Consider the following 108,551-nt stretch of genomic DNA (forward strand, 5'->3'; position numbering starts at 1 on the left):
TATTTATAGCCTTTCAAGAAGTCTCATTTTAGCTGGGACAAACCCAACTCTAAAACTAAAATATCTTCGGCATCTACAAAATTGCTCACTTGTATGTACATATATATATATATATATATATATATTTTTTTTGGAATCTATTTCAAAGTTTATGATGCAAAATATGGATATGATGTGACAAGTTCTGTGAGTGATATTTCATATTTAATAATTTAAAATTTAAATTTATCAGATAGGAATGTAATTATTGAAACCAAAAAAAAAAAAAAATTATGGATGGATTTAGAAATCATTAGTACTTGTTATGTCATTTTAATTACAAGATTTATAGTTTCTTGGAAATCAAATATATATATATATATAGTTAATAGATAACAAATTGATAAAATCTAGAAAATTAATAATTAATAAGCGATAGTTTTGCGGTGTTGAAGCTAAAAAAAACCTAGTTAGTCTCTATCTAAATTCTCAAATTCTCGGAAATTACATAATTAAAAGTCAAATTATGTGGCCTGTGTTTAGATTACCCACATTTTTTTTTCCCTGTGTGGTCGAAAAGATTACCCACATTAATTTGGTAGGCCACAAATAAAAAGAAAAAAAATGTTAAAAAATATATGAAAAGGTAATGGGATATATACCATCATTTGGGACACACCCACAAATTATTCTGTGCGCAGATTGAGAGAGATAGATAGTTGTCTATGGGAAATTAATTAGTGCATTTTTTTTATATTTTGGTAGATCGGGGGGAAGAGAGTAGTGACTGGGAGGTAATAGAAGAGAGAGGCCCTGTAATCTAAGGACTTTTTGATGTGACCAGACAGCTATTAATCCTCACAATTCCGACACCCAAAATCACCTTTATACAGAAGATATTGACACATATGAGAATAAGATAGAGATATATAGATCTGCCAATAATCTGCATGTCTCTGCCAGTAGCCATATATACATGCATGGCAGCTAGCTGGGTTGGGTTTTGCTGCAAATCAACGTGTGGCCCCAAGTTACTCCTCTAATTTCACTATATACCCCCGACATGTGTGTTTTCATCCCTTTCCCATTAGAGTTTAATTTCCTCGTTACCATTTTAATTTTCTTTTCCTTTTTCTTTTTCCCCCCTTCACTGCGATTTTTTTTTTTTAAAAAAAAAAAAAGCAAAACAAAAACACTTCCTGAATTTACTAGACCAACAGTACTTTTTCAAGTTTTCCTTATTTAAGTCTTGCTCAAAATACGAGGAAGAAGTTTCTTCTCGCTCGATTATGATTTTATAAGATTTTAATGCTCCTATTTTATATTTTCTAAAGTTTTTTTTTTCACTTTTTTTTTTTTTTTTTTTGACTAGTCTGGTCCGGCTTCCATCTAATTTTGTTAAATATGAGCTTTATTTGGTGAAAGAACTGTTACGGGGGGCAGGTCAGTATAATTTTCCTGCCAACTGCTTCAGTTTGCTTCCTCTTCCGTATTTAATATTTCAAAAAAATAATTTAAAAAAAAAGGTAGTATATACGATCCAATGATGGCATTATTAAGTGAAGACAGCGTTTTTTTGATTGATAGGAGTTAGATTATCCCTCAACAAATGAAAAACGTTTTCATGTGATCAGTCCACGAAGTGGTATCACAAATCACTAATAATTGAATGCAAAAACAATATTTATGTAAAATTCACATAAGCAATTTTCATTAAATGTACTTTGTAAACACTGATTGAATGGGACATAAGATGATTTAGTATATTTACATGCGCCTTCTCATACAAAGAGTTGCAATTTTTGAACTTATGAAACAAGTATATTATTAGATGGTTTCACTTTCCATCTATATGGGAAGATTTTTACTACTTGTCATGGTGATGAGCATCGATAAGATTAATATTGAGATGACAAATATAATTAGATTTATATATTTAATCATGTATTGATCATGCTAGTTATAAATTAGAATATTTTCAAAAGATATTGTTTAAAATATGAAGTATATTATTCACAATAAGAAGTATAGTTTCTTTTAAAATAAAGTGAAATTTTATAAGATTTTTCAATAATACTTTTTTTATAAACATTTATTTGTTTATTTATATTTCCCTTTGATTTTATTTAAATTATTTTAAAAATTAAAATAATATAATATATAAATAAAAAGTAGATTTGGTTTTCTAGATTAAAAAAAGTCAAATTCATTCTTTATATTAAAAAATATATTTATATAAAATCCATTAAACCTATTTTGTAAAGGTTATTTTTTTAAAATTAAAAATACAAGATAAATACATAGTTTTTTGAAATGCTTTAATATGAGAAAGTTAACATTTTTAAAACAATCAATTAAATTTCCATGTCGCATATGGTTCTACTCAACTCTACCACCTAATATATGACATTCTTCATATAGATAAGTGAATTTATTTCACATAACAATTATTATGAAAAAAAAAAAAAAGAATATACCTGATTAGCCCACATATAAATAACTAAATGGAAAAAGAAAAAGGTTATCAGTTGACCATATACATGCTATATAAAGACGTTTTTCTTTATGGAGACATTATCTGAGAAAATTCGAATATAAATAGTAAAAGAGTGATTGATATTTAGTTTTCCTTATTTTTCCTTATAGAAATACTTTTCTAACGCAACGGATGTAGTAAAAGGCACTTGTAAGTAATTTTTTCACCTTTTCAGAAAAAAAATAAAAAAAGGGTAATTTTTTCACCAATTTTCACTTCCTTTCATACCCTCTTATTTCATCGTGTTATTTAATCCTATTAACCATCTAAAATTTCACTCCTTGGATCGAGCTTCTGACTAGATAGCGGAATTAATAAAGAGTTTAGGAGTCATAAATTTAAGAAAATTTGTGGTTGAAAATAAGCACAAAAATAAAAATTAAAAAAGAAAGAAAAAAACAAGATAAGTACTCATTAGCCTAGATCGAAAGCAATATTGGGAGCATAAAATATATAATAGAAACTTGTCGGCGATTGAGGACGGTAGGTTTTAGTGTACTGTTCGGGAAAAGCAAGCGGTGATCAGATATATGCAAGTCCATGGGTCATGGCCGGCATCACTAATTAGTGACGGTAAAATGGTATGACCACGATGGCTTTGACAGTGATCGAAAGAATACGGAAGGTAAATGATCAAATTATTGGATGGTAGTAATCTGGCCGGCAGTTTTTTGAAAAGAAAATGGGTGTAGCAAATCCGATCCAATCGATCCACTACGGATATTGCAGACCCAGAATGCGGCGATGATCAACGACGACGATGAAAACGATTAATTGATTAGATTGTGCGTCTCCAGTAATAGGTATGTGCTGGGGCAACAGGAAAGGGATTTCCAGATGTTTTTGTTTTATTTTGTTTTATGTTTTTTAAGGGATTCCAGATGTTTTATGGTGTTTTAAGTACTTTGCTTTTTCCACACTTATTTCCTTTTTTTTCCTCCTTCCTTTTTTTTTTTTTTTTTTTTTTGTTTTTTAACGCACATAATTAATTTGTATGAGATATAACTTACTTTATTAGATTTGGAGTGGTAATTAATACGGGAAAATATTAAATTATTTTGCTTATATATTTATAAAATCCAGAGGGAAATAAGTAAAAACATATGCAGAAATTGGCTTGTCATAATCTAATAAGTTTAAGATATGCCTATTTTATCATTGATGAGAATATAATTAATAATTATCAGCTAATTTCCAAAAAATCTTATCAGCCAGAGTTGTTAACATTTTTTTTACTTTACCGAATTTGTTAATTTAAAAATAAATAAATAAATAAAATAGTCATCAAAGAAAACCAAAATAGTAGAGGCACAACCCAAGGACCTTCTCCACCCACTCAGGTGATCAAACTTGTACGATTTAGGAATAAGTTTATATTAAAAAAGAAGAAGAAAAAAAATGTAATACTGTTATAACATCTTTAGATATATTATATATTGCATTTCAACGACCAAAATCATTCATTTTTGGTTTTGAATCTTCAACTAGATTTTCCACCTCTACCTTAGATATAATCGTTAAAACGTATTGTATTCATAAGGACAGTAATTTAAATATTCTTTTCAAGGTTAACTTAATTTACCTTAACTATTTCTATTTAGGGTTCCAAAAGACCTATATTTATTTAGACTAATATTTTTATGCATATGATCTCCTTTATTTGTTTTAACAATGAAATGTTGATATGCCATGTAAGATAAATAACAAATTATGCATCGTTAATATTCCAAATATATTTTAAAAAATGTATTAAGATATATATATATATATATCTTAAAAAAATATATATTAAATACTTTTTTTGACATCAGATATTAAATACTTCATATATATACTTTCATGCCCGCTCACACCTGCCGACATCTAGCTCGATAATCCACAAATTACAACCTTTTTATTTCAGACTTTGAAAGAACTATCTATACATTAATAGTTTGGTAATATATACATGAAATGGGTATAATTATTAATATAACTCGAAAAATAATGGAATCTAAAGAATCAATTTAATAAATTTCGAGTCAAGAAAAATGTATACCCAGTACATATTTATGAAACTAAAGCATCTGGTCTATATGTTCTATCAATTATATGTATTAAACCATTTACTTTCAAAGGAGATAACAACATAAAGATAACAATTACCCTAAAATATTAATTTTGTTTTTTTGGATAGTGATGGTAAATTTGAAACTCCATATCTCTAATTTATAAAAATAAAAAAATAAAAAAATAAAAAACAATGACCCAAAATCTGATGGTTAAATACCATATGTGATTGTTGTCTAAGTAATTCTAAAGGGTGCGAAAAAAAAGTATTAAATTAATCCAATTAAACTTATGTTTTTTGTTTATATTATATGTATGGCTTATTAGTTATTTTTTTTTTAATTTTTTATTTGTTTGTTACGATTAGGATTGAATTAGTCAAGAAATAATAATATTTGTTTCACATGTTATATTCAAAACTTATTATAAAGAAATATTTTTTTGATTATTATGTAATGAGTTAAGTATGATTTACATTTATTGAAAAAAAAAATGTACCAGCGTATGCTATTAATTTTTGAAAAATTATGTTTGTTATCATCTTATATGGTTGCAGGTTTTACATGTATATATATATATATATATAAATAAAAACAATTTATATGATAATGGATCCTATATATATATATTAAAATTATATAAATATTGAATCCATTGACATATAAATAGTATCAATCACCACTTATGGCATATAATGAAACTCTTAATTTTTAAGATATCAATCTCATTAATTAGCATAAACGATGCATTGTTGGTGATGCATCGTTGTATCACCAGCTGCTTGGCACAAAACATATTCTACTTTTATGAAATATTAATGGATATATTATACTGTATATCAGCTGCTTGGCACAAAACATATTCTACTTTTATGAAATATTAATGTATATATTATACTGTATATTTTTAAAATTTTTTTTAATTATAATCAGATATCTTTATAATATTATAAAAATATAAACACAAAAATATTCTATTATAATAAAAAAAAAATTTCAAACATATACATTATAATATAAATATTAATTTACGCGTTGTACTTTTGCTCAAGCATTCGAAGTTTTCAAACTCCAACCGTCGACTCTCAAATACTTAAAGTCAAAATCGACTTATGCCGTACACGTGTACAATGTCAATGAAACCCCCGACACGTTCCAGATTGAATTAGCGCCAAATTCCACTGGCGTCAATTTCCCCGAAAAAATAAAAAACCTTAGCCCCTGGGGATCCAACGGCGGCTAATCACTCCCCACCATTCCACGCGATCACAGCCGTTGGTCCAAGTATTTTAATCTCATACGTCGGATCGTCTAATCCCTTTAATCCAACCCTCCAAAAATTGCAAAAATTCAATTTTTTGAAATAAACCTCCAGCATCAGCAGGACTCCGAAGTCCGTAGGCAACAAAGAGAAAATGCCTAAGCTCTCCGTACGAAATTGATAATGATTTTCCATAACTCCATAGCAATCTCCGTTTCAGTTTCCGGCTAAATCGACAGCACTAACTTGTTCTCAGTTGTAAATCTCCGCCGTCAGATTACAGCCTGGCCGGTTTTTTTTTTTTTTTTCGGTGTGGAGCTTCCGGTGACAAGCTCAGAACCGGCGTCGTTTCTTCTTAATTAGCAGTGCATGTTGTTTAATTATGTACCAAATGCTCGAGCATTTGATCCGGAGCTTTAATGCGAAAACTAAATTTTGAGCTTCTTTGTGTATACGAATACTTGAATTTTCCATCAGTTTTTATTTTTTTATTTTTTTATTTTTTTTTGGGATTAGTCCGTTTTTAAGGATTAGGAAATTCATGGAGCAGAGCGAAACGGCTTCGGATTTCGCACCGAAAAAGTTGGCGAGGCAATTGGATTTCACGACCGCGTGCCGAGCGTCGTCCGCGAATGTCGTGTTGCCGGAGCAGTCGGAGACTCGGCCACAACAATCACAGTCCCTTCCAAGGCCACCACAGCCCAACAACCAAGCACAGTCGTCGCCAGGTCAATTGCAATCGCGTTCACAGTCACAGTCGCAGAAGGCGCAGTATCAGAAACAATCGCAGCCAGTGTTGCAAACTCGCCCAAATCCCTTGCCGACGGCGCATCAACATCGAATTCCTCACCCGGTGCACAAACTTCCGGTAGAGACGGTGCAAGCTGTGTAAGTTTGCTCTGCTGTCTGTTTACCGGGAAAAATGATATTTGCTTAATTTTCCATTCTTGTTATTGAACTTTGCTAGTTTATATGCCGCCGTACTTTTTGACTAGGCGAAAATATCAGAGTGTTTAAAATGGTTAAAGCTGCTACCATTAAGTCCATATGTACGGGTAAAACATTCGTGAATAAGTTGTTTATATCATTTTTTAGCAAAAAAATGAAAAGTTGTTTATATCATAATATTCCAAAAAATCTTATTCTAAAAAAATGATTGCAATGTTTGGACAAGGTTGCTAAATTCTAGTTAGCCTATTTTTGACTAGATTTTATTTTGAAAACCTTTGTTGCTATATAAATGGGTCTTGCTTCGTCATGGATCTGTTTTATGCTATTTCAAAATTTCGTAATTTATATTCATTTTTTAATCTTTGCATTGTTTGTTTTTCCTGCAGCAAGCAAGAGTTTCCTAGGTCACACCCCTCCATTGAAGTAAAAGAATGCACCCCAAAGAAACAAAAGCAATGTAAATGTAGAAATTCTCGATGCCTGAAGCTGTAAGTGCATGGACTCTATTGTAAGCAAAATAATTATTTATGAATTTGATTTTGATATTTGGGAATTTGGAACTCCTTCTACGCGCTAAGAGCTTTTCTTGGTATGAGTTGGATACCTCTTCTCTGTAGCAACGGTACAATGAGCGTGTCTTTACTCATTATCCATAAAGGCGGTGTCAAATTTCAATTGGGTATACTGTTGATTCTATGTAACTTTTATTACCTATAAACTTAAAATTCTTTTCAGTGCTTTCGCATAACTAGATTTCATATCCTAAGTAACTTGGAATGACACAGCTCAGCTTAGAAAAAAATATATAGTGATATGCCAACTTTCCTTTTTGGAAAATGTCATATCACATGTATTAAGAGTGATGGCTTAGATCAATGCTCTGTCTCTACCTGCCACCTTAATTCCTACACTTTCTCTTCTTTACAACAGAGCTTTATGTGGTTGAGTATCGAATTATTCTTAAACATGCTATCATCCCTTTGAATTCCACATATGGTTGCATTTCAATTTTCTCTTATGGTTAAGTTAGCCTCCTCTGGTCCTTTAATATGAATTGATCCTTGTATATGTTATAATAGGTGGGATTTCCCTACATTTCTTTTACACTAACAGACTAAAGAGTTTAATTTGTTAGGTATTGTGAGTGCTTTACAGCTGGAATTTACTGTGATGGCTGCAACTGCATAAATTGCCAAAATAATGTGGAAAATGAGAATGTTAGGAATGAGGCAATCGGAGCAGTCTTAGAGCGTAATCCAAATGCATTCAAACCAAAGATTGCCAGCAGTCCACAAGAATCTCGAGATGGTAGGGTATGTACTCTGTCTTCTTCAATTTTTTTTTTCCCCCCCTAAATGTATAGCACAATAATTAGTCTTGTTTTGGCTTTAAGCAACTGAATGCTGAATACTGTATGCATTGATATTTGTTGGAAAGATCTAATATGTTGCAATCTATGGTACTTTTGCCATAGAAACTTGCCAACACCATTGTGTATTACTGCTTATTTTGGAATTTCATAAGTTTCATACTGTATCCTTTCATGCTGTCGCATTTATGTAAATTTACTTTGCATGCTGTCCAAAGTGTTTTAGCTATTCAAGAAAACAAAGTATCAATGGAAGAAGATAACAAGGAATGGTTAATAGAATTACATTATAACTATTATTCAAGTTATTTACATTTTTGTGTCAATCATATTACTTTTCCTAGTTGAACTTGGCTTGCATTTTTATTATTTTAAGAAAAAATCCAGGAAGATGCAGGTGAACTTCAATCTGCAGGAAAGCACAACAAAGGATGTCAGTGTAAGAAATCAGGGTGTCTCAAGAAATATTGTGAATGCTTTCAAGCAAATATTCTTTGCTCTGAAAACTGTAAATGTGAGAACTGCAAGAACTTTGAAGGAAGTGAAGAAAGAAGATCTCTATTTCATGATGACCATAATGCCATGGCCAACATTCAACATGCAGCTAATGCAGCCATTAATGGGGCCATTGGATCCTCAGGTTATGGGAACCTTACAGTATCCAGAAAGAGAAAAACCCACAGACTCTCTTCAAGCATAGGAACTAAAGATCAGTCCATTCACATGAATGCACAAGGTCAAGAGGTACTTCTTCTTTAAGAACTAAGACTGGTAAGGTTCAATATTGAAGAGTGAAATTTGTGTGAGGCCTTGGGAATGTTGCTAGTAACACTTGAATAGAAATGAGGCTTTTTCCCATGATGCCATCTTCAATCTTTGGCAAAATGAATTTTGTTACCATAACTTGTCAAATTAACAATATTTCATGTGATACTTTTGTAAGGCCATGATAATGGAGTGATGCTTATGTTAGTGATCTCTAATGCAAAAGAATAATTTCTTAAGTATCTCAATCTCTTCGATTGTAATTGTTGTAAGCTTAAGTTTCTTTTTCCATTTCCTTTGATGTTTTTATTTCAGCTATCTTGTTAGTAAACAAACTTTGTATAATGTTTCTTTCCAACTTTAAACAGGAAAGTCATTTAAGTGCTTTCATGCCCCCTTCTCAGATATCTCTTCCTGTTTGTCACCCTGCTAATACAGAAGCATTGCGATCTTCAAGGCTCACATACAGGTGTTTGCATTTGCTTCACCTAGTTTGATGCAATTTTGATTCTGCTTTTTTCCTTCATTACTGACTGGTATGCTTTCCACCATTCATGACTAAAGATCTTCATTGGCGGATGTCCTCCAACCACAGAACGTGAAGGATTTCTGCTCCGTTTTGGTTGTGGTTTCAGAAAGAGCTGCAAAGAGATGTTCAGGTTATAAACAGATATTGCTTTTAAATTCTGGTTTGGTGGACTTTCATTTAAGTTCTAATTTTTGTTTTCTTTTTTAGTTAATTACTTGACTGAAATATTCATTATGTCTCATGACCTGATTTTTTTTTTTTAATCTAAGTAAAGGTGCATAAATTAGTTTTCATTAAAAGAAGAAGGCACCGATACAAAGACACCAACCTCATTTTTTTTCTGAATAATTTATCTTCTTTACAGAACATAGTTTCAATTTCAAAGCTTTACTAAATGTGTTTTTCCAACTTAAAATGTATGAAATAAGAGCAAACCTTGTTGTGACTATGAATTTGTTATGCTCATGTAAAAATACATTTTAGTATTAAAAGCTTTGATTTGATATTAACATGAAAAATACATCTGGATCCTCATTTCTGGTAAATATACTTCAAGATGGACCATTCTAAAGGGGGATTTTCATCCTTGTTTTTCATGATTTCACAAATAGTAATTTGGTATTATATGACTAGGTAAAGCATTAGTAAACAAGAAACAATTATCTGTCAAGTTCTATTTGATTATCTCACTTAAAAACTGTAATTTTCTTGGAAGAAGAAATGCACTCTAGGATTTACGCAAAAAAAAAGAAAAAAAAAAAAGAAAAAAAGAAAAAAAAGGAAAAGAAATGCACTTTGGAATGCTTTTGTAAGATCCTTCCTAATACCCAATTCTATTATGTATGTGCTGCCAATCCCAAAACTTTGACTGCCTAGGAGTCTATGAATGCAAAAATATTTATCTGTTAAATTCAACCACTTCCTTAAAGGCTTAAAAGCTCAAATGCTTTTGTCTTCTTTGGTTAGTTCCTTTTTATTTTGCAATGAATGATCTCTTTCTCAGTGTGCTAGCGTGATTTGTTTGTTAGACATTTTCCTTTTTCCTTCTCATTTCCCCATACTCCCAAAAAAATTTAATCTTCTTTTGAACTTTGTAATTTAATGTTCATGCAGAAAGAAGGCGAAATGAGAGAAGCAATAAAACTTCTTCATTCACTCAAGAGCCAGAACACGGTCAAAAAGAGCTCGATGTTCATAATTCTGTCCAAGATGGCTATTTGGAAGGGAAGCAAGCAGATACAGACGGAAGTAGTGATTCCAGATCAGATGGAGATGATGTACAAAATAATCGACCGATTTCCCCAGGAACACTAGCATTGATGTGTGATGAAAAAGACATGATGTTTGGGGAAGCTGTTTCTCCCAATGGAGTGATACCGTCGGGTCAAAACACATTGAAGTCATCAAACGGGCTTGGTTGGACAGATGTATATGCAGAGCAGGAAAAATGTATCCTGACAGAGTTCCGTGATTTACTTCGCGGTCTGATCATATGTGGGAGCACAAAAGTAGAAGGTAAGTTTCTTGAGCATACACGTAGCAAAAAAAAAAATAATAATAAAAAAAGAAGAAGAAAAAAGTTTCTTTAGCATTTTGATTCTAAGCTTCCAGATTTCACATCTTTGCTACAAAAGAACCTTCATCCAAAGGTTTGACTGACATATTTTGGAGAATCTAATGCTCCCACTCCCTGTTCAAAATGTTATTATATTGGGATGCTTTGATGCCTTTGTTTCTTAAACCAGTAATATGATGTTTAGATGCCTTTTTGAAGTGGATTCTTCTTTTGATGAGTAGGGGTTTTGAATTCCTAGCATCAACACCAGATTCTTTTTCCTTTTTTGGTCTGATGTTCAACATCAGATTTGATCATGGAAATTGTACAAGTCCCTGAATTATATGTTTCTTTCTTCCTTAATTTATTTTCCAAAGAAATTTTTTTATAAAGCTGAAGTTCAAAAATTTCAGATGTTAAAATTTTAGGGCTTAGGGTTCAAAAGTTTAAAATGACTTGAAACGGAGCAGAAAGTATGGAATTTTTTTGTCCCGTTGAAACTTTTGGAGTGAAGTGAAGGAAACTAATGAAATGAAACTTCAAGTCATGTGAGCTTTGTTGAATTTCATGTTTAGACGATCTTTGTATTGATATAACCAAACATAGTTCTTTCACCAAACAGAAACTGCGTATCCACCGGCCAAAAGTGAAACAGGAAGCAAAGAACCACTTTAGCTGGCGCCGCAAGGGTATATAACAAGGAGGCTTATGGCAATGGCATTTTGACATCTCTTCTTTCATCCACTGCTGAAAGTTTTAACTCAGCCCTAGCAGTCCCTTCGCCCAGTGAAAATGGGACTCCAGGTGATAAAAGCCAAGAACTGAGAGTTGGAACACGGGATAAAACATAAACGTTTTTCAGTTGCTCTCGGCAAGCCAAAAGATGTAGGTATAATTTCATACTCTTCTTGTTCCATTTAGATGTTGACCTTAGGCCTTTAGATCTTAGACATGTGGTTGATGGAATAACTAATTGTAGCTCGATTCTTTTTCTTATCTTATCAGAAAATAATTATGCATATTTGCTTTTTGAGCTGGTGCATAAAATTTTCAAATAATTTAAAGTTTGCTCTCTAGTGGTGGTTGTTATTTTGTAATTATGCGCTCAAAATGACCATCAGCTCGATTATTTTAATAAGATGCATTGGTTCCCAACTTTATGTTGGGCTTTTCAGCTTTCTGCTTTTCAGAGGTGGAGTTTAGTTTTACCTAAATCTCTTTTTGATTTTAATATGTATAATCGTTGTCCACAAAATTTGGATAATTGACCTACTTTGTAAATTATAGGTTTCTTGAACGAAACTAAGACGGTTCTAACAATAGGATTTCCTTTCACTGAGAAAAAGAAAAGAAAACACGATCAAAAAAATTTTGTAATACCAAAAATAAGTGCAAGAAAGTTTATGTGAATTTTTGAGTATTATATAACTCTCTTCCGTTCTTAACATTTAGAAGAACAATTTTATCATCTCAAAATCATATTTTTTAATCTAATTTAAATTATTTGGAATATTAATGTAATCGCACTGAATTACCATTAAAGTGTGTTTTGGCTTCATGTCATTCTTGGAGAGAAAAAAGTTAAGCTTGGAAGTGTGTGTTAATTTTATTTTATTTTATTTTTAAAATTAAATATGGATCCATGTGCAAATTAATTTTCAAAGTGTGGGAGCGTTGGAAAGCAAATAATTCTTTAATAATAAATTTTATAATTTTAAGAAAGTGAGATTGTATTGTTGTTTATAACAACTATATCCTATTTTTGAAATATATGAAAATTTATATTACATTTGAATCATGTATTCTTTAAAGGCTCTATAAATTACAATTTATGTGGTGTAGAAGTTTAAAATGCTTTCAGTTTATATGGTATTAATATTTATTTGATAGACATTTAATTTTAAAATTTTATTTTTAATAGTTTTATTTAAATTTAATTAATTAATGTTGTGTATGTTTAATTTTTATTAAAAATAATAATACTTAATATTTATCTATTTATTTTTATCTTTTTTAAAAATTTATATCCCTGATAAATATTATTTTGTTGAATTACAATATCTAATAAACTATTTAAAATAGACATTGTCTATTTATTTTTTTTACCATATAACTAATATTTAGATATAACCCTTAGAGAGAATAACCTTATTTTTTTTTAATGAATGTCTATATTGTTGATGTATCAAACTAAATTTAAAGTATCTTTAATAATAAATGTAGATTGTTGCTTAGATAACAAAAAATTTAATATCATTTAAATTTATGTGAATAAATGTATTATCAATTTTAAAATTATTTTTCAACGTTAATATGAACAAGTCTATTTAAAGCTATTAATTAGTTACATATATCTTATTGATTTAAAAAAAATTAACTTTTTAAGTAAAATTTTATTTTTTAAAAAATTCCACAATATCTAATTGCCTCCAAAATCAGTAGATGGTCATCCTCCATTTTTTTTTTTTTCCCTTACCACATTAGTTGAGCAAGAAATTTAAATAGACCAATAAAGAAATTTTTTTTTTTTTCTAAATAGCAGTTTATTTTTTGTTGTGACAACGAAAATCTAACAATAAATAGGATTGTGGAGATTTCTCAACATGAAATGAACCAAACGGTATGGTATTTCTTATTCTTTTTCAAGTTGGTTATCGTGTGTTGTTGATCTTATCTATTACAGGTGTTTCTTGACCTAAATTGATCATTAAAACGATAATTTTATAATGAACTAATTAAAATGTGATAATTTTCTATATAAAAAGAGTAATAAATTTACTGAAACGTGAGTTACGTGAAACATAGATAACAAGCTAATTGTTGACCAAAATAGTATCAAAACAAATGTAGGCTCAAATAATAATAAATAATTCAATTTCCTCGTCCAAAAATAATATAATTTAATTTGATATCTTTCTTAATATACGTCAACTCACAGAAAACTTCCCATTAATGCCGGCAGTAAACTTGACCATTTTCCTATCCTATCACATCTTGAACAAAATTCCACTACCATCAAATTCTCTTATTCTCATACCAGGCATAACTTTTTAAATATACAAAAAAAACTTTGTGTTAATCTTGTATTTTTCTTCTAGAATTAGTTGAACCTGACTCAGCTTACCATGCGACTTGGACAACATCCCATATTAAAAAATAATAATAATAATAATAAAATAATAAAAAAATTCCTGCATTCTAAATTTCTAATGGTTTATCTCTATTTACTTAAAGCTTACAAACTGTAGTCCCCAAAAAGAAAATTTTGAATTAGTCAATCGGCCTAATAAATTTAATTAAAAATTTTAAAAAATTCATAATACGAAAGCTTCTAATATAACAACCAAATGGCACCCAGGAAACAGCCATGGAGATAATGTAGTACAAATACTAAATGCCATGGAGCAATCGAGCCTTCTTTGCATCTTCTTAACCTGCTTTTCACTTCCCACTGTTATCTGAACGCTGTTTCGTTCCGCTTTCCTTTGTTGGTGTTTTTGATCCAAACAAAGTTTTTTTTTTTTTGTTTTTTTAAACCTCCACTTCAAAATTTACACAACCACTGAGCGGTCAGACTCAAATATACAATGTCCAAAAACTGGCCAATTACAATTTCTTTTTTAGGTAAAGACCAATCTAAAAATAAATTTTCGTTTTGTGGAGATTTCTGAACATTTCAAATTTGACGAAAGAAGAATACTGTAGAAAAAAATATTTGAATGTAGTAAGTTTTCTGGATGGTTGAGAAAAAATATAAATAAACAAAACCAATATAGAATAAATTCACCGTCTTAGCAAATTCTACACTAACAGCATATTTTTAATGGTGAAGGTGGATTATTTTTTATGTGATAAAAATTAATATTATTTAAATTTAAATGATATAAATATATAATTAATTTTAATATATTTTTTAATGATAATGTAGGCAAAAAATTAATTAATTATATATTTATTTTTTACAATATCTAACAAAACATTTAAAACTAGATAATATATAGACTACATTAGTTTGACATTCATTCTAAACATTATCATTTGGAAAACAATTTCCTTTAACCACCTTCCATATAATCAATAAAATTATTTATCAAATTATACATGTTAAAATAGTATTGGTTAATATATTCATAAAATTTAAATATAAAAAAATAAAAATTTAAATAAATAAATAAATTAATAAAATACTAACACATCATTTTGTTATATTATTTAATAATAAATTTGATAAATATTTTAATAAGCCTAATATTATTGTACGTAGTATATTTAGTTTTAAAATTCATATTTGCCTATATAATTTTTGCTTTTTATTTTTTAAACGCTTCTAAAAAAAAAAAATCAGTTTACATTTTCTAAATACGATAGAAAAACTTTTAAAAAGTGATTTTTGAATTTCAAATACTGTTCTCAATTCGTAAAAAATTATACCAAACAAGCCTGAATAGTTGTTATGAAAGCACTGCTTTGGACACCCTAAAAAGCTTTTAATCAAAGCCCTTTTTTTCTTTTTTTCTTTTTTCTTTTTTTTGAAAGAAAAAGGCAGAAACTCTCGGCCGAATGTAAACAAAAGTCAAAAGTTATTTCAAACAGGAGCATCTCAGGATTCAATATATATTTGGCGGCTTGTATATATGCAGTTTTCTCAGCATGGTAATAATAATAATAAACAAATAAACAAAGATTTTGTCCATGTTATCGACTATGATTAATACCATGCCATCCCGAAAGGAGCCAAATGATTTGGTTTTTTTGGGGTGCAAAATATCCGTGCTCTTTTCTTTTCGAATAGGGAAAGAAAAAAAGAAAAAAAAAAACTAAAGGATATTTTTTTTTTAACTATATCCGATAAACAATGAAGCTGGCTAATGTCTTCTGGCTTCCACGCTTTTCTCTCTCAGTAGTAGTAATCATGATGAGCATCGCATTCGTTTCTCTATTCTCGCACGTGCAATCCTGTTTTCCCTACACGTGTGCATGCGAATCTCCTCCTATACGAGCCTCCCCGCCAATTTCTTTTTCCTATAAAACCGGGCCCGGAATCTTAGGCAAGTCCATAACTGACACACGGATGGCCGATATGGAGAACAAATTTGTTGTCGATGTCGAGAAACTTCGCGCTGAGTTCCTTCAAGTTTTGCGCAGCCGGCGATCTGTAGAAGGTAAAAATCTAAAAGGCTGAAAAAAATTGTATAATTTTCTGGTTGAGTTTTTAGTGTTTGGTTACCGAGAAAGTGTAGGAAAAAAAATGCCGATTGCTACCGAAGTTTTGAGTTTTTTTTTTTTTTTTTTCGCTTTCAAATTTCGGTAGCAAATGGTTGAATCGTATTCAAATGGCTAATTATTTCCAGACTTGGAAGTATAATAGTACTCGTTTTTTCAATATTACGAACTTTTTTCAGCTCCGCTTCGCGTGGAATCTGCAAAACCTGTTACAGACCCTTTGTATCAGGATGCTACCCCACCAACGTTCAGCGAGGTTGGTCAAAATTTTGTTTACAATAGTATGCATGCACTTTTGTTATACTTTTCTTCCTTCATTTTTTTTATTTTTTTTATTTTTTTTATTTTTGGGGTATGCTTATTTCTTGTTAGTCCTTGAGCATACCATGGTGATTTTGGTTTTTGGTACTTTTACTAGGCAATGGAATCTTGTCCAAAGGCAAATATTTCCAATCTCAAGGACTTGCTACAAGAAGAAAATCTTTACTTAATAACCGAGGTATTTCTTCATTCTTTAACGGATTTTTGTCGTTGGTATTGGTCCAAAATTCCTTAAAGGTTTTCCTGATAGTTGCTGTTTCTGGGTCAATATGGTTCATTTTCTTGTTAAACTTCTGTTGGGATAGTCGAATATATTATTACAAAGCATAAATATATTAAAAAGCTTGTTGAACTGTTTTTTTTAAGTTTCAACAAAGTGAATTCAGAGTTGAAATCTCCATGAATGTTTTGTACTGCTGATACTATTTGGATGTATAAATAATTGAATGCTTTTTTCTTGAGTAGTGCAAATATTAAATTTACTCTGCATTGACCAATAATAGGCAGGAGAGCAAGGACGCTTGCCTCTGTTGATTATAAGCCTCAAGGAAAAAAGTAACCAAACCAGGCCTGCTGTTGTTTTTCTGCACAGTACACACAAGAACAAAGAGTGGTTAAGACCCTTGCTAGAGGTTGGTGCTCTATGGTTCTTTTTTTTTTTTTTTTTTTTTTTTTTTTTTCTCTCTCTCTGTAACATTAACAAAATGTGGGATTTATTGATTTATTTTTATTTTTATTTTTATTTTTTGGCTTCTCTTTTTAGGCATTTGCTTCAAGGGGATATATATCCATTGCCATTGATTCCCGCTACCATGGTGAACGTGCCAGGAATAAGACCACCTACAGAGATGTGTGTATTTTATACTCATTGCAATTTTTGGCATATTGGCCTTATGGCTTTTAAATAAACCACCAAACAAATGCCTATTTTTAAGGATAGTGATACTTTCACTAGAACAAAATGCCTTAAACTTTCACATCTGTTTAGCTTCGTAAATTCAATTGATAGTTCTAGTTCTCCTTGAGCAGTAAAATTCTACTTTCTTAATCTGGTTACTTTCTTCTATTGCAGGCTCTTATATCCTCATGGAAGAATGGTGATACAATGCCATTCCTATTTGATACGGTAAGTCCAGCACTACTTTTGTCCATCGGATAATAATACTGAACTGTTAACATCCTATTAGGATTATTAAAGAGTAGAGCTGTAGCTAATGAAATCACAGTAGTTTTGTTTTCTGATAAGTTCTGGTCCACAAAAGGCATAAAGTTCGGATCTCTGCAGGCCTGGGACCTGATTAAACTGGCTGATTATCTGACAACTGAAAGGAAGGATATAGACCATTCTAGGATAGGAATCACTGGGGAATCACTTGGAGGTTTGTTGATGAGATTTTTATGCATTGCAAAATATATATCACTCTTTTTGCGAAATATGGAAATCATCTAGGTTTTTCTTCTCTCTGTCACAATGCAGGTATGCATGCATGGTTTGCTGCAGCTGCTGACACACGATATGCAGTAGTAGCCCCTATAATTGGTGTTCAGGTATTGTCTGATTAATATATTGTAATCTTATCTAGCTTATTAAAGCTGGCTCAATCAATATGCTTTATGATTACAGGGTTTCAGATGGGCCATAGAGAATGATAAGTGGCAGGGTCGAGTTGACAGTATTAAGCCTGTTTTTGAGCGTAAGAGAAATTGAAACTCAAACTATTAATGGAAAAAAGCGGTTGATTTTGTGTAACTCTAGCATAATTTCCTCCATAGTGCCTTTTGCTTTGTTGAGTCTTCATATAGTTCAATTAAATGATAAGCTTCTTGAACTGGTGCATTTTGTTGATGTGGTGGTATTTGCTTCTCCAATGCCACACATTCTTGGTTGCAGAAGCAAGAATTGATTTAGGGAAGAAAGAAATTGACAGAGAAGTGGTGGAGAAGGTCAGCTACATTTTTCCTCTGTAGATATGATTTTACATCTAGACCGTGCTATAAAATCGATGGGATATACAGTTTTCTATACTTTTAGCACTTGATGCAACTTAACATCATGTGTGGATACCTGGTAATTCGTGTTGGTGGGTCGTGTTCGTGTCAACCCGTTTAATAATCGTGTCAAAAATGCCTAACCCGAACACGATCCATTTATTAATCGTGTCAGGTACCTAAAACACTAACCCGACCTGTTTATAAATAGGTCAACACGACACGACCCGTTTAACACGATTATTTTAACGGGTCGTGTTGACCTATTAACCTGTTAACCTGAAATTGACCTATTAACCCGAAAACTAATCTATTAACCCGTTAATCCGAAAATTAACCTATTAACCCGAAATTTTTTTTTATTTTTTTTTATTTTTATGTTTTTGTTTTATTAAAGATGTATTTTATGTTTTTAAAAAATTAGTAATAGAAAATTATTTTTATAAAATTTTTAATTTGTAATATTTTTTAGTTATTAAATATTATATTAGTGATAAAATATTAATTTAAAATTAAATTTAAATGGGTTGTAATAGGTGTATAATCATGTCGGGTTGAAACTGACACATTTAATAAATGGATCGTAACGGGTCAATTTCGAGTTAAACAGGTTAACCCGAAAATGACACGATTAATAATCGTGTTAAACAGATTGACCCGATTATGATCCGAATCCATTTATAATAAACTCAAACCCATTTATTCCGTGTCGTTTTCGAGTCGTGTCGCCGTGTCATGATCCAAATTGCCAGGTCTATAATGTGGTTGCTAGCTAGATAATCTTCTTTAAAAGCCTTCTGAAGTTAGCTAACCCCCTTTATTTTTACTTACCTGAACAGGTCTGGGATAGGATTGCTCCTGGCCTAGCCTCAAAGTTTGACTCTCCTTACACAATACCAGCTATTGCACCACGGCCCTTGCTGATTTTAAATGGTAAAAATCATTTTATATATATATATATATATTTTTTTTTGGGGGGTGCACTTGATCCAACAATGTTGGCAGCATCAGGAAGATCAAATTTTGTTCAATGGTGCACCAGTAGCTAACTCTAAATTCTACCACATGGCAAACCCCCCTCCCATATAATGTAAATGGATAAGCTGGTCTTTTAGACTCGGAATGTTTATGTAGGTCCAGCAAATTGGCAAAGTTCTAAATTAAACAAGTGACACACTGCAATTGTTACTCTCATCTATTTTCCTTCAATTGCATCATTCTGGAGGTTGGTTTTGGTTTGTTAATCATTTCCATAGATTGAAGCCTTAAATGGGATTTAAAAATTACAGGTGCAGAAGATCCTCGGTGTCCACTTGATGGGTTAAAGGAACCGCATTCAAGAACATGCAAAGCTTATGAAGCTGCAAAATCTTTAGACAATTTTAAGGTATGGACCTGAATCATTTTCCTATAAATTGCAGTTATAAACTTCTATGCCTTCGTTAGTTGCCTGTAATGCCCGTGACTTTTGAGAGCTTGATTTGATCCATTCAAACATCTTACCACTCGTTGACAAAAAGAAATAATAATAATAGTAATAAAAATTACCAGTATAATATTATAATTATTTAAAGAGGAAAGCACAATAATGTTTTCTTTTAGAGCGACCGAATAGTTGGAATTTAACCAGTCCATTTTAACTGCCATTATAAGACATTTCATATATTATTATAATTTTTTTTTTTTTTTTTTTTTTTTGGGTCCTTTACTTTTCTGGTTGAAAATTCATCCACCTAGCTATTCTAATCTTCATTTCTTTACCGTCCAGTTAAATGCGCAACCTGGAATCGGTCATCAGATGACCTCAGAAATGGTAAAAGAAGCTAGCGACTGGTTTGACAAGTTCCTCAAGTGATGCTGCTCTAGTTCAAATATGTTTGTTTATTGCATCTAATATTACTAGTTTGCATTGTTTCGTATTGAGACTTGACGCTAGTTGTGGTTTTGTGCATTCAATAAGTCCAATGTTAGGACTATTGATTGCTCAATAGGACTAAGTGAAAAGTATTATGCTAATAGGCAATATTTTGTGTAATAAATTCAGGCCATGGATTTAATACAGAAAGATAATTGTGTTCACAAATTCTCGAAGAGTCAATAACTTTAATTAAACATCCCACAGACATCAAACAACGTGAACAAATGGCAAGGTGTTTTCCTGCCTTCGATCACAATATTATGTGCAAAAATTTTAAAATGAAAGACTACAAATTAATATTATCAGGGAGGAATGGTTTTCTGATTATTACAACCATGACACTATGATACAATTAGACCCAGGCCAATCGTCAAGAACATCATGCTTTCCGATATAAAAGGCAATCAATTGCAAATCACCATTCAGCCTTTCTTAGGCATGGCTGCAAGCCTAGTATACATCCTTGCCATCGAATGGAACCCTCTAATATCACCAGATCGCAAAAGATTGCCTGCGTTACCAAACAAAAAAAATCCATCAGTACTGAAAAATATTCTACTATATCGGCATGTTAACCATAAGGGTTTTGAAAGATTTAGACTTGGACATCTTCAAATACCCTAATAGTTCCTAAAACCCCAGCCCTCAAGATTGAAAATGTTTAAATATTCTTTTTGAATATATTTCCAGTATATACTTAAAGTTGTTACCTTCTCTTTATTCAGTAAATTTTTTATACAATATGAAAAGTTCAATGCTTCTAGATTGTCTAACCGATGTATATGTATGTCAGTTTGAAATCTTAGTTCCAAAATATGCTCTCATTTTGTCAAAGCTTGCATTTATTGCACAGCGCAAAGTTCAAAGGAAGTCTTCATTGTTGTTTTAATATAAAAGACACCCTACCTCCCGATACCCAACAAAAATTAATAATACTATAATAAATCAAGAAAAACTGTCTCAAGAAACTTCCATCCTTTTTATTGAAAAGCATCCAAAGTCAATGCTTAAAATACACATGTACACCAACTAACCTGAATCACAGTTGAGCGGACTATCAGGCTCTGGGTGAGCCATTAAAGCAATTATAGCCCTACAAACAGATTGAAGTGTCCAGGCAGGGCTCCAGGCATTCTTCAAAATATCAAGGCAAATCTCTCCTGTCTACACGGATTAAGAATAAGAATAATCAATTAAAGAAAAAGTCTCAATAAAACCATATCCAAGACATTAAGTATAAAGTTCTATCCAGCAGGCTTTCAATAGGGTATTCCCCAAAAATTTCAAGAATGATACACTTAATTTTAATGAAATGTGACATTTCCCCTCCCTCCCACTCTCTGAGCTTTCAATCAATTTATAATTTTGGTTTTGACCAACCTTCCAACCACAAGCAAAAATAATTGTTTAAAAAAAAAAGTGAGCTTCACATGGATTTGTCACATGACAACTTTGATTGGTTAAAAAGAACTGGCCCTTATAACAAATCGTCAGTAGAGAACTGCATATCAATCCCCCAAAAATTACACTTCCCACTCATCAGTCCATCTCCTTACATTTTCAGGTCCAAACTTCAAAATTTCGCTGCTGATAACATTAGCTCAAGATCACAACTTCAAAGAACCTTGCTTGGCCATTCAAGAACATTTTCTTGTAGAGATTTTTTTTTGTTTTTTTGTTTTTTTTTTTTTTTTTTTAAATAATCTTTTCCAACTATTCTGCCTGCTAAGAACAATAATTGATATTTTTTTGGAGATATATAGTGTGGTTGAAAGTAGTTGACAGAGGAAGAGCTAACAGATTGTTGCATACTGATATCAGAATAGCAAATACCATTTCATTATGTTACCTTCTCCTTTTCAAAAAGTTCATATTACTACCGAAAAAGAACCAAACAAAACATAGTAGACAATATACAAAATGCTTATACCTTGAAATGCACATTTGGATGGAAAATTTTGGTTAAAAACCTCACTTGCGGAGGCTGCAGAGGATACTGCTCCGGAACAGCAAAAGCAAGCTGGAATACACCACCCTCATAGGGAGTCTCTGATGGTCCCTAAATTTGAAATAACAGCGAACAAATTTTAAAATGACATAAAACAACATTTCAATAAACAGATTTTCTTTTCTGACTAAGATTACCTTAATAAGAGCAGTCCATTTAAATATGTTAGTATCATCACAAGCAAGTTGAATATCTGGATCAGCTACTTTCTCTCGCTGCACCTCTTTGTATTCTTTGAATAGCCTTGCTCTTGATGCCTAAAAAATAATAATGATAATAATTTCTTTCATAGCTATTCATTTGAAAGAATTCAGAAAATACACCGCAAACTAGCCTAGACCTATAAGCAAAACACCACTTCTCCACAGAAAAAGAGAAGCATCCCCAAAATATTGATTTGATCAATTATAGCTAACCTGCATTTGTGGCTTTACTGCTTGTTGACCTTTTAAACCTTAATGCCCAAAAATGAATGCAACCCAGAAACTGCAATATATGCAAATAATTTGTCAGCTATTCTCCATAAGCACAAAACAGAGAGATGTTAATCAAATAAACGGATTCATACATCAAATTCCCGTTTTAATCATACAGATTCGGCTGAAAACCAGTTGACATGTTGGAATTTCTCATTCAAAAGCAACCAAAAAGAGAAGAAAAAGGACCCAATTTTATTTATTTTTTATTTTTGTTCTTCTACTCTTTTAGGTAACAACCAGAGGGGAAAAAAACTAGCAAACTAATAGACTATAAAAAATTTTAAAAAATAATAATAATAACAACATTGATAACAGCAACAAAAACAAAGAGTTTAATCACTATAGGACTGGAAATTGCCCAAATTGAATTAATAATATAACGCAGGAAACTGAAATCAAAGATGGTATCCTTTTGGAGAGGAAAGAGAAGATAGAAAGATTCCATTTTTACCAGAAACCAAACAGCACGTAAACGACTACCACAAACAGATCAAGAACCAATAAATAATAAAAATTTAATATTTAAATAATTATGGAGAAAAAAAAGGGTATCAAACTCACCTGCTCAATTAAAACGCGGTTCTCGCCGAGCAAGGCAAACAAAAGAAAGACTCGGAGAGATATAGAGAGAGAGAGAGAGAGAGAGAGAGATGCGACTCTGCAAACACAAGGAAAAGCTAGATGACTAGAGTTTGAATCGTCTGTTCAACGGCCCACGGTGAAACTTTTTGGTCTGCCACCATCAACGGTTAAAAACCGCTAGATGACGAAGGGGATGAGCACAACGAGCACGGATCACACGATAAAGAATTAATATTAATATATATATATATATATATATATTTATATTTTTTTAAAGAAAAAAGAATTAAGATTTAAGAACAGTAATAACAAATGGCAAAACGTCGGGCGGCCTGGCTGGGCCCATTACTTGTTGAGCATTGCTTTAGGCCCAAACTTCCAAATTAAAATTTTGAAATAGGCAAAGGATTCATTAAATGACATATTATAATGATTTTCTTTAGAGAAATTGAGGTTGTGTTACCAAATAAAATTATATATGGTTCTTTTATAAATTTTTATTTTTATTTTTATTAAAAATATTTATTAATTAAATATATTTGTGCTTAGAAGTATAAGATTAAACATTTTGAATATATTCAAAAATATATAATTGAATATATTAAATATATTTAGAAATATGTAATCAAATATTTGTAGATATTAATATCTCAAATATATTTAGAAGTATACGATTAAACATTCCAAATGTATCCAGAAATATGCTATTGGATATTTTCAGAGATAAATATCTCAAATATGTTCAAAAATATACCACTTAACATCTTAAATGTATTTGCAAATATACGATCGAATATCTTTAAAATGTTTATAATTTTGAGACAGAACATTCAATGAATACATCTTTTCATTGCTCAAACATGTTCTAACCGAAAAAAAAAAAAAAAAATTTTGTGGAATTTCCATCCGAAAAAAAAAATTTGTGGAAGTTCGATCACTATCAATTATATCTAAAAGCATTGTGAAGAGTTTTCGTAGAATAGTGTTAAATTTATGAATGGTTTGGGGACAAAACAAAAAGAAGTGTTTTAGGACTTAATTAAGACTCTATGAATATTTTATGCATTAAAAATATTATATAAAATTATTTTATATATTTTTATATATTTAAATGGTAATAGCAAAAAACAATACTATAAAATTTTTTTAGAATTGTGAAAAGAATTTTTATTTTCTTTATTTGATATTTTTTGAAGCTTGCTTCAAACTAAAACTAAAATCTTATACGAAAGAGTAAATTTATTATCAATTAAATTGCCATATTGCCAAATGTACCTATAAAATCCTAATGATGACAGAAAATTAGGTTATAAACACAGAGAAATTGGTGCAATTGTCATTAGGAATTATTGACAAACCCATTTGTAGATGACATAAAGATTATTAATTGATTTTATTTTAAATAAAAATTCTAATTTTTAAAATTATAAAACCATACCGACATGCAAAAAGATGAATAGAAGTCGCATCATATTGGCTTTGACATTCATTTCTCAAAAAGTAATTTCAAATGCTACACATCACGGACTACTGAGAACAATCCCTCATACAATAATTAAAAAATAATCTTGAACAAAATAAAAATGTGAGAGAAATAAAACAATAAAAAGAAAGAAAAACACTCTAAAATTTTTAAAAACCACTAGCAAGCATGTATCATAATCGCAAAGGTATCCTTGAATTCCAATATCGAATTTCAATCCAAATGATATAACAAAACTGGAACCATTATTATTATATAACAGACATGCCTCATTCCCGTTATGGAATTTCTCAAGTTGGCAAACAGAGCTTACGAATAAAATATTATGAGATCCGAGAAGAAAAAAAATCTAAAAAATAAAACCCCTCAAATATTCCAAAGTATCAAATATCGAGAAGACAAAGTGTCAAAACAAATTGACCAAAAAAAATAATAATAATGAAATCCCAAATTCTTAAATTCAATCTAATTCACAAGAAGGTCTTCCCTTTTTCAGGTTTTTCTCTACAAGGAATGTACACCAATGCCAGACAAGCAAACACAAATACGAACCGAAGAAGAAAATATATATATTGAAAAATAGCCAAGGATGAAAAAATTAAAAAGTTGGCCACCATAAAAAATAAAAAAGGAAAAAAAAGAAAATGCAGAAACCGATCACATTTTCACATGCTATCAGCTCTGCCAGCCGTGGTTTTATTAGACTTAAACTTGGCCATGTTAACAAGGTCTCCAAAGAGTTTATCCTCTGGCTTGGAAGGCTTACCACTGGGTGGGACGTAAGACGAAGTGGAAACCTGGTAATTGTTTCCCAAAGAACTATCATCTCTTATAGATAGACCATACATTCGCGGGTCCAGGTAATGATTCCCTTGTTGCTGACCATAGCCATAACCCGCCATCTGATTGCCATACATTGGTTGAGAGTACATTGTTCCCATATGCCCCGCCTGCATGGGCTGTGGAAGCATACCCATGTATGGCCCTCCCTGGATCGCATGAGGGTGCAAACCCAGCTGATTATTTGGACCAACCTGGCTATTAATAGTTGACAAATGATTGCTTGTAATCGGCTGGATATACATCCCTACCACTTGCTCGTTACCCATCGGATGAGCTCCCTGGGGATGCAGACCACCTGGAGCCTGTGTGACAATCATCTGAGGGTATTGAGCACTTGTTACAGGGCTACTATCCTCCGTTGACTGAGCTTCCCAGGGTGGCGGAGGTAATGACCCACTGCTTTGAGCACCTGTCCAACCACGTAAAGACATCACAGCTTTGTAAATACACAGCCACAGCATTTTAAGAGCACAAAATCACATGCACGTAGTTCTATATAACTCCTTAAGTCACAAACAGTCTTGACATGTAGCCAGCATTAATTAGGCAAAAAAACATAGGATAAATTGATCTATCATGCTGTGACTTCATTTGCTTAATTGGAAAAAAAATGTGACTGCAAAGTTCATTGCTAGACATCATTATATTTTACAAATAAACACCCAGAATAAATAAAACGCACCATATACTGGGGAAGGTGGCTGCTGCTGCTGTGTAATCTGACCATTCCAGGCAGGAGCATTCCCCTGTGTGTATAGTGACTGCTCGTACTGAGGTGCGCCCACGTTTGGGACACCTCCATTTGGATAATATCCACCTTGTGGAGATTGAAAATTCTGCTGCTGTTGGGTATGGGGTGTCAAAGGACCGTTTTGTCCAGGAACATTACCAGACTGGGTGTTTACAGAATTTGTGTCAGAAAACATGTCAAAAAGAACAAGAGCAGTCTGATCAGACACAGAACTGGTTGGCTGTTGCCCTCCCACAGGAACAAGAGCCAGTGAATTATCTGCCTTTGGTGAACTAAAATCATCTCCGCTAAGAAGGTCCATTTTAGGATTAATATTTGCTGGAGGAGCCTGACCATTTGCTGCTGGAGCAGGAAGTAATAACTGATTCAGCGAACTACCCCCTGCACTGGCACTGGTACTGGTACTGGTACTGGCACTGGCACTTGCGGTGGATCTGCAAAAGATTCCTGACAGTTACAGCTCACTGATACCAACTTCCCAAATAAATTATACAAAAATACATTTGACATATCTATGTGTGTGTGATGCGCTCATGCTGAGTGAGTTTTTGACTGAATTTGTGAATGGAAGTTTAAAAATCTGACTTGGTTGAGAATAGGTAATTTAATTAGTAGACCTAACGTCATCAAAAAGTTGAAACTTCAATAAAATCAGGGTCATACATGTCTTATAAAACCAGAAATTTAAACTCAACCACACACTTATAATAAGGGCAATAGAGGGCAAATCATTGTTCCCCTATTTTCCAGACTCAGTGAAGAAAGAGGAAGCAGAGATGCTGGTTTAGAGTTAGCAAGTTGCCAAAAGATAATGGGCACACCTTGAGATTCCTTTGCAACTTCCTAGGTGATGAAAATAGGACCAAAGGTTCCAATAAATTCTACTACAGTTTTGACTACAACATCAAACCCCATTGAAAAAGTTGACAAATGTGGGCAAGAAGAAAAGGTTTTGAGGGGCATACTACCAAGAAGGAACATATTATTGATTCTACTTCAGCTTCTCTGACCCCAGTTGGTAAATACCCCAACAGAAACAATAAGACAACAAAATGAGAACAATAAATTTCCGTTACAACCATCAAACCTAGAAAGAAACATTTAAAACATTCATTATTTTGGCTTAGTCAGGCACAACATGTTAATGCATTTAACCCCTGGAGCTGCAGTAAAGCAAATCTTTTCAAGGAATTATTACCTCATACCAGGCTGTTTGCTGCTATCTCCAGTGTCAACTAGAGGGGCATCAACATCTACAAGTGCTCCAGAAGGTTCAGGCTTTGGGTTTTCTTTTTGAACAGGAGTTCCTGAAGCAATAGCTTCATGCTTGGCTAGTAAACGTTGCAAATCATCATTCAGCGCTAATCCTTGACACAAAAGTGATTCATCCCTGACAGAAATAAACAATCAACATGTGATTAACTGAGTTGAACACAAAACTTTATATTTAGATATCTGTCAACTTATTTTTTTCTTACCAGAAACCTATCTTAATTAAAAAACAAATAGAGAACAAATTACAGTAGTATATCAGGAATTTAACTCTCAAAATACCAAATTGTTGTCTGAATTGGTTGTGGAGACATTTCATCATCAAAATGGATTCACTATTACAAAATATAATAAGAAAGCTCAACAGAAGGTATAAACAGATTCAAAGTCAAGTCTGAATCAGGTTCGATATTGAAATCAACATACTCAATTAACACTCGGATAACACAGTTAGCAAAGCAAGATGCTTTTATGATCATCCAAACCAGAAAAAAAGCCCATACAAGCTGGCTGAGAAATGGCCATCTATGATTTTAAAGCAGTAACCTACATCATACCATCAATTTTACCTAGTACATGTATCACTCACAGCAGAAATCTTATATCTTTTCCCTTCTTTTTTTTTTTAAGCTAAGGACATAAACCTAACGAAAACCCAGTGGTCTGGCACAACAAAGCACATTTGTTTTGTATATCAGGATTTGACTCTCAAATTATAGAGATACTGTTGGAAATATTAGATGAAGTTGTTGAGTTTAAATAGGAAAGAGAATCTGTGGTCTTACGAGGTCGAGTTAACAAGGTGAACCACTCTTTGCTTATATGTCCTGCATTGGTCAACCAAATCAATAATAACCTCCTGCCTGAGCCCCTGCAGATGGAGATGCATATTACACAGATGCAAAATATAAAGGCATAGAAACTGTAGTAGACACAAAATAAAGATGATAAAAAAAAATTAAAATGTGTAACATCTCATAGTTCCCAACTCTTATTACCAACATATAAATGGTTCAATGCTCCAAAACCAGGTGAACTTGGCACCCTTTCGCAAAAATTACCAAGTAATATCTAATAAAATCCAAAACAATTCTCTAAAACACTGACACTGTCACATAATAGATCTGTTTGTTAAATATTCTAATTGACCAGAACTCTCCTCAGTATAAGTTATAAATTCCATAGTCTGTTTCTAAAAAATATTTGCCATAGACTTCATCCAAGGGCCAGATATTGTTGATAGCAATCCCTGGTTCCTTGCTATCAACAATATGAATTGCTCAATGGACAACATATAGTGAGGACTGAACATTAGAATGCAATCAATAGATTATCTAACAGAAATATGTAGAATGCACATTAGAAATGCAAATATATGGTAAAATTAAAGATATTAATTTTATTTATTTCAAAGAGATTTACCTCTTTATTGGCTGGATCTATTGCATTAAGCATTTCTGCAAGAACATCCATGATACCCCGTGCATTTTGAATTTCTGACAAGCTATCAAAAATTTTTTTGGTTAAAAAAAGAAATACATGCATAATAGACCTTAATGCAAAAATGAGTACTATATTACAGAATAAAACTGAAAAAATGAAGGAAACACCATAAAAGTCCTTAATCAATCCAATTATCAAGAGACCCCACTGATCAGTTTTTTGAAGACGTCTACACTTGCTACATGTAAGAAAACATCAAAGACAGCTAATGGGAAAGATACACCTCACCCATTATAGGCAGCAGTTACATCATGTAATCTTGCTAGACAAACACAAAATTCCCCCAATTTGCAGCATTATAACAAATGCAAAACCAAAAGGGATCACGGTACTTCATAAATCACTTCTGTTATTGATTTTGATTCCATCAAGAAGAAAAGACAATTGTATTCTCCCACATGCAATGGCAAAATAAAATAAACAATAACAAAGAACACAACAGAACTCATGATCACCACAGCATGATAAATATATATAAATGCCTAAAAAATAATTGAGTTTGAAAACATTCACAACATAATGCAAATGGTAAGCTGCAGCAGTCTAATTTATACGAAAGGGACTACTGGCTTACTAAATGCCATGCAATCAGATATACCAACAACTTTTTTGCATCAAACAGTCACAGCAGCAACTAAATGATCATCTTGAAGAACTTCAGAGAAAAGCTAGACTGATAAATAATAATATTTGTTTATTTTTCTTGAAGAGCATACAGTTAGGCCAATTAAGAAAGAAATGCCGTAAACTGCAACACTAATGCAACATAATACTGACAGGATTTTACCCCTGATTCAGATAAAAAAAATGAGAATCTAGATATGAACCTTAAGGTCGGGAACTCAGACTCCGCAGAAGGCTCAGCTCCTTCTTGCTGAAGATCAGCATTGCGAATATTTGGAGGATATGATGTCAATGGTTGAGTTTGTGGAGGTGTAAATACAGGAGCAGCCCCAGATCTCTGAGGGAATACAGCTCCAGCACGCTGATAAAAACAAGCAATTGGATGAAAAAAATATCAAACAACTTCCCAGCTAATGGTGCCAAATTGCAAAGACTCATGTTCCTTATTCCATAAAGTGAATTGCTTTTTTTATGTGAAATAATACTTTTTCTAAATAAATCTTGGTGAAATTACCAATAATTCCTGGTATGCAGCATAATATTGCGGATATCTTGCTCTCGGTCCTCCAAAAGCTTCTTGCCAAGTATCTATCAGAATCAATATCTTCTCTTTGACATGGAAATCAGGCTACACAGTAATATAAAAAAAATACTATAAACATGTTTTGCCAAAAAAATAACTATTAATACGGAACAACCAAATCATTCAAGAAAGATATATACCTTCTTCTTTACTATCTTCACCATCTCATGCAGAACATCTTTTTCTGCTACATGCATATGAACAATGTCCCCACAATTCTTTACAATAGTCTCCAACAGCTAGAATATAGCAATTAGATCAAAATTTAGTCCTACGTAAGAGAAAGTTAAAAAATGACAAGAGATGTAGCAACCACATAGATAACTTCTACAACTGATTTTAAACTAATTATAACTTCAACCATTAACAACCATTATCCAGACCATTCCAACCATTAACAACGTGCAGTTTAATAGGCCAACTTTTAAAATTTACCATCATGTCTGGAACATACATAAATATTACAAACATATAAGTATTTTTTTACTTCTAAAAAAAGGGTCTACACGGACATCATGTTTTTCAGCATTTTGATATCAATAAACAGTAGACTTTTATTTGGTAGAATAAGCAGTAGATTTTATCTTACTTAAAAAGACAAACATATTTAACATAGAGAAACAAGCTGGAATCAACATACCACACAGAAAGTGCAAGAAATATATTCTATTCTAAGATGATTTCGAGTTTCATGGAGCTTACTGTAAGAGCAAGAAGTTGAACTTTAGCATTCTTACTTCCAATGCGTTTCTTTATACCTTTAACAACATCCTTTGCTTGCCTGATATATCAAAACCAAATCAAAAATTATGAACTAAAGGAAGCTACACAAAAAGATACATAAGCCTTGAATAAAAAAAATAAAATAAAATCATAAACACACGCAAAACCATAACCGCAAAATTGGAAATCAGAATTTGAGCAATTATGCCTTTGCACATGAGGATTGCCCTTGCATATCCAAAATCCAAACAACTCAGTCTAACTACATCAATGTTGCATCAGACATCTTGGCTTACATACCACCATAAGCATTAAGTAAAGCTCATAATAATTTATCTCAGCAGATATATAAAGCAAGTGATAAAAGCACTTTTATGGCTAATAGAAATACCACACTGTAGAAATCAAATTTGAAGAGTATCCAGCCGAAAACAGCAGATAAAATACAAGACGGGATATCACTACTGCACCAAGTTTCTAAATGATTGAGGACCCATTTTTAATAAAGAACAACTAACAGAAAAAATTACTGAGACTACCAATGGCTGAATATGCAAAAGACAGATTCAACAACCCAAACTCGGATAATAAATGAAAAACTAACTTACTATTTTGTCTGCATGGAAAGAACGTATAAGTGGAAAGAAAACATCAAGCAATAATTTAAAGACTCATTCAACAGAACAAAGACTACTTCACAATTTAATAAAATATCATAACAACTCATCTCCTGTCAGCAGAGCCTTTTAAAACATCTATATAATACCTATTTTGAGAAGAAGAAGAAGGAAAAAAAAAAAAAAAGTACATGGAACCATGCAAAGGGTTCTTCCCAACCATCCCAATCTACTAGTACGACATAGCCATTGAATACTATCAACCCTTCATGTTATATCAATACATATCCCATTCAAGATAAATTATCTGACTATCTTAAGCAAACTTTCAACCATTATGTATTCATCGTACCACCTCTGAAATCTAAATATTCACAAATCCATTCCATTTGTTATTTCTCCAATTGGTTACATGAGCAACCAACCATCTCAAGTTCCTGCCTTTATACACACACTTTTACCAGAGCCTGAACCTGATGTTTCTTTAATTCCAACGTTAACACTTCAAAAGCACTTAACCCTTCTATTCTGCATTAATCCCACTAAGCAGTTTCCTTAATATCAGTATACCTCCAATATAATTATTCTAAACGTAAGGCATTTCAGGCGGCATTTAACCAAATATCAAAAGGTAAAAATGCCCATCCGAAGTTTATATACTAAACAAAGCAACGATTACAAGTTTCAAAACATGAGCAAATTAAAAAAATAATAATAATAACAAAAAATAGAGATTTAATTTAGCATCCTACACATTAAATTCAGCAAGTCCCATAGGTATAATGATAGCTTACAAATAACGTAACCAATCATGAAATCCTCAGCCGCGCCCCCCCCCCCCCCCCCCCCCCCAACCAAAAAAAAAAAAAAAACTTATTGTTAAAATATACATATGTTTGAACAAATCAAAAATGGGAAATATAGTGCAGCCAAATAGAAGGTAACTGTTCGATCAATTTCACCCAGCCTCCTTAAAAATTAGAATTATACCCCAAAAAGAAAAACTCAAAATTTTATGAAAAATATACGTATATAAAAAATTGCACTCTGTACTTATACACTTAAATTAAAAACCAAAAATAACAACAACAAAAATTAGAACACATAAAAAAGAATCATAAAATTTAAGATCGAATGAAGGGATCAAGAAAAAATCGTACCCAGGGTCATGGTTGAGCATGTCACAGATTTCGATATTCATGGCCCAATCAGGACCTATGAGCATGTCGCTTGTGGCGCGTTCCACCATAGAATTCACCATTTCCGGTCGCCTCAAAAATACAAACAGATACCCGATCCAAGAACCAACCCGGATTCTATATATCTTCCCACTTGTTCCTCCCGCAAGATCGCGCAGAGTTCCGGCGATGTCCGTAATATTCCGCTCTCTCTCTCTCTCTCTCTCTCTGAAAACTTTCTTGCTCCACTCTCTCTCCTCTCTTTCTCTCTCTCTCTCTCTCTCTCTCTCAGATCGTTCGGTTCCTCTTTTCTGTAGAGGAACGATTTTTTCTTCTTCTTTTTTTTTTCTTTCGTTTTCTTGCTTTTCTTTTTGTTTTTGTTTTTTTGGGGGATTAATTTAAATTCGAAGGCCAATCATATGGAGCCACGCGTCCATTCCCGGAGTCGCCTGCGCCGTCGTTGAGGTGTACTTCTATGGATACCGTTGGATCGGCCGACCCTTTTCATCGAACGGCATTAAACCTTACCTACTGTTTCATTCTGTTATACGTGGGCCACATCGTTGGCTTTACAGTTTTGAATATTTTCATTTTCTTTCCAGAACTATAATATATAGTAAATCCAGCTGATTATATTTATCCCAATAAAAGATTGTAAACAATTTTTTTAAAATGGAATTATTTATTTTATAAAAATTTTCAGTTCAATTCTTTTTCCTCATAGGAAAAAAATAATAATTTCTTTGAATGTAATTATTTTTCTGTTATTTACACCAAATTAAATATACTTTTCTGTTGAACGAGGATCCAGATAATCAGCTGTAAACAGTCACCAAAAAAAAATAATAAGAAGAAGTAAATACATAAATAATCAGTTGTAAACTTCTTTAATAGGAAAATGAAATTAATAAAAAAGGATAACCTCTTTTCGGGAAAAAATAAAAAAATATATATAACTAGTTATGGCTATATAATGTCTTGGAAGTTAATGATAAGTATTTTCCGTAAACATTTCAATTCAGATAATAGAGTTAAATAAATGCCACATCACTATTTTAAAAATTTTGGTTGTTTATTTACAAATTATAAAAACCAAAATATTTTCTAAGATCAAAATACTTTTTAAATTTATTTATAAAATAATGCATATTAAAATATTATCCAATGGTATATCATATATTTATATAATCTCAAATATTAATAAATAAATTTTAGATTAAAATATTTCAATGTACTTCATATATTATTTAATAAATAAATGTAGCAAATATGTTGTTTTTTAGCATTAAAAACACACTAGTAAAATATTCTCATTCTCTTTATTGAAACAATTTTGAAATAAATAATATTAGATGATATTACAATTATTATGAATAAGAAAAGATTTTAATATATTAACTAATATTAATTCAGTTAGTATATCACTTAACAATAAATAAATAAAATATTGAATTAATGTAGGGGAATTATAAATTGATAAAAGAAAAGAAACAATCTCTGCTTTATATATTTAATTAGAGAACTCAGGTCACTCACACGATAAATTCACTTTTTTATTGGCGGTTTTCGATGAGAAAATAATCGAAGTAGCCATTTCTCCCTTAGCTTGCGTTGTGGCTAATAAAGGTCAGGTTAAATTTTGTAGGAGCATCCCAATAAATCATTTTAAATGTATCATTTTTTTTTTATTTTATAGAAATAATATTTAAAAAAAATTAATAATTTTTTTTTTAAATTTGTTTGATTCTCCAGATATAGAAAGCTAAAATTATTTTTTATTTTAATAATAAATTTAATTGAATATAATATATTTTTCTATGCTATTATTATAATATTTAAGAAATAGATAATTCATATAAAACATAAAAACTACTAATAAAATAATAAATATTTATAACAAAATAAAAATAAAAAATTTAAATAGAAAATTTATTGAATAATATTTTTAAATTTTATTAGTTATTTTTAAAAATATTATTTATTATAGAAAATATACTATTTTATTTTAAATAATTTTTTAGGATACTCTAAGAGGGATGTATTCAATTTAGAATTTGATGGATTTAAAATGAATTATAAACTTTAAAGGATTTGATGGATTGTTATGGAATTCTACAGACTTCATAAAGATTTTGTAAGAATCCAATGAAATCTTTGGATTTAAAGGTGGATTTCATATTTACAATTTTCTTCACAATTTTCCTGTTAAAATCCTTTCAAATCCATTAAAATCCATTATTTTTTAAAGTCTTTTAAAATCAATGACTTTATGAATACCACCAAATTTTAAAAAGAATTCTATAAAGTCTTAATTGAATACATTTAGATTTTAATGTACTTTTATAAAATCTATCAAAATCTGAATTGAATATCATTAGATTTGTATGGACTCCTTTAAAATCTAAATCGAATACCTCAAAACTTTAAAAGACTTTTAAAATCTTTTAAATTCTAAATTGAATGCATCCCCCTAAGTGATGTACCTATATTGTTTAAATATAACGTGTGTGTATATATTTATATATTTGTTTTGCTTCAAAATTGTAAATATATTTTTTGATTCTTATAATAGTATGTAGTTTAATTACATTCGATCTCTTTTATTTCTTTGTAAACCTCAATAATTTTTAATAAATCAATTTTTTATGATATATTCCTCTATGTATATTTATAATTCTTATAATAATTTTTAATTTTTGAACTTTTTTATGATATACTCCCCTATTTATACTTTTAGTTCTTTCTATTTTAGGAGGAATTTTAAAGCTTCTAATAAGATATGGATAATCTCTATCACATATTAATTAAAATTTAATTTAAATATAATTTAATCAATTTGATTTCAAAAATATTATTAACTTTCTTTTGTGTTTTAAAAAATCAGTGTTTTTCTTTGTTTGTTTAATTACATCATTATATCTTGTAGAGAACAGATTGTGTTTTACAACAGCTGAAACTAAATTGTAATTAGTGAAAATTTTAAAAAATTCATATGGCTTAAATTTTGGATTTGTATGTATCAAGTTTTCCCCTGTAAAAAGGAAATTTTCTCTTTCATATCAAACACAATTCCAAAGGTATGGATTCCTAATCAAGTACAAGAGTTGACAATCGCTCGCAATATTCCAAGATTCGTACACGGGCTCGGGGCAGAAAAAATCCAAACGAAAAACTACATTGAACCAACCGAAATGCTTAAATATATATGAAAAAATGTAGATAAATAGAAATAAACGATGCACAAGGAACTAAACAAGTCTTGATTTCAGAAAACTACCCACTATACTATTCTCTGTCTATGGCAGTAATTTAAGTGTTGTAGTGTATCTATTATAGAATGGAAAAACAAAGTACGAAAAAAACAAATATGCACCACTTTTTGCAAAGCAATGCTTGGATAACAACTACACAATCATATTTAAAAAGCATATATAGATGCTCCACTAGCTCTTTATATAATGCAATTTTCTTTGGAAATAGTTTAGATTTTGTCGGTTTCTTTGATGACTGATACTTGTAAAGTTTCCGCAATGATCCATACCAGCGCATATATATATATATATATAAATTAATATAATGAAAAATTGGCAGTCCCTTTGTGCAACAGCAGAGGAAAATGGAGCAGGCTATGCATTTTCTAAATACGATCAATCATATAGGTCTGCAAGTACATATAGAGTTTGAAAGTTAAAAAAAAAACAAAAAAAATGTTAGAGAGAGAGAATAATATAATAATCAGTGAGGTTTATTAGTATTATTATTATTATTATTATTATTGTTGTTGTTTTTGTTGAAATAATAATCAGTGAGTTACCCATTTCAATTTTCCTTTTCCCTTTTCATTCACTTTTCAATCTGTTATGCATTAGCCCCTGTACTGTTTTTCATATGATACAGAAACAAGCTGCATTCCGGAAGGATTAATTTCCAAATGGTATAAGCTATTCGCTAAAAATATATATTTTTTTGGAAACAATAATATAATGCCCATAAAAAAAAAAAAAAGAAACAATAATATAATGGACATCAAATTGTTTACTAACATCAAATTTTTTAATAACTGATAGAACAAAATAATGTATATCATTATTTTTTTTTTCACTTATCTATATTTAGTTTATCTTAATAATGAGGTTATTGTGCTACATAGTCCATAGTAACCACCTTGCCGTTTGTAACATTGTTGTTTCTAAAAATTAAAATAAAGCCATTGATCACAACAGAAAATCCTTTCTTCAGTACCTTTTTTATTAACAAATGAAGCATACACAGTGGTTACCTTTTTACACCAACTGCAATCACCTTTTACAAGGATGCTATGCAAATTGTAAAGTTCTCTTTCTTTTTTTCCAACTGAAGAAAATGGGGAATATGCCAACAGGGGTAGCCCCACTATAACAGAAAAGCCAGCAGTAACTTGCTAAAGAGACTCACAAGGACATCATAATTAGCTAGATCGAGATGCATTTTTCTGGTGCTTAAATTTCATCAAAATGCCAACAACAGAAGAAAAATAACTCAATAAGGAACAGGCACTCGAACAGTAGGGGGTCCGGTTTTCATGTCCTCAAGAAGAAGATTCAAGAGAGCTTGAGTCACAACACCTTCTTTACCTACAAAAAAGCAAATAATTACATCAATTTATCAACTATATATTAGGAGTTTCTTCAATCCAACAATTAGGAAATGTATCGAATATCACTAAAAACTTCTTACCATTGCCAATAACTTGTTCATCCCAATATAATACGGGACGAACAAGAACTCCACTGCCAATAAGCATCATCTCACTTGCTTTCTTCCCTTCCTCCACGGTCAGATTCCCTACTCTAACTCCATGAAGCTTGCCCTCCCCAACCAGCTTTTGTGCAAGAGTAAAAACTCTCTTAGCCGTGCATCCACTAAGAATTTTGTCAAATTGAGGCATTAGAAATTCCTTTTCTTCTGTAACAAATGCCAAATTCATGTTTGGCCCTTCAGCTATGAACCCTTCATCGTCCAGCCAAATGGCTGCAAATGCACCCTTTTCTTCAGCTTCAACCTTGGAAAGAACATTTGGAAGGTAATTCACACTCTTCACGGTTGCAAATTGAGGGTGTTTTATTGGGATCGACGTAGTTACTACTTTGACTCCCTTTGAATCAAAAGGTGATTGATCTTGGTATACTACAGCATAAAGAGCTGGTTTAAGGTAAGCAGATGGAGACAAAAGGAAATCACCAGGTCCTGCTGAAAGCCAGTATCTCAGCGATCCATTCCTGCAGTTTGAGGCACTCACTGTCTGTATAAGTATGCTTCTTATGCTATCCCTATCAAATGGTAGATTAATTTTGGCCAAGGCTGCTGATCTTAGGATTCTGTCAAGATGTTGTTCCAACTCATACAGATGTCTGGGGATGTAAAAGATGCATAAAATTAAAACGAATTTCATTAGAAATTTCCTAATGAGTATTAAAACTCAGCAAGAATCAGCATCTACAGTTCACAGGGTATAAACTTCCATGATTAATGTGAGGTTATAAATACAGATACTTCTACACTAGCCAGAAAAAGATTGAAAATTCCGAGTTCATTGGTATAGGATTATTATTATTTTTTTCTTTTTCTACTTTTTGTTCTACTAAATTCACATACTTAAAGTTCTATGCATATTTGAGTTCTCAAAGCATAAGCACAGCATTTTCGAGTAGAGAATTACTGACCCGTCTACAATGGCAGCAGTGTCAAAGACACCGTGACCCCTATGGACCATGTGGTCGTCTATAGGAATCACCATGGCAGCTGAATCTGTTGTTATTCCACCAAATATGCTAGAGTACATGGCCAGGAATTTTTGGTTGCCTTTATTGTTTACTCCGTGAGATTTTAGATTTTCAATTGCTCGGTAAGTTTTTAGATTTGCAATTGCCTTAGCAGAAACGTCAATACAGCAACATTAGCAACAATTAAAAATAAAAAAAATAAAAAAAAAATCACCATTTCTCGTGTCAAGAATAAAAGAAAATGAAGAAAACCGAGACTGAAGAACAAGAAAGATTTTCTTCGATAATGTTTATTGCATAAAACATTAAAATTGATGAACCAATTAACTAAATTCCCTTATCATAATCCAGATTAATTTTCTTTCCTTTTTCCTCTGTTTTACACATGGTAAAGATTAAGAAGAAACACCTATAAACCCAATCTGCAAAAAGGAAGAGCAATGACATACAAATACCGTTAAAAGAATAAATTATTTGGCGAAAGCAAACCTCTGCACAACTTAGAAGTGGGATATCAGACGTATGAATTCTACAATCTGCCACAAACAATAGGTCGCCTTTCATTTCAATTACGTACCAATTAAATTAAGTAAAAAAAAAAAAAACATTTAGTTGTCCCAAAAAATCACAGTGATCATATCTCGAATAAGCTATATACATCATCATTTTGAGAAAGATAATAAATTCGAAGCATAAAATAAACCAAAGAACTAGGAAGAGAAAGTCAAAATTACTTTACCTCCCAAAGCTTCATTCCTGGTTGAATTTCTAAAGGACCCATGAATAAGAAAATTCCGAAACCCAGGTCCTGATAATAATGAAAGATTCTTCGGAATTGCTTTAGAAACGTATACAGCTGGGTTTTGGTAAATGGGTCTGGGGACGGATGGGATGGAAGCGGCCATGGAAAAACAAAAAGAACAAAAGCAGAGAGGAGTTTTGAGAAGACCCTTGGCCTGGTTACTTGGTATTCACTATTTGAGTCGAGCAGAGAGATTCATATGTATAAGCAGAAAAAAAGACAAAGAGCTCTCCATTATTTTATTTGTATTTGTATGGTCAACGGTACAAGGAAAATTAGAAAACGACATATTTCCAATCAGAATTAAAGCCCGGGTGATTTTTGGGAGGTTTAAGAGCGCTGTAAAATCTTTGAAAAAATAAAATAAAAAAGCCGTATAAAGGGTAAAAATATTTTTTAATTTAGTGATTTTGTTATAAAAAAAGTAATTGATTTTGATTTTTTTTTAAATTAATTAAATGACATTTCGAAAATCACTTTTACTGTGTTTGGATTGGATTGAAAAAGTAGAATGGAAAAGAAAAGAAATGACTTAATTCTTTTATTTTGATTATAAAAATGAAAGAAAAAGAAAATAAATTATACATATTTTAACTATTCAATTTTCCATTTAAATTTTTTTAAAAAAAAATTGATACAATTTTTAAATATTATAATATTATCTTTATTAATTAAAAATTATTTTATTGTAATATTATAATTTACCGTTTATTGCTCTTCTTTTGCTATTTGCCTTGCATTTGAACTAGAGTTGGCAAATCCACTCTCTGAGCCTCAATAACAAACAGCATCATCTGATGTTTCAGGTCCACTTAGATCAACAGCATTATAAAATATAAACTACATTAATTACTTTTTATCTTTTTCTTCTTCCTTTTTTGCCCTTTTTCTTTAAGTAATCATTTAAATAAATAATTATTATAAATATATATATATATATATATATTTTTTTTTTCTTTTCTTTTCTGTTCTTTTCTTTCCTCTCACTCCCAAATGGGCCCCTTGGCAGTTAGTAAGCAGTGACCAGAGTCCAGAAAGGCCCCCTTTTCAATTTTTTTTTTTTACTCTGACCTCCACAGTACAGGCTACGTGCACCTTCCTCCTACCGCGGTTACCATTTTCTTTTTCTTTTTTTTTTTTCTTTTTTTTTTTTTTTTTGGGGGACAAAGCGGTTACCGATATCTCACCCACCATCATTAATTCCACGTCAAGCACAATCATCCATATTTTGTATTTTTTTGTTTGTTTATAAATTCTGTGTATATTTGCATATTAAGAACCAATCATTTTTTCTTTTTATTAATCAATAGCTGTTATATTTTCACATGATATAATTACATTCTGTATATGTAGCTGATTATAAGCATATTATCATTATATTATTATATTACCAAAAATAATATAATGCATCATCATATAGTTCACATGATATAAATTTAATACGCGTGTGCATTATTTATGGTATATCTGATTTTTAAAAAAGATAATTCCTCGAGTGCAATAAATAGCACATTATTTTTATGTGTTTCATTAAAAATAAAAAAATATAACTTCATAGAATATCCGACTTTTAAAAGGATAATTTATCAATTGCAATAATAGTACATTATTTTTAATTAGCACAGCTAACAGCAAATGGATCTATCGATACAATAAAAAGCCGATCAAAATATAAATTATTTTCCAAATATATTTCATAATATGATTCAAAGGCAGTTTTTTTTTAAGCTATTCTTTCATCTCTCCATCAGAATAGAAAATCAACTCGCAACCGCATTACTTAATTGAATTTGTTGAAAAACAAAATTTAAGTTTTTAATAAGTATAATTTTGGCTATTGAATGAATAACCTTGTATACATGACAAACATAGTCATCCGTAAGTTTTCATTGCCTGTTCACTTTTAAATGTATTCATTAAATTTTTCTGAAAAAACAGTTAATTGGATTTTAATATCTTACGTTTTGATTTTATTATATGTTAATTTTGGAATTTAAAACATTCTATATTAGATCATTGATCTACAATATGTTTTACATTAGTTAAATTTTTAATTGGCTAACAAAAATTTAAAAATTAAGAGAGTTTTCTCATTAATTAATTGATTAACCTGTCATTTTCTTCTTGTTTTGTTTGTAAATTGAAAATCTATATTGTTTTTTGCTAGTCAATTTATAAATTAATTTAGCATTTGGAGTATTATGAAAGTAATTATAAATTTCAAGCTCAATATGGAGTATTTAAAATTCATAAGTTTAATATGCATTATGGCCAAAGTAGAATAGCATTTCTAATGAGAATATGGATCATAAAAGTTAAGGTGTGAATTGTTAGAGAAAATATAAAAGAAATAAAATCCACATCTGGTTAGTTCAAATTAAAAAAAAAATGATAATTCAACTTATATCTGAATTAGCAATCTATCTTTGTTCAAAATTTCAAAGGCTCTGTTAAATATCATAAAATATTTTTTAAAAAATTATTACAAATTACATATATTTTAAAAAACTAATAAAAATATATAATTAATTAACAATTTTAAATATGTTTTATGCATATTTTATTATTGACAAACTACTTTGGAATTGACCATACCTTTATATTCTTTAAAATTTTAATAATATTTAATAATCTTGGGAGATGCTTTAAATATTAAAATGCAATTATAAGAAGAATAATATCCATCTATAGACAAAGATGATTTGTTAAAAAAAAAACAAGTGCTATGCTTCCTGTAAAAGTGCCTTTCACCTTTTAAAGTATTGTCTAGCGCAACCGCAGTCGTCTACCTTTATTTATTATGGGATAGAAACGACAATTTTAGAAACTTTAGTGGGAAGCTGAGTCATACACCAACATGTTTCTCAGACCAACAAAACTTGTGGATTAACCCAAAAGCGATCCAAACAACAATTTCTTCCTTTTTTTTTCCCTTCTAAAATGGGCTCGAACCGGTTGGTGGACCCCAATGGATCAAAATTTATTGGAAGCGTAGGTTATGGTACGGTTGGTAACTCTACGCGCCTCCGCACATGAAAAAACCCGCCAAATCCAAGAACCAGAAAATGCGAGAAAGTGGCGCTGACTTGCCGTTCGTATATCTGAAACCGAAAGCACCGACTCAAAACCAAAATTCCCCTTCCTATCTTCCTCTTCCTTGCTTTACTCTCTCAGTTATAGAATAAAAAGAAAAACTACGCTTTCTCAGTTCCTCCAAACAAATTTCCCAAATTTAAAACCCTGGTCCTAATATTCAATTATTCATAATCTTGCAATTAGGGTTTGCTAAATTTTTCCCATCTAATACTGGGTTTCTAATTTTAATTTAATTGCTTTACATTGTAAGAAATTTAGAACTAGCAAAATTTTTTTTTTTTTTTTGGGGAAATGTTACTATGATCTGTGTGTTCAAGACAATGGATCACTGATCTGATTGAAGGTGGAAAGTTACTTTAATTAGGGCTAATTTTTTTCGCTAGAAATTTGATTCTGGGTATGGCGATAATTGGCGACGCGCTTCGCCAGGCGTTCATGCCTAAGCACGAATATGAGTGCATCCGGGAAGAAGAAAGAGCATGGGGCAAACTTCAAAGACCTCTATCTGTGGCTTTTATGGCTTTCGTTTCCCTTCTATTTATCATATGCACGATTATTAGCTTGAACATTGTTTTCCCGAGCGACATTGCGAAAAGGCCGTTCTGCAGTGACCGGAGGCTTCAGCGGCTGCCAGTGGATGTGAAAGAAGAAGGTGATCCTGATCTGTTTCCTGGAGCTTTTTATCTTACCGACCAGGAGGTTGTGGATTATTACTGGATGGTTGTGTTCCTTCCCTCCATGATGGTTTTCTCAGTAACCGCAGTATATCTAATTGCTGGTACGGAGATTTTAAGCCTTTTGTTATTTTTTGTTATTTTTTTAATTTTAATATTTGAAGTTCTAATTTGGTTGCTAAGAACTGAAGGGAAACAAAAATGGTATTGGAGTTTTGAATTTTTTGTGTTTTGAATTACTGGGTTATTTATGGTAAACATTTGCCTAATGGAGCCAACTGACAGGTACTAAGCTTTCTACAGTTGAGGATCCATCATCCTACACTTGTTTCATGCATTGAAAATGTGTTATGTAAAAATTTACAAGAATTTATTGCAATTTGCATTTGGCAGATTCCTTAGTTTTGTGAGTTCAAGTTAGTTTTCCATTCGCAGTTGCTTGTGTTGGTAGGCTAACCTGCCGTGATGTCTTTTTTCTTGTTTGTCTATTGGCTACTATTTTTCTGACTGTTCATCTCTTCAGTTGGGTTACTAAAATTTACTACATCCAAATAACTAAGAAGATGTTGAATATCATGTGATATGATATGTGAACAGAATGTGTTTGTCCATACTTTTTGAAATTGAAGTTAAAGCTATGATGTTTGAGAAATATGTATAGGTGATTTTGTAGGCTTCGTCATGTCTCATGCATGTATGGGTCAAACTTGGTTTTTCTGTCACTTTCCCTCTTTTCAATACTTGATTTTAAGGACAAGTCGATTTATTTATTAAGGGACTAATGAAGGATAAGTATTGAAAGAATTTAATGGAGCATGTCAGTATAGCTATGACGTTTGAGAAATATGTATGGGTGATTTTGTAGGCTTTGTCATGTCTCATGTCATGTATGGGTCAAACTTGGTTTTTCTCTCACTTTCCCTCTTTTCAATACTTGATTTTGAGGACAAGTCGATTTATCTATTAAGGTATTAATGAAGGGTAAGTAGTGAAGAATTTAATGGAGCATGTTAGTATAGCTGCATATTTGAGTGCCAAGAAATTTTGGTATATATCTTGGATGGTTTTATTTTTTTGGTAATTACATATCTTAGAATGCTGGTGGACGGAGTTAAAAGTTGTAAAATTCCTTAAATTAACTATTTTTGTTGTCTTACTTTTAGTTGATATTGATCAAGAATCTGGCCTTTACTGTAACTGAGACCATACAGCACATATGTGGTAAAGCTTAAACAAAGAGTTAGTTTAAAAGTTATAATTGCATAGTTAAACCTTGCAATATTTATTTTCTGAGCTCTATTTTAACTTTGTAAATTGCTGAGCTTAATATATTCTCTGGAAATTACAATGTTAGAAGTGATTGAGTGAGAATATTTATGGGTGTGAATAAAATCTCACTGATGGCCAACATAACTCCATTGTTTTGGGAGAATCATATTTCTTAACAAATTTAGGTAACAAAACACAAAATTTTGGTAAGCGTTGGTTAGTTTGGTATTGAATTCTGTCATTTAAATAGACGTTTTACATGATTCTGCGTGAACTATATTAAACACTCCATGGTAGTATATTTTATGCATTTCTTAAATTGTTGTTAACTTCTTGCAATCATCCTGCAGGGTTCATTGTTGCTTATTCTGCTCCAACAAGACATGTGTGCTTAAAGGTGGTTGAGAATAATTATTGTGCTTCAAAAAGAGGTACTCTCTCTCTCTCTCTCTCTCTCTCTCTCTCTCTCTCTCTCTCTCTCTGTGGGAATATTTGGCTGTCCATTCCCTTAATGTTGTAATTGCTAGAAAAAGGAAAACTAGGATTTAAATTATTATCAATCTGATTTCTAGGCAACTGAAATTTCCGGGATATTTTTCATTGCTGCTGCTCGATTTCATATTTCCATCAATAGATATGAGAGAAATATGAGAGACAAATTGAGCTTGAGTCATAGAACTTTTCTTAGGGTAGCTAGGGATTACATGTCAAATCTCAAATAAATGGTTCTTGAAACTATCCATTTGTAATCTGCAGGTGGGGTACGCTGTCTATCCATTTTGAATGCTGTCTTTGCAATTATATTCGGTCTTCTTGCATTGTTTCTTGGTTCAAGCCTCCTGACATTAGGGAGCAGCTGTTCTTTACCCCTCTTCTGGTGCTATGAGGTTGCATCATGGAGTCTGGTTATTCTATATGGGGGAAGTGCCTTTTTCCTTAGAAGGAAAGCAGCTATGATTCTAGATGAAGGAGACTTTGGTGGTCGAAACCTTGGACTTGAAATGTTGGAAGCAAGTCCTTTGGAAGTGACACCAGAGGTTGAAAGGCGGGTTAATGAAGGGTTTAGGACTTGGATGGGGTCGTCCCTCCTATCTTCTGACGAAGAAGATGAACCTGACAGTTACTAGGAAGTGCCTCACGTAACATGGACCAACTCTAATAGACAAACAGTCTAACCTTTAAATGAAAAGCACTTCAAAACTAAACAGCTTCCTGGCAATTTTGTTTTACAACTTCAGCCTTGGGAGAGGATAGAGTTCATTTTTGTTCATCAAAGAAGCCAGCTTCATGATGGTTCAACAGATAAATGCGAATGAAATGCTAATGACAGGGATTGGAATGGTGTCCATTTTGTGCGCCGCTAGTTTTTCAGTATTCTATTTTCCATATCTCCATAGCTTGTGAATAATTGAACGGTATATATTTGTATGCTTTGGAACCGAAGTAGTGAAAAAGCTTAGCCCTTGTTTTAGCCATGTAATTCAAAAACAGTTTTCTGTTTTTTATAACAGATTTTGAGGTGTATGACAAAACAAGGACTAGCTTTTGAGCATCTCATGTTGACCTAGTGTATGTATGCATTTCAATCCCCTAGTAGAGTTATCTGGATGATTGGCATCCAAGGACAGTTCGAGTTGAACATTTTTCAGTCTGGTTCGAGACAAATGGAGGGGAAATAGTTCGTGCAACGGATAAAGAATCAAGCTCCCATTCGATCAAACCTGCACAATTCAAAACTTCTTACACTACAATTATTTGCTTATTAGGCCCTCTTTTTGCAAAGAAATTTGTCGTCCATTTATCAAGTGTGTCAAATCAGTAGCACAATGAGATTATATTTCCCTGTCTCGTTCGGGCATTTAGAGTGGATGATTAAGGTTTTGTTTGGCTGTAGCTTTAAAAAAATTGGTTTTCATTTTTAAAGCTCAAAATTACTTTGGAAGTATTTGTATAGTTTTTCAGAAATGCATTTGGCTTTTAAAAGTGCTTTTAACCAAAATGGAAGCGCTTCTAAGGAAATATTAGTAAAAGCCATCCCCATGCATGGCTTAAATGGTAACATCTCTCTGTCTTTTTCTATACATTATTATTATTATTATTTTTCGTTAAATATAAAAAATACTATACATATAAAATTTGAAAACTATATATGGTAGTATATTAAATTATTATAATTATATTATTTTTGAATTTTATGAATTATATAAAACTATTTTTGGATTACAAATAAATCAACCACAATTTCTCTATATTTTCCAAGTAAAGCTATAGTCTCCGTTGAAGGGCTATTTGGTTGATCAGGGGTTGTTTGGGTTGGATAATAATCACCAACGGGCTTAACTAATAAAAAAAACTCCGAAACCCAAACCCACCCGAGCCCAATTCAAATCCGTTTGTTTGTTGTTTCGGTAAACCCTAACGCTGCTTCCTCTTCTCCCTTCTCTCGTTGTTCCCTTCCCTTTCCTCGATTTGCGTTTTATTTTTTCGGTGGCTCCCCTCGCAGAGCCAAACTCTAACTTCATAGCCAGACCACCTAGTACAAAGCTTCATTCTTTCGAGGTCTCTGACCAATGGCGTCCTACGACTACGACTACGACGACGCACAAGTTGGATACGACGAGTCGTCCGCCACTAACCGCTCATCATCAGCAGCAGGCCAAGACCTACGTTACGACCCGAACTTCGTCCCTGACTCGGTGAAATCATTCGTGGTGCATCTGTACCGCTACATCCGCGAGAAGAATGTGTACGAAATCCACCAGATGTACGAGTCGTCGTTCCAGACACTGTCGGAGCGGCTCTTCAAGGACACTCCGTGGCCGTCCGTGGACGCTGTGGCTCACTACGTCGACAACGACCACGTGTTCTGCCTCCTTTACAGGGAGATGTGGTTCCGGCATCTCTATGCGAGGCTATCGCCGACTCTCAAGCAGAGGATCGATTCCTGGGACAATTACTGCAGTCTCTTCCAGGTGGTGTTGCACGGCGTCGTCAATATGCAATTGCCGAACCAGTGGTTGTGGGACATGGTGGATGAGTTCGTTTATCAGTTCCAGAGTTTCTGTCAGTACAGGGCCAAAATGAAGAACAAGACCGAACAGGAAATTGCGCTTCTTAGGCAGTATGATCAGGTAGATTATTTTTTTTATTATTATTTTTTTACGCTGTTTAATTTTTACTAATAGATTTTATGGAACTGAGTAGGACAGTAGCCTTTTCTGATGTTTTTATTTTGTAATGGTTTGGTCCTGAAAGCTGATGATTTATAAATCATTTTATGTCAGTTGCTATTACGTTAAGAGCTATAGGATAAGCGTAATTGTTCCATTGCAGGCTTGGAATGTGTACGGTGTGCTTAACTTCCTCGAAGCTCTTGTTGAGAAGTCCATGATTATTCAGATCCTCGAGCATGAGAAGGAAGGGCTTGAACAATTTACTGCTACTGATGGGTATGACTATAAAGGTGGAAGTAATGTTTTGAAGGTTCTGGGATATTTCAGTATGGTCGGATTGTTGCGAGTTCACTGCCTTTTAGGTGATTATAGTACTGGTCTGAAACGCTTGCTTCCCATTGATATAAGCCAACAAGGTGTTTACACCATTGTTATTGGAAGCCACATCACAACCATTTATCATTATGGCTTTGCCAATCTTATGTTGAGGAGGTACGTGCTCTTTGTCTCGGTCATTGTGATAATTACCTATATTTTTATGTTTGCATGCCAAGGTACTCAAACTCCTTGTTTATTTTCTCTTTTGTTTTTTATGTGATAATGTTTAACATGTTAATCCTCATAATGAGTTCCTGTCATTTTAGATACTTTAATTTTCGGTTATCTTATTGAATAATATTTTGGTCAAAGTTTATAATCCATCCATGTACTGGTTTTAAAAAATTGTGACTAGCTTTGGCTCTGCCATCTTGTTTAGAGTTGCTTATTCTGAGTAGCCAACAATATACTTTGGACGTCATGTAGTTCTTGTGTTCTGTCTTCATATATTTGCTAGGTGCCTTCTGAAGTTTGCAGTTAGGACTTCAAATAAAAACCTTTGGTCTGCACCAATCTCCATAAACCTCTGGTTGAGTCCTTCATGTGGGAAATGAGTAGAAAATCTTTAGGCGTGTGTGAATTCTTTGAGAATGGATTCTCTTATGAAATTTATTGATTTTGTTATTTTTCCATTGTGTTATATATTCTAGATGTTTAGACTCCTCTTTTGTAGAAGGGATGTGATTGACTCATTGTGGTGAATACAAGTAAAATGTAAAATGCTTTTCTTAAATGGTTTTATGATTTTTGTTGTTATGAGATATCAATCTACTGCTTTTCTGGTAATGTTCTATGTTTCTTTGTTCTTTTACAGATATGTGGATGCCATCCGTGAATTCAATAAGATTCTTTTATACATCTATAAAACCAAACAGTACCATCAGAAATCTCCACAGTATGAGCAGATACTAAAGAAGAATGAACAGATGTATGCTTTGTTGGCAATTTGCCTTTCACTTTGTCCTCAAGTGAAGCTTGTTGAGGAAACTGTAAACTCTCAGTTGCGAGAGAAGTATGGTGAAAAGATGATCAGAATGCAAAGATACGATGATGAGGCATTTGCTATCTATGATGAGCTCTTCTCATATGCATGTCCGAAGTTCATTACACCCACAGCTCCAAATTTTGACGAGCCTCTTGTCAATTACAACCAGGTATGTCAGAGATTTGAATCCAAACTTATTTTCTCGTCATTAACCAGTTAACCATGTAAACATAACAAACGAAAGAATAATTTTACCAAGTTAATTGGACTTTGCAAGGTCACTGAAGCTTGAAAGCTAGCTTTTGTTGGCAGGAATACCTAAGTTTTTTTCAAGTGATTTAGATTTATGTTTGCTTTTTAATTTTTTAATTTTAGCTTTTAAGTTTTAGCTGGAGGAATTATTTGCTAAAACAGTATGCTTCAATGGAGGCTCGCTCTCTCTCCCTTGCTGAATTGATTTTTGTTCTTACAGGATGCCTATAGACTTCAGTTGAAATTGTTTCTGTATGAAGTGAAGCAACAACAACTATTATCAGGGGTGCGGACTTTCTTGAAAGTTTATTCAACCATCTCTCTTGGGAAACTTGCAAATTACATGGAAGTGGATGAGTCAACTTTGAGGTAATTAACGAGGATTTTATTTATACTTGCGGTGCCCATTTTGACTTGTGTATTAAATGACAAATTAGTTTGAGCTTATTTTCTGTTATTATTGACAGGACTATTTTGATGACATACAAGCACAAGACACATGCCGTTGACAGTGATGGAAAAGTTATCTCTAATGCTGATGTAGATTTCTACATTGATGATGTATGTCTATTCGTCTTGTTATGTTGTGGCTAGGCCTTCTGTTTTTGCTAGATGACCTTTCATATATATATATATATGTTTTTTTTTTTTTTTCATGAATGTGTGTAAAATGTCTTCTTGTGCAATATTAAGTATAAAGTAGAATCTAATTCGATGCAAATAACCAATCACAAAAATACTGTTAAAAAGTAGGCATGCAGAATTACATAAATGGAAACTGCAAATTCATTAAAAGAACTTTGAACTTTATGTTGCTGCAAGTGACTCTTTCATTCTGATGCAGGATATAATTGTTGTGGTAGAATCTAAACCAACAAAGCAGTATGGAGATTACTTTTTGCGCCAGATTGTCAAGGTATTTACACTGTTTCTTGTTATACTGTTTCCTTCCATACATGAATTGTTGGTATTCAGTGTTTGATGGGATCTTGATTTTTTCTCTCGACCTTTTCTGATTACAGCTTGAAGGGGTGATCAATGATATGGACAGGATTAAGCTTGAATGAGTTGTCTGTCACTTTCAAGAGTTGGTTTCGCTAAGCTTTTTGCTCTTTTGACGTCTATGACGATGCTTAGATACTCTTTAATTTATCTTCTTCTTTTTTTCTTTTTATTTTTCGGCTTTCGTTTTTTAAGGTTAATTTATCCATTTGTCACATGCCTTGTTTTTTCATTTAGCGGATGTGGTTAGGTCTTTAAATGTAATTTTGACATCTTGCTCTGTCAACTTAAAGGTAAAAGAGAAACCCTCTTCTATGAGGTTTACATACAGGTAGCTTGCAATTTTGGCAATATATTTGTTTGAAACAGTGTATTAAGCATCCAAAATGCCTCGTCTATTTCTCACCTCAAGTTTACTTGAGTTATATGGAGCCATCAGATTAGAACCATAGAGCCTATTGGTTCATGTAGAGCCTCGGGGATTCCATGCTTATTTCGGTATATTGTCTCCATTGCTCGAACGGAATGACTAATGTTTCTACCATCGCTCATAATTGAGGAAACCTTCATTTGGCATTAAACTGATTGTCCATTTCCGCTATCCTTTTGAGTTTGATATAACTAAATCTTTGTCTGCTATGGGAAAAGTGAAAATGAGTGTGAAAACATCATTTCATGGCAATTTCTGGGGTTGAACGAGGACCGTTTCGGCTTGAAAAAGATAAATAAATAAAACTCGTGCTTATGTCGAAAGCTCCTAATAAATAAATAAATAAATAAATAAATAATTATTTATCTCTAATCACGATAGTTTAACATAATTATAATATTTTAACAGTTTAATTAATATTTTTTAGTATAATTATTTAATACAATTAGTTAATAATAAAAAATATATATGTATTTTTTTTATATAAAATTCTTATTTAATTTTTGTTTTGATCGTAGAAAGATTAAGCTGCAATTTTTTTTTTTGGGTTTTAATTACACATTTTTTTGTTAATCTTTTTTTAGTTTTCAAATTACTTTAGTTGTTTAAATTATAACAAGACCAAAATTTCATTCTTTTTTCATTGTTTGAAAAATTTGTTTATTTTATAAATTTGAAATCTATTTATAATGCATTGTCGGCAAGAAAGGCCCCCAAAATTACCTAACATATGTAATTTTGTTTAAATTTTTTATTTTATGAAATATTATAGTTTTGCTTTTTTGGAAATATAGAGACTTTTTTTAGAGATTTATTAATTTCTCTAAAATTTATATTAGAATTAATTAAGCATTTATTTTTCGTAAATATCTCCAATCATTAATTACTTTTTCTTTTGATAAATGATCAAGCTAATTAAATTGGTTTTATTCTCTCACATTCACTATACATTAGACATTCTTACACTAATTTATTTTTCCTGTCGATAAACAAAATTCTTTCTTTCAACCCCAAAAAAAAAAAAAAAAAAACAATATTCTAAATATTTAACTTGTAATTTTTAATGTCAAAAGGAAAAATTATATATAAATTGCATATTTATCTTTTCTTAATAAAAAAATTATTTAGGATCTTTTCAATTATTGCCTAGGCTCTCAAGCACGTTGAGCGGGCCCTCGTATTGCCAAAGCATAGAAAACCATATTTTTGTCTTAAAAAAAAAAATTTAGAGAAATATAAAAGGTTTTACTTTTCATTTAACATATATTCTGATTAGTTAGAGTGAAACACAACAAAACATGTTGCATTTTTATCTATGTGTCTCTCCGCACCATAAGTTAGAAGAATAGTTAAAGATATTATATAATGGTGACAAAAAAAAAAAAAAGAAAAAGAAAAAGAAAGAAAGGTCTTAAATATGTCACTGATGGTGACCTTGAAAAAATTTTCTGAATCCGCCACTATGTTCGCTTGGTGATTTTTTTCCAATCGTATCATTGGATATCTTTGGCTTTCTCTGAACACAGTGAACAAGGAAAGGCTGTTAGGCAATCCTCCAATCTTCCACAGGCACTAAATTCCATCTATCCGTCTTTTTCATGGTATGGAAGTCAAGTATGTACTTGAATGGTAGTTGGGGACTTCAACAGTATGTTGAATGTGAAAATAGTTCTAACCGACTTTCAACGCCACTCTCTGTCTGTCTGTCTGTCTGTCTGTCTCTCTTTCTCTCTATCTCTCTGTTTCCACCACATAGATTAGGATTAGCTAATTTTTTAATGACAATGTTTTTAATACAACTCATTGCTAACTTTGTAATTGTTTAATCTTATCTTTAACACAGGGAGATCAGCTTAGAGATTGTGGATATACGTACTGTCATTCTTCCTCCTTACAAGGTCTCAATCAGAAAAAGCATGCACGCCCACAAAACATATGCCTCTCAATCTCTCTTTATCACAACCAATATCATTTGGCCCCGTCCTCCTCCACCATCTTTCCGTATAGAACACAAGAAATGAGAAGGAAAAAACGCTGAGAGAGTGCTGATCACAAATAATAGATTGCCATATTGGTTATTATTGTTTTATTATTTATAGACCCCGGAAATGATAAGGTGTGGAAGATGTTGCTTGCACAAGTGGATGAGAGGAGTGAACATGTTTGTGAATCTTTGTGGCGTTGCCATGATCATATATTCCCTTTGGCTGCTGAAGAAGTGGGAATTGGGAGTTGCCGTACTGCCTAATGTCTCATACATTCCCAGGCCATGGTATTACACTTTCATCTTTTTTCTTCATTTCTTTGTTCTTCTCAAAATTTTTTCTTTCTTTCATTTTAATTTAGCTACAGAAACATTTTCACTTTGAATGTTCCTTTCCAAGTTGCTTAATGCAACTAGATGCTGATAAATTACAAGTTTACTTCTGTTAAACAGGTTTATATACACATGTTTAGGTGTGGGAATTGCTGTCTGCTTGAGCACGCTATGCGGTCATATGGTTGCTAACTGTATGAATGATTACATCCTTTGCATAGTATCCTACCCTTATAAGCTGATACCATTTAATCATATTACAAATGGAACTTCTAATATCTCTTATCAAAAATTTTGTTTCCTGCATTTTTTTTTTTTTTTTTCCAACCCTTCTGTTTTGAGGTGTTGGGAGGATAAATTTCTATGCAGGTTGGTTTGGGAAGATTTATTTTTTTCATTAAATTATGAGTTAAGCTAAATCCTTAACCAGTTTCTAGTACACATTATCCATTTTTGCTCTCCTTTTAATCGAAGTCGCCTTAGTTGTTACAATTTATTTCAGGATGAACTGGGAAGTGGTATGCTTTCTCAAACTTGTCCCTTAATGGATTTCAATTTAGAAAAAAAAAAAAAAAAAAAATTCAAATATTAAGCTAAACTTGTATACTTTCAACTATTGATTTGCATTGATCATGGATTTCCATAAGTCAGTTCATTTCACTACTATGTCCAAACCCACCCTTAATTTCTATGGAGTTTTCAGATATTAGATTTATTTACCCATAATTCTTGTCTTTGTCGGACTGCTCATGTGACAGCAATTTTCCAAGTACATAGATGAGAACCATGAAGATTTCAGGAGTTTTGTGATGTTCCATCTAATCATGTGTCGCTTGATTGTGATTACAGCTTTGGTACCACAGGTAATGTTAATTTGATTTCCCAAACTGATTGTACTGCAGAACAATGCAATAGAATTCCTCTCGAAAATCACTTCTATCCTATTTGAAATATAAAATGTTGCAGAAGGGTGAAGAATGCAGATAACACAAAAAATTTCACATAGAAAACAATTTTGCATGTAATATATCACCCAGAAACAGAATTAATCTTCTTTGGACTATTTAAAGGTAATGAAAAAGTGGACCCTCAGTTTTTGTTTAAAGGGAAAAAAGCAGGTGATTCATCTTTTACACCATCAAGTTTGGTAGAGAAAAATGGATGAGACTATTAATTGGTGGTATTTTTCATCTTTAGCACAACAGGAATTTTTTTTTTTTTTTTTTTCTTTTTCTGGATCTGAAAGTTGGTGTTATGAATTTTGCAGATAAATGTAATTATTGTAGCAATTATTCTATGGGGAATTGGAACTGCGCCAAGAGCTCACTGCAACTATTCAGCTGTGCCAGACTTCAGGCGATCATTCCTGGTCATACCACATTCGCCAATAACCGGTACATCACCTCTACAATATCAAAATCAACGCCAGAGCTTTTTGTCATATGCTATTGGCGTTCTAAGGACACGATTTTATAGAAGATAAATTATATCTTAAAAAAAGTGTCAATGAGAAAATTGTAATTCTTTTTGTATTTGCATTGTACAAGTGAGTTCTGTAATAAATTGGGTATCCCTTCCTTTCTTTTGTCCTTTATTATTATTATTTTTTTACTTGGCCCTGCGGAGGAGTTGAATGAGATATTGTTTGGGAAGCTGGAAAAATAGCAGTTAGGAAAAAGTTATGTTTTACTTGTAGCCACTTCATATAAAAAAATTTATAATTAATTTATATCTATAATTTTTTGGGGGACAATTGCTTTTCTGCAATGGATATATATATGCGTTGTTTACCAAAATGAAAAGTAATGTGTTTGGAGGATGTAAATTCCAAAGAAAAAACTTCTACAAAGAAACGGCTAAAAGCTCATTGTCTTTTTATATTTGGATACATCATAAGGTAGATACTGCCCGAATCAAAAACCAATAAAGCACTTGTCCATATGGTCCATGTCCAGAAGCAAAGCAACCGTTTTCAAGTTTCAACCAACTTTCAACACGCAGTTGCCGGCGACAGATTATTCTTTCTTTCCTTTCAATCCAACAACCATTTTCAGCCCCAATTGCACATAGACGATTTCTGCAGGTATGGACTCCCGAGATGGCGAATCTGTTTTTGCACACCTTCCACTTGTTCCCGACCCACCAGTTTTTGCGGTAAATCTATTAAAATTGCTCATATTACTCTCTTTATATAGAGCCTTGATATCCTTTGGAGTTAATATGGAGTGTATGCGTACATTTATGCTTGAAACGACAGGTGATGGCAGCTTATGGCAAAGACCCCAGCCCATTAAAGCTGAACTTGGGTATTGGTGTTTATCGTTCGGAGGTGGGTTCATGTCTTTTGTTCTGATTCAACAATCACACCTGCCACTATAAATACACCTAAATCACAAAAGCACGACCCCTATTTTGTAGCTTGCTTTTTGATTGATGATAAGCTCTTGTTTTCTATCGTTCTGGAAATTGTAAATGATCTTGGAAAAGCATAGTTTAGATGATGATGATCTATCTGTTTATTTTTATGCACAAAGTTTTCTTGACTGGACTTGACCGTGTCACTAACAGGACGGAAAACCTTTTGTCTTGAATGTTGTTAGACGAGCCGAGCAGCTTCTGGTTAATGACATGTATGCTGCTTCATCATTGTTGATGTTATTACAACTTTTGTATCTGAATAGGTGCTTAAACAAAAGTTTAATTATGTTCAGGTCTGCTAATAAGGACTATCTTCCTATCACTGGAATAACTGAATTCAATAAATTAAGTGCTAAGCTCATTCTAGCACCAGGTAAAACTCCGAACCTGATCAGCAGCTTATTTCGGCTGTTCAACTTATATAACATTATTATATCTTTTTACTTTTAAGGTGAGTTGGTTGATCTCTATATAAGAGTTTTTTGGTTCTTATTATGCTGCTTGCTAATTTCATTTCCTGGACAATAGCCCTGCCATTAGAGAGAACAGAGTGACTACTGTACAATGTTTGTCTGGCACTGGCTCACTGAGACTTGGAGCTGAGATTTTGGCAAAATTTTACCACCAAGTAAAGACATACTTAAGTTGTCATATTAGTTTTTTCTTCGATTTTAGGAGGTTGCAATTTAATGTTATGTGCACTTTATTGTCAACTTTTCATGCAGCAAACGGTATATATTCCGCAGCCAACCTATGCAAACCATCCAAATTTTTTCTATTCAGTGGGACAAACTGTAAAGACTTACCGCTACTATGATCCAAGGACACATGGACTGGACTTTCAAGGTCTGAAGGATTGTCTATGTATTAAGCCTACTTTATGTAATATTCTTTTGTTTACCATTTCCGTGTACCCTTATTTCTATGCCACGTCTTCTTCAAAGGAATTTTCTACCACTTGTCATAAATACATAAATTTATCCATTAGGGGTATATTTGATTAAAATTATGGCTTGTTTTCTTTCAATGTGACACCGTTACATTTTCAATGAGACAAAATACCGAATGCTTTGGAATGACAGGCCTAGTGGAAGACCTTTGTTCCATGCCATCAGGAGCTGTTGTTCTCTTCCAAGCATGTGGTCATAACCCTACTGGTGTTGACCCAACTATTCAGCAGTGGGAGCAAATAAGACAGCTGGTTAGATCAAGAAAGTTGTTACCGTTCTTTGACTCTGCATATCAGGTGAGCTATTGGTTCCTTTATGCTTAGAGCAGTTTGGATTGAGCGGCTTGCCAAAGAACAAAGTTGAAGTCCCTTATCTTCTGATATTGATAACCTTCATGTCCTCAAATCTGTTTTAGGGTTTAGTTAGTGGAGATCTGGAAGTAGATGCACAATCTGTTCGTTTGTTTGTTGCTGATGGTGGTGAATGCCTGGTGGCTCAGTCATATTCAAAGGTCATGGGAATCTACGCGGAGCGTGTTGGCGCACTCAGCATTGTATGTCACCTAAACCACTTCCACCGCAGCAAATGCCCAATGCTTTATTCTTCATGTTTTTTCCGCTTATTTTATGATCTGCATAAATCCATTTCAGTGCTTATCAGGTGGTTAAGATGTCTAACGTGAAATTTCATTTAGTAGGTTTGCAAGACAGCAGAAGTGGCTAGCAATGTTGAGAGCCAGCTGAAACTTTTGATCAGGGCCATGTATTCTAATCCGCCTATTCATGGGGCTTCCATAGTGGCTGCTATTCTAAAATCTAGGTACTGAAAAAAAGAAAGCCATCTAGGTGCCTTCCTGGTGAAGTAATTGGGTAAAATTTGTATTTTCACATAGCTAGTAACTTGGTATATACTAAGCAGGTTAAGAAGAGTGACAGCAAAAGAAAATATGGTATATTTCAAACGTTATTAATTCTGATATACATAATTCTCTCTTGAGTAAAAGTCCAAACTGGATGAACAAATCATGTGCAATAGTTAATAAGTTTTAACTTACAAATGAATGTACAAAGAAACAAAGTTGAGTCCATTGAATCTCCATCCAGAGAAAGCTTTTGCGAGTTTCAACGTTTTGGTTGGTGCAGCGATATGTACAATGAATGGAGTAGGGAATTGAAGATGATGAATGACCGCCTTACTCGCTTGCGGCAGCAACTCGTTGACGCTTTGAGTGATAGAGGCAAGTCAATCTTGATTAATTTATTGGATTCACCTTCAGATTAGAGTTTGTCTAATTAACAACGCTGGGGGAAATGACACCTGGTTTTGTATGTTGGGTTTGGAATGTTTTATCTTGGTAGTAAATCAATTCCAGATCCCGGGAAAAATGTTTGAAAACGGCCAAGTTGGTGATATAGCATCCAATTCCAATGGCATTTTGTTTGGTTAAGAGTCAGAGAGAGCAATTAATTAATAGTTGTGAATTGGGCAGGTACACCTGGTGATTGGAGTTACATAACGAAGCAGGTTGGCATGTATGCCATCTTAAGCTTAAACCCAGATCAAGTTCAATTCCTGACTAGAAAATACCATATCTACATCTCATCCGACGGGTAACAATCTCTATTTCCACTTGTTTCATTTCAGTGTAGCAAAGTCCTTGTCTTATGCTATCGGTTAGGTGTGGATAAAGTTTTTGCCCCAAAAAAATGATAACATAACATAAAAAAACATCATCAAATGTACACCATAAGCTATATGTTATATCCATAATGCTTTAAACATAATCATCTGATTGCTTTATAAAAGTTGTGCAAGTTTTTGCTCTATAAAACTTCATATATAGTGATTCAAGATTTAAATTTTTTTAAAACATCTTAAAAAAGCTTTTTTTTATAATAGTTAATAAATACTGTTTTATTATCGTTCAAATACCATAATTTTTGGGGAAAAAAAAAAAAAAGAGCTTTTAATCATAAAAAAAGCTTTTGAATAATAATTAGAAAAAAAAAAAAAAAAAACTGTACCAAACCGATAGTAAATGCTGTGCAGCATCTATTTTGGTCTTATTTCTATGTCAAGAATTTACCGACTCATTCTCACACTGTATTGGGCAGGAGGATCAACATGGCGGGTCTGAGCTCTAAGAGAGTGCCTTATTTTGTAGATGCAATTCATGCTGCTGTTACCGGTGGCATCTAAATTAGTTAATCATTCTTAATTTCTTCTCTGCTATATCACACATTCTAGAATTGGTGGATTCTGCTGCATAGATGGTTAATATGAAACATATGCATATTAGCTAGGACAAGAAATTATTATTATTATTATTTTTTCTCATTCCCATAAACCCATACAATCCAATATCTAGAATATCTTTAAATATATAGCCACTTTTACCTATTAATGCTATTTATTTGTAATCCCAAAATCATGAAGAAGAAGAAGAAGAAGAGAGAGTTTTTTTAGCCCAAAAAAAAAACAAAAAGAGCTAGGAGGTAGTTGGATGTAATGGAAGCAGAATTTTCTACCAAATGCAGGCCCATTCACAATATATGATGGTGGATGGCCCTAAGTCCGCATGGAAAAGTGGTGGAGCCCATTACGTATATGCGGAGCCCAGTTCATCTTCAAAATGTGGTTACTTTGAAGATAATCATTGGGTTACGAGCCCAGAGCACAAGGCCACGTGTTCCATCATCGCATCGGCAAAAACATCCAGATAAATATAGTCAGCACAACTCCACCTCGATCCACGTGCCATACCAGCAAGCTGACAACCAGAAAGCTACGGCCACGTGTATCCATGGAATAACCGCTTTCTTTCTACGACCAACCCCTTTTCCCACCAAAATCATTTTCTCATTTTATTAAACAAAAAAGAAAATATTTCGTATTATTTGTTAGAAAAACTTTGTCCAGCTAAGTAGACCGTCCGAATAATTTGATAAACAAATTTCTAAAAAATGTCAAAATAACAAAAAATAAAAATAAATTTGCACTAGGGGAAAAATAAAAAGGATAATTAGGGACAGGTGAAAAATAATAATCCCATATAAGTGGGGCTCACTTAATCATCATACGTCAGCGTTCCAACAGACTCCATCACTCGATGCGTAGGCACGAACTACAACTTCCTTTGTATAAAAAGAGCCGAACGGTCAAACGCACATCCCACGCTCACCATAAACAGAGACAGCAAAATAAAAATAACGGAAAAAAAAAAAAGAAAAAGAAAAGGAAAAGCGTAATTTAAGTAGGGGGGTTAAAGGAATAAAAAACCGTAAAAATGCGCACACAGTTTACAGCTTCTGGTGGTGCCCATAGTTGTTGTTCAGCTGTTTCTTCTTCGTCTTGTTGTTGTATATCTACAGCAGCTGCTGATCGGAGGTTAAACGCTCTGGTTCGTCACCTTGGAATTGAGGATTCGAAATCTGCGATGGCCGATATCTCTGCTAATCCAACTTCTGCTTCCAATGGCGACTCTGTCTTTGCTCACGTTGTTCGTGCCCCTGAGGATCCTATTCTCGGGGTATTTCTTCTTCTCTTCATCTCTTTTCACTTTCGCTTTTTACCTCTTTTATCTTATATACCTTAACACGCTACCTCATATGGTTGCTTGCTCCCGAAATTTTTACTATACGTATTTATATATATATTCTATTATTTTTACTCTTTTTCTTGAATATTTAACTGATTTTAGCTCCGTCTTGGCGTGATTCTCCGAATACGTTTTGATAACGTTACGCGATCTCAGTATAGATTTGCAGAGATGAGGTTTATAGGTTTTGTTGTCTCTCTAGAAAGTTTTATACCTGTTTTGAAATAGGAATTAATTGATGAGGATCGCGATCATTGATGCTAAGCACTCTGTTTAGTTTGCTAACAGCTGAGAAATTGTTTTAGTGGGAGAAAAGGGAGGAAACTTTGTATGTATTTGCTAGTTTGCCCCAAAAAAATAACAAAACGGAAAAAAAGAAAAAAGAAAAAAGAAAAAAAAAAGTGTTTCTGTTGCTGCACTGGATTTCGATGATTGTTAAAAGAATTAAAACTGAGTTTTTCAGCGAGTGTAAATGTTGATTCGTGTAGTCACGCATGTAGCAATTTCTAAAAGGCGGCTGATCGCAAGAGAATAGCATTCTTATTGGTGTAAATATAAATTAGTATTTTGGTTGTTGTAGGTTTTTTTTTTTTTTTTTTTTATATTTTTTATTTCCTTCCGTCTCTAAGCCATTTCCTAACATTTATTTGACTTTCATTATTTTAATTTGAATTTTTGTATTAAATAGGTTACAGTTGCATATAACAAAGATCCAAGCCCAAACAAGTTGAACTTGGGTGTTGGTGCTTATCGTACTGAGGTAAGTGCGTATAAAATCATTGTTGAATTTTTAATTGGAAAGAAGCATGGGTTTGTTAGATTAAATAAAAATGTGTTTGTACATATGTTGTCTTAATAGGAAGGGAAGCCCCTTGTTCTCAACGTAGTTAGGCAAGCAGAACAACAACTTGTTAATGACCCGTAAGTAATATTTATCATATCATTGTCATTTTTATTTCAATCCCGTATGAAAGTTGTTGATCTTTTCCCAAATCTTTACGGATTCCAGTTCGCGTGTCAAGGAATACCTTCCTATTGTTGGACTCGCAGAATTCAACAAATTGAGCGCTAAACTCATCCTTGGTTCCGACAAGTAAGTAAACGAACGCCTTGTCTGATTGATTGAATCCAATGTCAAATGATAATATACTTTTTAGATCATATTAATTATTTAATGGAACAATGTATGATTCACTATGGATTTTTACCAGCTTCTTGTTTTACTTGTTTGATTTAGCCCTGCTATTCAAGAGAATAGAGTTACTACTGTTCAAGGCTTGTCTGGAACTGGATCATTGAGAGTTGGAGGTGAATTTTTAGCAAGACATTATCATGAAGTATGTGTTCACTTGTTGCCTTTCTTCGTCTTTTAACATGGATCATAGTTATATTGTCATTTGACCCTATCTGTTCTTTTTTGTAGCGTACAATTTACATACCCCAGCCAACATGGGGAAACCATCCAAAAGTCTTTACTCTGTCAGGATTATCTGTGAAAACCTACAGATACTATGACCCAGCAACACGTGGACTCAATTTTCAAGGTTTAGTATTATACTGTGCATTTATGAGATTTTTCTTTGGTTTACCTATTTATTATCCATGCATCTAAAAGACAAACTATTCTCAGCTTGATATGATTCGATCATTTGGTTTTTTAAGTCTTTTGATCTCTTAAATCCTTTAATGTGGCTAATAGGTCTCCTTGAGGACCTTGGGTCTGCTCCATCTGGAGCCATCGTTCTGTTACATGCTTGTGCTCATAACCCTACTGGTGTTGATCCAACCCTAGAGCAGTGGGAACATATCAGGAAGCTAGTGCGATCAAAGGCATTATTGCCTTTCTTTGACAGTGCCTATCAGGTAATTTGCATGTGTGCAATAGAGAAACTTGAAGTTCCAATTTCTAGCTTGATAATCTTGTTCTGATGAAAAATTGAAGTCTTTTTCTTGGCATTATAGGGCTTTGCTAGTGGAAGTTTGGATGCAGATGCACAGTCAGTTCGTATATTTGCTGCTGATGGAGGTGAATGCCTTGTAGCTCAGAGTTACGCAAAGAACATGGGACTCTATGGTGAACGTGTTGGTGCCCTAAGCATTGTATGCACTCAACAATATATACTCATTAGTTGTAGCTTATGATTTGTTTTGTAGCTTCTGACCTTTGTCTGTCATAATACTTTAATATAGGTCTGCAAGACAGCAGATGTTGCGAGCAGGGTTGAAAGCCAGCTGAAACTTGTAATCAGACCCATGTATTCAAACCCACCCATTCATGGTGCATCTATTGTTGCTACCATCCTCAAGGACAGGTAATTATTCAAAACTGGTTCACATGTGTGAATATTATTCATCTTTTTTTTTTTTTTTTTTTTTTTTTTTTTTTTTTCGGTTGTTCTTTCTATTTTCAATTTTTAAAAAATTACTATCAAGAACAAAGGTGAATGCTACCAAAACAAAGGTGATAACTGGCTTGATATTGATTATACTATTTCTTGATTTCCGTAAGGAATAGACATTTCAACTCCAACATTATTATTTTATTGATTTTTGTTTGTGGCTCTTATAGCCTTTTACGCTTAATCATTTCCAGGAACTTGTACAATGAATGGACCATTGAGTTGAAAGCAATGGCTGACCGTATTATAAGCATGCGCCAACAGCTTTTTGATGCCTTAAAAACTAGAGGTAAGGAGTTCTACTTGCACTCAAATAGTTTTAGGTTTAGTTTAATTACACGGTCTATCATTCATGGAAACAGTTTTGCTTCTTAGTATTGATATTTTGGCAGCCACTGATGCTTGTACTCTCATTTCATCTGATCTGATAGTGGTATCTTACTGTTGCACTGTGTATATATTGCAGTCTTGACTTTTTTAGTTGGCTTTTGCTTGCATGAACACCCCACTCTGTCTGTATGTGGAAAAACTCTGTTTGCTGTTCAATACAGATGCATTGTTGAATTGTATTTTGCATTCTGCTTCACATTTCACTTTTGCAGGTACACCTGGTGACTGGAGTCACATTATCAAGCAGATCGGAATGTTTACCTTCACTGGATTGAATTCTGACCAGGTTGCCTTCATGACTAAAGAGTACCATATATACATGACATCTGATGGGTAAGTAACTTTATTTCTAACTTACTTTAATATGAAGTAGAATATTTCTATTTGAAGCATTAATCAATGTGAATTTTCTTTCTTTACCGTCTATTTGATTACAAAATCTGAACACATTCAAACAAAAAATATTATTCAGCACTACTCGTACTGGTTATAACCACCAAAAAAAAAAAAAAAAAAAAAAAAAAAAAGCAATATCAACATACAATATTTAATGGGAAGTATTATTATTTGTGCTAGTTGCTAAATTATTTTTTTGTTGTACAACTAGCAGTCATGTGATGTTGAAGTACCTATTTCTTTTTGCTATGTGCAGGAGAATCAGCATGGCTGGTCTGAGCTCCAGGACAGTTCCTCATCTTGCAGATGCAATTCATGCCGCCGTTACTCGTCTCGGCTAACGCTGTCAACAGGCAACAACTCTTCTAGCCAATGTTGAAACTTTTGCCTAAATTTAATGTTGGCTCTTTCGTTTTTGTTCTTTTGTTGTAATAATTTTTACCTCAAGGAGATGAGGTTAAAGGATATTGGAAAAACCATCTCAGAAGATATGCTGTCTGAAAAACCTTGACAAACAATTTTCCCATGTTACAAGTTAAAACTAGGGAAGTACGTACTTCCCCTTTGCGAATCAAAGAAACAAGCTAGTCATTTGCATTTATTAATGGTGCTTAAAATTCTAGTTAATTGTGTGCTATATTTTTTTTGGGAGAAAGTCGGCCTCGTATTGAATTGCTCAAGTAGGATGCTGAAATGAAATGGCTCATGACGGTCCAAGGACCACAACTTGCGTGTACTATAAGGCCAATGATTGCGTATTGAAATTCTTCTTCTTTGTCACTTTTCTGCATATATCCCATATCTATGGCTCTCTTGCTCTGTGAATGTGCAGTTGCTTGCTTCCGGTTATGTAAATGGCGCATATGTAATTTCATACTGACAATTCATGAGACGCGGCATATATTGTTGGAAGAAATAAAATAAAATAAGTCCTTAATTACAAGTACTTAACAGAGAGGATTATTATTATTATTTTTGGTCATCCGAAAAAAATAATGCTGATTGTCATCCCTTGTGAAAGTCATCCATTGTAATGTTTTGTTACTAAAAGATTTATTTTTTCATATTAAATTTTCCATTTAAAAAGCTGAAATAGAATTAAATAGACCAATTAGTATTTATCATAATGATTTCCACTTATGATCACTACCATTGAGAATTTGACTTTTAACTTGGCTTTGACTTCTTATTTTAATTATTTGGTGAATGAGCCTTGACTTTTCGCTTGAGCGTGCCGTGGTTTGTCCAGTAAAACAGAAAAAAACAAACAAACATGGCGCTTTATTTTTACAATTTTCAAACGTCATTGATTTATGTTCACTTAAAGCAAATAATCTTTTATCCAGAAAGCGATTTGTATAGCCAGATTTCGAGTTGTTAAAAAAATAAATAAATAAATAAATAATTATTGTATCTTCGTAAACTGAATTATCATTTCAAGGAAATACATATCCATTTTCCAGAAGCAATTTTCTATAACAGTGATAAGCCCTGTTAAGAAAAAGAGGAAACAGTCAGGCGAGGTGAAGAATAGAACAATTTTCTATTCAATTAATGAACTGGAATACAGCCGCTATAACAACATGAAGATGGAAAAACACCAACAAAAAACAAAAATGGGAAAGAAAGAAGAAGCATACATATATTGATAACAAATATGACAGCAGATAGTTTTAATAATACACTGTCATCTGCAACCTTTCAACAAATAAGACGAGGGACTCGAAAAGCTAACAGAAGTTGATGATTTCCCATGTTCTATTCCTTTCCCAGGAGTCCCACATTCACTGAAGTCAAGGGTACGACGCTCCGTCTGCAAGGAATAGAAAAGGAATCGAATCAGTTGATCACTTGATCTTATGACAATTATAAGTCAACAATAAAAATGGAAAGATTTGATGGAGAAAATTTCACGTGTCTCTGGGTTTGAATTTGCCTATGAAGAACAGATTATGATAAATAAAAATTAAAAAAAAAAAAATTGTGCAAGTTGGTTTTCTTAGATATTCTAGATGTTTACAACCTAAAACCATTTTATACTTAAAAATGAGTCCACAACTTATATAATATGGTGATCTTCTTTAAGTGCTGATGGTTTGACTCGCATAACCATCACCTAGACACTTGTACCGCAAAGGAAATTACAAAACATTTGCACAGTTGAGTAAAATCTATTAAAGTTTTTCTCTAGCAATAACCAAAAAATAAATAATGTTCACAAGGTAGTTTATATCATACCAAAATATTTTGTGGCAAATGGGAATGGCTCTGAAGCTGGTTTGGTCGTACATGATTGTTCTCCTGATCCCGTCTCTCATGGCTTGTACGTCTTTGGAACAATGTTTCAGGCGTTTCATCTCCCAATATCTCCTGAGCATTGGCATATGCAGCAGCAGTTTGCTCACTTACCTGTTTCATCAACCCAATGGCATCATAGCTTCTATTACCTGGGCTCATAAAATAGCCAAAATCCTGGACAGATTTCAAATTTGATTAGAAACATAAAACGCATCTAGCATATAATGTAAGATTTTGCATCTTTAGAACTTCAATTACCTCTATAGTTATCTCGGTGTCAATCCTCGGGCAAGGTAAGAAAGAGTTGATAAACCAAGGAGACTTCCATGCTGAAGGGGATTCGATACTTCTTTTGAACGGAGTACTCCCAAACCTATAACAAAGATGATAAACCAAGTAACATATTAGAAAATTAAGGTAAATGATTTTTAGAACTTTCTCCAGAACCACAAGAAATTATCTGGGGATCCTAAGTTCCAACATTAGACTGGCCAGAGAGAAAAAGCAGGGGGATCAAATAGAACATGCTAGGAGAAACAACGATGCGTTATGTTTTTCTTGTTTCTTGAAGAAAGAAAAAGGAAACAAAAGGAATACAAAAGAAATACAGACCATGAATAAAATATAGAGTAAGCAATAAAAATAACAAATGAAGGAATCTTACATGCTAATAGTTTCAGTTGTGGCATCACTACCAGCATTACAACCCATCATCTCTGGGAGGATCAGTGAAGAATCAGATCGTACACATGTCTCCGCAACTGAACAACTTACAAGCTTCTTCCCACTTATAGAAGGGGAGCAGACAGATGCACATTGTCTCTCAGCTGAGGTTTGGCCAACGCATTGATTTGATGTAGGTTCAGAGCTTTTGTGGTACTGATTCCTTGGAGTTTTCATGCCTGAGCCCAATGCTCTTTCAGCTTTAAGATTAACTTGATCAGGTGAATATAATAGAAGATCATTGATGTTATGTTCGACAAGAATTTCAGAAGGCATTTCTTCCTGACAAAAATAAAAAGAGAGGTTTGATTAACTAAAAAGGTTATATCAACCTACCTGGGATATTTGCTTTACCCCATATAAGTTTGAACACTGATGCCAAATTAGCAATAACAATATAAAGTCAGCAATTTCAGTCCCAACTAAAATTATACACGATGATCTCCCAACTAAACTTATATACGATGATCTCCCAACTAAAATTATATATGATGATCTGAAATAGAAGAAACTAAAAGAGGAACTCACTATTTCGGAAGTAGGACCAGCATCAATCTTGGTCTTAGCATCAACATCAACAACTCCATGCTTTGTCTTTTCCTGGGATTCACTATCTTCAACATCTTTCTCTGGGATACTACCATCAGAAATTTCAGTACTATCACTCCCTTTTTTCAATCTCTCTGGAGTGAGATGACCCTGGTTTTCTTTATCGGCAGCAGAGGCTGCAGAGTTCCTAGTATTCCCATCTTGACAACAAGATGGAGAAACGGAAGGTGCTTTATGACTCCCACTGTCATCAAACATGACATCCAAACGAGAAAAATCTCTCATCAAACTAGAGGTAACATGAGTATCTAGCTTTTTGTCACATCTTCTGTCTGACAATGGTGAGAATAACTCCCGGTGTCGTTTCTTCAAAATGGTTGGTGTACCTGTAAAAGTTTTAGCAGCACTTTTCAGCACAGCATCAGGGCTATTATCTCGAGTTGGAGAATCCCATAACCTAAATGGAGTAAGACAGTTCATGGAAGACATCATCAGCTGGCGGATACCAAGGGGACTATATTCTTGCTGCATATCGCTACTAGATTGTACAAGATCACAGCTAAAAAATGGAACATCCAAACTAGGAAAACGAGGAGGTTCATAGCACAGAGCTCCTGTATCTTTCTGTTCCCTGAGCTCGTCTGGTCTTCTATCCATGGGACATGTCTGTGTGTCTGATCTTGAACTAAATGTATTTACAGGTACTAATTTAGAAGAATCCTTCAATGTGTCCGATTGCTCGTGGAGTCCTATTGCATCTGTACCATCATTGCAAGGAGAATTGGCACAGTCATTGGCAAAAACAAAGCCATCATCGGAACTAATGATATACTCATATTCTTGTGTTCCAAATAAATGATTCGATTCACCACCAAATATAAGTGGACGATCATTAGCAGAAATCACAGTGGGATGAAATGTTTGAGAGCATGAAGTTCCCGTCGCATTAGAGTTTGAAGGACAATACAATTGTGTAGCTGCAGTCCCACTGGCTTCGGACATAGGAATGTTTGATGAGTGACTAAGTAATGAACCTGTGCATCCACCCAAACCAACAAAGTCTGAACCTTTTGCCAGAGTTTTTGAGGAAAAGCATCTATTATTCATTGCTTCTGAAAATAACACAGTGCAACACTCATCATCAGATATCAGCATGTGTGCTGGTTTATTAGAACTCAAGGGCATAGTCCCCATGGAAGTAGAAACACTTAACCCTTCAGAAGTTTGAAATTGAACATTCTCCCCTTGTCTTACATCAGAACCTAAACAGTGTGTTGGAATTCCTGACCGTTCACATGCCAATTCTAGTGAAGAAATATTAGGTAACTCATCTAAATTGAACTGGATATCCCCACTGATAGATGTTTCAGCATCATGTGGGAAACCCTGCTCAAGAAATTTGGCAGCTGAACCTATTTCTGGAGATATTTCTGGAACAGAAAAGGCAGAACCTTCTACTGATGGATAATATGGTACAGAACAAGATGCTGAACTGGGGTTTGGATCCTTTCCTAGACCAGAATTGTTAGTCCCCTGAAATTCCTTTCTTGTACATAGCACCACACTGGCCATGTCATTTGAAGAAGGAAATCGACCAGAAAATGTTGAATCCTGACTGCATTCTGAAATTTCCTCTGCCTCAGTCCCTTTATGACCACTATCATCTCCACTGCTCTGCATTCTCGAAGAAGATGAAACCATAGGTTGGTTTTGATGTCCAACATGAGGCAGGCCCTGGAACTGTGCAAGTAAACCTGACTTCAAATAAGAATCCAATTTCTTTTTCACAGAACTGTTCCAATGATTTTTTATAGAATTGTCTGTCCTGTTTACAAGAAGAGCACAAACATACTTCAAGATGGTTATGAACAGTAAGTATAATATGACAGCAGCAATAACATTAGTCACGGATTATGAATAAATGGAGATCAAATATAGCACTGTCTGTTCCAATGATAATTTTGCAGCATTTGTTGCCTGTTTACAAGAAAAAGCACAGATATATTTTAAGATGATTATGGAAGGTGTTGATAAACAGCTGTAGACAAAAAGGAGATACAACAGTTGTAATGGCACAGCCTCAGAAGATGAATCAAGAAAAGAAGAGATCGACTATAAAGAACCATTAAATCAAAAACAACAAAAGAAAATGATTGCCTCTTCAATGCAAACTAACCTTCCTGGCAAAAACTTTGTTAGCTCTGCCCATTTGTTCCCATAAATCTGATGAGCACGAATTAAAGCCAACTCTTCTTCTTGGGTCCATGCTTCTTTGTTTATAGCAGGATTAAGATGATTATGCCACCTAGAATAAGTTTCAGCATTTATGAGTGGAAAAATCTGTGAAAATCAAATTAAGACAGAGAAGTATAGTGTGTGTATGCATGCGCGTGTGTGTGTTGGTAAAGTTACTACAGCATCCTCCACAAAAGATTAGCATGCAGCAACTCATGGACTTTTCAAGATTGACAAGATTTTATCGAGGCACATCCATATAATGATGGTGATAATAAATACATTAATAATAACCAAAAAAAAAAAAAAATGGTATTAGTAGTAATAATATAATAGTACTTTCGTTATTTCTATAGACAACCACAACATTAAAAAGGATGAAGATGAGGATGACAAATAGCAGTAGCAATGAAATGGAAAAAAAAAAGTAATTTCATCCATTCACAAAAAATTAAACAACCATACCTTTCCCGACATTGCTTACCAATACGTCCAGGTAAATGCTGAGAAATTGTGGACCACTTTTTTGGCCCATATTTGTTCACCAATTCAATAATTATCTCATCCTCCTATTTACATTGTTAAAGAAGCGACAAGGTAATATTAGATTCCATAAAAAGATTATTCATATGGTCCAACTCTGTGGAGACACACTGGCTACCACAATGGAAATGGGCATAAAACACAAGATATAGCTAATAGGGATTACCTCTTTAGACCAGGGACCTTTGACAAGCTCTGGATTCAAGACCTTCTGCCATCTATGGAGGCATTGTACGTCAGTACGATCCTTGAAACACTCCGCTACAAAAAGCCAATTTTTACAGTTAAATGAAGCGTAATGGATTGAACAGTGTGAAAAACAAAAATAGACCAGTTAAGGGATTTGAGATAGGTTGCGATAATGAAATGTAAAAATCACAGCAGCCAAAAAATAATAACATATCATCCTTGGTAAGTGAATAACTTGTACAGCTTAGTGCCTTCAAAAGGATCCACTTTACAATTTTCATCCATAAAAAGAGGGCAAAAGATATATTGTGCTCATTTCCAAATGCAAAGGGTGATTAACTCTACAAAGAGAAGAGAAAACTGAAACATAAATGAGGTTGATTCAAGCTGAAGTTATGATAATTAATTTTCAGATATCAAACATCAAAAGTCAAATTTAAATAACCATTTGTATCCAAAAGTCATTATGTGGCTTTAAACAGAGTAACAGTTTTAGCATTTTTAGCAATCCAACAACTAGATATTAAATTCATAACAGTGGTTACTCCTCTCATTTATAGAAGCACACCATGCTTTTTACCAATTTAAATTTTGTCTAACCCTCTCCTAGACCTAAAGTTACAGATATTAGATGTTTGATCAATCTAAATCAACAACTGAGCAATACAGAATTCCAATGGAAAGACCAACAATACAACAAATAATTTAGATAATCCAGAAAAATATTGTGCAAAAGAAGAAATTAAAAATAAAGAACAAGCTTAAGCATAATACCTATTTTTTTCCAGTTCTTTCCTTTAAACCGCTGAACAGCCCTTCGCAAGACCTCATCCTGAATGCATGTAAAAACCATGAGATGAACTTTTAAATGGAAATAAAAATGCGGGAAAAGGAACAGCCATTGACTAAAAATAGTTAAAAGATTATTCTTGAAACATGGTATATTGGGCACATTCACAAGTCATTGCATCAACTAAATATGCTACTAAGATTTTATATCTTTTTATTATTGGAGCTCCTCTAAAATTCACCTCTTCAGGTGTCCATTGTCCTTTAGTAGAACGCCTTGTAGGCCCACTGGTCCTCCTACAAAAGAGTTGCATAATATTAGATAATACCCAGTTTCAACATAGCTGCTATTTTCTCAATCAAAGCAAATACAGCCATACTAAAGTTAAAGCAAATGATTTTATTCTTTGTTTACTTTTTTTTTTTTTTATTTACTCATTTAGTTATTTTTGAGTGAGAGAGAGAGAGAGAGAGAGTAAAGAAGTGCATTACAACATCCAAGGAGCAAAGAACCCAAGGATTTAGAATTAAAAGCTACACAATATCCAAAAAAAAATTAGTTTAAAAAAGTAATCAACATGAAGTTAATCTTTCATTGAGAATAAATTTGACACCAAAGTTCAGCTAAATTTGTTCTTTATATGTATTGTTTTTTCTTTATCACTCATTCAACAATTAAGAGAAAAAAGACAATTTATAAAGAAAAGGCTGCTAAGAACAGATAAAACATTCTAATCAACATAGTATTGTCTAACTAAAAATGAACAGTAAACAGCTAAGGCAACTTATTGTGCTTATCCATCACCATCTATTAGGCAAAATTTTCCAACAAATTGAGAACAGAAAGAAGGAGTAAATAATGAAAATTTGACAAGACAACCAAAGAGCTAAGTTCTAAATGCGTTTACAAAGCTTACCCATGTAGAGCTCGAATTTTCTGAAAACCATCACCAAGACCATCTGAAGGAGTAGAAATTGACCTGTCACCTTCCATAGTTTTTCAACAGAAAAATAAAGCTGCATACCCCAATCCCCACTCGACAACAATTAGCTCCACTGTATATCTTCCAAATCATTATAATCTCCTTAAGAATTGGTGATAGCAACCGTTTCGCAAGACAGCCCCACGGACTAGAAAAGAAGCACAGATAAAGTTAAAAATAATGCTAATAATTGATAATGGAAATCAAATATCAGCAAGAGGTCCATAGTGTACAAAATCATGGACAAAAAATTTTAACAATAGATTGAGCATATATGTGCATGTCTGTATATAAAGGTCCAAAAGGAAAAAATTCTAAATGAAATTCCAGAACAACATTTAAGAGCTCCTTAACATGTTAGTCAACCTGAACTCAAAGATCTATAGGATATCTGTGTACAAAATCATGGACAAAAAATTTTAACAATAGATTGAGCATCTATGTGCATGTCTGTATATAAAGGTCCAAAAGGAAAAAATTCTAAATGAAATTCCAGAACAACATTTAAGAGCTCCTTAACATGTTAGTCAACCTGAACTCAAAGATCTATAGGATATCTGACTTATATATGACATTTTTTATTTATTCGTTTATTTTCTTTTGGGTGTATGAAAAAGGCATTTTTAGCTGATCTGGTGGCATTTTAGGACCTTTGGAAGAAGGGAAAAAAAACCTTGAAAATTCAGCTAAATTATTTCAAAAGTTAATTCTTTACCCGTAGAGTCTAAACTAATTTAAATTTACAACCAAAAATCCATAGATTCAAAAACAAATTGATTAGTAAAGTAGGATGGACTCAGTGGTCTACACAATATGCCCCAATAGGCCATTCCACAACATGGTAAAAATTAAACCCCAATTGCCATACAAAACTTAAAAATAGAATAATTATGCCCTTAAGCAACCAAATTCAAAACAATCACCTATACAGGATGTGCCTATCTACTTCAAGGCGCAGCTAATTTAAAATAAAGCAAGTCACTACTCAAAATTCAAACTAAATATATATATATATATATATATATATATATACACATACATATATATTCACTAATTCTTAAAAATTAACCAAAATTTGAACCTTGAGGGTAGCAGAATAAAAACGATTGCAAAATTTTACAGTTCGAATTCCAAAACAAATCCAAAAAACAATACAACGATTTAAACACGATCGAATCCGAAGAACAAAGAAATCGAACAGAAAAAGGCCGGAAAATCAAACTGCTCAACAATCGAACTACTTGTCAAGATCCAAGCGTCATATTTCAAATTCATTAAACTGAAAAAAAAAAAAAAAAAAAAAAAGGAAAAAAAAATTTAATACTAACGGAAGTGAGCTTCGAGGAGTGGCATGCAGAAAATCCAAAGAGAGAGAAAGTCGATGCTGCGATCGGGACTGTTCACAGTTCGAAGATTCAAAAATGATAAAAATGTCGGAGAGAGAGAGAGAGAGAGAGAGATCTGCAAACGCAAAGCAAAAGTAGAGAGAGAGTTTGGTGAAGAGAAGGTAAACGGTCCGGAGCTCTATTCAAAATTAAAGGGGCGGACTACGGAGATTCAAATCAAACCCTATGGAGGCGTTAAACATCGAACACGTTTGGTATGCCAGTGGTCTAGATTTTGACACGTTGGATTGTCGGCCATCCATTTTATGACATTTAGTTGCTGATCTTTTTCAAAAAGTTTAACGTTCATGTTATATTTCCTACGTACTTGCGAAAACAATTTATATATTATTATTTCCTACGTTTTTATTCTTTATTTTTTTTCCGAGAATATGACAAATTAACATGTCTTTAAAAAATAAAAAAAAATAAAAAAAGGGAAAAACAAAAGTGGAAATTATAGACATACCCCTTTATTTATAAATTTTACTGTGTATGCCTTTGAAATTTTGAAAAATAATAAAATCCTCCTTTTCAATTTCGGTACGTTATTATTTTTTTAAAACTTAAACATGTAATAAATATAGTAGGGTTGAAATTCCTATAATAATAATAATAATACAAATTATATATTTTAATCGTAATTTCTTTTAGCTACCAAACAATCAAATTAATTTAATAAATAAATATTTATCTTCTCCAATTGGATGAGTGATCTCCGCCATTCTTCTATAATTTCCTTTTTGTATTTTATCTTTTATTTTATCTTTCTTATTTTCTTATTCTTGCTAAACGACAAACAAAATATAATCATCCATAAACAATACAAATACCAAATTTTGAAATTTGAGTAAATAAAAAAAGTTGCTTAAAGTAGGTAAACTGCTTTACTATCGAATTCGGATCCAACTAAGAATGATAACCTTCTCACAACATGAAGAGGAAAAAAATAAATAAATAAATAAAATCCATCATCAGCTATCCATGATTTAAATGTGGAATTAAATAATTAAATTTCTTTTATTTTTATATATCAGGTAGACCAATTCTATTTTTTATTTTTTTTATTTTTCCTTCTATTTTTTTAAAGGATTTTTAGGAGATCTTCAAATGTTTATTTGCACACAACTCACATACTTTTTAAAGTTCTTGAAAGTGCAGTTTATTTGACTGCTTTAGTTGTTGTGGCATCAAGCAACTTCATCACAAAAAAAAAATTTTAAAAAAAAAAAAAGCTACTGCATATTTCTATTAGCTTTTCTTTTTCCCTTTTTCTTTTGAATTTTTCCCAATTTGTTACCACGATTTTAAGATTAAAATTTTTATAAAAATATTATTGCACTTGATATTTAGCTTAAAGGAAAATTTTCTTTCAAAACATAAACAGCAACATGGGAATGGTACATCATTAAACCATAAAAAGTTCATTAACAATATATGCTATGCACTCAAGCCGCAGACACTTTTTTCTTTTTCTTTTTCTTTTTCTTTTTTTGGGGGGGTTGGTTTTTCCTTGTGCAGTTTGTCTTCAACCATTAATGCTTGTTGATTTGAAGATAAGGAAGTAGAGCTTTGCCAGTCCAAAGTGGATGAAATTTCCTCTGAAATGGGTGAAGAAAGAACTGAAGTTTGTTCCCACCACACATTGCCATCCAGACCCATACATCTTATCAAAATCCTATTCAACAACAGAACACAATTATCAAAACCCACTCTTCTTAACTTAACTGAGAAAAAAATAAAATAAAAAATAAAAATAAAAATTGATCACCTTCTTGATGTGGGCAGCAATGGTGATACAATCAGAAACTTCATAAAGATCAAGGGCCCGGGAAGCAGAAGCCGTAGCTTGAGCTTGCATCAATGCTGGCATGTCTGTTTCCTGGATCACAGCTTTACCTTCCAACATCTCCTCTGTGAAATATTTTCTAAGTGAGATTTGACCTGAGAGAGAGTTTCTTTGTTTTCTACTACTTTCTTTATATGGTGAAGTAACAATTTAATACACCAAAAACCTTCAGGTAGCCTCCACCAAAAATATATAATCGCCTATCTCTTTGCTTTTAATGCTTGGGATAAAGCAGTTAGATCTTAAATAAAGCCAGGAATCACCCTATTTATTACACTTAATTTGAATCGGCCGTGCAAGGAGGAACGACAATTTTCCGAATTTTATTCATTTGTACTTTCTTTATTTTTAAAGAAAGAACTATTAAGGGTGAGATATTCGAATACTAGCTTTGAAATACTAGAGCTTTGCCACTAGATCGATCCATAAGATAGTCCATTATACCTTTAGGGGGGAGAAACTTCATAAAAGCTCACCCTTAAACAAGTATTAATACCAAAAAGCAAAAAATAGAAAATAAAAAAATAAAAATTAAAAAAATTTAAAAAAGGGAAAGAATAAAAGACACTCTAAGGTTGGCAACATGATATATTAATGCCATCGTTGCAAAAAAAGAAATATATCATTAAATTTTCTTTTAAGTCACATTGGCAGAAAGAAGAAAAAAAAAAAAAAAATTACAAGTTATCGTTCTATGGTGATCAGATCCCATTGAACCAGAATCGACATTGTACTCATTTCGCCTAAAATCTCTTAAGGTGTCACAAAATTTATCCATAAACAGATTTTAAGGGTTTACAGAAAACTCCCATGTGGATCAAACTTTTTGAGCTTTATATGGGCGACCTGTTGCGGTGTCATTATCTCTTGAGCGAGAGTGTTTCCCACCTCTTTGGTGTCTACCTCCCCTGTTTACCATAAAAATAAAAACAAATAAGGAGGTAATTAGAACATTAAATTAGAAATTTAAATAGAAGATGAATGTAGGACAAAGATTTTCAGTAAATTCTAACCTTCCACGGGAACCTTTGTTTCCACGGGATTTTTCTTGATTACCGCGGAGTAGGCTCCAGTACTCCTTTTCAGCCTCACCTGAAAGCATGACAGCCAAAACAAATTATCAGTCACGGCCAGATTACTTTATCAAAGTCATAGCCATGAAGGAACCAAAACAAAAGGGTTATAAATCAGTACAAGGCCACAATTATGGACAAACTCAATGTGAAAATCACCAATGTGGGTCAAACATTATATATATATATATGTATATATCCACAGCAGAACCCAGATGAGTCCACTATGCACGGTCAAATACCCTTGAAACCAATTGTAAAATACGGTATAGTAATCTAAGGCATACTAATTGGATATCCAGCAGTAGCTGCTAATTTTTTGCAGTTTGATATACAGATGTTGCTAGTAAACAAGTATCATCTAGACATTCTACAACAATAACCACTTCATATCATGTGAAATCATAACTTCCGAATAACCATTATAAATATAACAACTGACGATAATGGAAATTGCAGCCTACCAGAGACTGGTTCTAAAGTGGCAATATAATTCTTGACAATCAGACCCCCCTGTTCAGAGAGGACAGCAGCAGCACGGGCTTTCTGAGCTGCTTCAGGATCTTCAAACCGGATGTATCCAGACTCTTCTCCAATCTTAAAATCAATGAACTTCACAGAACAAAGCATTCAAGGGTAGAAATATCAGAACATATCAATTTAAGAAAGCCAAAGACCAAGATAAAGAAGTTCCATCCAAATTAGGGGAAAAGTAATCATCACAATACCTTAACAGTGCCGAACTTTTGGAAGACACCCTTCAGATCCTCGCGCAAAACCACATCCTTGTTATCTTTGTAGATAACAGCAGCGGACTTATCTTCAGAATCTAGATTAGGAGCTCCAGAAGGCTTTTCTCCATCCTCAGTTTCTTTTCCGTCACTCTGCAAACCATCAGCAAGCTTTTCCTCATCTTCCTTATCAACATTATCCCCGGAGATTTCTTCACTTTTGTTAACATTTTCTGGGACCTGATCTGTTTGCTCATTAGCATTATCAGTTGAATCAAGATCTCCACCAGTCTTAGAAACACCTATATTATCATTGGCTGGCTCCTGTTTACCATTTTTTTCTTCAGAATCCCCACCTGACATGCTCTTCAATGCAAATGCAACAATTAAGCCTTTGGGATAGCTGTCATATAAATTAAGATAACCAAATTAGTAAGCACCCAAGGGAGGGTAAACTCATTAACCACGTGGTAGAATTACTGCTTACTTTGATTCAGTATTTGAGCCATTCTTCATGGTTGAACCTGTGAGGGAAGAAGAGTTCTCAAAGTTCTCTGTCTCTTGACTCCTTTCTATGTCAAAATCCTTCCTGAATTGGAAATAGCTTACATTAGAACATAACTTTGAATATTTAAACGCTTGGATGAATGCATTCAAAAGGAAATATTTACAAATCAATTGAATAGATAAAATAATATTTGCCTCAGGAAAAATACCCTCCCATCTTTAAAGTTGTCCATGGTAAGAAATAATAACTATTTGCACGGCAAATCCTGTATATTTGTATTTAAACATCTATATTGATTACTAGTTCCTAAGAGTTAAACCTGAAAGCTAGAATCTTTTAGCAGATATGCTTGTGCTCAAACGCTAGTAGGTATGTGTGTGAGAGAGAGAGAAAGGAAGAGTCTGAGAATTTTACAGCATTTAATAAGATACCAAAAAGCCACAGGAAGAACAAATTTAAAGAGAAAATCAAAAAGTCAACATAGCCTTAAAAGTGGTACTCAAGGTCATTCAGTTCCTTAAGCATACTCCCATCTTTCAAAATTAAAGTTCTGCCTCACCAAAATATATTAAGAAGGGGGGAAATATCTTAATTACAATATATAGCGGTTAGTGAGAATAATGGAGAACATAAACATAATTAATAAGATACCTTCAAAGTCTTACCAGTCACAAACTCAAAAACATAAAATAATCTATTACTCAAAAGGTTCAAAGGTATTACTTGCATTTACTAGCAGAGGCACAAAACAAGATCAGATAATTGAATGTTACACATTTACTTTTATATATTTCCTATAATGTTCATTACTTATATTTGTACATACCATCAAATTAAAAGGTCAGAATATGGAAGAGAAGAAAAAGGACTAAAGAAGTTTTACAACCAAGAGCCCTTTCATATATTCTTTCATAGAACTCCATAGATAAATCAGCAACGAATGAAACATGTATATTCGTACCCCAGCATGTACTGTTTACCATAGCTACAACTACAAGGAAAACTTACTTTGGTTTTAGGTCCAACTTAACACCTGCATAACTCAAGCTTTCATTTAATATCTTTTCTGCATCTTCCTCTGCTGAAAACTCAACCAAAGCCGTGCCACAGAAAGCCCTTTTATCTGCAACATGACGAGAGAGCCTCACACTGTTAACCTGAAATAGTATAACACAAACTATTATAGTCACAAACATATAATGTATATCTTTTGACAGAAAACTATGCTGCAAAGTTCCATTGCCATCATCCACTTACTCAGTTCTGATGATTAGGTTTTGAGTAAAAGGAAAGCATGGAATAACTTATATTCTAAAACCAACTAATTAGAATAGATCATTAACACCTATTAACACCTCAACTCTCTTCTCTGCAGATATACCCAACAATTAGAACGCATAGGTTATAACTTTTTCCTGCAGCAGATGTTTTAAGTTTAGACTCTAAATGACAGTAATAGCATTCTCTTCTATACTGCAAGAACGTTCAGGCATCAATGAGGAAACAGATGGCAAGCTATAAGTAGTTTTCTTTTTTCTTCAAATCAACAACAAAAACAGGGCAATCAATACCTTAGCAAACTGTCCAAAGAAACTCTCCACATCTTCACGCTTAATGTCATACTCAAAGGGTGATGCAGCAATTGTTCTTACATCCAACTGCTCTAGTAACTCTTCTGGTTTCTTCAATTCAGTAGCCCTACCGACCTTTTTCCCTACACATGTAAAGCACCAACTGAATATACTAATGGAAAAGGAAAAAGGCAATAAGAATTGCTCACTAACAACAAATACAAAACCAGAGATAACAGTATAAATTCACTTGAAATTTGAGAGGTAGGTATAATTTTTATCCAGAAAACTAAGCTTGTATAAGCTTTAGCTTTCTGCCTTTTGCTTCTTAGAATAATGGCAAACTATGATTATAACCAAACTAAGATATGTTTATGGTCATTTCAGGTTCCAAATAATGACAAGTCAGACATATATAGAAAATTTTGTTCCTTTCCCGCATATTCTAGCAACCAATTAAAACGTAAAAGAATATAGGGTCCCTAAAAACTCACCATCCTCAGAAACCTTTAGCAAAGTAGATTTTCTAAGAGTTTCTGCAACGGCCTTCACAGTATCTTCAGAGACATTGTCTGGCTTCACATCCCCCAAATTGAGATGATTTCTCATCCGAGTAAATGAACATATCAACGCCAAACTAACCACTATAATTCCAGTCAAGATCAACAATTGGAATATACAAGTAAACAATATTCTATTCAATCATGAAAAAGTCCCAATTGCCGAAAACGAAACCAAAAAACAAAAAATCAATAAAAAAATAGAGAGAGCCATGAACCAAAATCTCCCTTAAGCATTAAGATTCCACACATACATGCCATCACAAACCTTTTAATTTGTTTTCTAAAAGCAAAAAACAAAAGTATAATTTGTATGCAAACTACGCCATTAAAGTAAGCATTTTCTTGCAAACCATTGATGCAGACGAAAATATGCTAAGTCTTTAAGCATTGATACTGAATAATGAGTTATTGATGCACATCCTCAATGAACCTTCTGATTAATATTATAACGTTATAAGACGCCTCAAAACTCAAAATTAAACATTTTCAAGTAAAACTTTCCCGAGAAAACACAACCTCGGATTTTCACAGACCCTACGATAAATGGCAACGACTACGTATACATACCACAAATACACACATAAAAATACAATACGAAAGAAAGTTAAAGACAGTTGAAAAATAAAGCAGCGAGGTAAAAGGATACATCCATCTTCGCTTTCACTTATAGATTTCTTGAGAAAGTTATCTCTTGGAAGATTACTATCACCGAAGTAAAACTCAACCTGGAAAAACCAGTTCAAAAAGTCTGAACAGAAACAAAAACAAGAAGAATCAATGGAAGAAGTCAAGAAACTGAACCTGTCGAAGGACTTTACTAGACGTTTCATCGTCTAAGGAAGGAGTCGTCATCTTCGTAAGACAAAGCTGAAGGAAGATAGCTACTGTGTGTTTAAAGTGAAATGGGCGTACGTTCTTTACCAGAAGAAAGGAGACAGAGAGAGAGAGCTAGTTCCTTAGGGTTTTGGCAAGATATTTGGGGTTTGGACGCCTTCTTTTTTAAACGGTAAGCTTGCTTTCTAAACCGAGCCCATTACTTTTTTATGAACAAAAATAAAACATAAACTGAGATTCATAAAAAAAAAATAATAATAATAATAATAATAATAGATCAAAAATAAATTTGTTATCAAACAAAGTCTTTATAAAAAATAATAATAATAATAATTGCGCACCTTATGAATTTTTTCTTACACGTAATTTCTTAAATAAATAATTTAATTTATTGATAAATAAATAAAATAAATTAAAAACTAAAAACGTAGTATCTAGTTACAGTCTCAAAATCTAAAACATAATTTATTTTTAGATTTTGATTAAAAAAATAATAAAAATAAATAAATATATTTTCAGTCGTTCTTTTTTTCTGGGATAGAAAATTTTTTGTCATTTGAAAACAATATATATATATATATATATATATATATTTTTTTTTATTGGTGAACAACTCAGTTTAACTTGTTTTTCCACTTGATATACACTCCTAAGTTAATATTTTTATGTATAAAAGTTAAAATTACTTTTGTTTAAAGTTGAGAATTATAACTGCAATGATTCATGAAAATTTTACACAAAATACAACCAATGAAAAACAAAAGTAGGCCAAGTTTTCTTCTTCTTTTTTTTCTTTTTTTTTACACCTGGGTTCTTGTCAATCAAGAGATTCTTCATTTTTGGATGAATTTATTTTTGGCCGGGGGTACAGAATGCTCGTTTCAACTACTTGAAAGATTGTTGCAAAAAGAAACAACTTAAGAAGATTTTACAAAATAATTAATTTTAAAAAACATAAAACAATAAAATCTTTACTGAAAAATAAAATTGGATACAGATATACCGACGAAATTATGCCCGAAAACATACCAAACAAACAATTCACGTCAAAGTCAAACGGACCACGGTAAATAGCTTAAAGAGGTGAAAATTTTTCGGATTTACAATCTGCTCGAAAAGTTATGGTTTGGAATTCCAACGCAACAGAGTTGACCATCAAATAATGAATGCATGATCATTTGTCATATTCATTTTAGTGTTTATACCAAGAAACAATTATATCTCATCTTGAAAAACTAAAGAATACTAATTCAAAAATAGCATCTCACATAATTTTCCATCAATCTATTAAATAAACGGCGTGAAACTTATAATAAGAAAAATTGATATTAACAAAAACAATAATATCCACCACACATCCACAAGATTATTTTACACTTATCCCAAATAAATATTTCAATTTTGTTTTCATCATCATCCACATACAACATTCAATTAACTAAAACAAATATTTTCCTGGTCTTTTCCTTGCCTCCTTGATATTGTATAACCCTCTTTCTTATTGACATCCTAAGGACAACAGGTTCCGGACAGGGCGTATTCTTTTTTTAATAAGCTTTTAGCCCTAGCATCACAAACTAAATGCCAACTGCCCTTGTTTATCAGGCGGCTTGGGGCATCTTACCAAATAAGGAAAAGGGTATGCTCACATGAAATCCTCTTCCAGTTCCTGCAAGGACTTGCTTGCGGATGCTATCTGCTTGTTAGATGTCATATTTTCCGAACTCATCAATCCTTTATAGCTCCTAAGTTCCGCTTGTCTCTCCTTTTCAAGTCTTTCCATCTCCTCACGGCGTTTCTGCAAAAGATTTTCATACAAGAAAATAACTTTTTGACCCAAAAAAAAAAAAATATATATATATATATATATATCCCTTTTTTACAGACAATAGATGAATAATGCAAGCAATCCAATAAAGACCAAAAGAGCCGGTTGGATGACTGAAAGCTTGTAAAATTTACTGGCATAAACTATCTTTAACACAATTCACATCCAATGATCATTGCCAACAAGCATGCAGTTCAGAAGGGCCCTAATCTATTTAATTTAAGTCAGAAAAGCATCATGGTAATCATCAAACTTTTCCCACTTATTTTCTTTAGGCAGTTTACAGTGAAAAGGGCCCCAGGGAGATATAAATAACACTATCAAATTTAGAGACTGACACTTTTGGAGCACCTTAAAGGACATTACCACACCTAATAGGATGACCAAACACTGCTTAGACAGTTGCTGTGTTGTATTACATCATGTGTCAAACAAAATATGGAAGTCTCTAGTTGATATAAGTTAATAACCCACATATTAATTAGTAGATAAATAAAATTTAAAGTGAAAATGAAACTTACTTTCTCTCTCAAATGCTGCTTTCTCTCCGCTCTTTCTGCTGCATTAACTGCTTCTCGCTCAGCTGCAGATGGATCAGAAACTTAGAAAGTTGGACTCATATTTAAAATTCAGTATATATATGAACTGTTAGCCAGATCTAAGAATGATAAAGCAAGTAGCAAATTTACAGATTTTATGCTGGAAAATAGATGGTCAGTAAATTTACAGATTTTATGCCGGAAAATAGATGGTTCCTGGTTATTTCCATTAGAGCAACCATAATAATATTTCATAAACAATGTCCGGTTCCACAATATCTCCATAAGGCAACAAAAGTACTTTTTTATGATTGCATAGAAAACCTTATCTTAAAAATAACAACTTACAAGAGAAACAACAAAGATTGTATTTACCTTTCAGATCAGGTTTCCTTTCCACCTTTGTCCTGTTCAATCTATTAACTATCTCATTAATCCGCTTCTCCACCCTCACAGTTCGAACCTAAATTACCACAATACAGAAAGGTTACTTCTCTCAAACCAAATAGACATGTAAGGAACATTTTGACACAAAGAAGCTCACCATCTTTGGATTGTGGAAACCAACTTGACCAACATCCATGGAGGCAGTTTTCTTCAAATTAGACCAAGGTGTGTAAACAACATCAATATTGTTCACCTTATTACCTGCAAAGTATACAAGTGATATGCTAGTAGAACACCATCATACCAACTGATATAGGAAAATTAAACAGACGAAGACGATAAACAAAGGAATTTTCCCCGTATAAATCAATCGAAAAGGAATCCGTCTATATATACCTTGGATAGAATTTGCTTTGACAAGCTGAACACAATCTTCTAGTAAACCTTCACTTATATCATCAATGGTCTGTCCTTTATGTAGTCTAAGATAAACATGAGCAGAAGACATTTTGTCCACATGGAACCTGCAAAAAATAAGAATACATTATCAGGACATGATTGAAGCTAACAAAGCAAGCATCTAGCTCTCTATAGTTTGTCAAAAGTTTCAGACGCTCGGATTGTATATTTCAGCATAAGCACATAACAAAGTATTCATGAGCTAAATATATTAATCTTGGCCTAAGTACGTTTTCAAATTCGAACGGATCCACATTGGAACAAGAACGTGCACAATTAAGTAATGCAAACAAACGGTACATAACAGAATTTGGAGACCCCACTCCATAAATATGAAAATGCAACCCCTTTCCCAGTTCACTCAACGTCATCAACATAAATTACCATTAAGAAAAAGAAACACCTCTATATCAAGAATTCTCAGAAAATCCAGAAGGAAGATCAACGAATTGGTTTCATTGTTGAACAGAGCGACCACAAATGAGCAAGCAATTTGAAGAAAAAGTTACCACTCAATTATAATTTGTAACCGCAAGTTAGCAAGATCAATTTTTTTTTTTTCCTTTTTTCTTTTTCCCATTTTCTTTCAAATGAAAAAATAAAAATTGAAAAAGGAACAAGACGACGAGATATGCTTTCATGAATCGCGAAATTGACCCTGTACCCAGTAAATTAAGCCGACAAAATTCAGATATCCAAACCTAATTGCATCGATCATATTACAGCCACGAGTAATTTACAAAGGAACTTAAAAGCAATTCCTGACAATTGTGAAATAGGATAGGGAAAGTTACCAAACATCTTCGATAAAACCATATTTGATGAGCTCCTCGTTCTCGTACTTGTCGAGACCCATGAAAATCGTGTAGTCACCAACCTCCGGTCGGGCTTTGAAATAGAACACCATCGTTTCTTTGGCAAGGAGAGAAAGAGAGGGAGATAGCTTCCACCAAGTTAGGGCTTCGTGGTAGAGAAGAGGACGACAAAAGCCGAAATTTGAGACCTAGTTTTTGGGCCTGGGTTTTGGGTCCTACTACTGGACTGATCCGGTAGTACATTGCTTGTTCTTTTCGCAACCATAAAAACTCTATACACCCTTCTGTACATCAATTTTACTCAAAAATATATATAAATATATATATATATATATATTAATATTTGAAAATAATCAATATGTATGAATATAAAATATGAGCTTATTAATAAAGTGGTTATTCTTGCAAGAATGTTTTTGTTGCAATTGATGAATGAGCACGAATAAAATTTATTTATTATATGATAACTATTAAAAATTTACTTTTAAAATTTTAATATAAAAAATAATAAAATCAATTATCCTAATTAAAATTGATTACATAAGCTATAAGCTGATGATCATCATAAATAGCAAAATTTTAATCTCATACAATAAGCTCAAATTCAAAGTTTTCCAAACCAATTATCAAGTAATTATTAGAGAGGTTCTCAAATTCGAATTTTTCCTAACCAAAAATATTTGTTGGAGGCTCTGTCAAAATTAGGTTCATTATTAAAATAACGAACCTGTTTCTTTTTGGTATCTTTTTGACGGTTACTAGGAAGAGGCTTGTATTCTACCTCTCCAATACCACTGCCTGATAAACAACCAAAATTACACAAGGTGGTTCTGATTCATGTATGTTCTCAGTATTATATAAACATGTATTATTAAATGGAAGGGAAACAGGGAATAATGTTGAACTCACAATTATTTGACACCAACCGCTTAGCAAGCTCCTGATAGAAGCAGTAAAAGGTAAAAACCAAGGAATTAGATTGTAAACAATGTATCATTTTCATATTAATTGTCATACATTTAGGAATCCTCTAAAATAGACTTGCAAATCTGAATTTATTACTCCCAAAATATATATATATATATATATATATTGCTAAAAAAAATTGTTGGTTCTCAGATCTATAACAATTTTGAATAACAGTATATATATATATATAACAATTTCTATGAAAATCTTTTGACTTAGAAGAATTTAATATTTACCCATCAAAATTAGAAACAACTATGTATGATTAATAGAAAAATATAAAAAGTAATAATAATAAAAAGAAATCCATTTGTAATCACACTTTTTTCCATATTAACTTTGAAAATTTTTTTCGTTGATAATTTTACTAATTACTTATTAGCAATTGAATTTCCTTTATTTCTATTCCTCTCTCTCTCTCTATATATATTTTTTATAATATTTGAAAATAATCAATATGTATAAATATACAATACGAGCCTATTGATAAAGTGATTATTGTTGTAAAAATGTTTTTGTAACTATTGATGAATAATTATTAATGAAATTTATATATTATATGATAATTTAAATGATTATTATTAAAAAAAATATTTTTAAAATTTTAATATAAAAAATAATAAAATTAATTATCCTAATTAAAATTGATTATATAAGCTGATGATTATCATAATTAGCAAAATTTTAATCACATATAATAATCTCAAATTCAAAGTTTTCCTAACCAATTATCAAGTAATTATTAGAGGTTACAATTATACACTGATCTCAAATTCAAAATTTTCCTAACCAAAAATATTTGTTGGAGGATCTATCAAAATTAGGTAATCTAATATTATTTCACGTCAAAATTCGAGCAAGATAAAAAATTAAAAAAAAAAAGAAAAAGAAAAGTGAAAGTGGTAAAAAGCTATAATGAAAGTTCCATCATTTTATACCATAGACCATAGTGCTGTTGTCTAAAGAATATCGGCACTATCCACACGGACCACACCCCCATAAAACAAAGCCAGATTTGGATCAAATGTCAAAGACGTATAAGAGCTCTCAATGTCAAAGAATCAGATCCAATTTTAGAGTAAAAAGCAACCGGGTTACTTCAAAAAATAGTCACCCGTAACATGATTTTTTAAGAATAGTAAATTTTTTTTTTTTAAAAAAAGTAGTCATCTTGGGACAAAAATACTCTTGATAAAATTGAAAATTACACAAAAAGTTTTTTTTACCCTTTTCTTCTTCCTCTACACAGCCGTTCATGTAAGGGTTTCTCTAACAGGCCACTCTTTACATCTCATCTCCTCTCACTCTCATTTTTTTGTATTTTCTCATATCTGAAACTAAACTCAGGTAAAAATTTTATCTTTTTTCTTATTAAATGAAAGTAAAGAAATATGTGTTTTTTTTCTTTTTTCTCTTTCTCTTTTTTCTTGTATTTTTTGTTAGTTTTGGAATTTTTAAGCTTTTTATTTAATATGGGTATGCAAGAAATAAATTTATGAGCTGTTATATGTGATTTTAAAGATATTTAGGTGGTATATGGTTTGAAAAATTGCAAAAAATTTGTGTCAAACTAAAAAATTACGAAAAACAGTAAAAACGGAGGAAATTTGGCAAAAAAGATGAACTTCCCCCATTTTCCTCCAATTTGTCAGTTTTCGCAAGTTTTCCGCTAATTTTTTGCCAAGTTTCCGCCAGTTTTCCGCCAATTTTCTACCAGTGGGAAAAAGCTATATTTGGCCAAAAAAAAAAACAGAATCAACTTTTTTAATACAGTTAATATGTTTGTTTAGTATTATTCAAAATTCTATATATTTATTGATTTAGTTTAATGTTATTCATTTAATTTTGTAGTAAAATGGAAAATGATGATATTGTAATTGCGATTTTATACAATGGAACATTGGCACAAAATGATGGTGGTAATTGGGAATATCGAAATGATAAAAATATAATGGTTTCTGTCGGCAAGAGATGCACAAAATCAGTGTTAGAGGATGAGATTTTCAATTCTATTGAGATAGATCGAAATGAATATTTGCTAAAGCTAAAATGGATATATGGACGATGTGCAGAAAAGTTGGATCCTACAGAAATACGCTGTGATAGGGATGTGAAATGCTTTCTTTAAGAAGTGAAGAATGGAGGGATGACAATGATGCGGCCTCCATTGTATGTTAAGGTGATTTCGAAAGTTGAACATGTATGTAGAAATGTTTATCAAATAGCATTTGCTTCGGATAGTGGGAGTAATCTTCATTCTTTTTCTTGTCCTCCAATTGGAGTTCGTCTACCACAAGTTTCCGGTACTGAACCTATTCAGGCTACATCTCAGGAAATTATGGTTCAAGAAACTCAGTTTAGAGATCAATTTGATGTTCGTGGGGATGATGTTGATAATAATGATGTAGATTTTGATCATGAGTTGCCAAACAATGATAATGATATGCATCCTGAAATGAACAATGAAGGAGTTGATGATGTTAAGGTTCATCGTGCTACAAGTGACCACATATCATCGAGCAACAGAAGTGATTCTATGGCCATATTTTCGTCAAAGTTCACTGGCTGTGAGAGCATAGTAGTTGGACAATTATTTCGCAACAAACATGACTTACAGAATAAACTAAATATCTATTGCATGCGAGAAAATAAGGAGTTCAAGGTGACACGGTCAACTACACAACGGTATGAGGTTGTATGCTTGGAAAATACTTGTAAATGGCGACTACATGTAACCACATTTAAAAATGGAGAAATATTTGTTGTGAAAATTTTTGATAATGTACACAGTTACTCGTCATATATCGTGCATCGAGAATATAAGCAGGCCAGTAGCCGGGTTATTGGGCAATGTATCAAATATAAATATGAAAGTATTGCACGTGTTTACAAACCCAAAGAAATTCAACATGATTTTTTGCAGAAATATGGGATGAATATTAGCTACAACAAAGCATGGAGAGGTAAAGAGTATGCACTTAACAGTGTTAGGGGATCTCCAGAGGAGAATTTTGCTAAGTTACCTGCCTACTGTTATGAGTTAGTGTCGAAGAACCCTGGGACTGTTACACATATCAAAACAGACGATAATAACAATTTTATATATTTCTTTATGGGGATTGGAGCAAACATTAGGGGATTTATATCCCACATAAGACCCGTGTTGGTTGTTGATACAACTACATTGAAAGGGAAATACAAAGGGTACATGTATATTGCATCGGGCATGGATGGCAATAAGCAAATATATCATTTGGCTTTCGGCATTGGAGATGGAGAGAACGAGCAAGCATATACATGGTTTTTCTAAAACCTCAAAGATGCCATCGGAGATTTTCCGGATTTAGTGTTTGTGAATGATAGACACCCCGCTATTGAAAGGGCATTACGCAAAGTTTTTCCCAATGCATACCATGCGTTGTCCACGTACCATATAAGCAGAAATATTAAAGCAAATGGACATGCAAAAGATGAATCAATACTACAATGTTTCATGCTCGCAACTAGTGCATATTTGGTTGAAGATTTTAAGTTTTATATGGGGCAAATTGAGGCAAAAAACAGTAAGGCTGTCCAGTACATTCGATCATGTGACCCTACAAGGTGGGCACGTTCTCTTTGTCCATGTAGAAGGTACACTATCATGACCACCAATATTATAGAAAGCTTGAATGGCATTTTGCTAGATGCTAGAGAGATGCCAATAGTAGCATTAATAGAGCATATACGGGATTTACTGCAAAGGTGGTTTTATGAGCGACGTACTGCATGTGCAAAATTGACGAAGCCTGTGACTAACCATATAGAAGAGTAACTCAAACTACGAAATTTGGAGTCCATCGGACTACGTGTGAAAGCCATTACTATACATGAATTTCTTGTGGAAGGTAGGAGTTTGAGGGGTACAATTAATCTCCAATCAAAAATATGCTTATGCAAAATCTTCGATCTTGATCAATATCCTTGTGATCATTGTATTGCCGATTGCAGAGACCGCAAAATTGCTCCTTATGGCATGTGTTCTCATTACTACACCGCGGATGCATATCGTGCAGCTTATGCTGAGTCCATTTACCCTTTGTTAGATGAAAAACAACGTCATGCCCCGGATGACGTGGCAAGTCGTATTGTTCTTCCACCAAGATGGGCACGTAGGCAAGCCAATAGGCCGAGAATGCAACGCATACCATCCAAAGGTGAAGATATTATTGGACGTAGATGTAGCCGATGCGGTGGTGTTGGACATTATAGGCAGAGATGTACGAATCCATTGTCTTATGCTTCGAATTAGAAAGTTTTAATTTAGTGTTATGGTTTAATATGTTTTGATAATTATTTCATATATTGGATATAATATTTTCTACTCCACGGTGGAAGATTTATTAGCAATCTTTTTTTTTTTTTGAAATTAATCCCAAATAAAAAGAGGCTTTCTGGAGTTGATTTTAAATCTTTAGTTTACATATCATTTTATAAAATGTCCAAATGATTTTGAAAAGAAAAACAAACATATATCATTTTTTCTTTTATTTAAAATGGTTATTGATTTTAAATGTCAATACATTTTTTATTAATTCCATCTTCATCTTATATAATATTTGTCTCTACTCTCAATTTTTTTACCACACTATTAACTTAAATAATCTATTAGAAATTGATTTTTCAAGTGGGGAAAATTAGTTTCTGATAGGAGTAAAAATTATTCAATGATTTCCGCTTGGAGGAAAAATTTTCCGCCTGGCGGAAATTTATCCAGAGGCTTCAATTGATCTCCATATGGGATTTCCGATTGGAGGAAAACTTTTCCTCCAGGAGAAAAATTTTTCCGCCTAGAAGAAATATTTTCCGACAAGCGGAAATTTTTTAAAATTTGCAATTGAGCTCGTAAGACGTTTGTGCATAACGGAATTCTAATAAATAAACATGGCACATTTCCTATAAGGTCAATTACTTATCCTTACATCAATATCACATCGTTATCTTTGTTAAATGAACATTATAAGCCACCATTATCTTTACAATTAAAAGTCTAATATAATAAAAAATATGCATCTATAAACATGATAAAAGGAAAGAAAAATGCATCACCAACCATCTCATATGCTTAGTTCTTTGTTGTAAGCCTCATATGCATACTTCTTCCTAAAGAAATCCATGTCATCTTGTGTGAATGTCACTGGTAATCTAGCATGTAAAAACTCGATGGTCTTGAGTGTAAACATGCCACAGTCACCACTACAAAAAAACAATTATTATAACATATATTAGTATTATTAGAACCATATTCAATAGTTAATATTTATTCAACAAACATGTACGTGTTAAAGGGTTCTACCCGTTACTTTGCTGAGGGGAATTTTGTACCAATTCACATGTAAACTCATCAACGGAGTCTACAAGATCCGGTCGCTGCTCATAAAAGGATGCAGACCGCAGTAAATATGGTAACATAATGCATAATTTCTGGAAATAAATTTCTCCCATGTTTCGGTTGCCAGCCTTATCTGAGTCATATACAGTCATACGACGCTCTTTCAAGTCCACGTGTCCTATCAGCCAATGTATGTTGTGCTTGTTTAATGGAATCAACAACTGTCAATACATTACAGGATTTCAGTTAGCACAACAAATAAAGGAAGGCACATGAATAAATGAATAGTTAACATTACACAATTTGGACATGTATATTTTACATGATTTACGCATTTCCATGGCTTTAACTTCTTCATTCGAATCCCTAATACATATTCTTACATTGCAAATGAGAATTGAAAGTTAGATGGATTGGCGAGGAACTTTCCATAACACTGCTCAATGTATACCTACAACAAAATAAATTATTAGTTACCCAAAATCACAATAGCCACATATAGGACACCTGGCCTTTACTTACCCAAAATCCTCCATCTATCACTTCAAAACTAGGATCAAAACATCAGGAAATCGATTGGCACATACACGAAATAAGTAAGGCAGGACTTCCATATGCTGCATTGAAAGACGAGTTAATTTTAAATTACATCCATGCAGTTGAACAACTATCTATGGAATTTATCAAATTATAAAATAAAAATCTTGATCGAAAAATACTTACATCGTGATTCAGCCACTTTTCACTGGTTATAAGCAACTGGAAAAAGTCTTTACCCGCAGTGAAAATGTCCATATCAACCTTTGCTGCCCAACCTTTGCTTAGCAGCTGCTACCTTTCTTACACGTTTCCCGGTAGGAAACTTTGATGGAGACACTTTCTCGATAATCGTAACACTTGGTCCTGCATCGTCTGCAACAAATGGACGTGACTGTCTATCAACAGGGGTTGCATCGGGACCAAACTATTCTTTATTTTCATCCCCTTCAACGTCCGCTTCCATCCCATCTCCCAACCCGTCAGCACCAACTCCCACTCCTTGGTGCTTCATTAACTTATCAAGCTTGGTGTCCAAACTTGCAAACTCTTTAAACATGGCGATTCTTAAATCCTTAACGTCTTGCCGTACATTAGCCACTTCGCCTTCAAGGATAGTTAATCTCTCTCTCAAAAGTACCTAAAAGAAACAATATGATTAGTACTTGCAATAATAAAAAAGATAAACATTCATACAATTTATTCAAACCTCATCATGGGATGGAGTCGTTGGAGGTTGGGATGGAGTCGATGGTTTAACACGAACATGAGCAGAAACTCCTGCAGTCGATGATGAAGGCTGGTTTGTCGGCTTATCTCCCATTCGTCGCCTCCCTCCTTTACCCATAATTTCCACATACACCTCTTTTCGTTTCTTACTTCTTCCACTTCTTGTAAGTGGAAGACCTTCATTTTTTTCATCATGACTTGCCTATGGTGGCTTGTCTCAGACAGCAGGTGCAACATTGTATGGAGTACTGTCATGACGTACATCCCATGCAATTTTGCCGATATATGCACACTCAAATTCAGTTATATTCATTAAGCCATGAACGGGATACTGCAAAAGACAAAAGGGATTATCATCAAGTGATTATTAAGTAATACTAATATTCCTACAAATACTGCAAAAGTCTATAAATAATATTACTATGTTGGAATGTATATTTATATATATATATTTGTACATATAAGTGGAAGAACTCATATACTTACATCACGATGATCGAAGAGTTCAGTGGCCTTCTCAAATCTTGGCACTTGTGAAATACACCAATTAAGAATTCGAGGGAATACCATGTCCGGCAACTTTTTTCCGAATGCTTGACTTAACGAAGGAATTGTCTCAAAACCCCAAATCTATCAAACAATTAATTAATAATGAATAAGTAAAGAAATACACACCATAAATAAAAGTGTAACAAACTTTAAATAATAGTGTAACAAACTTACCATGAAAGCCAAAGGAAACCCACAAAGACTATAACTCTTTGACTTGTTTAAAACCATAGACTCTCTATGCTCAAAAGCACTCTTCAACGATCTAATGGTGGTAGTATATGATAAAGTACCCCATGGATAGTTATTGAAGTATTCTAAATCGTCCACCATCTCCAAGTGATTATGAGGTGCGGTGGCCATGCTTTCTTTGCCTAGAAGAACCATCTCTAGGATATATAATAAAGCCAACTTCAATCTATCATCGTCGGCTTCATCATCGTCTTGACACTGTGAGGTCATGAAAGCTTCGATTATCTCCGAGTTAGTGACCTTTCGCTTTCCGCCAAAATACGTGTCACTAATACGAGTAGAGATGTTAACTCGCCTATTGGGTTCGTAACCAAACCGTAGACCTGTAATTATGGTGAAGTCTCTCCGCGTAAATCTAGCACCACGTCCTCCAAAATTGAATACCATAGAATTCTTGTCGTCACAAACACATTGCCTATATAGCATGCTATTGACGATGTGGCCACTAAATTGTATCTCGTTGGCCTTCAAAAAGTGGCCAAAACAGCTATCCTCGAACTTCTTTATTTGGGATGGAGTCAGCTTGAACTTAATATCCGACACGGCTTTCCAGAAGTTCGATCTACAATTAACCTTGGCCCTCGATATCTCCGAGTCCCAAAACCTTCGTTGGTAATCTGAATCCATTTATCTGCAAATCAAATACAACAAAGCATAACATATGGAGGAAACATTTTTTTCCGACACGAGGAAAGCCTAGAGGAAAAAAATTTCCGCCTGGAGGAAAAAAATTTTCCACCTGAAGGAAAAAGTTTTCCGCCTGGAGGAAAAAAATTTTCCACCTGAAGGAAAAAGTTTTCCGCCTGGAGGAAAAATTTTCTGCCAAGAGGAAAAAATTTTCCTCCTGGAGTAAAAAAATTTTCCGCCTCGAGGAAAAAATTTCCTCCAGGAGGAAAAAAAGAGGAAATATTTTCCTCCAAGTGGAAAATTTTCCAAAACCTAAATGACATACACCTAACGGGATTTGTGCAACAATATAATAAAAATGGCTAAAGAATCTTTTCGAACCAGCGCATATGTGGATTTAAAAGCTACAATATCTTCTATATATTAGTGTACATTATACATTAGGAAACAAACCAACCATGGGCATGTGACATTGCTTCCTAAGGACAACCTATAGTTGTAACACATATATTATGGTTTCACATTCAAACCTCCCATTAAATTCAAACAAACATTTATGTCACACCAAATAACACAAATTATAAGTATAGCTCATAATGACAAAGGTTCAAAATTGAGCAATTTATAAAGAGATGACTTATCATCTCTAAAATAATCTATAATGGAAATTATCAATAATTCTGAAAAACTATTCATTACAGCACAAATAAAGGTTCTCAGATTAGTTCATTACATTAAAGTGAAATTAGTTTACAATATTTTTTTGTTTTGTTCAGAGAAGCAACTTACATTAATGGGGAACAAACGGCCACGAATGCTTCTCTATCTATTTATATATCTCTCTCTCTCTCTTTCTCTATCTCTGTAAGTGTGTGTATAATTTTCTCAGCATACACTTGTAACTCTAACGATGGCAACTTTTGTGCTTCAATTTTCTACTCATTCCATCACTTGCTCCTCCAATGCTGAAAAATATAGAAAATCAATATTAGTAAGGATCCCAACAAATTTTTCCTTTGACAACTACTAAAGATGAAAGGGAAATTCCAGCACCTGAAGACAAATTACAATAACCTCTATATAAGATCAACAGGGGTAGAAAAATAAATGTAATACACAATTCATACACATTTCCAGTTGAAAAAATGCATATGTGAAAAGGAAATTTTATGGTCACTTTTTCAGTGTAATGAGAATAATTGGCTCCACTTTTACCACCAAAGAGATAACATCGAAGAGCAACTTATTCCTTTCATTGTTTATCATTACATATCTATCCTTAGTTAATAGGAGCGTGGAGTAGAGACTCCATCATGAGAGTGGTTATGTTTTTGGAGTGCAACCAAACAATAATAATAACTAGAAGAAAGAGGCAAGATAAGTGCATATCATCTTTGACAAGTCAAGAAAAATGTGGGGATCACTAGTTTTCATTGCGGGTTGGGTTAGGACTGTGGCCTGGTGGGGACTGCTTCTCTTATGGGTTTAGGAAGTTTCCCATTTCAAGAACTTGGACAGAGACCTAACGAAAAATCTTGTCCATTTGATCTTAAGGCTTTATGTAAATTTCTCATAAAAAGCTCTACTTATTCTTACATTTGTGAATCTAAAATTTCAACTTTATTTTCAAAGATTAATAAGCTCCAACTTATTTTGTAATTTCACTAACATAGTCTTTAGATTAATAGCTCCAACTTATTTTGTAATTTCACTAACATAATCTCTAAAGTTGTTACAACTTAATTGAAATTCAAATTTCTTTCTCTGAATTTTCTATCCAAATTCAATCTAACAAATATTCAAATTCCACAATCCAGCAATTCCATCATAAATCAATCTACATAAAAACCTTATTCCAAAAATCATTTCTTGCAGCAATTTCAAAATGAGAAACCATGTTGAGTTCAACCTGAAGACAGAGTTTTCTTTTCCAACAATTATATAGCAAATATCAAGTTGTTTCCGTCTAATCCCAACAAAATTTTAGACAAATATATCAAAGAATTACTATATTGACTCTAAAGAATACAAACTTCATATAGAGCTCTGAGGAAACTCATGTTTCAATCAAAGACAATAAAAACACAAAAAATAATTATTCATATGAACCAAAAAAGTAGGAAAAGCATATAGAACAGAATGAAAAAAATAAAAATAAATAAAACCTGTACCATTTGCTGTCTCGAGAAGCACTGAAACCATTTAAATAGCTACCAATACAACCGAAAATACCCAGAAAGTAGCATTGAATCTCTTAAGCTGATGAAAGAAGCTCGACCCAGAACACAACTCGCCGAAACAAGTGGGTTATTGATAATTTCCTAACAGTTCCTTAGACTTTCTTGCAATCTTCATCATTATTATTATTATTCTCCAAGCCAAGAAAAAGATGACAAATAGCTTGAAAAAGAGGAAAAGCTAGGAAGTCAGAGAGAGACTTCGGTGAAACCATTTCCCAACAATTTCCTCCCTAAATCTTGACGGTCATGCCATTAACGAACCTGTAAACCATTTGACAAAGATATAGTCTCTCTCTCTCTCTCTCTCTCTCTCTCTCTCTCTCTCTCTCTCTCTCTCTCTCTCTCTCGCTTTGGGTGGCTCGCAATTAAACTACTCTTGCCGAGCCACCGATGGGTGAAGACGATGTCGGTGAACGGGAGGAAGATTTCGGTGAAAATGGCGACTGAGATGGTCTTTTTCGAAGAGCCCTAGCTGCGTTTTCAAAAGGAAAAGTAGAGAAAATAAAAACCAAAAAACAAGGAAAAAAAAAAAAGACAACGCATTTTGATAGAGAAAAGAACCAAAAAAAAAAAAAAAAACATAAATAAGGGTACTTTAGTTCAAATGTATAAAATCGTGGTTAGTATTTTTTTAAAAAAAATTTTTTTGCTATTTTTCAAATTTTAAATTGTAAGGTGGCTATTTTTCCAAAAAACCCAAAGCAACCATCAACAGCCATGTGCCAAAAACCGCCCCACTACAGTGCCTTAGAAAGGCAGGCCTAATAGAGTGTGAATTGCACTTGATTTTCCAAGGTCGAATATTATCAATAAAGCCACACCAAATCAATCCCCTTTCGCGTGCCCAAAAGCTGAAAAAGGCATAAAATTACTCTGTGAGTCCTCCATCATCTTTTTGCTTCCACAAAGGGCTAACATTTGACCATGACGTTCGACCTAAGAAGCCCAACCATTATAAGCAACTACCCCACATCTTATAACACAATTCATTACACTATTTTTCTAGAAAGATATCATCTTACTCAAAGCGCCTAGAAAGAGGGGGAAAATATTTATGCATAGAAAAGTAAAATATGGATAATTACCTAGAGAGAGAGAGATAGAGAGAGAGAGAGAGAGAGATTAAATTGGGAATTGAAGGTATTAAAGTAAATAAATACTTGTCAAACTCCTGCTTTAATATTAAAGTGGTAAGATTATTATTTTGCCACCTCAGCTTTCACCCGAGAGATATGGATAACTCATTTTTTACTGGTATCGTCTTAAAAAACTAAATAAATAAAACTGTTTGATTCAATTTTGTAGAAGTAGGAATATATAAATATAGCTTGAATGCAGTACGTGGAGCAATTCGGACCAAAGAACAAAAAAAGGATAAAGATAAAATAAAATAAAATAAAAAGGAATCTTCTCAATGGATCCCGCGGTCCAATTTTTCTCAATTTTTTGAATGCTTAACAAAAATCGTTCATAGAAAGAAAACGACAATTATACAAAAAGAAAAAAGAAAAAAGAAAAAACGTGGAAACATGGAGTGCCACGGAGCAAACCAATTGCGGAAAAATAATTAATTAATTAAATTTACAAAATCCGACGAAACAAGTTTTCTATGCCGAGGCTGAGTCCATCATACTTGCATAGATCTTCGAATCCCATGTATTCATGTCGCTGGATCTTCCCGATCATCTTTGCTATGCCCACGCCGCCTAATAACAACAACAACAAAATAAAAAAAATTATGAGCTATAGAAGCAAAAAGAGAAATTTCTAAAATAATTTATGGAAATAATAATAATAATAAGCGCATTAAATAAGGGCATTACCTAGTGAAACGGCACTGACAAAAATGGTAAAAGCAAGAACGAAGATGATAAGAGACGCTCTTCCAAATATAGCAATCACTTTAGTCATGATTTTTTGGCCTATATATGCAGCTATAGCAGCCACAGCTATAAAATATATTGCTGCATTGTTCCATACACAAACACAGAATTTACTCTTCCTTTAATCAAAGCAGCATAAAAACAAATTTATAAAAAATAAAAATAAAAAAAACTTTCTTAGTGTTAGAAAGAAAAATTAATTTACAATCTTACGTACCGTAAGGAACTGGGAAACGATTTAGAAGGTAGTATTCTACCACTGACATTGACGACGAGAACGTCATTCCAAATGTCGCACTAGCACTTGCCACCTGAGCACGTTTTCAACAAATCAACCCCAAAAACAAAAAAAACAAAAAAAAAAATTTGATAAAAATAGAAGTTTGTTTATAAGATTAACTAATATTTGATATATTAACTAAGCTTATGGGCAAAAAAAATCTGCTCTACTTTCCGAAGTACTGAAACTTTGCTCCTTTGCCAGGAATCTCATTTGTTTTGTTATTTATTTATTTTTTGTTTAATAATGATTTTGAATTTGATTTTTTTCATATAATAAAAGAAAAAAATTGAGAAAAGAAAATGACCTGAGGGGGAACTCCTAGCTCCAAGAAAAGAGGACCCATAACGAATCCACCACCAATTCCAAGAAGTCCTCCAACCATTCCAGCCACCAAACCACAGCAGGCGCAGAAAATGATCTTTCTTAGTGGCCAATTTGATTCTAGGTCTCCTCTTGACGAAATTACCCTCGTTCCCTTATAAAGCCCCACTGCCTCATACGAGAATACCCCTACAGATATTGGGATCTGGCATTTTTTTTTATTAAACATCCCATGATATTCCCATTTATTTAGTCCATAAGTTTAAAAAAAAAAATTAAAAAAAAAAAATTGTCCAAAAAATATAAATGTAGTAGAAAGTACCTGTAACAAGTTCAATATCCAGTACGCCGTGGAACAAGTAGTTGAAGAATTCTATTCACCAAAAGGGGTGATTGCTTTTATAATCGGTACTTAAATAGTCAAATAAGAAATTGATTGTATTTTACTTCTGAATTAGAAGAAGAAAGAAATTCAAACCTTGGCAATCTGGAGAGCTAAAAAAGAAACCCAAACGAAGACGAGAAGTCCTAGTTCTTTCCAGTAGATGTTTTGAAGCATACCAACCTGCATTAAATGGGCCAAAAAAAAAAAAGAATTTTAAGAATCAGATCCTGGAATTAAGCTTTGTTTGGCATTGGCTATTTACATTTTGTGCCGGATAATGACAACAACAACAACATTAATGATAAAATAACGAACCTGTTTCTTTTTGGTATCTATTTGAGGGTTACTAGGAAGAGGCTTGTATTCTACCTCTCCAATACCACTACCTGCTGAACAACCAAAATTACACAAGGTGGTTTTGATTCATGTATGTTCTCAGTATTATATATACATTTATTATTAAATGGAAGGCAAACTGGCAAACAGGGAATAATGTTGAACTCACCATTGTTTGACTCCAACCGCTTAGCAAGCTCCTGATTGAAGCAGTAAAAAGTTAAAAAACCAAGGAATTAGATTGTAAACAATGTATCATTTTCATATTGATTTGTCATACATTTGGGAATCCTCTAAAATAGACTTGCAAAATCTGAATTTATAACTCCCCAAATATATATATATATATATATATTTTGCTAAAATAAAAAAAATAAAAAATTCGTTCTCAGATCTATAACAATTTTGAATAACCAAAAAAAAAAAAAATTATAACAATTTTCAATGAAAATGTTTTGACTTAGAAGAATTTAATATTTACCCACTAAATTAGAAACAATTGTGTATGATTAATACAAAAATGTAAAAAATAATAATAATAAAAATAAATCCATTTGTAATCACACTTTTTTCCATATTAACTTTGAAATAATTTTTTGGTGATAATTTTACTAATTACTTACTAGCAATTGAATTTTCTTTATTTCTTTATTTGAATAACATAAAAAATAAAAATAAAAAAAAATTCTCGAAATTATAAATCTATCCAATATATTTCCTACTAAATTTTATACCTTTTGCATGACGGTCTCTGCTTTCCATGTCTCGACACCCTTAAAGAAGGCCTTCAATGAAGTACCTATACATATTACATGTACAGTCAAAATCAAATACATGTTTATTTTTAATTAAGCAAAAATTACTTCATTAAAAAAAAAAAAAAAAGGGAGATTAATAAATCAAATACCTATAAAAAGAATGAGAAGCAGAACAGTAAGCATCCAATCTGCAAAGACCACACTGAAAGCTACTCCAATGCTAATTCCCAGCATAAGCATTGGTTGGATAATAAGCACCAAGTCATAGTCAATGATAGGCAAATCAAGGGTGGGATGCCTTTGTTTTAGGTTATAGTAGACTGTTGTTCCTGCTGCACCCATTATCATACCTGATCACAAAACCACAAAACTATTAAATTTCACTAAAAATTTGGACTAAAACAATTATCATAGTTCTCTGTACAACTTGTCCTTCAGTACATGCGGTCCTGAAGCTTTATTTACAAGTTTACAACAATTTTTAGGAGAGTTAAAAAAAATTTAAGGTTTTCTACACCGAGACCCTTTTGAATTTTTTTGTCGCTTTGCATTTTAAACCCTTAACTATATTTTTTTTAGTACTAAAATCGTCTGAATTTTGTAAATAGTGCAGCTATGGCTTTTTAACTTTAAAACACAATGGTATGCTTTTTTATTTGTGATTAACTCTAAGTGATTAATTTTTTTCATCCAATTTCTCAATTCCGGCTTCTTTACAAGCAAACAAAAAAAAAAAAAAAGAAAAAAAAAGAAGAAGAAGAAGAAGAAGAAGTTTTTTTAGAATTGTATCTGCACTGTTTGTGAAATTTAAAGGAATTTCATGCCTAGAAAACAAGTTCAAAGAACTAAAGTGTAAAGTTAAGAAAAGTTCATTTTGGTACCCCTCCCCCAAAAAAGAAAAAAAAAATTGAAATTTTATAAAAACAACTGTTGTAGGAAGAGTCTGTGTTTTCTGCTTTATATATATATATATATATATATATATATATATATATATATATATTTATACCCAACATGAAAAGGTAAAGAAGTTCGACCACTTCTCTTTGTTTGTTTCAAAGATAAAATCCTTAACTATTACCAAAAGAAAAAGAAAAGATAGAGATCTCAACAAAATGAAATTTGAAAATCTTACACTTCGACATAGCCGTTGCTGATTTGGGATCAAACCCAATAATAATGCTTAGCATTGGGACAAAAATACCACCACCACCTATACCACCTACACTCCCAAATGCAGCTCCAAATGACCCAACTATGGTGCCAGCAATTATTTGCCATCCAAATTCCAGCTCCTGCAAAAAACAGACAAAAAAAAAAAGTAATAAACTAAAATTCCATTTTCATCTCTCTAATAAACCCCCAAAACGAAAAAAAAAAAAAAAAAAAAAAAGGAAGAAGAAGAAGAAGAAGGAGAAGAAAAAGCTCAATAATAAGATAACCCAGAAAAAAAGACCTCCACTATAATTCATAATCTGATCATAAATCAAAGAAAAAACAGAGAGATTAAAAATTGACTTCATGGATTAAAACTTACGGGCCAAACATGCTCATAAACTGGTTGATCAGGTTGCCAAAGAAATTCCATGGCTCTGACAAGGTAATTAGGAGAGGTCTCTTTTGTGGAATTGAATCTTGAAGCGTCATGCTTCAAGCTTCTTTCTGCAGAAACAAACGCAAATGCAAAGAGATAATTGCAAAAGACAATTAGTATTGATTTCAAAATTCCCCATCTTGATCCAACTACAGCCATCACAAAACCCCCAATATTTCCCAAAAAATAAAAAATAAAAATAAAAAAATTCTCCTTTATTTTCCTTCTCTTTTTTCTCTGGGTGTGTCTCTGTTTTCCTTGGACCTCTCTGTGTCTGAAGACTAATCATGTGAGGTACGAAGCAAGCGCTTTTTATAAGAGAAGTGGTAAAAGACAGTGATGGACCCAATGACAAATGTAAAATGGTAAAAACAGTGTAAGTTGTATTTATGAATGCATAGACCATTTACGCGAACATATATAAAACTATTTCTGTGTTCTAGCAAAAAAATAAATAAATATAAATAAAACTATTTCTGTGACGTTGGAAGCATATCAATAATGAAGGTATCCTAAGAAATTATTAAAATAACACAAAATAATTAAAGGGATCTTCAAGATCCGTATCATCAGCCCGGCTGCTCCCACATCAATTGATTATCATATATGAAAGCACTTTTAAGTCAGCCATTCCCACTTGAATTTTCCTACCATTCCATGGTTTAATTTGTAATTTTGAATTTATTAGGAAGTATTGTGTAAAAAAATATTAATAGTACAATAAAACTAAAAATTGCACCATAAAATCTTCCAAAGCAATAATAAAATTTATTAAAATTCAAATCATAATTTTTAAATTTGTAGGTATAATGGTTTATTTTTGCTAGTATTCATGAGTCATGAAAGTATCATCGTGATTGCGTCGTTTGCTAGAATTGTTGGTAGACATCAATAACTTATTAGTAATTTGTACGCAAATGGTGCATGGTATCTTATTTCATTTTTATTTTTCCCATTGTGATGAGCAAACTACCTCTACGATTGTACGTTTTGTATATTCTTTTGGACATTTACGTTTTTATTGATTTGAATCAAGGTAGATATGGAAAAACGCTACGATTTGATTAGTGTTTTTTTTTTTTTTTTTTTTTTTTTTTTTTTTTTGGGGGGGGTGGTGAATGTATGATTTGAATAGTTGAGACAAAAGCTAGAGGAAGCTTATTGGAACAGAGTACACAGTATTATTTTGCAAAGATAGCTTTTATGTGACTTCTATGTGTTCTCTTTTTTGAAAAATAAATAAATAAATAAATAGTGTTTGGAAAATCAAATACAAATGGTTAATTAATCATTATAGAAACAGATACATCAAGATCAACCACTATTGAAGTGGCAGCTTGTGAAGAGGACCGTATCTATTTTATAGCCAAATATTACCGCGTGCTAAAAAATAAAAGAAAAAAAAAAGGAGAAAAAGAAGCAAATCCACTATTTGATTAGTGTTATTTTTTTTTTGGGTGGTGAATATATGATTTGAATAGTTGAGAAAAACGCTGGAGGAAACCTATTGGAACAAAGTACATAGTATTATTTTGCAAAGATAGCTTCTATGTGGCTTCTATATGTTCTCTTCTTTTTTTTTTTTTACACCAAAAAAAAAAAAAAAAACCAAATAGTGTTTGGGAAATCAAATACAAATGGTAATTAATTATTATAGAAACAGATACATCAAGGTCAACCACTTTTGAAGTGGTAGCTTGTGAAGAGGACCATCTCTATTTTCTAGCCAAATATTACCATAAGTTAAAAAAAAAGGAAAAAAAAAAAAAGAAGCAATTTTTGGCTAGACTTTGGACCACAAAATTAATTATAAAGTATGTGGAATATAGGAAATGTCGACATTCGACCATTTTCCCCACAATTGATAACTATTGTTGCTTATTCTCCAAGTACAGGTAAATTTAGGCCCAAAAACATCAAATTTTCCATTACAATAATGCACAAAACTTCAATATCATTTTCTGTTTTCCTTCCCATTTGTATAGCTCTTCATTTAGTTAGATATCATAGTGTAAATGAAATAAAGGAGGTTTATATTTCGGCCACATATTCATTATTGTCATGGATAATTGCTACTATTCAACCAGGAAAATATTAAAAATACGGAAATACGTACCTTCTATGTCATCTTGAAAGAATGTGGGTGGTGAAGACAATCCGGACCACCCACATATACACTGCACTTTACCTGCTTACTTAATCAGTTTTTACTACTATCATTCAACAAATTTTTACTGCTACAGTTAATTTTACAAAATAATAATGATCTCTTTTTCACAATTAAAATAATATTAAAATTGATTTGACAGTATACGTAATAGCAGAATCAATTGACATTTTAAAACTAAAATCCTAGTTTTAAGTGACGCTGACGATTACATTTTCAATATAATATAAATTAAGTTTTCAATAAATTAAAATTCAATTAATATAATCTAATAAAATAAAAATAATGCTATGTATATTAACTAGTCTATCAATATTTAAAAAGAAAAAAGATAAATTAGTCTACCAACATCTAATATCGAGAGATAATGTGATAAAATGATTTATTTTAATTTTATTAATTAAAAATTTAATATAATTTAAATATGAATAAATAAAAGTATTAAAAAATAAATATAACTAAATATAAACAGTAATATATTGACACTTCATTGTTAAAAATTTTGATAGATTAAATAATATCTTTAGCATTGTTTATAAAACAATATAAACAACAGGTATCAAGTCACCAATATGTTTACCAAACTTATTTATCATTTTAAAGTTTCACTATTTATATTTAATTTTTTCTAAAGTAAAATAATAATATATTATTTTACCATATTACTTGGTAAATAAATTGATAAGCACCTTGATGTTGTAACATTATTGAAACAATATTATATAAAATTTGGTAAGCAATATAATTGATAACTCTGGATATGTGAAAAAGTTTGTCAATCAAACTCTGATATTATTGTTTTTATGACGACAACATATAACCTCTAGATTATGTATTTTGTCAAAAATAGTTAAATCTACCTCCACTGCTTTAATAATTGTCTCCCAAAAAAAAAAAAAAACTATATAAATAATTTAGAGTTTTGTTTTATGTGTTTTTATCTTTTTAAATTTTAAATTCATATTAATTCAGCGAACTCAAATTTTAATGCCATAAAAGCCTCCGATTAAGTCACCAAAAAAGTAAAAGTAAAAAGCCTCCAAATACCAGTCTCAATCTGCCGTGCACGCCACGTGGGGCTTTTGCTCATGGGATTGATGTATTTCATGTTCATCATGGGTCCCGTTTATCAAATGTAAATTAATTCCACGCAGCCCCAAAAAAAAAAAAAAGAAAAAAAAGAACAAATTAAATGCAAAAGTACCCAAAACTTAGTGAAATCAACAATGCACATCAATCCAAACGGGGTTTTTATTACCAAAAAAACATTCAAACATGGTTTTGAGGTAAGAGAGAATTATTCAAACCAGGAAAAAAATTCAGTGGAAGCTGCTCTCTCCTCTCTCAAGAACAGGTGGGCGCATTTACTTCCAAACCAACATTACTCTCAATCACATGTTATTTAAGCAAATAAACAAATAAATAAAATTAAATAAATTATGATCTCTATCATATCTCCATTCTTGTCCATTCATTTTGAATATACTTAATTTACATTGTTACCCAAGGACCCAAAAAAAATAAAAAAATTAATTAATTAATTAATTAAAAGCCAGTTTCAATCGTTATTGATTATTTATAGCTATGTCTCTTTCATGTTGCCTTCAGAAGACGTGCATGTGAGCTGAACACTTGGAGGCCCGAACCTTCGGAGTAGTTTCTTGTCTCCTCGGTTTTTTTTTTTTTTTAATAATAAATATATTATTATTATTATTATTATTTCCCGTCACATTTTAAACATTCCTTGATAAGATTTCTTTTTACCTTGATTTACTGATTTAGACATAATTTGATGTAATTCAATAATTATCTCCCATGTGCAACGTGACTACTCAAAGATGATTGTATCTCAGATTATCAAAAAGAAAAAGGAAAAATGAAGATACCTAACTCCAATTATATATCTCATTCATGCCCAATTAAATTAGTAAGTATTTACTTACGAACTATGTCCGGCATCAATGGGAATGGTGTGAACCACGTATTAAAGATGGATGAAGATTTTTGAAACTATGGTAAACCAATTTTGTCGATAGTTTTGGCTTTGGAACAGCCACGATTGAGTAAATCGTTGGATATTCAAAGCGGTATAGATTTGGAATAAAAAATAAAGAATAAAATAAATAAAAATTTAAAAATTGGGCATTTTTGGTATTTCAAAATATTGAAACTGTGTAAAGTAATTGGCAATGTTACATACAAAATTGCCGAGAAAATATAATTTTTAATAATTATTTTATATTTTAAAATAAAAATAAGGAAAAGAATAAGTCAAAAATTCTATATAGCATTTAGATAATATTTTATGACATATAATATAATTGTATAATTATTTTATATATCTTAATTGATAAATATTTTTATTAAATATATATATTTTTTATAATAATATACTTATGACTATAAATACTTATTATACATCATTACTAAGAAAAATATCAAATCTATTTAATATTTTTATAATTTTTACAGTGAATTTAATAATTAATTGATTAAATAAAATAAATTTAAAATTTCAATAAAAAATCTTATTTTTAAATAATTTTTTATTAATTTTTATTATTATTTATAATTTTTTATTGATATTCAATAATTTTTATATTTAAATGTTATGAATCATGGATATTTTCATCAATACCAATTTTTTTAACATTGATTATGATTGATAACCAGTTAAGTATTCAATTATGAACTCTTCTAAAATAATAGCAATTATTGTTATGTTTATGTTTGTCCCTTTTGAATTATTTATTTGTTGTGCAATTTAAAATTTCTTCTTACTAAATTAAAATCTCTTATAAATGAATATTCTTTTGAATCTTGGCTAGGTTCAATTGTGGACCATGAACATTGGCCCCAACAAACAAATATGGTACACAAGTTACATACAGTTGTATTCTTTCTTTTTTCTTTCTTTTCAATTTGCACCGTATATTCTGACTTGGCATGATGCGATAATTGAGATTCATGTAATAGATATGTAACCAAAATGATTTCTTGAAAATATTATAATTATAATATTTCGTGTTGGTAAGTGGGGTGATGTGTATGAAAATAAGCAAGTATTATTTTTGTTGGTTAGGTCCAATAGATTTTGTACAATGCATGATATAACAGTAAGGATTTAGTGATATAAAATATGGAGTTAGTGATGAATCAAAAATCCAAAATGAAAAACGATGGCGTAACCAAGTTAAATATGCATTAAAAACGAAAAAAAGAAGAAGATGATTATAGCCACCGAGCGAGAAAAAAAAAATTAATATACATATATATATAAATATAACACCAAGAATTTTTTTATTTTTTTTATAATATTGGGGTTAAAAATATATCACTAGCAATTAACTTATTGTTGTTAAAAAAAATATATACGAAAAGACAGATCAAGTAAAAAGAAAAGAAAGAAAGAAGAAAACATGGAGGAAAAAAAAACAAAAAAAGAAAGCTAAAAAAATGAGAGAGGAAAAAGTATAAATGGTCGTCATGATTTGGTGTTGACAGACATTTTACAGATAATTTTAAAGTTCGTGAAACATGCTTTTCTGACTGAAGAATCTAAACCTTTTCTATTATTAATTTTTGTCAAACACTACAATTCATAAACAAACTAACACTTAATATTTTTTAAAAGAAAAACTCAAATTAAGTAAAATTTATTATCCAGCTTAATTATCCCATGATAGTCACCTTCAGAATATGACTTTCTCTGATTATTCGAAAACTATTCAAACTTGATATTTAAAATCAACAGCCAATCAGCCAGATTAAGCTAGTTTTTTACAGAGCACAATTCAGTACATTTGATTTTTTGTATTCCAAACCCCTTTGCAGACAGGACAAAGATATCCCTATGTATACGTCTTCAAATTAATATTTCGTTCTCTCTCTCTCAAAAAAAAAAAAAAAAAGATTTATGGAACGTTTTTAAATATAATTGGTTTTCTTATTTATTATAGGTAGTTTGTCAAAGCTCAGCGTGATAAAAAAGAAAAAAATTAAAAATGAAATCATGCTATAATAAAATAATAATAAAGTAAATAGAAATACTATTAATGATAATCAATAAAATTTATATAGTGATAATCTAAATAATTAATATTAAATAATTTATTTTTTAAATTTTAAAATTAAAATTAATAAAATTAAATATTCTAATAAACTTTTACTACATAATTGTGATTAAAAATATCGGAATTTTAAAGTGAAGATCATAATATATAATAATATGAGAAATATCAGCCTACAATAATTGAAAGGAGACAAATGTAATTGAAAGAGAAAAAGAAAGAAAAAAGACAGCCACCTCATCAAGGTGTAAAATTCCTCACGAACAAAAGTAGCAAGGAAAAGACATTCGATAAGGGCCCTTTGTCCTGCAAATTAATGAAAAGGGTACCAGAGATTCTTTCTCTGACCACACTTCTTATCATAAAAAACAAACAAAAAAAAATTGGTTGCTCTTATCAAACAGAGAAGTGAATTATTTCAATAAACAAAAATAAATTTATATATTTCAGAACATTAATATAATTTTTTTAATAAATTATCAAATTTATAAATTATTTAAAATTTTTTTATTTTCATATAATTTGAATTTAAATTTCATAAATACAGATAAAAATACTTAATCATTACACTATCTATCTCGTCAACATTAATATAATTTTTAACTTAGGATGAATTGCCATTCAACTAATGATTAATAAGGACAAAAGATTATTTTGGCTTTTTGTAAAAGATATAAATATAACTTTTGGAAACGTGAAGCTCATTGTAGTTGCTGTTGATTTTTTTTTTTTTTTGGGTTATTATTATATAAGATGAAGAAGTCCGTTGTTGTTTTGTTGGAGCAAATTCTCTGCATTCCAGTAGCACAACTCTATGTGGGGTCCACCTCGAGGAAGTACAACTCCCAGGGAGTACATATATATATATATATATTGTTTTTTTTTTTTTATAAATAATAAATAAATAAATTGAAGTGGGTTTCCGTTTAGACTTTCAGAAATATTGAGTAAATAAAGATAAGAACATAAAAAGCGTTTTAAGATACTTGGAGGAAAAGCAGCGATGATGGGTCATGGTTCCATACATTTCGACATTATTCAAATCAGCTGTCAAAACTCAAAAACTTTATCCGTCCTTTTAACATTTTTTTTTTTAATTTTTTTATTCTGCAACAATGCTACCTACCAAATTTCTGGTGCTTTTGGAGCACAGCTCACTCATGTTATAAATGCGTGGAACCCATGTGGTCCAAAACCTTTATTTATTTATTTATTTATTTTTTCTGCAACAATAATTACTAACTATTA

At 32.3% G+C, this 108,551-nt stretch overlaps 16 protein-coding genes across 24 annotated transcripts; 7 read left to right on the forward strand and 9 right to left on the reverse strand.

Annotated features, from left to right (window-relative positions):
- Window positions 1–5,918: 5,918 nt before the first annotated feature.
- Window positions 5,919–12,182, forward strand: LOC107420678 (protein tesmin/TSO1-like CXC 5). Of its 2 annotated transcripts, none has more exons than XM_048476392.2 (8): window positions 5,919–6,712; window positions 7,162–7,263; window positions 7,911–8,088; window positions 8,532–8,888; window positions 9,278–9,378; window positions 9,474–9,568; window positions 10,552–10,953; window positions 11,616–12,182. In XM_048476392.2, the coding sequence occupies exons 1-8, from the start codon at window positions 6,366–6,368 to the stop codon at window positions 11,666–11,668; spliced, it is 1,635 nt and encodes a 544-aa protein (XP_048332349.1). In that variant the 5' UTR covers window positions 5,919–6,365; the 3' UTR covers window positions 11,669–12,182. The 2 variants fall into 2 exon arrangements, with proteins under 2 accessions (XP_048332349.1, XP_048332350.1); XM_048476393.2 differs by having other exon boundaries at window positions 9,314–9,378.
- A 3,647-nt stretch (window positions 12,183–15,829) lies between these two features.
- LOC125423016 (uncharacterized) lies at window positions 15,830–20,609 on the forward strand. 3 transcript variants are annotated; one of them, XM_048475996.2, is made up of 13 exons: window positions 15,837–16,155; window positions 16,396–16,472; window positions 16,635–16,715; window positions 17,041–17,169; window positions 17,301–17,387; window positions 17,610–17,663; window positions 17,823–17,916; window positions 18,015–18,085; window positions 18,162–18,231; window positions 18,429–18,481; window positions 19,366–19,459; window positions 19,816–19,913; window positions 20,295–20,609. In XM_048475996.2, the coding sequence occupies exons 1-13, from the start codon at window positions 15,849–15,851 to the stop codon at window positions 20,379–20,381; spliced, it is 1,302 nt and encodes a 433-aa protein (XP_048331953.2). In that variant the 5' UTR covers window positions 15,837–15,848; the 3' UTR covers window positions 20,382–20,609. The 3 variants fall into 3 exon arrangements, 2 of the variants coding, with proteins under 2 accessions (XP_048331954.2, XP_048331953.2); XR_007241544.2 differs by lacking the exon at window positions 19,366–19,459 and having other exon boundaries at window positions 15,832–16,155; XM_048475997.2 differs by lacking the exons at window positions 18,429–18,481; window positions 19,366–19,459 and having other exon boundaries at window positions 15,830–16,155.
- Window positions 20,597–23,680, reverse strand: LOC107420718 (protein PEROXIN-4). The gene is made up of 6 exons (XM_016029752.4): window positions 23,493–23,680; window positions 22,869–22,938; window positions 22,590–22,709; window positions 22,375–22,503; window positions 21,479–21,608; window positions 20,597–20,955 (listed from the first exon to the last, which is right to left on the reverse strand). The coding sequence occupies exons 2-6, from the start codon at window positions 22,872–22,874 to the stop codon at window positions 20,867–20,869; spliced, it is 474 nt and encodes a 157-aa protein (XP_015885238.1). The 5' UTR covers window positions 22,875–22,938; window positions 23,493–23,680; the 3' UTR covers window positions 20,597–20,866.
- Window positions 23,681–25,426: 1,746 nt separating this feature from the next.
- Window positions 25,427–33,463, reverse strand: LOC107420705 (TOM1-like protein 9). The gene is made up of 10 exons (XM_016029733.4): window positions 33,073–33,463; window positions 31,275–31,353; window positions 30,713–30,811; window positions 30,504–30,617; window positions 30,193–30,350; window positions 29,285–29,366; window positions 28,648–28,733; window positions 27,789–27,980; window positions 26,522–27,024; window positions 25,427–26,248 (listed from the first exon to the last, which is right to left on the reverse strand). The coding sequence occupies exons 1-10, from the start codon at window positions 33,171–33,173 to the stop codon at window positions 25,662–25,664; spliced, it is 2,001 nt and encodes a 666-aa protein (XP_015885219.2). The 5' UTR covers window positions 33,174–33,463; the 3' UTR covers window positions 25,427–25,661.
- Window positions 33,464–37,300: 3,837 nt separating this feature from the next.
- On the reverse strand, window positions 37,301–39,866 carry LOC107410133 (D-amino-acid transaminase, chloroplastic). 2 transcript variants are annotated; one of them, XM_048476415.2, is made up of 5 exons: window positions 39,592–39,866; window positions 39,342–39,388; window positions 38,793–38,998; window positions 37,807–38,480; window positions 37,301–37,703 (listed from the first exon to the last, which is right to left on the reverse strand). In XM_048476415.2, the coding sequence occupies exons 1-5, from the start codon at window positions 39,755–39,757 to the stop codon at window positions 37,609–37,611; spliced, it is 1,188 nt and encodes a 395-aa protein (XP_048332372.2). In that variant the 5' UTR covers window positions 39,758–39,866; the 3' UTR covers window positions 37,301–37,608. The 2 variants fall into 2 exon arrangements, with proteins under 2 accessions (XP_048332372.2, XP_048332373.2); XM_048476416.2 differs by lacking the exon at window positions 39,342–39,388 and having other exon boundaries at window positions 39,592–39,773.
- Window positions 39,867–42,596: 2,730 nt separating this feature from the next.
- Window positions 42,597–46,754, forward strand: LOC107420651 (uncharacterized). The gene is made up of 3 exons (XM_048475524.2): window positions 42,597–43,528; window positions 45,044–45,124; window positions 45,450–46,754. The coding sequence occupies exons 1-3, from the start codon at window positions 43,150–43,152 to the stop codon at window positions 45,818–45,820; spliced, it is 831 nt and encodes a 276-aa protein (XP_048331481.1). The 5' UTR covers window positions 42,597–43,149; the 3' UTR covers window positions 45,821–46,754.
- A 355-nt stretch (window positions 46,755–47,109) lies between these two features.
- On the forward strand, window positions 47,110–50,811 carry LOC107420660 (uncharacterized). Its single transcript, XM_048475523.2, has 7 exons — window positions 47,110–47,824; window positions 48,027–48,358; window positions 49,059–49,398; window positions 49,702–49,850; window positions 49,949–50,042; window positions 50,326–50,397; window positions 50,504–50,811. The coding sequence occupies exons 1-7, from the start codon at window positions 47,264–47,266 to the stop codon at window positions 50,546–50,548; spliced, it is 1,593 nt and encodes a 530-aa protein (XP_048331480.2). The 5' UTR covers window positions 47,110–47,263; the 3' UTR covers window positions 50,549–50,811.
- A 1,826-nt stretch (window positions 50,812–52,637) lies between these two features.
- On the forward strand, window positions 52,638–55,295 carry LOC107420695 (tetraspanin-19-like). 2 transcript variants are annotated; one of them, XM_060817143.1, is made up of 6 exons: window positions 52,638–53,185; window positions 53,351–53,450; window positions 53,668–53,748; window positions 53,989–54,093; window positions 54,498–54,624; window positions 55,132–55,295. In XM_060817143.1, exons 1-6 carry the CDS (start codon window positions 53,022–53,024, stop codon window positions 55,155–55,157), a joined length of 603 nt encoding a protein of 200 aa, XP_060673126.1. In that variant the 5' UTR covers window positions 52,638–53,021; the 3' UTR covers window positions 55,158–55,295. The 2 variants fall into 2 exon arrangements, with proteins under 2 accessions (XP_060673126.1, XP_048331379.2); XM_048475422.2 differs by lacking the exon at window positions 55,132–55,295 and having other exon boundaries at window positions 52,640–53,185; window positions 54,498–54,812.
- A 20-nt stretch (window positions 55,296–55,315) lies between these two features.
- LOC107420694 (aspartate aminotransferase, cytoplasmic-like) lies at window positions 55,316–59,005 on the forward strand. The gene is made up of 12 exons (XM_060817144.1): window positions 55,316–55,384; window positions 55,488–55,559; window positions 55,799–55,860; window positions 55,942–56,021; window positions 56,173–56,276; window positions 56,374–56,494; window positions 56,731–56,894; window positions 57,014–57,151; window positions 57,296–57,417; window positions 57,741–57,835; window positions 58,088–58,208; window positions 58,713–59,005. The coding sequence occupies exons 1-12, from the start codon at window positions 55,316–55,318 to the stop codon at window positions 58,795–58,797; spliced, it is 1,233 nt and encodes a 410-aa protein (XP_060673127.1). The 3' UTR covers window positions 58,798–59,005.
- A 755-nt stretch (window positions 59,006–59,760) lies between these two features.
- LOC107420693 (aspartate aminotransferase, cytoplasmic) lies at window positions 59,761–63,982 on the forward strand. Its single transcript, XM_016029716.4, has 12 exons — window positions 59,761–60,127; window positions 60,885–60,956; window positions 61,056–61,117; window positions 61,206–61,289; window positions 61,434–61,533; window positions 61,620–61,740; window positions 61,896–62,059; window positions 62,159–62,296; window positions 62,387–62,508; window positions 62,790–62,884; window positions 63,198–63,318; window positions 63,638–63,982. The coding sequence occupies exons 1-12, from the start codon at window positions 59,885–59,887 to the stop codon at window positions 63,720–63,722; spliced, it is 1,407 nt and encodes a 468-aa protein (XP_015885202.3). The 5' UTR covers window positions 59,761–59,884; the 3' UTR covers window positions 63,723–63,982.
- Window positions 63,983–64,771: 789 nt separating this feature from the next.
- LOC107420692 (transcription factor MYB3R-1) lies at window positions 64,772–73,295 on the reverse strand. Of its 2 annotated transcripts, XM_048475429.2 has the most exons (13): window positions 73,019–73,295; window positions 71,625–71,838; window positions 70,950–71,004; window positions 70,693–70,750; window positions 69,896–69,990; window positions 69,652–69,755; window positions 69,128–69,256; window positions 66,931–68,776; window positions 66,344–66,684; window positions 65,938–66,052; window positions 65,620–65,853; window positions 65,022–65,194; window positions 64,772–64,872 (listed from the first exon to the last, which is right to left on the reverse strand). In XM_048475429.2, the coding sequence occupies exons 2-12, from the start codon at window positions 71,699–71,701 to the stop codon at window positions 65,069–65,071; spliced, it is 3,180 nt and encodes a 1,059-aa protein (XP_048331386.2). In that variant the 5' UTR covers window positions 71,702–71,838; window positions 73,019–73,295; the 3' UTR covers window positions 64,772–64,872; window positions 65,022–65,068. The 2 variants fall into 2 exon arrangements, with proteins under 2 accessions (XP_048331386.2, XP_015885201.3); XM_016029715.4 differs by lacking the exon at window positions 64,772–64,872 and having other exon boundaries at window positions 64,906–65,194; window positions 73,019–73,294.
- Window positions 73,296–74,423: 1,128 nt separating this feature from the next.
- LOC107420686 (uncharacterized) lies at window positions 74,424–75,386 on the reverse strand. Its single transcript, XM_048475432.2, has 2 exons — window positions 74,847–75,386; window positions 74,424–74,753 (listed from the first exon to the last, which is right to left on the reverse strand). The coding sequence occupies exons 1-2, from the start codon at window positions 74,982–74,984 to the stop codon at window positions 74,604–74,606; spliced, it is 288 nt and encodes a 95-aa protein (XP_048331389.2). The 5' UTR covers window positions 74,985–75,386; the 3' UTR covers window positions 74,424–74,603.
- Window positions 75,387–75,527: 141 nt separating this feature from the next.
- Window positions 75,528–80,381, reverse strand: LOC107420667 (la protein 1). Of its 2 annotated transcripts, XM_048475431.2 has the most exons (11): window positions 80,172–80,381; window positions 80,017–80,095; window positions 79,302–79,451; window positions 78,808–78,950; window positions 78,245–78,393; window positions 77,216–77,317; window positions 77,035–77,131; window positions 76,726–76,989; window positions 76,462–76,609; window positions 75,938–76,016; window positions 75,528–75,832 (listed from the first exon to the last, which is right to left on the reverse strand). In XM_048475431.2, exons 1-11 carry the CDS (start codon window positions 80,220–80,222, stop codon window positions 75,742–75,744), a joined length of 1,353 nt encoding a protein of 450 aa, XP_048331388.2. In that variant the 5' UTR covers window positions 80,223–80,381; the 3' UTR covers window positions 75,528–75,741. The 2 variants fall into 2 exon arrangements, with proteins under 2 accessions (XP_048331388.2, XP_048331387.2); XM_048475430.2 differs by having other exon boundaries at window positions 76,726–77,131; window positions 80,172–80,380.
- A 1,130-nt stretch (window positions 80,382–81,511) lies between these two features.
- Window positions 81,512–84,389, reverse strand: LOC107420675 (uncharacterized). The gene is made up of 6 exons (XM_016029692.4): window positions 84,212–84,389; window positions 83,355–83,482; window positions 83,116–83,219; window positions 82,947–83,034; window positions 82,554–82,615; window positions 81,512–82,002 (listed from the first exon to the last, which is right to left on the reverse strand). Exons 1-6 carry the CDS (start codon window positions 84,322–84,324, stop codon window positions 81,850–81,852), a joined length of 648 nt encoding a protein of 215 aa, XP_015885178.1. The 5' UTR covers window positions 84,325–84,389; the 3' UTR covers window positions 81,512–81,849.
- A 5,743-nt stretch (window positions 84,390–90,132) lies between these two features.
- Window positions 90,133–96,355, reverse strand: LOC132803821 (uncharacterized). Its single transcript, XM_060817404.1, has 10 exons — window positions 95,438–96,355; window positions 94,056–94,231; window positions 92,562–93,270; window positions 92,325–92,468; window positions 91,819–92,169; window positions 91,296–91,749; window positions 91,095–91,189; window positions 90,895–91,023; window positions 90,537–90,793; window positions 90,133–90,436 (listed from the first exon to the last, which is right to left on the reverse strand). The coding sequence occupies exons 3-5, from the start codon at window positions 93,264–93,266 to the stop codon at window positions 92,056–92,058; spliced, it is 963 nt and encodes a 320-aa protein (XP_060673387.1). The 5' UTR covers window positions 93,267–93,270; window positions 94,056–94,231; window positions 95,438–96,355; the 3' UTR covers window positions 90,133–90,436; window positions 90,537–90,793; window positions 90,895–91,023; window positions 91,095–91,189; window positions 91,296–91,749; window positions 91,819–92,055.
- A 542-nt stretch (window positions 96,356–96,897) lies between these two features.
- Window positions 96,898–101,419, reverse strand: LOC107420664 (sulfite exporter TauE/SafE family protein 3). 2 transcript variants are annotated; one of them, XM_016029680.4, is made up of 12 exons: window positions 101,010–101,419; window positions 100,608–100,767; window positions 99,622–99,822; window positions 99,449–99,513; window positions 98,884–98,914; window positions 98,694–98,764; window positions 98,472–98,558; window positions 98,316–98,366; window positions 97,977–98,198; window positions 97,607–97,700; window positions 97,330–97,470; window positions 96,898–97,212 (listed from the first exon to the last, which is right to left on the reverse strand). In XM_016029680.4, the coding sequence occupies exons 1-12, from the start codon at window positions 101,223–101,225 to the stop codon at window positions 97,088–97,090; spliced, it is 1,464 nt and encodes a 487-aa protein (XP_015885166.2). In that variant the 5' UTR covers window positions 101,226–101,419; the 3' UTR covers window positions 96,898–97,087. The 2 variants fall into 2 exon arrangements, with proteins under 2 accessions (XP_015885166.2, XP_015885165.2); XM_016029679.4 differs by having other exon boundaries at window positions 98,694–98,767.
- Between the last annotated feature and the right edge of the window lie 7,132 nt (window positions 101,420–108,551).

The sequence above is a fragment of the Ziziphus jujuba genome, chromosome 5 (assembly GCF_031755915.1).
Source record: "Ziziphus jujuba cultivar Dongzao chromosome 5, ASM3175591v1".
Lineage (NCBI taxonomy): Eukaryota > Viridiplantae > Streptophyta > Magnoliopsida > Rosales > Rhamnaceae > Ziziphus > Ziziphus jujuba.

What these genes read in the sequence shown, in the direction of transcription:
- LOC107420678 (XM_048476392.2), top strand. Translation starts at nt 6,366, where the DNA reads ATGGAGCAGAGCGAAACGGCTTCGGATTTCGCACCGAAAAAGTTGGCG. An exon ending in AAGAATCTCGAGATGGTAGG is followed by an intron (nt 8,089 to 8,531) that starts GTATGTACTCTG and finishes GAAAAAATCCAG; the next exon opens with GAAGATGCAGGTGAACTTCA. An exon ending in AGCTGCAAAGAGATGTTCAG is followed by an intron (nt 9,569 to 10,551) that starts GTTATAAACAGA and finishes ATGTTCATGCAG; the next exon opens with AAAGAAGGCGAAATGAGAGA.
- LOC125423016 (XM_048475996.2), top strand. Translation starts at nt 15,849, where the DNA reads ATGAAGCTGGCTAATGTCTTCTGGCTTCCACGCTTTTCTCTCTCAGTA. An exon ending in CCCCACCAACGTTCAGCGAG is followed by an intron (nt 16,473 to 16,634) that starts GTTGGTCAAAAT and finishes TACTTTTACTAG; the next exon opens with GCAATGGAATCTTGTCCAAA. An exon ending in GCCCTTGCTGATTTTAAATG is followed by an intron (nt 19,460 to 19,815) that starts GTAAAAATCATT and finishes TAAAAATTACAG; the next exon opens with GTGCAGAAGATCCTCGGTGT.
- LOC107420718 (XM_016029752.4), bottom strand. An exon ending in ATCCAAATGTGCATTTCAAG is followed by an intron (nt 21,609 to 22,374) that starts GTATAAGCATTT and finishes TAATCCGTGTAG; the next exon opens with ACAGGAGAGATTTGCCTTGA. An exon ending in TCCGCTCAACTGTGATTCAG is followed by an intron (nt 20,956 to 21,478) that starts GTTAGTTGGTGT and finishes TTGGTAACGCAG; the next exon opens with GCAATCTTTTGCGATCTGGT.
- LOC107420705 (XM_016029733.4), bottom strand. Translation starts at nt 33,173, where the DNA reads ATGGTGAATTCTATGGTGGAACGCGCCACAAGCGACATGCTCATAGGT. An exon ending in ATGCTCAACCATGACCCTGG is followed by an intron (nt 31,354 to 33,072) that starts GTACGATTTTTT and finishes TTGATATATCAG; the next exon opens with GCAAGCAAAGGATGTTGTTA. An exon ending in CTGCATACCAGGAATTATTG is followed by an intron (nt 30,351 to 30,503) that starts GTAATTTCACCA and finishes TGTTTTTATCAG; the next exon opens with CGTGCTGGAGCTGTATTCCC.
- LOC107410133 (XM_048476415.2), bottom strand. Translation starts at nt 39,757, where the DNA reads ATGGCCGCTTCCATCCCATCCGTCCCCAGACCCATTTACCAAAACCCA. An exon ending in CAGGAATGAAGCTTTGGGAG is followed by an intron (nt 39,389 to 39,591) that starts GTAAAGTAATTT and finishes TGTTTGTGGCAG; the next exon opens with ATTGTAGAATTCATACGTCT. An exon ending in CACTTCTAAGTTGTGCAGAG is followed by an intron (nt 38,999 to 39,341) that starts GTTTGCTTTCGC and finishes GTTTCTGCTAAG; the next exon opens with GCAATTGCAAATCTAAAAAC.
- LOC107420651 (XM_048475524.2), top strand. Translation starts at nt 43,150, where the DNA reads ATGGCGATAATTGGCGACGCGCTTCGCCAGGCGTTCATGCCTAAGCAC. An exon ending in CGCAGTATATCTAATTGCTG is followed by an intron (nt 43,529 to 45,043) that starts GTACGGAGATTT and finishes ATCATCCTGCAG; the next exon opens with GGTTCATTGTTGCTTATTCT. An exon ending in TTATTGTGCTTCAAAAAGAG is followed by an intron (nt 45,125 to 45,449) that starts GTACTCTCTCTC and finishes TGTAATCTGCAG; the next exon opens with GTGGGGTACGCTGTCTATCC.
- LOC107420660 (XM_048475523.2), top strand. Translation starts at nt 47,264, where the DNA reads ATGGCGTCCTACGACTACGACTACGACGACGCACAAGTTGGATACGAC. An exon ending in TTCTTAGGCAGTATGATCAG is followed by an intron (nt 47,825 to 48,026) that starts GTAGATTATTTT and finishes GTTCCATTGCAG; the next exon opens with GCTTGGAATGTGTACGGTGT. An exon ending in CTCTTGTCAATTACAACCAG is followed by an intron (nt 49,399 to 49,701) that starts GTATGTCAGAGA and finishes TTGTTCTTACAG; the next exon opens with GATGCCTATAGACTTCAGTT.
- LOC107420695 (XM_048475422.2), top strand. Translation starts at nt 53,022, where the DNA reads ATGATAAGGTGTGGAAGATGTTGCTTGCACAAGTGGATGAGAGGAGTG. An exon ending in ATGATTACATCCTTTGCATA is followed by an intron (nt 53,451 to 53,667) that starts GTATCCTACCCT and finishes ACCAGTTTCTAG; the next exon opens with TACACATTATCCATTTTTGC. An exon ending in TCAGGATGAACTGGGAAGTG is followed by an intron (nt 53,749 to 53,988) that starts GTATGCTTTCTC and finishes CTCATGTGACAG; the next exon opens with CAATTTTCCAAGTACATAGA.
- LOC107420694 (XM_060817144.1), top strand. Translation starts at nt 55,316, where the DNA reads ATGGACTCCCGAGATGGCGAATCTGTTTTTGCACACCTTCCACTTGTT. An exon ending in TTGGTGTTTATCGTTCGGAG is followed by an intron (nt 55,560 to 55,798) that starts GTGGGTTCATGT and finishes TGTCACTAACAG; the next exon opens with GACGGAAAACCTTTTGTCTT. An exon ending in TGACGCTTTGAGTGATAGAG is followed by an intron (nt 57,836 to 58,087) that starts GCAAGTCAATCT and finishes TGAATTGGGCAG; the next exon opens with GTACACCTGGTGATTGGAGT.
- LOC107420693 (XM_016029716.4), top strand. Translation starts at nt 59,885, where the DNA reads ATGCGCACACAGTTTACAGCTTCTGGTGGTGCCCATAGTTGTTGTTCA. An exon ending in CAACAACTTGTTAATGACCC is followed by an intron (nt 61,118 to 61,205) that starts GTAAGTAATATT and finishes TACGGATTCCAG; the next exon opens with TTCGCGTGTCAAGGAATACC. An exon ending in GCTACCATCCTCAAGGACAG is followed by an intron (nt 62,509 to 62,789) that starts GTAATTATTCAA and finishes AATCATTTCCAG; the next exon opens with GAACTTGTACAATGAATGGA.
- LOC107420692 (XM_048475429.2), bottom strand. Translation starts at nt 71,701, where the DNA reads ATGGAAGGTGACAGGTCAATTTCTACTCCTTCAGATGGTCTTGGTGAT. An exon ending in AAAATTCGAGCTCTACATGG is followed by an intron (nt 71,005 to 71,624) that starts GTAAGCTTTGTA and finishes ACTCTTTTGTAG; the next exon opens with GAGGACCAGTGGGCCTACAA. An exon ending in CTGGTCCTACTTCCGAAATA is followed by an intron (nt 66,685 to 66,930) that starts GTGAGTTCCTCT and finishes TATTTTTGTCAG; the next exon opens with GAAGAAATGCCTTCTGAAAT.
- LOC107420686 (XM_048475432.2), bottom strand. Translation starts at nt 74,984, where the DNA reads ATGTTGGAAGGTAAAGCTGTGATCCAGGAAACAGACATGCCAGCATTG. An exon ending in TTGCTGCCCACATCAAGAAG is followed by an intron (nt 74,754 to 74,846) that starts GTGATCAATTTT and finishes GTTGTTGAATAG; the next exon opens with GATTTTGATAAGATGTATGG.
- LOC107420667 (XM_048475430.2), bottom strand. Translation starts at nt 80,222, where the DNA reads ATGACGACTCCTTCCTTAGACGATGAAACGTCTAGTAAAGTCCTTCGA. An exon ending in CTAGTAAAGTCCTTCGACAG is followed by an intron (nt 80,096 to 80,171) that starts GTTCAGTTTCTT and finishes TGGTTTTTCCAG; the next exon opens with GTTGAGTTTTACTTCGGTGA. An exon ending in AAGTGAAAGCGAAGATGGAT is followed by an intron (nt 79,452 to 80,016) that starts GTATCCTTTTAC and finishes CTGGAATTATAG; the next exon opens with TGGTTAGTTTGGCGTTGATA.
- LOC107420675 (XM_016029692.4), bottom strand. Translation starts at nt 84,324, where the DNA reads ATGGTGTTCTATTTCAAAGCCCGACCGGAGGTTGGTGACTACACGATT. An exon ending in GTTTCCACAATCCAAAGATG is followed by an intron (nt 83,035 to 83,115) that starts GTGAGCTTCTTT and finishes GTGGTAATTTAG; the next exon opens with GTTCGAACTGTGAGGGTGGA. An exon ending in AAGGAAACCTGATCTGAAAG is followed by an intron (nt 82,616 to 82,946) that starts GTAAATACAATC and finishes ATCCATCTGCAG; the next exon opens with CTGAGCGAGAAGCAGTTAAT.
- LOC132803821 (XM_060817404.1), bottom strand. Translation starts at nt 93,266, where the DNA reads ATGGATTCAGATTACCAACGAAGGTTTTGGGACTCGGAGATATCGAGG. An exon ending in GGTTTCCTTTGGCTTTCATG is followed by an intron (nt 92,469 to 92,561) that starts GTAAGTTTGTTA and finishes ATTGTTTGATAG; the next exon opens with ATTTGGGGTTTTGAGACAAT. An exon ending in AACTCTTCGATCATCGTGAT is followed by an intron (nt 92,170 to 92,324) that starts GTAAGTATATGA and finishes TGTCTTTTGCAG; the next exon opens with TATCCCGTTCATGGCTTAAT.
- LOC107420664 (XM_016029679.4), bottom strand. Translation starts at nt 101,225, where the DNA reads ATGGCTGTAGTTGGATCAAGATGGGGAATTTTGAAATCAATACTAATT. An exon ending in TAGATACCAAAAAGAAACAG is followed by an intron (nt 98,559 to 98,693) that starts GTTCGTTATTTT and finishes CATTTAATGCAG; the next exon opens with GTTGGTATGCTTCAAAACAT. An exon ending in AGCTAGGAGTTCCCCCTCAG is followed by an intron (nt 97,701 to 97,976) that starts GTCATTTTCTTT and finishes AAACGTGCTCAG; the next exon opens with GTGGCAAGTGCTAGTGCGAC.